Genomic DNA, 122,188 nt, shown 5'->3' on the forward strand with positions numbered 1-122,188 from the left:
TTTGGGATGAGAATTTGGGAATTTGGGGATTTGGGAATTCAGGATGGGAATTATTTGGGATGGGAGTTTGGGAATTTGGGAAGGAAATTTGGGAGTTTGGGAATTATTTTGGATGGGAATTTGGGATGGGAATTTTTGGGATGGGAGTTTGGGATGGGAATTTGGAAATTTGGGAATTCCCACCTGGACAGGGGAGGGGACAGGGCTGTCCCCAGGGGTGACACACACTCGGCGGGAGGGACAAACACGATTCCTATGTACAGAAAATCCCGCCCTGCCTTCGGGAGGGGTTTGGGAATTTGGGAATTTGGGGAAGGGTCCAGAGGGGTGGGAGGGGCTGGAAGGGACCCGGGGGCACGAGAGGTGACAGCCATGGGGACATCGCTGTGAGATGGGTGACAGCTCTGGGGACATCACCAGCCTGGTGACAGCTCAGGGGACATTCCCTGGCCCAGTGACCACTCAGGGGACGTCACCAGAGCAGTCACAGCCTTGGGGACATCACCAGGAGCTCGGTGGCACTCAGGGGACATTCCCCAGACTGGTGACAGCTCAGGGGACATCACCAGGCCGATCACAGCCTTGGGGACATCACCAGGCCAGGGGACACTCCCTGACCCAGTGGCCACTCAGGTGACATCCCCAGGAACTTGGTGGCCACTCAGGGGACATTCCCCAGACTGGTGACACTCAGGGGACACTCTCTGGCCCAGTGACCACTCAGGGGACATCACCAGAGCAGTCACAGCCTTGGGGACATCACCATGAGCTCAGTGGCACTCAGGGAACATTCTCCAGACTGGTGACAACTCAGGGGACATCACCAGGCCAATAACAGCCCAGTAACCACTCAGGTGACATCACCAGACCGGTGACAGCTCAGGGGACATCGCTGTGAGCTCGGTGACAGCCCTGGGGACATCACCAGGCCAGTGGCCACTCAGAGGACATCACCAGAGCAGTCACAGCCTTGGGGACATCACCGGGAGCTGGGTGACAGCTCAGGGGACATTGCTGTGAGCCCAGTGACAGCTCAGGGGACACTCTCTGACCCAGTGGTCACTCAGGGGACATCCCCAGACTGGTGACAGCTCAGGGGACATTGCTGTGAGCCCAGTGACAGCTCAGGTGACATCCCTAGGAGCTTGGTGGCTTCTCAGGGGACATTCCCTGGTCCAGTGGCCATTCAGGTGACATCCTTAGGAGCCCGGTGACAGCTCAGGGGACATCACCAGGAGCCCTGTGACAGTTCAGGTGACATTCCTGGTCCAGTGACCACTCAGGGCGCATGCCCAGGAGCTCGGTGACAGCTCAGGGGACACTCTCCAGCCCAGTGGCTCTCTGGTGACATCCCCAGCCCGGGGCCGCTCTGAGCCCAAAACTCCCCAAAAACGCCCAGGGGGGGCTCTGGGCAGCGATGTCCCCTCCCAGGGGCCACCCCAGGGGGGACAGGGACACTTGGGGACATTTCTGAGCCACCTTTGGAGCCCTTTGGAGCAGGGTGGGGACAGTGGGGACAGTGCAATCATGGGGGAGTGGCCTTGGGGACAGCGGGGACAGGGCGGGGAGGGGAGCAGAGCCCTTGGGGTGTCCCTGTTGGTCCCCTCGGTGTCCCCTCGGTGTCCCCTTAAGCCCCCAGGGGTGGTGGCACCCCAAAATCGGCACCCCCAAATTTCACAGTGTAGGAGGCTGAGTGTCCCCCCCCAGAGCCCCTCAAATTCTGGATTTGGGGAGATCAGCTGGATTTGGGGAGATCAGGTGGATTTGGGGGAAATCAGCTGGATTTGGGGAGATCAGCTGGATTTGGGGGGGATCAGCTGGATTTGGGGGAGATCAGCTGGATTTGGGGGGGATCAGCTGGATTTGGGGGAGATCAGCTGGATTTGGGGGGAGATCAGATGGATTTGGGGGGTTGGGGGGAAAGGGGGGGCAGGAGGAAGAGGAGGCTGCAGGGGGGAGAGGAGAGGGGAGAGAGCGCAGCGCTCACTCTGTGTCTGTCTGTCCAGCTGTCCGTCCAGCCCGGGGCCACAGCCGGGATTTGGGATCAGCTGAGCCCCCTTTAGGGATCACAGCCGGGATTTGGGATCAGCCGAACCCCCTTTAGGGATCACAGCTGAGATTTGAGATCAGCTGAGCCCCCCAAACCCCTCAGGGGCTGCTGGGGGGGATTTGGGATCAGCTGAGCCCATTCCAGGGGTCACAGCCGGAATTTGGGATCAGCTGAGCCCCCGCTAAACCTCCTAAGGGGTCTCGGTTGGGATTTGGGATCAGCTGAGCCCCCCCTAAACCCCTCCAGAGGTCTCAGTTGGGATTTGGGATCAGCTGAGCCTCCTTCAGGGTTCACAGCCGGGATTTGGGATCAGTCGAACCCCCCAAACCCCCCTTGGGGGTCCCAGCCCGGATTTGGGACCAGCCGAGCCCCCCCAGACCCCTCAGGCGCTGCCGGGCTCGGGGAGGAGCCGATACCCGAACCGTGATAACCTGGGGGGTTCCCTCTGCTCCCACCCCCCAAACCCCCCCAGCCGAGCCCAGAGCGGGTGTGGAGACCCCCTGGACACCCCCTCACACGGGGGAGGTGACCGGGGACCCCCCAGTGTCCCCTCACACCGAGGAGGTGGCCACGGACCCCAGGGGAAGGTGACCATGAACACCCTCCCCAGTGTCCCCTCAGACAGGGGAGGTGACCATGGACACCCCCTCACACGGGGGAGGTGACCAGGAACCCCCCCCAGTGTCCCCTGACACAGGGAAGGTGCCCATGGACCCCCCCTCAGACAGGGGAGGTGGCCGTGGGGACCCCCGCAGTGTCCCCTCACACAGGGGAGGTGGGGACCCCCCCTGAGCCCCCCTTCACACGGGAGAGGTGGCCGTGAACCCCCGGGGGAGGTGGTCGTGGACCCCCCCAGTGTCCCCTCACACCGGGGAGGTGACCATGAACCACCCTCCCCAGTGTCCCCTCAGACGGGGGAGGTGGAGAGCCCCCCGGTGTCCCCTCACACAGGGGAGGTGACCACGGACCCCCCCGGTGTCCCCTCAGACAGGAGAGGTGGCCGTGGGGACCCCCCCGAGCCCCCCCTCAGACAGGGGAGGTGGCCATGGGGACCCCCTGGTGTCCCCTCAGACGGGGGAGGTGGCCATGGGGACCCCCTGGTGTCCCCTCACACGGGGGAGGTGGCCGTGGACTCGCTGGCCAGGCTGTCGGCGATGTCCCCTCGCTGTGCCCGCCTCAGCGCCGCCAGCAGCGCGTCCAGCGTGGCGGACTCTCGGCAGCCCCAGTGTGCGAGCAGGGCCCGGGCCGGGCTCTCCTCGCGGGTGAACGCCTCCAGCAGCTCCTCCTTGTAGCCCAGCTCGCCCGCCAGCTGTCGCCACGTGTCCCCGGCCGAGCTGGCCAGCAGCTTCTCCACCTCGTCCCGCTTGGCCGGAGGCAGCGCCGTGTACGGGGTGCCGTCCGCCTTGGGGGCTGGGAGAGGGGAGAGGGGCTGGGGTCAGGGCTGGGGGGGTGGGCATGTCCTGCCTGGGTGTCCTGGGGTGTGCTGGGTGTCCCTGTGTGTCCCTGTGTGTCCTGGGGTGTCCCTGTGTGTCCCTGTGTGTCCCTGTGTGTCCTGGGGGATGTGTGTGTGCTGCCTTGGGGGCTGGGAGAGGGGAGAGGGGCTGGGGTCAGGGCTGGGGGGGTGGGTGTCCTGTTTGGGGGTGCTGGGGTGTGCTGGGTGTCCTGGGTGTGCTGGGGGTGTGGGCATGTCCTGCCTGGGTGTCCTGGGGTGTCCTGGGGTGTCCCTGGGTGTCCCTGTCCATCCTGGGGTGTGCACGTCCTGCCTGTGTGTCCAGGGGTGTCCCTTGGTGTCCTGGGGTGTTCCTGTGTGTGCTGGAGTGTCCCTGGGTGTCCTGGGTTGTTCCTGTCTGTTCTGGGGTGTTCCTGTCTCACCTGTGTGTCCTGGGGTGTCCCTGTGTGTCCCTGTGTGTCCTGGAGGTGTGTGTGTGACCTGCCTGGGGGTGCTGGGGTGTTCCTGTGTGTCCCTGGGTGTCCTGGGTGTCCTGGGGTGTTCTGGGTGTGCTGGGGTGTCCCTGTCCATCCTAAAGTGTTCCTGCCCGTCCTGGGGGTGGGCATGTTCTGCCTGGGTGTCCCTGGGTGTCCTGGGGGTGTGTGTGTCCTGCCTGCCCATCCTGGGGTGTCCCTGGGTGTCCCTGGGTGTCCCTATGTGCCCTGGGGTGTCCCTGGGTGTCCTGGGGGTGTCACTGGGTGTCCTGGGATGTCCCTGCCTGTCCTGGGGTGTCCCTGTCCATCCCTGTCTATCCCAGGACATCCCTGTCCACCCCCCGATGTCTCTGTCCATTCTGAGGTGTCCTTGTCCATCCCCGTCCATCCCTGCTCATCCCCAGGACATCCCTGTCCATCCCTGTCCATCCCTGTCCATCCCTGTCCATCCCTGCCCATCCCTGTCCATCCCTGTCCATCCTGAGATGTCCCTGCATACCCCAGGATGTCCCTGTCCATCCCTGTCCATCCTGAGATGTCCCTGCATACCCCAGGATGTCCCTGTCCATCCCTGTCCATCCTGAGATGTCCCTGCATACCCCAGGATGTCCCTGTCCATCCCTGTCCATCCCTGCCCATCTCTGTCCATCCCTGTCCATCCCTGTCCATCCCTGTCCATCCTGAGGTGTCCCTGCACACCCCAGAGTGTTCCAGTCCACCCCTGCCCACCCCGGGGTACCGCTGTCCATCCCCAGATGTCCCTGCCCGCCCCGGGGTGTCCCCTGTGTCCCACCTGTCCCCTGGGTGCCCGTCCCGGGGGGCTGTTGGTCGTGCAGGCTCTGGCTGTCCACGGAGATGCCGCTGTCGCTGTGCAGCTTCTCCCCCTCGGGGGACGGCGTCTGGTTCACCGGGCGGTTGTTGGCTCCCTGCTTGTTCTGCTTGCAGCTGTTCCACCTGGGGGACAGGGCACAGGGGACATTCCTGGGGCTGCCAGGGCATTGTCACAGCCCTGGGGTTTGTCACAGCCCCGGGGGTTTGTCACAATCTCTGGGGTTTGTCACAATCTCTGGGCTCTGTCTCGTTTTTTTGGTTTTGTCCCATTTTCTGATTTCTGTTCTGGTGCCAGGATGGGGACAGGGACAGGGACAGGGACAGGGACAGGGACAGGGACAGGGACCTGTGGGTGTGGGACATCCAGAGTAGGGGTTCCACTGTTCCCTGTCCCCAAATCCCCATCCCTGTCCCCAAATCCCCATCCCCGTCCCCAAACCCCGTCCCTGTCCCCAAACCCCCGTCCCCATCCCAAACCCCTTTCCCCGTCCCCAAACTCCCCATCCCCGTCCCCAAACTCCCCATCCCCGTCCCCAAATCCCTGTCCCTGTCCCCAAACCCCCCATCCCTGTCCCCAAACTCCCGTCCCTGTCCCCAAATCCCCATCCCTGTCCCCAAACCCCCATCCCCATTCCCAAACCCCCTGTCCCTGTCCCCAAACCCCCATCCCTGTCCCCTGCACCTCTTGAAGGCGATGTACGCCACCAGCCCCACCACCACGGCGGCCAGGATGGAGCAGTACACGGGGATCAGGTTGTCGCTGCCCCCGTGGGTCACCACGGGCTGCGAGCTGCCCATGACGGTGGTGGCCACGTCCCCCGCCGTGCTGGCCACACCCTCGGTGCTCAGCGGCTCCCTGGTGGCCACCTCGGGGCTCTCGGAGCCCTCCAGGAACGGGGCCGGGGTTGTCCAGCGGGGGTGCAGCGCTGCCGGGGAAGGAAAATCGGGATGAGCACGGGAATTCCTGCCAGGATCGCCCTGGGGCGCAGCTCCCTCTGCCTGCCCCCAAATCCAGGGATGCCGCTCCAGCTGCCCCCCAAATCAACCCCAGGACGGGGCTGAGGCTGCCCAGGTGTCTCCACATCCTGAACGGAGCCACTCTCGTGGTGCCAGGGCCTGGATTTGCCCCTTTCCAAGCCCTGGATTTGCCCCTGTCCCAGATTTGCCCCAGCCCCAGATTTGCCCCTTTCCCAGCCCTGGGTTTGCCCCTGTCCCAGATTTGCCCCTTTCCCAGCCCTGGGTTTGCCCCTGTCCCAGATTTGCCCCTTTCCCAGCCCTGGGCTTGCCTCTTTCCCAGATTTGCCCCTTTCCTTTTCCCAGATTTGCCCCTTTCCCAACCCTGAATTTGCCCCTTTCCCTATCCCAGATTTGCCCCTTTCCCAACCCAGGATTTGCCCCTTTCCCAGCCCTGGATTTGCCCCTTTCCCAGATTTGCTCCTTTCCTGGATTTGCCCCTTTCCCAGATTTGCCCCTGTCCCAGATTTGCCTCTTTCCCAGTCCTGGATTTGCCCCTTTCCCAGATTTTCCCCTTTCCCAGATTTGCCCCTTTCCCAGATTTATCCCTGTCCCAGATTTGTCCCTTTCCCAGCCCTGGGTTTGCCCCTGTCCCAGATTTGCCCCTTTCCTTTTCCCAGATTTGTCCCTTTCCCAGCCCTGGATTTGCCCCTATCCCAGATTTGCCCCTTTCCCAGCCCCAGATTTGCCCCTTTCCTGGCCCCACATTTGCCCCTTTCCCAGCCCTGGATCTGCCCCTTTCCCAGCTTTGCCCCTTTCCCGGCCCCAGGCGCCACCGTTCCGCCGTGACCCCGTTCCTGCCACACCCGGGCGTGTCCAGGACAGGATCAGTCTGGTCCTGCCCCAGGGAAACGCGTGGCTGCCCCATCCCAAACACTGATCCATGGATCCCATCCCAAACACTGATCCCATGGATCCCATCCCATGGATTCCATCCCAAACACTGATCCCATGGATCCCATCCCATGGATCCCATCCACTGATCCCATGGATTCCATCCCAAACACTGATCCCATGGATCCCATCCCAAACACTGATCCATGGATCCCATCCCAAACACTGATCCCATGGATCCCATCCCAAACACTGATCCATGGATCCCATCCCATGGACTTCATCCCATGGATCCCATCCCAAACACTGATCCCATGGATCCCATCCCAAACACTGATTCCATGGAACCCATCCCATGGATCCCATCCCATTGATCCTATTGATCCCATTGATACCATTGATCCCATCCCATGGATTCCATCCCATGGACTCCATGGATCCCATTGATCCCACCCCATTTCAGTGATCCCAGTGATCCCATGGATCCCATCTCGTTCTACCCAATCCCATTTATCCTAGTGATCCCATTGATCCCATTGATCCTACTGATCCTGTCCCATGGGTTCCATCCCATTGATCCCATTGATCCCATCCCATGGATCCCATGGATCCCATGGATCCCATTGATCCCACTGATCCCATTGATCCCATTGATCCCATTGATTCAATTGATCCTATTGCTCCTACTGATCCTATCCCATGGGTTCCATCCCATTGATCCCATTGATCCCATCCCACTGATCCCATGGATTCCATCCCATGGATCCCATTGATCCCACTGATCCCATTGATCCCATTGATTCAATTGATCCCATTGCTCCTACTGATCCTATCCCATGGGTTCCATCCTATGGATCCCACGGATCCCATCCCATTGATTCCATCCCGTTCTACCCAATCCCATTTATCCTAGTGATCCCATTGATCCCATTGATCCTACTGATCCTATCCCATGGGTTCCATCCCATGGATCCCATTGATCCCATTGATCCTACTAGTCCCATTGATTCCATTGATCTCACTGATCCCATTGATCCCATCCCATAGATCCCATTGATCCCATCCTGTTCTACTCAATCCCATTGATCCCATTCCACTGATCCCATTGATCCTACTGATTCCATTGATCCCATTGATCCTACTAATCCCATCCCATGGATTCCATCCCATGGATCCCATCCCATTGATCCCACTGATCTCATTGATCTCATTGATCCCATCCCATGGATTCCATCCCATGGATCCCATCCCATTAATCTCACTGATCCCATTGATCCCACTGATCCCATCCCATGGATTCCATCCCATGGATCCCATTTATCCCACTGATCTCATTGATCTCATTGATCCCATCCCATGGATTCCATCCCATGGATCCCATTAATCTCACTGATCCCACTGATCTCATTGATCCCATCCCATGGATTCCATCCCATGGATTCCATCCCATTGATCCCACTGATCTCATTGATCCCATCCCATGGATTCCATCCCATGGATCCCATTAATCTCACTGATCCCACTGATCTCATGGATCCCATCCCATTAATCCCATTGCTCCCATCCCCCCCCCATCCCGAATTCCCTCCTGCCAGGCTGGAATCGCTCTGCTGTTGTGCTGGAATTTCCTGAGGCCGGGACTGTGCTGGGATTGTGAGAGGCCGGGATTGTGCCGGGCTGGAATTCCGCCCCGCCATCCCCTGGGGCACAGCTCTGTCCCAGAGGGGGTTGGTGACACAGGGGGCTGGTGACACAAAGCGCTGGTGACAGGGTGGCTGCTGGCCTGTCCTGCCCTGCCCTCGGGGAGCCGCTCTCAGACAAAGCCCCCGCTGTGTCCTTGACTTGTGGCTCCATTTACTCGACCCCTCGGCGGGAGCTGCCCCGGCGGCGGCGGGGACAAAGCGCTTTTATTGCAGGGCAGGAGTGACGCTGCTGCCCGCCCGGAACGGCCGCTGGCTCTGCCAGGGCAGCCCTGGCTGGAGGAATTATGGAACAGCCCTGGAACAGCTCTGGGACAGCCCCGGCTGGAGAAATTCTGGTTGGAGCAGCCCTGGAGCAGCCCCGGCTGGAGAAACTCTGAGTGGAACATCCCTGGTTCTCCTGGGATCTCAGCACAGCTCTGACCATTGCTCTGCCCCCATTTCTCCCCTTTTCCTCCTTTCCCACAGGACTGGAGCATCCCAGTTCCTCCAGGATCTCAACATGGCTCTGACCATTCCTCTACCCCCATTTCTCCCTTTTCCTCCTTTCCCCCAGGATCTCAGCACAGCTCTGACCATTGCTCTGCTCCCATTTCTCCCCTTTTCCCCCTTTTGCTGAGGGGCTGGTGCAGCCCTGGTTCTCCTGGGATCTTAGTACAGCTCTGATTGTGGCTCTGCCCCCATTTCTCCACTTTCCCCCTTTCCTGAGGGACTGGAGGAGCCCTGGTTCCTCCAAGAGCTCAGGATGGCTCTGACCATCCCTCTACCCCCATTTCTCCCTTTTCCTCCTTTTCCCAAGGGACTGGAACAGCCCTGGTTCCCCCAGGATCTCAGCACAGCTCTGCCCCTGTCCCTGTCCCCGTCCCTGTCCCTGTCCCTGTCCCTGTCCCTGTCCCTGTCCCTGCCCCTGTCCCTGTCCCTGCCCCTGTCCCCTCTCCCGAGGGGCTGGGGGTGGCTTTGGGTGCTGTTGGTGGCTGCAGGGACCCCCCCCAGCTCCTTTCTCTTCCCATCCCGGTGCCACACCCTGAACCCGGACCGAGCCACGCTCGGGCAGCGCCACCGGGAACTCCCCGGCGGTGGCAGCAGAGCTGGGACAGTGACAGAGCTGTGACAGTGACACGGCAGAGCTGTGACAGTGACAGTGACAGAGCTGTGACAGTGACAGGGCTGTGACAGTGACACGGCAGAGCTGTGACAGTGACAGTGACAGAGCTGTGACAATGACACGGCAGAGCTGTGACAGTGACACAGCCACCCCGGACACAGCAGATCTGTGACAATGACACGGCAGAGCTGTGACAATGACAATGACACAGCCATGACAATGACACAGCCACCCCGGACACAGCAGAGCAGTGACAATGACACAGCAGAGCTGTGACAATGACACGGCACAGCTGTGACAGTGACAGAGCTGCGACAATGACACAGCCACCCCGGAAACAGCAGAGCTGTGACAGTGACACGGCAGAGCTGTGACAATCACACACCCATGACAGTGACACTGACAGAGCTATGACAATGACAATCACAGACCTGTGACAATGACACTGACAGAGCTATGACAATGACAATCACAGACCTGTGACAATCACAGACCTGTGATACCAACAATGACAGACTTATGACAATCACACACCCGTTACAGTGACACTGACAGAGCCATGACAATCACAGACCTGTGACATTGACAGAGCTGTGATACTGACACTGACAGAGTCATGACAATGACAGACCTGTGACAATCAGACCTGTGACAATCAGACCTGTGACAATCACACACCTGTGACAATCACACCCCCATGACATTGACAGAGCTGTGACAATGACAGACCTGTGACAATGGCAATCACACACCTGTGACAATCACACACCTGTGACCGTGACAATGACAGACCTGTGACAATGACAGTGACAGAGCTGTGACAATCACACCCCCATGACACTGACAGAGCTGTGACAATGACAATCAGAGACCTGTGACAATGACAATCAGACCTGTGACAATGACAATCACACACCTGTGACAATCACACACCTGTGACAATCACACACCTGTGACTGTGACAATGACAGACCTGTGGCAATGACACTGACAGAGCTGTGACAATGACAATCACAGACCTGTGACAATCACACCCCATGACCCTGACAGAGCTGTGACAATGACAAACACAGACCTGTGACAATGACACTGGCAGACCTGTGACAGTGACAGACCTGTGACAATCACACCCCCATGACATTGACAGAGCTGTGACACTGACAGAGCTGTGACAATGACACTGACAGAGCTGTGACACTGACAGAGCTGTGACAATGACAGTGACAGAGCTGTGACAATGACAGAGCTGTGACAATCACACCCCCATGACATTGACAGAGCTGTGACACTGACAGAGCTGTGACAATGACAATCACAGACCTGTGACAATCACACCCCATGACCCTGACAGAGCTGTGACAATGACAATCAGACCTGTGACAATGACAATCACACCCATGACCCCCCTCCCCCACTCTCACCCCGACACTCGGCGTCCGCGGTGGCCGTGCACTCCCGCAGCAGCACCTCGTTGTCCTCACAGGTGGTGCAGGGCAGGCAGGGATCCACGAAGTTGGCCTCGCTGGAGAAGGTTCCCTCGGGACACTCCTCGCACACCGTGTCCTGCGAGCCCTTGCACGAGAACATCAGCCCGAAGCCGACCTCGCAGACGCCGCAGGCGCGGCAGCTCCCGCTGGCCTCGTCCTGGAAGTATCCGTAGGCGCAGACGCAGACGGCGTCGTCGGACTCGACGCACGGAGCCAGCATGCTCTGCAGGCCCCCGCACTGCGTGCACGGCCGGCACGGCTCCGTGGCGCTCACCGCGTCCGAGAAGGTGACGCCTGCGGGGACGCAAAGGGGGCGTTGGGATCGCTGGTTATGGGGTTTGTGTCTGGGGTCAGGGGGAGATTGGGGCGGCTCTGCAGCATCCCCAGGCTTGGCTTGGCCTTAGCGCCTTCTCTGGTCCTGCAGGAGCTTCCAGAAGCTTCCAGGTTCCCCAATAACACCTGCATGATTCCTGCAGGAACTTCCAGAAGCTTCCAGGCTCCCCAATAACACCTGCATGATTCCTGCAGGAATTTCCAGCTCTGCCACCCTCCAGGCTCCCCTTCCCATTAATTCCTTCCCTGTTCCTGCAGGAATTTCCAATTCCAGAACCTTCCAGGCTCCCCTTCCCATTAACAACTTCTCTATTCCTGCAGGAATTCCCAGCTCCAAGAACATTTCAGGTTCACAATTCCCAGCTCCAGCCCACTCCAGTGTCCCCTTCCTGTTAACACCTGCACCATTCCTACAGGAATTCCCAGCTCCAGAACCTTCCCGCTCCCCAATAACACCTGCATGATTCCTGCAGGAATTCCCAGTTCCAGAACCTTCCGAGCATCCCTCCAGGCCCAGATTCCCATTAACATCTCCCCATTCCCACCTCCCCATCCCATTCCCAACCTCCCATCCCATATTCCCATCTCCTCACCCCATTCCCACCTCTTCATCCCATATTCCCACCCCCCCATCCCATATTCCAACCTCCCCATCCCATATTCCCATCTCCTCATCCCATTCCCACCTCCTCACCCCATTCCCACCTCCCCATCCCATATTCCCATCTCCCCCATCCCATTTCTTCCTCCCCATCCCATTCCCATTAACATCTCCCCATTCCCACTTCCTCACCCCATTCCCACCCCCCCATCCCATATTCCCATCTCCCCATCCCATTCCCACCCCCCCAATCCCATTTCCACCTCCCCATCCATTCCCCACCACAATTCCCACCTCCCCTCTCCCATCCCAGCTCCAATTCCCTTTTCAGTTCCCATTCCCTCCCTCCCCGCCCCTCTCTCCCCATCCCTCCTCTCCTCCACATCCTCCCCAGGGTCCCCTGTCCTGTCGCGTGTCCCCTGCCCGGGCTGTGACGGGGACAGGAGGTGACACCGCGGAACCGCTGACTCCGCCTGACCCCGCCGCTCCGGTTTCATCCTGCCGGGGAAATCAATCCCCGCTCCCGGCTCTGCCCGCTCCCGGAGGACTTTGGGGATATTTTTAGCCCCGGAAGAGGGGTCAGAGCCATCCTGGAGGGCGCAGCTGCCGCTCCCAGCGCTGTGCCCAAATCCCGGGAAATTCCAGCGCGGGGGATGGAGAAGGAGCCGGGATCTGACCCGGAGCTGGGAATTGATGATTCCCGCTCCCTGCAGCCTCCCCGGGGCTCGGAGCTGTTTGGGACGGGGATTTTGGGGTGTTCCAGAGGGGCACGGGACCCCCGGCAGGGATGGGAGCTCCAGCCCAGCTCGGATTTTCCCGGCGGATTTTCTCCCTCCCCTCCCTCTGAATTTTTCCTGGATCTGCAGGGGGATGTGGAATCCCAAAATCCTGGAATGCCTCGAACCGGGGGCACCTCCCAACACCCTGGGGGATGTGGAATCCCAAAATCCTGAAATCCCTCGGACCGGGGACACCTCCCAACACCCTGGGGGATGTGGAATCCCAAAATCCTGAAATCCCTCGGATGGGGACACCTCCCAACACCCTAGGGGATGTGGAATCCCAAAATCCTGGAATGCCTCGAACCGGGGGCACCTCCTAGCACCCCAAAACCCACCCTGTGCCACCCCCGGGGATGTCGCATCCCCCTGGGCTCGCTGTCCCCGCTGCTGCCAGCCCCCGGGGCGGCACACGCGGCTCCCATTAACCTGGGCTCATCCCTCGCATTATCCTGAATTATTGATGGCCCCATTAGAGCGGGGAAGTGGCCAGGAAAGGCTTTCGGCTGAGTGGGCACATTTGCTGTGGCAGCCGAAGGGATCTGAGCTGAGCAATTACAGCCCAGATCCAAGCGGCATAAATAAATCATGAAGCAGCAATCGGGCACTGGAGGGGCTGGAATGGGAGGAAAAAAGGGGAAATTCGAACATTCCCCCCGTTTTTGGGATGGTCTCTGAGCCTGGGATGGTCTCTGAGCCCACCCGGATTTGGATTTGTTTGCAGATTATTTTTTTTTAATTTTTTTTTTTTTCCAAAACAGTTCATCGGGAACGCGTCCAGGGCAGCGCCCCGGGTGTGGGTGGGGATCCCAGCCCAGCCCTGCCCGAATTCCTGGGGTGCAGGCTGGAGGCTGTGCCAGGAGCGGGGCTGCCTCTGCCTGCCCGGCCCCAGGGGTTCGGGGGGGATCTGAGGGGATTCGGGGGATCCACGAGGATTCAGAGCAATCCAGGGGGATTCAGAGCAATCCAGGAAAATTTAGGGGGATTCAGTTGGAATCCAGGGGGGACCCAGGAGGATTCAAGGGAATTCAGGAGGTTCTGGGGGGATTCAGAGCAATCCAGGAGGATTCAGGGGGATTCAGAGCAATCCCGGAAAATTCAGGGGGGATCCAGGAGGGATTCAGGGGGATCCAGGAAAATTCAGAGGGATTCAGAGCAATCCAGGGGGATCCAGGAGGACTCAGGGGAGATTCAGAGCAATCCAGGAAAATTCAGGGGGAGCCAGGGGTGTCCAGGAGGATTCAGAGCAATCCAGGAGGATTCAGGGGGGATCCAGGAGGGATTCAGGGGGATCCAGGAAAATTCAGGGGGATTCAGGACAATCCAGGAAAATTCGGGGGGATTCAGGGGGGATTCAGGAGGATCAAGGGAGATTCAGGGAGTCCCACAAGAATTTAGAGCAATCCAGGAAAATTCAGGGGGATTCAGGAGAATCCAGGGGGATCTGCGGGGATTCAGAGCAATCCAGGGGGATCCAGGAGGATTTGGGGGGATCCAGGAGGATTCAAGGGAATTCAGGGGGTTCTGGGGGGATTCAGAGTGATCCAGGAGGGCACAGAGTGATCCAGGAGGACCCAGAGTGATCCAGGGGGGCACAGAGGGATCCAGGGGGGCACAGAGGGATCCAGGGGGACACAGAGGGATCCAGGGGGATCCAGGGGGATCCAGGGGGATCCAGGGGGATCCAGGGCCCCAAATCCTCTCCCTGTCCCCACTGATGGCTGAGATGTTCGAGGTTTCTTTCCCTCCACACCCCAAAATCCCTCCCAGGGAAGAGCTGAGGATGGTGGGGGAGGTTTTCCCTCAGTGAGATCCAGAACTGGGTGAAATCCAACCCCAAACTGGGATCCAGCCCCAAACTGGGATCCAGCCCCAAACTGGGATCCATCCCAAACTGGGATCCATCCCAAACTGGGATCCAGCCCCAAACTGGGATCCATCCCTGGAGCCCCCTGGCCTGGGCTCACTTTTTGAGGGGAGAATCTCCCATTTCAATACGAGAATTTCCCATTTTAATAAGAGAATTTCCCACTTTAATATGAGAATATCCCATTTTAATACGAGAATCTCCCATTCTAATGAGAGAATCTCCCATTTTAATGAAACTTTCATTTTAATACGAGACTTGCCCATTTTAATGTGAGAATTTCCCATTTTAATATGAGAATCTCCCATTCTAATGTGAGAATCTCCCATTTTAACACAACAATCTCCCATTTTAACACGAGAATCTCCCATTCTAATGAGAGAATCTCCCATTCTAACACGAAAATCTCCCACTCTAACCCACCCTTTCCCCAAATCCCGCCCCGACCCCCTCCTGGCTCAGCAGAGCGGTGCCCCAGGGATGATGTGACAGCTCCGGGGCCGCTCCAGCCGCTGTCCCCGTGTCCCCTGGGGTTACTCACTGTCCAGGCAGGGCTCGCACACGGTCTGGTTGACCCCGCAGGGCTGCACCACGCCCTCGCCCACGTTGCAGGCCCGGCAGCACTCCCCGCTGGCCGTGAACAGAGCGGTGGCACAATCATCCTTGGAGCCCCCGGCGGGTCCCTGCGGGGAGGGCAGAGCCGGGATGTCACCGCTGTCACCAAGGGTCAGCTCTGGGGACAGCCCGCTCCTTCTAAATACGGATTTTTTGGGGAAAAAAGCGATTTTCCGGGCGGAATTTGCTGGTGGGGAATGGTCCTGCTGAGCTCTGCGGCTGCAGGGGGTGGGGAGAGAGATTTTGGAATTCCCAAACCCCTCCTGGCCACGAATTTGGAACCCCAAACCCCTCCTGGCCACGAATTTGGGAATCTCCAAACTCCTGGTCGGGATTTTGGAACCCCCAAACCCCTTCTGGCCGGGATTTTGAAATGCCAAACCCCTCCTGGTCTGGATTATGGAACCCCAAAACCCTTTTTGGCCGGGATTATGGAACCCCAAAACCCTTTTGGCCGGGATTTGGGAACCCCAAACCCCTCCTGGCTGGGATTTTGGAACCCCAAACCCTCCTGGTTGGGATTTTGGAATCCTCAAACCCCTCCTGGCCGGGATTTTAGAACCCCCAAACCCCTCCTGGTCGGGATTTTGGAACCCTCAAACCCCTCCTGACCGGGAATTTGGAACCCCCAAACTTCTGGCCGGGATTTTAGAATCGCCAAACCCCTCCTGGCTGGAATTTGGACCCCCCCAAACCCTTCCTGGCCACGAATTTGGAATCCCCAAACTCCTGGCCAAGATTTTGGAACCCCCAGACCCCTCCTGACCGGGATTTTGGGGTGCAGCATCCCCATCCCCTCCACCCCCTCCCTCCTCCCTCTCCCTCTCCTCTCCCCCCAGCACCGAACCCTCCCCCGACCACCCACCCACGGCCGATTTTGGGGGGTTTGAGCGGGGGGAGAGGCTCGGGGGAGCATCTGGCGGCCTCGTCAGCGCCTTGGCCGCGTCCCCGCGCTCGATGCGCGCTCGGGGCTCCGCATCCGGCGGGGCCGAGACAATGGAGCGCCGATTGCAGGCACTGAATGACAAAGTGCTCCAATTACCCAGCGCTGCCCCTCCCCGCCGCCAGCCCGGCCTGCCAGCCCCTGCTCAGACACTTGTCCCAGACCCTTTTTTCCAGACCTTTTTTTTCCCCAGACCCTTTTTTCCAGACTCTTTTTTTCCCAGACCCTTTTTTCCAGACCCTTTTTTTCCAGACCCTTATTCCAGACCCTTTTTTTTTTCCCTTTTTTTTTACCCTTTATTTTTTTCCCAGGCTCTTTTCCCAGATCCTTATTCCAGCCCCTTGTTCCAGATCCTCATTCCAGCCCCTTTTCCCAGCCCCTTTTCCCAGAGTCTTGTTCCAGACCTTTATTCCAGACCCGTTTTTTTCCCAGGCTCTTTTCCCAGATCCTCATTCCAGCCCCTTTTCCCAGAGTTTTGTTCCAGACTGTTATTCCAGCCACTTTTTCAAGAGCCGTTTCCCAGGCTCTTTTCCCAGGCCCTTGTTCCAGACCTTTATTCCAGACCCTTATTCCACCCCTTTTCCCAGACTTTTATTCCACCTCTTTTCCCAGTCCCTTTTCCAGACCCTTTTTCCAGGTCCTTTTTCCAAACCCTTTTCCCAAATCCTTTTCCCAGTCCCTTATTCCAGCCCCTTTTCCCATCCCTTTTCCCAGACCATTATTCCAGAATCTTTTCTCATCCCCTTTTCCCAGACCCTTTCTCCAGACCTTTATTCCAAACCTTTTTCCCAGATCATATTCCAAACCCTTTTCCCAGATCATATTCCAAACCCGTTTCCCATCCCTTTATTCCAAACCCTTTTTCCAGACTTTTTTCCCATTCTGGGCAGACACAAAGGGATTGGAATATCGGGAATCTTCCCAGGACCCCCAAAATGTCACCAGTTTCCAGCAATCCCAGAGTTTCCCTCAATCCCAGAGTTTCCAGTAATCCCAGAATTTCCAGCAATCCCAGAGCATCCCTGATCCCAGAATTTCCCTCGGTCCCAGAGTTTCCAGCTGTCCCAAAACTTCCTGTGATCCCAGAACATTCCTCAATCCCGGATCTTCCAGCGATCCCAGAGTTTCCCACAATCCCAGTTTCCACCTCTCCCAGAGCTTCCTGCAATCCCAGAACATCCCAGAATCCCAGAGCTTCCCCCAACCCCAGAATTTCCAGCTCTCCCAGAATTTCCATCTTTCCCAGAATTTCTATCTTCCCCAGGATTCCCATTTCTCCCAGGATTTCCAGCTCTCCCAGAGCCTCCCTCAATCCTAGAACATCCCCCAACTCCAGAATTTCCATCTCTCCCAGAATTTCCATCTCTCCCAGAATTTCCATCTCTCCCAGAATTTCCAACTCTCCCAGATCCTCCCTCAATCCCAGAACATCCCCCAACCCCAGGATTTCCATTTTTCCCAGAATTTCCACCTTCCCCAGGATTTCCATCTTTCCCAGAATTTCCATCTCTCCCAGAGCATCCCTCAGTCCCACAATTTCCCTCAATCCCAGAGTTTCCCCCAACCCCAGAATTTCCACCTTCCCCAGAATTTCCACCTTCCCCAGGATTTCCATCTCTCCCAGGATTTCCATCCCTCCCTCGATCCCAGAACATCCCCCAACCCCGGAGTTCCCATCTCTCCCGCAGTTCCCATCTCTCCCAGATCCTCTCCATCTCTCCCAGGATTTCCATCTCTCCCGCAGTTCCCATCTCTCCCGGAGTTTCCATCTCTCCCGGACCCTCTCCATCTCTCCCGGAGTTTCCATCTCTCCCGGAGTTTCCATCTCTCCCGGAGTTCCCATCTCTCTCTCCCGGAGTTTCCATCTCTCCCAGACCCTCTCCAGCTCTCCCGGACCCTCTCCATCTCTCCCAGGACTTCCATCTCTCCCGGATTTCCATCTCTCCCAGGACTTCCATCTCTCCCGGAGTTTCCATCTCTCCCGGATTTCCATCTCTCCCAGGATTTCCATCTCTCCCGGAGTTTCCATCTCTCCCGGACCCTCTCCATCTCTCCCGCAGTTCCCATCTCTCCCACAGTTCCCATCTCTCCCGGATTTCCATCTCTCCCGGAGTTTCCATCTCTCCCGGCCCCTCTCCATCTCTCCCGGAGTTCCCATCTCTCTCTCCCGGATTTCCATCTCTCCCGGAGTTTCCATCTCTCCCGGACCCTCTCCAGCTCTCCCACGCCGCTCGCAGCTGCCGGAGCTCCGCGTGGGCCGGGCCTGGCCGGGCCACCCGGCCCCGCTCTGTGGCCACCTGTCCCCTCCCCTCGGGGCCACCGCCACCCCCCCGGCCCCGCTCCAGGTGCCGCGGGCCCCCCTCGCTCCCGGCGGGGTCTGGGGGCTCGGAGCCCCCTCGGGGGGGGCACCTGGTCCCCGTTAGGGCTCGGAAATGACAAAGCCGCGGCTATTAACGCCATAAAACATCCTGACAGCTGGCCCGGCCCGCAGGGCGCAGGCGACACCTCGGGAAGGTTTTAATTGTTTTTTTCGGGGGGGTTGGAGCCCCGAGCAGGCGCTGCCGGGTGAGGACGGAGCCGCTCCGAGCGCGGTTTGGGAGCGCAAAGAGCAGGGGATGGAATTTGGGGATTTTTGGGATGGGGATGCTCCAGCTGGAGGCGAGCCCGGCAGCGAGATCCGAGCGGGGGAGTTCTGCCTGTCCTGGCTGCCAGAGCCCAAATCCCGGCTCGCAAATTTGGGCAGCTCGGGGAGCGGCTCCGGGGGTTTGGGGGTCTCGGGGATCGCGGGGTTTGGGGGTCCCGGGGTGCGGGCACATCTGTGCGGGCACATCTGGGGTTCCTCACCCCCCGAGGACGCTCCCAGCCCCGCAGGTGCAGCCCCGGAGCTCCCCGAGGTGACCCCGGCCCCGGGAAGTGGCGATTTGGGGACATCGCTGCAGCATTTTTGGGGTTGGGGTCGGTCTGGCTGGGCCAGCTCCTGTCCCCACTGTCCCCTCCGCGCTGTCACAGTTTGGCCACCCCGATCCCGTGGGGGACAGACCCTTCCCCATCCCTCAGCTCCTGCACGGAACCGCTGAGCTCCACCTTCACCATCCTGCCCGAGGGGCGTCCGGCTGCCCGAAGACCCCCCTGGGACCCCAAAAAATCCCCCCAAAAATCCCCCCGGCCTCGGGCACTCCCCTCTCTGCTGCCCCCCCACCCTCCCCGTGCCCTGAAGTTTTTTTGTCTGGGCACAAGGCGAGGGCTCTGCCGGGAGGAAAAACGGGCTCGGCTTCGCTCGGGGGGGAATTCGGAGAGAAGAAAATCTGGGGAGGGGTTCGGGGGGTGCGCGGCGATGAGGACACTGAGGGGGTTCTGTCCCCGCTCCCCTCGGAGCAGCAGAACCGGGGGGGCTGCGGGACCCCATCCCCACCCCCGGGGGTCCCTGCGCTGTCCCCCGAGCCCTCCCGCCCCTCACCCACCCCGGGACCCCCCCAACACCCCCGGGTCACCCCCGGGACCCTCCATCCCCCCCCGGGTACCTCGGGGTCTCTCCATCCCCGCACTCACCGCCCGCAGCAGCAGCAGCGACAGCAGCGGTGACAGCGACAGCAGCGACAGCAGCGACAGTCGCGACAGCAGCGACAGGAGCCCGGTCATGGTGCGGGGGGGGAGCGGGGCCGGTGACACCCCCGGGAGCGCGGCCGGGCTCTGCCCTCGCTCTGCCGCTCTCAGCGCGGCGGCGGCCAGAAAAGGCTGCAAGTCCCTCCTCTCCCTCCTCCTCCTCCTCTTCTTCTCCTCCTCCTCTTCTTCTCCTCCTCCTCTTCTTCTCCTCCTCCTCCTCCTCCTCCTCCTCCCCGCCCTCGGAGCCGCACAAAGCCCGAGCCCTCCCCTCCCTCCCACCGAGCGATTTTGGGGTGCGCTGGTTCCGTGTCCCCCCCGGGGCTGCTCCTCATCCCCCCGGCTCCTCACTCCCCATCCATCGTTTGTCCATCCTGAGCTGTCTGTCTGTCTGTCTGTCTGTCTGTCTGTCTGTCCTGGCAGCCCCCTCCCCACGCCCTGCTCTCCGTCTGTCTGTCTGTCCCCGCGATGTCACCGCAGCGCTGTGGGGGGACAAGGGACAGAGGGACAGAGGGACAGGGGACAGAGGGACACAGGGACAGAGGGACAGAGGGACACAGGGACAGAGGGACACAGGGACAGAGGGACACGGGGACACAGGGACAGAGGGACACAGGGACAGAGGGACAGGGGGACAGAGGGACAGAGGGACACAGGGACACGGGGACACAGGGACACAGGGACACGGGGACACAGGGACAGAGGGACAGAGAGACAAAGGGACACAGGGACAGAGGGACAAAGGGACAGAGGGACACAGGGACACAGGGACACAGGGACACAGGGACAGCATTCCCCAGTCCTGCCCCAGCTCTGCAGAGGGGCACACGCGACGGCTGCTGATTAAATTAAATTAAATTAAATTAGATTAAATTAAACCTTTGTCATTCTGCCCTCCGCAGCGGGAAAAAAAAAAATCCCACACGGGCGCTCTGCGGTCCCTAAAATGTCCCCGCGTGCCACCCTCCTTTGTCACAGGGTGACTCTGCCCTCCCAGCTGGAAATGCCAGGGCTCGGCTGTCGTCGCTGTGTCACCGAGGTCACCGAGCCGTGGATGGGTCACACGGAGCGGCCCGGACTCGCTGTCGCTGTCGCTGTCGCTGTCGCTGTCGCTGCCCCGGGGTGGCTCCTGCGGCCGCGGGTTTGGGTTCGTGTGAGTCCGGCCCTGGGGGCTCCGAGCTCGGCAGGGGCTTCTGGGGCTCCCAAAACTCGGCTGGTGCCACCCCTGTGACCCCAAAATCCGGCTGGTGCCATCCCCTGTGACCCCAAAATCCGGCTGGTCCCACCCTGTGACCCCAAAATCCGGCTGGTCCCATCCCTGTAACCCCAAAATCCGGTTGGTCCCACCCTTGTAACCCCAAATCCGGCTGGTCCCATCCCTGTGACCCCAAAATCCGGCTGGTCCCATCCTTGTGACCCCAAAATCCGGCTGGTCCCATCCTCTGTGACCCCAAAATCCGACTGGTCCCATCCCTGTGACCCCAAAATCCGACTGGTCCCACCCTTGTAACCCCAAAATCCGACCGGTCCCACTCCTGCAGCCCCCGGGCCCCCCGAATCCCCGCGCTCCGCTGGATTTCCCACTCGGATTCACAGAATTCCCTCTGGAACTCACAGAATTCCGTCTGGGATTCACAGAATTCCCTCTGGGACTCACAGAATTCCCTCTGGGACTCACAGAATTCCCTCTGGGACTCACGGAATTCCCTCTGGGACTCACAGAATTCCCTCTGGACTCACAGAATTCCCTCTGGGATTCACAGAATTCTCTCTGGGACTCACGGAATTCCTCTCCCGCAGCTTTTCCGCGGGATGAAAGCCGAGCCGAGCCGAGCCGAGCCGAGCCGAGCCCGCGCTCGTTCCCCGTCACGGGCACATCTGGGAGCCACATCTGGGAGCCACATGGGCGAGCGCTCCCGGCCGGGCTGGGGCCGGGAGCCCCGGGGGCTGCCCACCGGGATTTGGGGTGTCCAACCGGGATTTGGGATGCCCATTTGGGGTTTGGGATGCCCATTTCAGTCTGAGATGCCCACCCTGGGTTTGAGATGACCATCGGGGTTTGGGATGCCCGCCCGAATTTTGGGATGCCCACCCTGGGATTGGGATGCCCATTTCAGTTTGGGATGCCTGTCCGGGATTTTGGGATGCCCATTTGGGATGACCACTCGAAATTTGGGATGCCCATTTGGGGTTTGGGATGCCCACCCTGGATTTTGGGACGGGCAGCGACAATCCCGACATTTTTAGGATTTTTTTATGGGGTCACCGCCGGCACCGCAGCCCCAGCGGGACGGGCTGGGGACACCGGAGCTGCCCCCGGGGGACAAGGGACAAAAACCCCTGGGGACATTCCCGGGGTAGGGCTGGCACCGCGGGGCTGCAGCCGCGGGATCCGAGCGAGTAAATCCAGCTGTGGCAAATCCAGCTGTGACAAATCCAGATGCGGCAAATCCAGATGCGGTAAATCCAGATGCGGAAAATCCAGATGTTTTCCTCGGCTAAATCCCCTCCTCTTCCTCCTCCTCCTCCTCCTCCTCCAGTGCCAGTCTGGGAATGATCCCAGCCCTGGAAAAGCCGAGCCCAGCCTGGAAAAGCCGAGCCTGGAAAAGCCGAGCCTGGAAAAGCCGAGCCCAGCTGGGCTCCACCTGCCCCAGGCCCAGGGAATTTCCTGCTCCCATCCCACCCCCGCGCTTTTCCCAAAAAATTTTCCCGGCTCCACGAGGTGACAAAAAGCCGCTGGAGGCTCCGGTGTCACCTCCCGGAATTAAACCCGAAGGTTCTGGGGATTTTTTTGGGGTGGGGATGGAATTTTGGGAGTTTTGGAACCCCAAAGTTCACCCCAAAATTGCCCCACGTGCTGCTGGAGCCGGGGTGGGGCTGATCAAAATCAAATTTCTTTTTTTGGGGACCCAAAATGGGCTCTGGGTGCGAGGGGGGAGAGCTGCTCAGGGAGGGCTTGGCCCCGTTTTTAATCACAAAAAAAAAAAAAAATTAAAAAATAAATTTAAAAATTACAACAAACAAACAGAAACAAAGAAATTCCCCCCACAAAAAACCCCAAAATAAACCCAAAAAATCCCAACCCAAGCCTCCCTTCCCCTCCCCTTTTTTCCTTTTTCCTTTTTCCAGCTCCATCCATCACCGCTGGGGCCGGGATGAATCCTCGGGTCCTTATAAGGCCGGGCTGGAGGAACGGCAGGAAAAACAAACCCGGGAGAAAGCGGGGCCAGAAAATCCCGGGAGAAAGCGGGGCCAGAAAATCCCGGGAGAAAATCCCGGCAGAAACCGGGACCAGTCTGGGCCAAACAATCCCGGGATAAAATCCCAGGAGAAAATCCCGGGAGAAACCAGAGCCTGTCCTGGCCAAACAATCTCGGGAGAAACCGGGCCCAGTCCGGGTCAAAAAATCCAGGGAGAAAATCCCGGGAGAAAACCCCAAGAGAAAGCGGGGCCAGTCCGGGTTAAAAAATCCCGGGATAAATCCCTGGGAGAAACCGGGACCAACCTGGACCAAACGAAACCCCGTGAGAAAAACCCAGGAGAAAATCCCGGGAGAAACCGGGACCAGTCCAGACCAAAAAATCCCGGGAGAAAACCGTGAGGATGGAGGGGCTGGGCTGATGATCGATCGGTGATTGATCGGTGATTGATCGGTGATTGATCAGTGATTGTTCAGTGATTGATCAGTGATTGACCAGTGATTGTTCAGTGATTGATCAGTGATTGATCAGTGATTGACTGGTGATTGACTGGTGATTGATCGGTGATTGTTCTGTGATTGACCAGTGATTGTTCAGTGATTGATCGCTGATTGATCAATGATTGACCAGTGATTGTTCAGTGATTGATCGCTGATTGATCAATGATTGACCAGCGATTGTTCAGTGATTGATTGTTGATCTATCAGTGATTGCTCAGTGATCGATCCCGGGGTTGTCGCTGATTTTTGGACCCGAGTTCTGCTGGGAATGGATCCCGGCATGAGCTGAGCCAGATTTTTTATTTTTTTTTTCTTTTTCTTGGCTCAGGGCTGAGCTCTGGCGCGGCTTTGGGGGATTTGTTTTGATTGACCCAGAGCTGGAGCAGAGGGAGGGGAGGGAGGGATGGGCTGGGAGGGAGATAAGATAGAGATTAAAATAGAAATAAACCAGAATTAAAAGAGAATTAAAATAGAAATAAAATAGAGTTAAAATAGAAATAAAATAGAAATAAATACAAATAAAATAGAGGAGAATAGAATAGAATAGAATAGAATAGAATAGAATAGAATAGAATAGAATAGAATAGAATAGAATAGAATAGAATAGAATAGAATAGAATAGAATAGAATAGAATAGAATAGAATAGAACAGAATGTGGGATTCTTTTCCCTGCCCCTACCCATGGGCAATCCATCCCTCCATGAATCCATGGATCTATTAATCCATTAATCCATCCTTCCACAGATCCATGAAGCAATAAATCCATGAACCCATCCCTCCATGGATCCATTAATCCACAAATCCATGAATCCATGAATCCATAAATCCATGAATCCATCCCTCCATGGATCCACGAATCCACACATCCATCCTTCCATGAATCCATGGATCCATGAATCCATCCCTCCATGGATCCATTAATCCATTAATCCACAAATCCATGAATCCATTCCTTCATGAATCCATTAATCCATGAATCCACACATCCATCCCTCCATGGATCCATTAATTCATTAATCCACAAATCCATGAATCCATTCCTTCATGAATCCATGAATCCATGAATCCACACATCCATCCCTCCATGGATCCATTAATTCATTAATCCACAAATCCATGAATCCATTCCTTCATGAATCCATGAATCCATGAATCCACACATCCATCCCTCCATGGATCCATTAATTCATTAATCCACAAATCCATGAATCCATTCCTTCATGAATCCATGAATCCACACATCCATCCTTCCATGGATCCATCCCTCCATTAATCCATGAATCCATGAATTCATCCTTCCATGAATCCATAAATCCATGAATCCATCACTCCATGGATCCATTAATCCACAAATCCATGAATCCATAAATCCATGAATCCACACATCCATCCTTCCATGAATCTATAAATCAATGAATCCACACATCCATCCTTCCATGGATCCATGAACCATCCCTCCATTAATCCATGAATCCATCCCTTCGTGAATCCATGACCCATACCTCCACGAATCCATTAATCCACAAATCCATGAATCCATGAATCCATCCCTCCATGGATCCATTAATTCATTAATCCACAAATCCATGAATCCATGAATCCATTAATCCACCCTTCCATAGATCCATGAATCCATGAATTCATGAACCATCCCTCCATGAATCCATTAATCCACAAATCCATGAATCCATCCCTCTATGAATCCATGAATCCATGAATCCATCCCTCCATGGATCCATTAATTCATTAATCCACAAATCCATGAATCCATGAATCCATTAATCCACCCTTCCATAGATCCATGAATCCATGAATCCATCCCTCCATGGATCCACAAATCCATGAATCCATCCCTCCACGAATCCATGAATCCATCCCCTCACTCCTCATTTCCCCTCCTGCATTTTTTCCGGGGCTTTTTCCTCCCCTTGTCCCTCCAGGACAGACCCGGGGTCACCTCCTGAGGGGGTCCCGAGCCCCAGGACCACCCCAAAAACCCAGGAGACCCCCAGGACCACCCCCCAGACCACCCCCCAAATCCAGGAGAGCCCCAGGACCACCCCCCATCCCATCCCATTTTCTCTCTCGGGGGTCTCTCCCATCCCGGTTTTCCCCCCGGGGGTCTCTCCCAGCCCGGTTTCCATCCCGGGGGTCTCTCCCATCCCGGTTTCCCCCCCGGGGGTCTCTCCCATCCCGGTTTCCCCCTCTCCCATCCCGGTTTCACCCCCGGGGGTCTCTCCCATCCCGGTTTTATTACCGGAGGTCTCTCCCATCCCTGTTTTACCCCCGGGGGTCTCTCCCATCCCGGTTTCCCCCCCGGGGGTCTCTCCCATCCCTGTTCCCCCCCGGGGGTCTCTCCCATCCCGGTTTTACCCCCGGGGGTCTCTCCCATCCCGGTTTTTCCCCCAGCAGCCCCCGAGCCGCCCCCTGGCAGTGACGGATGTTCCGGGGGGCTCTGCCCTCGCAAACCTGGCGCTTTTAAAAGCATTTACAGCTCCCAGGCCGGCGGAGCCGGGGATTTGCTGAGCTCCCATTTTCCCTGGAACCCATTTCCAGGGCATGAATCACCGAGCGGAATGAACTCAATTAGCCCAGACAGAGGCAGCAGATAAATCAGGGTCCCATTAGGAGAGCTGCGGGGTAATTTATGGCCCCGAGCGGCTGCAGCGCTGCTCCTCTCCCTTCCCTGCATCTGCAACCTGCTCCGGAGGGAGCTGGCAGCGCTCCTGGGGCCGGGGGTGCTCGGGGGATGCTCCGGGGATGCTCGGGAGATGCTCGGGAGATGCTCGGAGGATGCTCCGGGGTGCTCCAGGGATACTCCGGGGTGTTCTGAGTTCTCTGGGGTGCTCTGGGATGCTCGGGAGATGCTCGGGGGATACTCCCGGGATGCTCCAGGGATGCTCCGGGGTGTTCTGGGGTGCTCCAGGGATGTTCTGAGTTCTCTGGGGTGCTCCGAGGATACTCCAGGGATGCTCTGAGGATGCTCCGGGGATGCTCGGAGGATGCTCGGGGGATGCTCTGAGTTCTCCGGGGTGCTCTGGGGTGCTACCAGGATGCTCCAGGGATGCTCTGGGGATGCTCCAGGATGTTCTGGGGTGTTCTGGGTGCTCCGAGGATGCGCCAGGGATGCTCCGGGGTGTTCCGGGGTGCTCTGGAGTGCTCCGAGGATGCTCCGAGGATGCTCCGGGGTGCTCTGAGTTCTCTGGGGTGCTCTGGGGTGCTCCAGGGATGCTCCGGGATGTTCTGGGATGCTCCAGGAATGCTCCCCGGTGCTCCAGGGTATTTTGGGGTGCTCTCGGGTGCTCCGGGGATGCTCCAGGGATGCTCCAGGATATTCTGGGGTGCTCTGGGGTGCTCCGGGGTGCTCCGAGGATGCCCCGGGGATGCTCTGAGTTCTCTGGGGTGCTCCGAGGATGCTCCAGGGATTCTCCGGTTGTTCTGGGGTGCTCCAGGGATGCTCAGGGATGCTCCAGGGATGCTCCAGGATGTTCTGGGGTGCTCCAAGGATGCTCCAGGGATGCTCTGAGGATGCTCCGGGGTGTTCTGAGGTGCTCTGGGGTGTTCTGGGGTGCTCCAGGGATGCTCCGGGGTGCTCCAGGGTATTTTGGCGTGCTCTGGGGATGCTCTGAGTTCTCCAGGGTGCTCTGGGGTGCTCCGGGGATGCTCGGGAGATGCTCGGGGGATACTCCCGGGATGCTCCAGGGATGCTCCGGGGTGTCCGGGGATGTTCTGGGGATGCTCCCGGGTGCTCCAGGGTATTTTAGGGTGCTGTAGGGATGTTCTGAGTTCTCTGGGGTGCTCTGGGGTGCTCCAAGGATGCTCCAGGGATGCTCTAGGATTTTCTGGGGTGCTCTGGGGTGTTCTGGGGTGCTGTAGGGATGTTCTGAGTTCTCTGGGGTGCTCCGGGGATGCTCCAGGGATGCTCAGGGGTGTTCTGGGGTGCTCTAGGATGCTCCGAGGATGCTCCAGGGATACTCTGGGGATGCTCCGGGGTGTTCTGGGGTGCTGTGGTGTGTTCTGGGGTGTTCTGGGGTGCTCCCGGGTGCTCCAGGGATGCTCTGAGTTCTCTGGGGTGCTCTGGGGTGCTCCAGGGATGCTCCGAGGATGTTCTGGGGTGCTCCGAGGATGCTCCAGGGATGCTCCAGGGATACTCCGGAGATGCTCCAGCCCGTCTCGGCCCTGCCCTGCCCCGCTGACCCAGCTCAGAGCGTTCCCCGTCCCCCCGCAGCCTCATTGACCCTCCCCGCTCATCCATTCATCCATTCATTCATCGGGGACGCTCCGGAGAATCGCGGAGCCTTCCTGGAAATCCGGGCTGGAATTTCCCCGAGCTGCGGGATGGGGGAGTTCACCCAGGGCAGGGAGGGGGAGCAGCTCGGATTTGGGGCTCTCAAAACCCCCTGGGGGGGTTCTGGCTCCGTGCCCGGCGCTGAGCTGATTTTATCAATCATTTCTCAATCATCGTTATCAACCCGGCTGCTCCGGGCTCCTTCCAGCCAGCGGGAAATGCCAGCGACAATTCAGCGACAATTCAGGGACAATTCAGGGACAATTCAGCGACAATTCCTGGTGCCCGAGGCTCTGGGGGAGGCTCGGGGGGCTCCCAACCTCCTCCACATCGCTGGGATTTTTTCAGGACTCAAGAAGAAATAAAAAACGAAAATTTTTTTGCCTTTTTTAAAATTTTTTTTTTGTTTTTTGTTATTTTGCGTCCAAGGAGCTGCTCCAAGGGCTGGGAATGCCCCCAAAAAAAATCAAAATTGTGGCAGGAGCTGCTTTTCCACCCGGGAAGGGTCGGGGGGGCTCCATCTCCTCTCCTGTTGATTTTTCCCAAGGGTTTTCCCGCAGATTTTGGAGGACACAACCTTTGCCCCTTTTGCACCCCAACCTCCAAACGCGATTTTCCCCCTGGATTCTCCGTTCCTGGATCCGCCCCGCCCTTTGGGGCTCAGTGGGGAATTTGGGGATCGATCCCTGGCAATCAACACTCCCCGGAGCCGGGAAAAGCTCCCGAGGGCGCGGGCGGTGCCAGGGACGGAGCCGTGCGGGAAGTGACGCCCGGGGAGAGCAAAAAACGGGGCTGGAGAGGAGAGAGGGGAGAGCCGGGGGGGCTCAGACGGAGATGGGGCTACCAAAGCTTCCCTGGGGCTACCAAAGCGTCCCTGGGGCTACCAAAGGTTTCCTGGGGCTGCCAAAGCTTCCCTGGGGCTACCAAAGCATCCCTGGGGCTGGCAGAGACTTCTCCGGGGCTGGCAAAGCTTCCCTGGGGCTACCAAAGGCTCCCTGGGGCTACCAAAGCTTCCCTGGGGCTACCAAAGCATCCCTGGGGCTGGCAGAGTTTCCCTGGGGCTGGTAAAGGTTCCCTGGGGCTACCAAAGCTTCCCCGGGGCTTCCAAAGCTTCCCTGGGGCTACTAAACTTCCCTGGGGCTGGTAAAGGCTCCCTGGGGCTGGTAAAGCCTCTCTGGGGCTACCAAAACCTCCCTGGGGCTACCAAAGCATCCCTGGGGCTACCAAAGCTTCCCTGGGGCTACCAAAGGTTCCCTGGGTCTATCTGTGACCCCCGATATCTGTGACCCCCCTCCCAACATCCGTGTCCGTGTCCCCCCTTTGTCCCCCCTTTGTCCCCCCTTGTCCCTCCTTGTCCTCCCCTTGCCCCCGGTCCCCCCGGGCTCTGCTGGAGGCTCGGGGCCCTCCGGGGCTCGCTGACCCCGCGGGTCCGTGCTGTGCCGAGCCGTGCCGTGCCGAGCCGTGCCGGGCCGGGCCGTGCCGCACAAAGCCGGGGATTGTTCCCGTCCGAGACAGGAAAACGGGGGGAGGCGATGGCGGGGATGGGGACAGGGACAGGGACAGCGCCGGGGACCCTCGGGGAGGGGAGGGGAGGGAGGGGAGGGGAGGGGAGGGGACAGGAGAGTGCCCTGATCTGTGATCCCACCCCAGTGATCCCAGTGACCACATCCCACTGATCCCAGTGATCTCACTGATTCCACCCCATTGATCCCATTGATCCCATCTCATTAATCCCACTGATTCCATCCCAGTGATCCCAGTGATCCCATCCCAGTGATCCCATCTCATTGATCCCACTGATCCCATGCCAGTGATCCCATGCCAGTGATCCCAGTGATCTCACTGATCCCACCCCAGTGATCCCATTGATCCCATTGAACCCACCCCATTGATCCCATCCCACTGATCCCACCCCAGTGGTCCCACGGATCCAATCCCATTGATCCTACTGATGCCACTGATCCCATCCCATTGATCCCATTGATCCCACCCCAGTGATCCCACCCCAGTGATCCCACTGATCCCATTCCAGTGATCCCAGTGATCCCACTGATCCCATCCCATTGATCCCATTGATCTCATGGATCCCATCCCACTGATTCCATTTATCCCATTGATCCCACTGATCCTACCCCATTGATCCCATTGATCCCATCTCATTTATCCCACTGATCCCATTGATCTCATCCCATTCTACCCAACCCCATTGATCCTGGTCATCCCATTGATCTCATCTCACTGATCCCATTGATCCCATTGATCCTACTGATCCCATCCCATGGATCCCACTGATCCCATTGATCCCATTGATCTTGTTCATCTCATTGATCCCATCCCATCCCATCCCTCCCTATGGGAATGAGCAGGGACAAGGACAGAGATTTTTGGCTGTGGGGATTTTTGGCTGTGGGATTTTTGGCTGTGGGATTTTTGCCTTTGCGAATTTTTGCCTTTGGGGTTTTTGCCTTTGGGGTTTTTTGCCTTTGGGGTTTTTTGCCTTTGGGGGTTTTGTCTGTGGGGTTTTTGTCAGTGAGATTTTTGGCTGTGGGGATTTTTGGCTGTGGGATTTTGCCTTTGGGGGTTTTTGCCTTTGGGAATTTTTGCCTCTGGGGTTTTGGGGGATTTTTGGCTTTGGGGGTTTTGGCTGTGGGATTTTTGGCTGTGGGGATTTTTGCCTTTTTGGCTGTGGGATTTTTGGCTGTGGGATTTTTGGCTGTGGGATTTATGGCTGTGGGATTTATGGCTGTGGGATTTTTCCTTTGGGAATTTTTGCCTCTGGGGTTTTTGGGTGCGGCTGGCTGGGCTGCAGACAGCCCGGATTTCATCCTTCGGGCTCTCTCCCACTGCAATCCGCCCTAATTCGATTTCTCGGAGTTGCAAATCGCGGCGGGGAGCGCGGCCCAAATCTCATTAGAGCCGCTCCCACCCGAGCCGCGTCCTGCAGGCTGCGATGCGGTTTGTGCTGATTGAATTGAATTGTTTATTGAGCTTTAATTCGGGCTGGGGAGGGGGTGGGGCTGGGCTGGGACCCCCAGAAAGGGTTTGGGACCCCCAAAAAGGGCTGAGACCCTCGGGCTGGGATGAGACCCCCGGGCTGGGCTGGGCTGGGACCCTCGGGAAGGGTTTGGGACCCCCGGGCTGGGCTGGGACCCTCGGGAAGGGTTTGGGATCCCCAGAAAGGGTTTGGGACCCTCGGGCTGGGCTGGGACCACCCCCAAGGGAAGGGTCTGGGACCCCCAGAAAGGGTTTGGGACCCTCGGGAAGGGCTGAGACCCTCCCCCGGGAAGGGTCTGGAGTCCCGGGAAGGGCTGGGACCCCCCCCGGAAAGGGTTTGGGACCCCTAGAAAGGGATGAGACCTCCAGAAAGGGATGAGACCCCCGGGCTGGGCTGGGCTGGGACTCCCAGAAAGGGTTTGAGACCCCCGGGAAGGGCTGGGATGCCCCCAGGAAGGGTCGGGACCACCCCCAAGGGAAGGGTTTGGGACCCCCGGGTAGAGCTAAGATCCCCCTGTGAAGGGTTGGGACCCCCGGGCTGGGCTGGGACCCCCCTGGGAAAAGGGCTGAGACCCCCGGAAAGGGTCTGGAACCCCCCTGGGAAGGGCTGGGACCCTCGGGAAGGGTTGGGACCCCCTAGGAAGGGTCTGGATCCCCGGGAAGGGCTGAGACCCCCGCGCAGGAAGGGTTTGGGACCCCCTTTGCCAGCCGGCACCCAGGGACTGTGTGGGGACAGGGACATGGACAGGACAGGGACAGGGACAGGGACAGGGATGGGACAGGGATCGGCAGAGAGGGCACGGACAGGGGGACAGCGGCTCGTGGGGCTCAGGGGACAACACGGGGGTGGGGACACCGGGCAGGGGGAGCTGCGGGCAGGGCGGGGAGTGCGGGGTGCGGGGAGGGACGGAAGGAGGGAAGCGGGGCGGGATGCGGGGCGGGATGCGGGGCGGGATTTAGGGTCAGATGCAGAGTTAGGATGCAGGGTTGGTTATAGGGCGGTACCTGGCGGGGCGGGATGCAGGCGGGATTCAGGGTTGGGATGCAGGTGGGATACAGGGTTGGGATGCAGGCGGGATTCAGGGTTGGGATGCAGGAGGGATTCAGGGTTGGTTACAGGAGCAGGTTCTCCCCCGCTGCCTTGCGGATCCCCACCCTGCGCACGGGCTGGGACCCCAGGGACGGCTCCGGCCCGGGGCTGCTGGCGGGGGGGGCGGAGCTTTTGGCAGCCACCGAGTCGTGGGTCTCCAGCAGCGACTGGGACACACGGGCGGGTCACCGCGGTGTTCTGCAGGGGGACACGCGACCCCCACGCGACCCCCACGCGACCCCACGCGACCCCCACGCGACCCCCACGCGACCCCACGGGACCCCACGCGACCCCACGCGACCCCACGCGACCCCCACGCGACCCCACGGGACCCCACGCGACCCCACGCGACCCCACGCGACCCCACGCAAATCCACGCGACCCCCACGGGACCCCACGCGACCCCACGCGACCCCACGGGACCCCCACGGGACCCCACGCGACCCCACGCGACCCCCACGCAACCCCACGGGACCCCCACGCAAACCCACGCGAGCCCAAGAGACTCCACGCGACCCCCACGGGACCCCCGGGACCCCCACGGGACCCCACGGGACCCCCACGCAACTCCACGCGACCCCCACTCAACCCCACGCCACCCCACGCAAATCCACGCAACCCCACGCAACCCCACGCGACCCCACGCGACCCCACGGGACCCCACGGGACCCCCACTCAATCCCACGCGACCCCCAGGGGACCCCACGCGACCCCACGCGACGCCACGCAAACCCACGAGACACCACGGGACCCCATGGGACCCCCACGCGACCCCAAAAGACCCCACAAGACCCCCACGCATTCCCACTCAATTCCACGCGACCCCCCGGGACCCCACGCGATCCCCACGGGACCTCCACAAGACCCCACAAGACCCCCACGCAACTTCACTGTGACCAGCACTGCGACCGCCGAGTGTCCGGCACGCGACCGCCACGCGACCGCCACGCGACCGCCACGCGACTGGCACGCGACTGGCACGCGACTGGCACGTGTCCGGCACGCGACCGGCACGCGACCGGCACGCGATCGGCACGTGTCTGGCACGCGACCGGCACGCGACCGGCACGTGTCTGGCACGCGACTGGCACGTGTCCAGCACGTGTCCGGCACGCGACCGGCACGCGACCGGCACGCGACTGGCACGTGTCTGGCACGCGACCGGCACGTGTCTGGCACGCGACCGGCACGCGACCGGCACGCGACTGACACGTGTCTGGCACGCGACCGGCACGCGACCGGCACGTGTCTGGCACGCGACCGGCACGCGACTGGCACGCGACCGGCACGTGTCTGGCACGCGACCGGCACGCGACTGGCACGCGACCGGCACGTGTCTGGCACGCGACCGGCACGCGACCGGCACGCGACCGGCACGCGACTGGCACGCGACCGGCACGTGTCTGGCACGCGACCGGCACGCGACTGGCACGCGACCGGCACGTGTCTGGCACGCGACCGGCACGCGACCGGCACGCGACCGGCACGCGACCGGCACGCGACCGGCACGTGCCGGGGGTCCCGCCGCCCCCCGTTTTGGGTCCCGCCGCCCCCCGTCCCGGTCCGTTCGGTCCCGCAGGATCCGGGCCAGCTCCGCCGCCGCTGCCCGCGCGTCCGGCCGCGCCAGGCGCCCGATGTCCCGCAGGATCTCCTGCACCAGCGCCAGGTTGTCCCCGCGCACCGCCTGCAGCTGCCGCTCCTCCAGCCGCTCGTGCGCCTGGGGACAGCGGGGACACCCCCGGGGACACCGCCGGGGACACCTCCGGGTGGAATTCCGCTTCCCCCTTTTCCCCTTTTCCTTTTTCCCCCGTTTCCCCCTATTTTTTTTCTCAGTTTTTCGGCATTCCCGGAGCCAAAGGGAGAGCGCTGCTTCCCTCTAGCGGCTGCGGGGACAGAGGGGACAGGGACAGGGATGGGAAAGGGAAGGCTGAGCGTGGAAATATCCCAAATATCCATGGAAATATCTCAGATATCCACGGAAATCTCGTGTTTTCTGAAAAGGATCACATCAATCCATGGAAATATCTCAGATATCCATGGAAATATCTCAAATATCAATGTAAATATCTCAGTTATTCACGGAAATATCTCCGATATCCACGGCAATATCTCCGATATCCATGGCAATATCTCCTGGAGGTGTCACACTCTGCTCAGCGGTGCCAGGACGAGGAGCAATGGCCAGAAACCAAACCCCGAGCGCCACCTGCACGGGACAAGGAGCTGTCCACGGGCCCGGGGTGTCCCTCTGGACCCCGACATTCCAACCCCAGCCGTGCCACCCGCTCCGGGTGGGCTGTGTGACCTTCCGAGCTCCCTCCCCAGCCTGTTCCGGGATTCTGGCAGCGGGTGTCCCCCAAATGTCCCCCGTCCCTCACGTGCCTCCCTTGCAGGACTACATCTCCCAAGAGCCTTTGCTGCCCTCCAGCCAATAGCGCGCGGCCTTGCTCAGCCAGCGCGCCCGCCGCGGGGCATGCCGGGAGTTGTAGTCCGGCCGGCAGCGGGCAGGGCAGCGCGGAACTACAGATCCCAGCAAGCCGCGGGGGGCGCGGGCCAATGGGGAGCGCCCGTCTTGGCGCGGCGCGCAGGCGCGGCGGGCGGGTGGCCGCGGATTCATGTGGAGGTCAGCGGCGCGGCGGGAGCGGGGGCGGTGGGTCCGGGGCTACCGGGGGGAGCCGAGCCGAGCCGAGCTTAGCCGAGCCGAGCCGAGTTTAGCCGAGCTGCGCCGAGCCGAGCGCTGAGGGCAGCCCATGGGGTCAAAGCCCGTGGTGCTGGGGGCGAGCGGCCTAGGAGGGAGCGGGGAGGGGGAGGCCCGGGGGGCGAGCGGGGTGCGGGGTCGGGGTGTGGGGACACGGGGAGAGATGGGGGTGGGCTCGGAGGGGGGCTCGGAGGGGTTTGTGGGGGTACGAGGAGCCCCACAGGGCTGGGGGGTTTGTGGGGACACCAGGAGCCCCCCAGGTTCGTGGGTCACAGGGAGCCCCGCAAGGTTTGGGGGGGTACCAGGAGCCCCCTGTGACCCCCAAGGTTTGGGGGTGTGTGGGGGTACAAGAAGCCCCCCAGGACTGAGGGGTTTGGGGGTCACAAGGAGCCCCCCAAGGTTTGGGGTTTGAGGGGTCACAAGGAGCCCCCTGTCCCCGCTGTGGTTTGGGGTTTGTGGGGTACCAGAAGCCCCCCAAGGTTTGGGGTTTGTGGGGACAGAAGGAGCCCCCTGTCCCCGCTGTGTTTGGGGTTTGGGGGTCACAAGGAGCCCCCAAGATTTGGGGGTGTGTGGGGGTACAAAGAGCCCCCTGTCCCCGCTGTGGTTTGGGGTTTGGGGGTCACAAGGAGCCCCCTGTCCCGCTGTGGTTTGGGGTTTGGGGGTCCCAAGGAGCCCCCTGTCCCGCTGTGTTTGGGGGCTCTGGGCAGGGCTCTCTCCCCAGCCCCCCTCAGCCCCCCGGCCGTGCCCGCTGGGGTTTGACGCTCTGGGGTTTGACACCCGGGGCATTTTCAGGGGGCTGGAGCTCTGAGATGGCTGCCAAGGTGTTCGAGAGCATCGGGAAGCTCGGCCTGGGGCTGGCGGTGGCCGGAGGAGTTGTGAACTCTGCTCTGTACAACGGTGAGAGGCGCGGGCCGAGCGCCCAGAGGGCTTCAGTCTGCGTTTCTGCATTTCTGCCTTCCTGCATTTCTGTATTTCTGCATCTCTGCATTTCTGCCTTCCTGCATTTCTGCACTTCTCTGTTATTTCTGTATCTCTGCATCTCTGTATTTCTGCATTTCTGCATTTCTCTGTTATTTCTGTATCTCTGCATTTCTGTATTTCTGCATTTCTATTTCTGCATTTCTATGTTTCTGCATTTCTCCATTTCTGTGTTTCTGCACTTCTGCATTTCATTCAGTTCATCCCCAGTTCATTCCCTGTTCATTCCCAGCTCATTCCCAGTTCAATCCCTGCTCATTCCCAGTTCAATCCCTGCTCATTCCCAGTTCATTCCCCATCCATTCCCAGTTCATTCCCAGTTCATTCCCTGCTCAGCTCATTCCCCATCCATTCCCAGCCCATTCCCCGCTCACTCCCAGCTCATTCCCAGTTCATTCCCAGTCCATTCCCAGTTCATTTCCAGTTCATTCCCAGTTCATTCCCAGCTCATTCCCCGCTCATTCCCCATCCATTCCCAGCTCATTCCCAGTCCATTCCCCGCTCATTCCCAGTCCATTCCCAGTCCATTCCCCGCTCATTCCCTGCCCCCCTGACTCCCCTTTCCCCCCACAGTGGATGCAGGGCACAGAGCCGTGATCTTTGATCGCTTCCGAGGGGTGCAGGACGTGGTGGTGGGCGAGGGGACGCATTTCCTCATCCCCTGGGTGCAGAAGCCGATCATCTTCGACTGCCGCTCGCGGCCCCGCAACGTCCCCGTCATCACCGGCAGCAAAGGTGGGTGCTGCCCCCACAGCCAGGGCTTTGGGTTTGTCCTTCTGGAATTCTGCTCCTGAACACACAGAGCAGTGGCCACAAACGGAGCAAGGGTGGCCAGGAAGGGTCTGGAGTGTCCCCAAGCCCGCCTGTGTCACCTGCAGGGTGGCCCTGCTCAGCTGGGTGATGTGCAGAGGTCCTGGAGCAGTCAGGAGCGGTTTGAGGTTTTTAAATCTTCCTTTGGTGTTAAATATTTGGGGTTGGAAGGGATCTATGGAGATCCTCCAGCCCCAAAACATTCCTTGACTCTGTGGTGATCCCAGTTTGGGAATGGTTTGAGATTTTTAATAAAGAACAGGTTAAGGAAATCTTCCCAAATATTTGGGGTTGGAAGGGATCTCTGGAGATCCTCCAGCCCCAAAACTTTCCTTGACTCTGTGGTGATCCCAGTTTGGGAATGCTTTGAGATTTTTAATAAAGAACAGGTTAAGGAAATCTTCCTTTGGTGTCAAATATTTGGGGTTGGAAGGGATCTCTGGAGATTCCTTGACTGTGATGATCCCATGTGTCCCAGTTTGGGAATGGTTTGAGATTTTTAATAAAGAACAGGTTAAGGAAATCTTCCTTTGGTCCCAGATATTTGGGGTTGGAAGGGATTTATGGAGATTCCTCAACTCTAGGAATGGTTTGAGATTTGTAATAAAGGACAGGTTAAAGAGCTCTTCCCAAATATTTGGGGTTGGAAGGGATCTCTGGAGATTCCTTGACTGTGATGATCCCACGTGTCCCAGTTTGGGAATGGTTTGAGAGAGGTTAAAGAGCTCTTCCCAAATATTTGGGGCTGGCAGGGACCCTGGATCTCCCTGGATCTGGGCAGGCTCACCTGGCCCAGGTGCGCTCGGAGCTCCCCCCCAGAGCTGGACCCCAAAGATAAAAAGGGGGAGCAAAACCAGCTCGTTTTCCCGACAAATCCACGTGGGGAGCTGCAGCAGGAGCCGCTCCCTGAGCCCCCCTGGTGCCCCCCAGACCTGCAGAACGTGAACATCACGCTGCGGATCCTGTTCCGGCCCGTGACGGCGCAGCTGCCGCGCATCTTCACCAGCATCGGCGAGGACTACGACGAGCGCGTGCTGCCCTCCATCACCACCGAGATCCTCAAGTCCGTGGTGGTGAGCGCTGCTGGGCACCCCCAGCTGTTCCAGCTGTTCCAGTTCCTGCTGGAATGGCAGAATTCCAGCCTGGTGTGGGGTGTGAGCCTCGTCCAGCCCGGCCTTGGGGGTTTGCAGGGGTGGAGGATTCCTGTGGGGAGGTTCCTGGGCCTGCAGCCTGGGGCTGGGCATGGCCTGTTCCAGAGGTGTCCTTCCATTCCTAGTGCTGGCCATTCCATCCCATTCCCAGTGCTGTCCATCCATTCCTAGTGCTGTCCATCCATTCCCAGTGCTGTCCATCCCATTCCATCCCATTCCCAGAGGTTCTCATCCCATCCCATTCCCAGTGCTGTCCATCCATTCCCAGTGCTGGCCATCCCATCCCATTCCCAGTGCTGTCCATCCCATTCCATCCCATTCCCAGAGGTTCTCATCCTATTCCTATCCCATTCCATCCTGTTGCTGTCCCATTTCCACCCCATTTCCAGAGGTTCCCACCCCATTCCCATTCCCACCCCGTTCCCAGAGGTTCCCACCCTGTTCCCATTCCATTCCCAGTTCCCAGATGTTCCTACCCCATTCCCACCCCATCCCAACCCTGTTCCCAGTTCCCCAGATGTTCCCACTCCATTCCCAGAGGTTCCCATTCCCATTCCCACCCCATCCCCACCCGTTCCCACCCCGTTCCCAGAGGTTCCCAACCCCGCCGCTGCCGTTGCAGGCGCGCTTTGACGCGGGCGAGCTGATCACGCAGCGGGAGTTGGTGTCCAGGCAGGTCAGCGAGGACCTGACCGAGCGAGCGGCCACCTTCGGCCTCATCCTGGACGACGTGTCCTTGGTGAGTGTCCCTGTCCCCATCCCTGGGGAGTGTCCCTGTCCTGTGTCCCTGTCCCTGGTGAGTGTCCCTGGCCCTGTCACTGTCCCTGGTGAGTGGTCCTGTCCCTGTCCCTGGTGAGTGTCCCCTGTCCCTGGTGAGTGTCCCTGTCCTGTGTCCCTGGTGAGTGTCCCTGTCCTGTGCCCCTGTCTCTGGTGAGTGTCCCTGTCCCTGGTGAGTGTCCTTGTCCCTGGTCCCTGTCCCTGGTGAGTGTCCCTGTCCTTATCCCTGGTGAGTGTCCCTGTCCTGTGCCCCTGTCCCTGGTGAGTGCCCCTGTCCCTGGTGAGTGTCCCTGGTGAGTGTCCTTGTCCCTGTCCCTGTTGAGTGTCCCTGTCCCTGGTGAGTGTCCCTGTCCTGTGTCCCTGTCCCTGGTGAGTGTCCCTGTTGAGTGTCCCTGTCCCTGGTGAGTGTCCCTGTCCTGTGTCCCTGTCCCTGGTGAGTGTCCCTGGTGCGTGTCCCTGTCGCTGTCCCTGTCCCTGGTGAGTGTCCTTGTCCCTGGTGAGTGTCCCTGTCCCTGTCGAGTGTCCTTGTCCCTGTCCCTGCTGAGTGTCCCTGTCCCTGCTGAGTGTCCCTGTCCCTGGTGAGTGCCCCTGTCCCCTCCCCTGCTCGGGGATCAGTGCCCACTGCAGGGCAGGATGCATCTGGGACATGGGTGGGTGTTTGGCCACGTGTGGACATGTGGACACAGGTGGACATTTGACCATGTGTGGACATTTGACCATGTGTGGACATTTGGATGTTTGGATACATGTGGACATTTGGATGTTTGGATACATGTGGACATTTGGCCATGTGTCCCCTGTCCCTGCTGTGACCAGGTGTGTTTGTGTCCCCAGACCCACCTGACCTTCGGGAAGGAGTTCACAGAGGCCGTGGAGATGAAGCAGGTGGCGCAGCAGGAGGCAGAGCGGGCTCGCTTCATCGTGGAGAAGGTACCTGGGAATCCTGCTGCTGCTGGGGCATTTGGGAATTCTGCTGCTTCTGGGGGGTTTGGGAATTGTGCTCCTGCTGCATGATCTGGGAATCCTGCTGCTGCTGGGGCATTTGGGAATTCTGCTGCTCCTGGGGCATTTGGGAATTCTGCTGCTCCTGGGGCATTTGGGAATTCTGCTGCTCCTGGGGCATTTGGGAATTCTGCTGCTCCTGGGGCATTGGGGAATTGTGCTGCTGCTGGGGGATTGGGGAATTCTGCTGCTCATGGGGGATTGGGGAATTCTGCTGCTCTCCTACTCTGTTTGTTGTGTCCATGTGTTTGTTGTGCCCATATAACTGTAATCATGTCCATGTCACTACACTTGTGTCCATGTTGTGTCCATGTGTGCTGTTCCCATGTAATTGTAATCATGTCCATGTCACTCTAACTGTGCCCATGTTTGTTGTGTCCATATAACTGTAATTATGTCCATGTCACTAGAATTGTGTCCATGTTGTGTCCATGTTTGCTGTGCCCCTTTATCTGTAATCACATCCATGTCACTGTAACTGTATCCATGTATGTGTGCTGTGCCCATATAACTGTAATCACATCCATGTCACTACAATTGTGTCCATGTTGTGTCCATGTTTGCTGTGCCCATGTAACTGTAATTATCTCCGTGTCACTATAACTGTGCCCATGTGTGTTTGTTGTGCCCATATAACTGTAACTGTGTCCATGTCACTCCATTGTGCCCCTAACCCGCCCCGTGCCCTGTCCCCACAGGCAGAGCAGCAGAAGAAAGCCGCTGTGATCTCTGCCGAGGGCGACTCCAAGGCGGCCGAGCTGATCGCCAACTCGCTGGCCACGGCCGGGGACGGGCTGATCGAGCTGCGCAAGCTGGAGGCGGCCGAGGACATCGCCTACCAGCTGTCCCGCTCCCGCAACATCACCTACCTGCCCTCGGGCCAGTCCGTGCTGCTGCAGCTGCCCCAGTGACGGCCACGCCTGGGGAAACACAGAAACACATTAAAAAAGGAAAAAAAAAACCCAAAAATAATCATCGCGGTTTCCTGGCGCGGAGGAAAACGGAGATTTGGGATTTGGGAATAAAAGTGAATGAGATGGTGGGGCTGCGGTTCCTCCCCTGAGCGGGCACAGGGAGTCTGGAGTTGGGGATTCAGGTGAATTTGGGGACTCAGAAAGTGAGATTTGGGGGTTCAGGTGAATTTGGGGGTTTGAGAAGTGAGATTTGGGGGTTCAGAAAGTGCGACTGAAGATTCAGCAAGGGAGATTTGGGAATTCAGGAAGTCTGGATTTGGGGATTCAGGTAAATTTGGGGGTTCAGGAGGTGAGATTTGGGGATTCAGGTGAATTTGGGGATTCAGGGACTGAGATTTGGGGGTTCAGGTAAATTTGGGAATTCAGGAAGTGAGATTTGGGGATTCAGGTAAATTTGGGGATTTAGGAAGTCTGGATTTGGGGATTCAGGTAAATTTGGGGATTCAGGAAGTGAGATTTGGGGATTCAGCAAATGAGATTTGGGGGTTCAGGGAGTGGATTTGGGGGTTGGCCCGTTCTGGGCGGTCGCAGCAGCAGGAGCAGAGATTTCCTGGGATGAAGTCCAGGTGAGTCCCTGGTGCTCCCTAGAGGGACTTGTGTGTCCCCACCTGCAGCCCCTGGGACACCTCAGCACCCCCAAACCTCTCCAGGTGTCACCTCACCTGGGGACATCTCAGCCTGGGGACACCCCAGCTCAGGGCCCTGTGGGGTGAGGGGGGCAGAGATCCCCTCTGGCTCCCTGGACAGGAAAGTTCTGTGCAGGAAACCCTTCTGGAACTGGGACATGTCCCCTTCACCCTGAGCTGTCCCTGTCCTGGGCTCCTGTCCCTGTCTCCTGTCCCAGCCCCTGGCTGCTCCAGGGACACAAATCCTCTGTCCCATCCCTGCTCCTTGTCCTGAGGGAGGCAGAACTGTGACACTGTGTAAGCAGCCTTCAATAAATGTCACAGCCCCAAGGCTGGCACTGTGGGTCCTGGCTTTTTCTATTTTTTATTTTTTGTGCTGCTGTCTCAGAAGTGAAGGTTGGGCTCGGTGCTTGGGACATTGGGTGTGATTTTTCTGGATTTCTGGAATGAGGTGAGTGTGGAACTGTGGGAGCAGAGCACTCCCAGAGCTCCCTTCCAGCCCCAGCTGTTCTGTGATCCTCTGACAAATCATCCAAAATCTCCAGAACCTCAGAGCCTGGGTGAGCTGCAGCCTGGCTGCTCCCAGGGACAGCGAGGGCGGCAGGAGGTGCCTTGTTCCAGGGGTTTCCCTTTCCAGGGATTTCATTTCCCCCTTTTCCAGGGGTTTCCCTTTCCAGGGATGTAATTTCATCCTTTTCCAGAGATTTCATTTCCCCCTTTTCCAGGGGTTTCCCTTTCCAGAGATTTCATTTCCTCCCTTTTCCAGGGGAAAAAACACAAACCACGGGGTGAAGGGTCAGAGCTGCTCCAGGAGTTATCCTGAGGGTTCTCCAGTCAGGAATGGGGATGAGGCAGTGCCAGAGCTGCTCCAGGAGGAATTATCCTGAACATCCCCCCATCAGGAATGGGGATGAGGCATTTCGCTCTCCAAGCAGGAAATCCCAGCCCATCCTCAGAGCTCTCCAGCAGCAGCACCTGCCCCACCATCCCCTCCCTGGTTTTCCTCCATGAGCTGCACTGCACAGCACTGAGATGCAGCAGTGTCCAGGCTTTTTCCAGGTGATCATTCCCAGCTCGGGGCTGGGTCGGCGTGTCCCGTTCTGCTCCAGGAACAGCTGGGGCGAGGAGGAGGAGGAAAAACGGGAGCATTGTTCTGATCCCCCGCCGGGGCTTCCCCAGCCCGCCCTGCCCTTTTCACTCCATCCTGAACTTTGTCTCGGCGAGCCCCGATCCCTGCTGGGCACGGGCAGCAATCCAGAGCGAGCCAAACCCTCTGGAATTCGGGATTTGGAACTCCAGGGGAGCGAGGTTATTTTGGCAGAATCTCAACCCCCGCTGTTGGGGCAACTCGCAGGTGAGGAAGCAAAGCACAGGTAAAGATTGAGGAGTGAAGGATTTAGGAAAAGAACACAAAGCTGAGAGGGGTTGGTGCCTTCCCCTTGCGGGTTCCTGCTGCTCTCACTGATTCCTCCACGGCTGCCAAACCCAAAAACCACAGCGGTGCTGTCCCCTCCTACACAGCCCCAGCAGCGATTTCGGGGCTCGGGGCCCTGGGGAAGGCGATGCCGGCCCCGATCCTCCCTCACCTGCCACAGGTACCGCTTGCTGCCGAACCTCCATCAGGGTGCAATCACCAAACCGCAGGGCAGGGCTGAGCAGTAATTAGCGTGTTAAGAGCAGGAGGAGGTTTGGGCAAGCAGGAGTTGGGGTTTGGCACCGGGAGCGGCTGCGGTGGTGGCTCTGAGGGGCTGCGCTGACCCCTCTGAGGGCAGGAGCCACCCCCGCCATCCCTGAGGGCTCAGGCCGGCCGGGCTCGCTAATTACCCACGCAGAGCTGAGGGGAGAGCCGGGGTACCCCCGACCTCACCCTCACACAACCCCACGCGTTAATTAGAGCGCGGTGCTTAATTAGCGGTGCCCCCTTCCCTCCCCCCGCGCATGCGCAGCCCCCTCACCTGCGGCCCGCGCGCCGCCTCAGGTGGAGCCGCGGCGGGAAAGGGGCGGGCGCGCGGGAACGGCGCCCCCCGGCGGCGCATGCGCACAGCGCCGCCCCCTCTGCGCGCTCCCGCGAGCGCCTCCGTTATGGCCGCGCGCGCCCCTGCAACGCGCGCTCTCTGTGCAGGTCACCCACACACACCATCCGTGCGCGCTCCCGCGCTCCGCCTATGAGGTGTTTCCCCCCCATCACAGCACGGTGCGCTCCCTCCCCGCCTAAGCGCGCTCCCGCACACGCGCACTCACCCCCCGCTTCAAACCTTCAACCGCGCGCTCCCGCCTGCTCCACCCCCCCTCAAACCGAACCCCCTCCGTGCGCGCTCCCGCCTGCTCCACCCCCCCTTAATCCGAACCCCCTCCGTGCGCGCTCCCGCCTGCTCCACCCCCCTTAATCCGACCCCCCCCCCCTCCGTGCGCGCTCCCGCCGCGCACCGGTCCGGGCACGGGGCGCGCTCCCGCCCCTCACACACACACACAGAGCACAGAGCACCGAGCCCCGCGCGCGCGCGCCCCCGCGAGGACCGGCGGCGGCTGCGGCGGCGGCCACGTAGCGCTGCGGCGGCGGCGGCGGCGGCCGAGGGGCAGCGGGAGCCGCGTCCGCCCGCCCGCCCGCCCGCGGCGGCGGCAGCGCCTGGGCCTGAGCGGCGGCCCCGGGCCGAGGCGGCGGCCAGAGGAGCGCGGGGGCCGAGCGGAGGGGCCCGGAGGGAAGGCAGAGGGAGGGAGGCAGGGCCCCGGCCGCCCTGCCCTCCGCCCTCCGCCGCCGCGCCCGCCCGCGCCCCCCTCCCCGCGCCGCCCGGCATGGACGGCGGCGGGGGCGGCCCCGAGGGCACCGGCCTGGGTGAGTGCGGGGCCGCCGAGCCCCTTCCCCCCCGCGCTTCCTTCCTTCCCTCCGGGCCTGGCGGCGCAGCCGAGCGGCGCTAGGCCCGGCCCGGCCCGGCCCGGCGGGGGGAGCGGGGCACGGGGCCCGCACGGGCCGGAGCGGAGCGGGGGCTCCGCGGGAGGAGCGGGAGGAACGGGCTGGGGGGGTCCCGTGGGGCTGGGGGCTGTGCCCGGGTCTGGGGGCTCCGTGCGGGTTGGGGGGCTCCGTGCGGGGCTGGAGGCTGTGCCCGGTATCGGGGGGTATTCCCCGGGATTGGAGCTCTGTCCGGGCTCGGGGGGCTCTGTCCGGGCTCGGGGGGCTCTGTCCGGGGTCTGGGGGCTCTGTCCGGGCTCGGGGGGCTCTGTCCGGGCTCGGGGGGCTCTGTCCCGGTGTCCGGAGGTTCTGTCCGGGAGTGAAGGCTCTGCCCGGGTCCGGATTCTTCTCCCCGGGGCTGGATTTTCTCCCCCGGTTTGGATTCTTTCCCCGGGGTTCTGGGGCTCTCCCCGAGTTTGAATTCTCTCCCCGATTTTGGATTGTCCCCCCGAGTTTGCATTCTCTTCCCGGATCCGGGGGCTCTCCCCGGGCTCTCCTCAAGTTTGGATTCTCTCCCCCAATTTGAATTCTCTCCCCCAGTTTGGATTCTATCCCCGGCTCCGGGGGCTCGGTGTCCCCTCCCCGCGGCTGTGTCACCTGCCCGGGGAAGGGAAGGAAGGGAAAAGGGAAGGGAAGGAGAATTCCCGGAGCAAACCCCACGTCCCTGCGGGCTGGGATTCGCGGTGTCCCTGCCCGGTGTCACCTCGGTGTCCCCTCAGCAAAGTCCCTGCCTGCAAATCCCAGCGGTTCCTCTCATCCCCAACCTTCCCCTCCAGCTGTTCCCCCTTCCCTGCGCTCCCCGGGCTGGGATTTTGGGGCGCGATTTTTGAATTTTGGGTGTCCCTGATTTGGCAGAGCTGCAGCAAAACCTGGAATTCAGGAGGGTTTGGTGGGATGTGAGGAAGGAGATTTTTATCCTTTGGGTTGTTCCCAGCTGGAAGTTCCGTCCTGTTTCTCTCTCTCACCACCTGTGCTTTAAAAAAAAATATATAAAATTATTTTTTAGATGTTTTTGGAAGGGTTTGGAGTTGCAAAGTGTGATTTTAGAAGGGCTTTGTGTCCCCTGATAATTCACTTTTTTTACCCCTTCCACCTTTGTGTCCCCTGATAATTCACTTTTTTTACCCCTTCCACCTTTGTGTCCCCTGATAATTCACTTTTTTTACCCCTTCCACCTTTGTGTCCCCTGATAATTCACTTTTTTTACCCCTTCCACCTTCACCTCTGTGGGATTTCATCCAGAAATTCCAGCTGTGACCAAAAAATGTGGGTTACAAACTCCCAGGGCCAGAACCTGGGAGAGCTTTTTCCAGAGCTGTGTGAAAGGAAAGTGCAAATTCATGAAGATTTTTTTTATTTATTTATTTTTTCCAGCTAAGCAGTTGCATTTCCTGGGCTGCCAGGGGGTTAAGGGCTGGTTTATAATTTTTATAATTTTAATTTTTGGCAGGAATGGGGATTTGGGGCCATCCCTGGGTGTTCTGGGGCTTGGGATTATTGGGAAATTTTGATCTGGTTTGAAATATTAATGAGATTTGGAATTTTTATTGATTTGAGATTTTGATGTGATTTGGGATTTTAATGAGATCAGAAGAGGTTTAAGGACTGGTTTCTAATTTTTATTTTTGGCAGGAAAGGGGATTTGGGGTCATCCCTGGGTGTTTTGTGGCTTGGGATTAATGGGAATTTTGGTTTATTTGGAATTTTTATTGTTTTGGGATATGGATGTGATTTGGGATTTTGATGAGATTTGGAATTTTGAGCTGATCACAAGAGGTTTATGGACTGGTTTATAATTTTTATAATTTTTATTTTCTGCAGGAATGGGGATTTGGGGCCATCCCTGGGTGTTTTGTGGTTTGGGATTATTGGGAATTTTGATCTGGTTTGGGATTTTGATGAGATTTGGGATATGGATGTGATTTGGGATTTTGATGAGATTTGGAATTTTGATGAGATCAGAAGAGGTTTAAGGGCTGGTTTATAATTTTTATTTTTAGCAGGAATGGGGATTTTAGGGCTTGGGATTATTGGGAAATTTTGATTGATTTGGGATTTTGATGAGATTTGGAATTCTGATCAGATTTGGGATTTTCGATGAGATTTGGAATTTTTTATCACATTTGGGATTTTGATCAGATTTGGGATTTTTGATCAGATTTGGGATTCTGATGAGATTTGGGATTTTTGATCAGATCAAATTTTGATCAGCTTTGGAGTGCTGGTGTGATCAGAAGAGGTTCTGGAGATCACAGTGAGTTTTTAATTCACTTTATTTTCCAATAACCACTGACATTTTCAGAGGAAATCCCCTGCAGGAAGGGTGGAAATTGAGGCTGAATCACCCAAAAAACAAAAATTTTGGGGCGCTCTCCTTTCCTCCACAACCACACCGTGTTGATTCCACCCAAAAATTGAATTTTTTTATCAATCCCAGGGAGATTTTTGCAGGCTCAGAGCAGGAATTCCCCGTGGGAAGGTTCCCAGGGCTGGGAAGGGATTTTTGCAGTAAACAGGAGGAGCAGGGCACACCTGAGCACACCTGAGCAGCTTTCAGCTGCTTACAAAACTCCTCTCACTGACCTATTTCTCTCTGCTTCTCTCAGGGACCTGGAAAAAAAAATAAAAAATTAAATTAAATTAATTAATTTTTGGTTCCATAAAAAAATAAAGAGGTAGAACTGAAAGGCAGCTGATACTCTGTGAATAATTATTGTATTAAAGTGTTTTATAACATAGAAAATATAAATATAAAATATAAATATAAATATATTATATATAATATATTATCTATTATATATTTATATATTGTATAACCTGCTCTTCCCTGAATCCCATTTTTTACTGTTTTTCACCTAAAATGTGAATTTTTTAAACCTATTTGTTCCTGAATCCCATTTTTCCATTGTTTTTCACCTAAAATGTGGAATTTTCTTTTAACCTGTTCTTCCCTAAATCCCATTTTTTCCTCTGTTTTCATCAAAAAAAGTGGAATTTTCTTTTCATTTTTCCGATGTTTTCCCCAAAAAATGTGGAATTTTCTTCTAACTTATTCATCCCTGAATTTAATTTCCCAGTGTTTTCCACCTAAAATGTGAATTTTTTAACCCAGTCTCTCCTGAATCCCATTTTTCCACTGTTTTAATCAAAAATGTGAAATTTTCTTTCCATTTTCCCACTGTTTCCCACCTAAAATGTGAATTTTTTAACCCATTCTTCCCTCTGCAAACACAAAAACTTAAAAACCTTCCCATCACTTCTGGATCACAGCAAAATTTGGGAATTTTTTTAACCCCATTTTTATTTTTTGTCACAACTTTGGCGCTCCAAGAGAATTTTCATCCAAACCTGAAATTTTTTTAACCACATCTCCATAAAAATGAATCAAATTTTGATTTTTCCCAGGAATTTGGAGCACTATTTTTCTGGTTCTCAATTCCCAGTGCCCAAATTTTAAATCCCATTGGTTTTTCCAGGTGAATTTTGGGATTTTTTGGGGATTTTTGGGGTTTTTGCTCCTCCCTCCTGGCACTGCAGGAGGTTCCTGCCCTTCCCTGGGGAGGTTTCACTGCTGCTTTTCCCAGCATTTCCCAGCAGCTTTTCCAGCACCTTCTGCTGGGCCTGCTGGCCTTGGGAATGGGATTTATTTCCCCTTTAAATGGGATTTATTTCCCCCTGAAATGGGATTTATTTCCCTATTTAAATGGATTTTTTTTCCCTATTTAAATGGGATTTTTTTTTTCCTATTTAAATGGGAATTTCCCCCTATTTAAATGGGTTTATTTCCTCCTGGAAATGGGATTTATTTCCCTATTTAAATGGGATTTTTTCTCTATTTAAATGGGGTTTATTTCCCCTAGAAATGGGATTTATTTCCCTTGGAAATGGGCATTATTTCCCAATTTAAATGGGTTTTCTTTTCCCTATTTAAATGGGATTTTTTTTCCCTATTTAAATGGAATTTTTCCCCCTTGGAAATGGGATTTTTTTTCTCCTGGAAATGGGATTTTTTTTTTCCCTGGAAAAGGGATTTATTTTCCCCCTGAAATTGGATTTTTTTCCCCTCTTGAAAATGGGATTTTTCCTCCTGGAAATGGGATTTATTTCCCTATTTAAATGGTTTTTTTCCCCCCATGGAAATGGGATTTATTTCCCCCTGGAAATGGGATTTATTTTTCCTGAAAATGGGATTTATTTCCCTTGGAAATGGGATTTTTCCCCTATTGAAATGTTTTTTTTCCCCCTGGAAATGGGATTTTCCCCCTGGAAATGCAGGTTTTAGGGAGGCTTTTTGGCAGGATATTCACACTTCATCCACACCTCTGCACATCCAAGGACACTGAGACACCTCCAGGGCCTCTTTGGGGGCAAAAATGCAAATTTTGGGCAAGAGCTCCTGATGGCAGATTTCCTTTTTGGGGCTCCCACCTTGGGCTCATGGCAATTGAAATAAAATCTGAATAAAATCTCAGCTCAGCTTTGATTTTCTTCAAGGTACATCAGCAGAGAGGAAATAAAAAATTTTAAAGGATAAAAAGGAATTTTGGATAATTTAAAAAATTTGGAGGTCCAAAGAGCTTTTAACGTGGTCATAAAAAGGTTTTTTAAAATCTGAATATGATAAAATAATTATTTAAAAAGTGATAAATGGGAAATGTGAACCAGGGGTGTTATAATCTTATTTTCAGGGTTTTTTTTTGCATTAAAGGATGCAGGAATAGATTGGAATATCTGGAATTTCCTATTTCAGCCACAACTTTTTAATTTTTTAGATATTTCAGGTGATGGGAAGGGCCTGGAATAAAGAACTAAAAGTTATTTTAAGTTGTTTTTGTGGCTGTTAAATCTCAAACTCCTTTAGATTCAGTAAAAAAACTCTCATTTATTGCAAAATCCGAGGGATTTTAGTGCTGAATTCTCAAATGGAAACCTCTGGAATGGATTTTTTGTGGAGATAATGCTTGAAAAAAATCCAGGAATGGCTGGTTGGAAAGGCTTTGTGTCTCCCAAAAATCTGGATGCAGCCAGATCGTTCCTCTTGAAAAAAAATGGGAAAAAGCCTCAGGGTTGTTCCTCGTGGTTTTTCTGTTGGAGTGGCAGGATTTTATAGACATTTTTCTGGGACTTTTAGTAGATTTTTTCTTTTTTTTTTTTCTTTTTTTTTTTTGTTTGTTTGGTTTTTTTTGTTTTGTTTTTGTGGGGTTTTTTGGCTTTTTGGGTTTTTTTTTCTGTTTGCTTTGGGGCTTTTTTTTAATTTTTTTTTAATATGTATTTTTCTGTGAATCTGATTTTCCAAGAGCCTGTGGAACACTTGGAGGGAAATTCCCAGCTCCAGACAGGATGGAGGTGAAAAAAAAAAAATTATAAAATAAAAGTGCTGCCTGCTGAGTCAGCAAAACACTCACCCCAAGGGTTTGATTTTTTTTTTTTCTTTTTTTTTTGGGAATGACCAAAAAAGAGCTGGAAAAAGCAACAGGATGAGGTGGGAACTGCATGTTCAGGCTGGAATTCCACAATTTCCAGGATTTATCCCCCTCTCCTGGGACCTTCCCTGGATTATTTTAGGAATGATCAATAAAAAGCTGGGAATAAAACAAAAAAAAAAAAAAAAAGGGTCAGATGAGGTGGGAACAGAGCTCTGGAATTCCAGAATTGACAGGATTTATTTGTTTATCTTCTCCAGGCTCCCTGGAATGGATGGAAAAACTGAAATTCTGAATTCCCTGTTTTCCACAGGAATTGGGAATGCTGAATATTCCCCAAACTGCAATGGGATTAATCCTCCCCGTTTCCCTTTCAGGATTATTTTCCTGATGATTTGAGCTTTGGGAATGGGAATAGGGTCGTTAGCAGCACTCAGCGCTTTATTTTGCATTTATTTTGCATTTGTTTTGCATTTATTTTGCATTTCCATGGGCTCAGGCACCTCCAGCACTTCCCATGGAAATGCAAAAGCACAAAGTGAGGCTGTGAGAGATAAAACTTCACTTAAAAACAGATTTTCAGGGTTGTTTGCACCTAAAGCAGCCAGGAGTAGAAAGCAGGGATTGAGAGAAATAATCTGAAATAATTCCCTTCAGATGTTTTCCCACTGTTGGGGAATGGCTGGGCCTGTTCCAGGCACCTGTGCTTCCAGCTGGGAGAGTTTATTGAGGTTTTTTTATTGCAATATCGCAGATTTATTGAGGTGTTTGTGGAATATCCTGCTGTAGGGATCGAGTCCAGCTCCAAAAATGTCATTTTAGCCCTCACTTTGTGTTTTCCTGGTGCAATTTTTGGTTGTTTTCTGCTGCTTTGCTGTCGATTCTCATGATTTGGGGATTTCAGAGTTTCAGTGGGAAAACATCCTCATCTTCTGAAATCTTCATTTTTAACTCAAATCCAATTTTCCCATCACACCCTCAGTTTTTCCTGAAATCTTCATTTTTAACTCAAATCCAATTTTCCCCTCACATCCTCATCTTTTCCTCAGTTTTTCCTCAAATCCTCCGTTTTCTCCTCAAACCCTCAGTTTTTCCTTAAATTTTCCCTCACACCCTCAAGTTTTTCCTCACACCCTCAGCTTTTCCTGAAATCCTTAATTTTCCTCACATCCTCAGTCAGTTTTTCCTCAATTTTTCCTCAGTTTTTCCTGATTTTTCCTCAATTTTTCCCTCAAACCCTCAGCTTTTCCTGAAATCTTTGATTTCCCTCACACCCTCACTCAGTTTTCCCCCCATTTTTCCCTCACACCCTCAATTTTTCCTCAATTTTTTCCTCAAATCTTCAGCTTTTCCCGAAATCCTTGATTTTCATTACATCCTCACTAAGTTTTTCCTTAAATTTTCCCTCACACCCTCAATTTTTCCTCAATTTTTTTCCTCACACCCTCAGCTTCTCCTGAAATCCTGATTTCCCTCACACCCTCACTTTTCCCCCCGTTTTTCCCTCACACCCTCAATTTTTTCCTCACACCCTCAGTTTTTCCTCAAATCTTTGATTTCCCTCACACCCTCACTCAGTTTTCTCCCAGTTTTTCCCTCACACCCTCAATTTTTCCTCAATTTTCTTCAATTTTTCCTCATTTTTTCCCTCACGCCCTCAGCTTCTCCTGGAATCCCGTTTTCCCTCACACCCTCAGTTTTTCCTCAATTTTTCCTCAGTTTTTCCTCACACCCTCATTTTTCCTCAAGCCCTGTTCCCCTCACATCCTCACCTCCTCCTGAAATCTTGTTTTTTTTCTCGCTTTTTCCTCATTTTTCCCTCAGTTTTCCCTGAGTTTTTCCTTCGGGCCTGCTCCGCCGCCCCAGGCCCGGCCGAGGCCTCCCCGACCGAGCCCAATCTCTCTATTTTTAGCACCAAAAAATGCGGTTTTTCTTCAGAAGCTCGGTGTGAAGTTGCTCCCACACACTCACCAGCTTCCTCCACCCACTCTTTTGTCTGCAAATTGTGCTTTTTTAATTTTTTTTTTTCTTCAGAGTTCGAGCTTTTCATGCCGGAGACTTTGCAAACCTTTGATTGCTCTGGGTTCCTTCTGCAGATATTCCCCAGGTTTGGGGCTTGATAAGCATCAAAAATCTCTTTGAAACTTTTGTTTGCTTTTTACATCTTAATCAGGGCTTGCATCTCTCCTTTGGCAGCGTGACTGGAATTTGTTCTGTGGAAAAAAGACCGTGATAAAATTAAATTCACCGTTAAAATGGCAAAAAGCGTTCGGGGGTTTTGGGATTAAAAACACCCAAACACTGCTTTGGGATTAGAAATTTAAAAGGGAGGAGGAAAAGTGTTTTAAGAGCATTTTTAGGGCAGTAGTTCAGAGCTGCTGTTTGTACTAAAAGGCCAAGGAGGGCTTTGGTTTTTATTTAAATAATGGATTTGAAAGTTGTGGGTCCCTTGAGGGTGGCAGTGAGAGGTTCAAAGCCAGAGTGAAGTGGTTTTGATAATTCAGAATAAACCCCACTGTGGGCTTGATTTGAGGTGGTACCTGTTGATAAAAAGAGATTTTTACACATACTATGTGTAGCAGAGGTGAAATATTGGCAGGAATTTTTTTGCCAAAAAAATGGGGAGGGGGGAAGTGGAATTTCCTTTAGTTTTGTGTTTTCCTGGTTCAGTAAAATTCCTGATTTCCTCCTGCAACTTCCTTAATATGATGAGGAAATAATCAGCTGTTTTCTGCATGGAACAGGGAATTTTCTGAACTCCTAAATAATCCATCCCCACTCAGGAAAAGCCAAATTGGGTTTCATCCTTCCCACGGCTTTCCTGGGTGCAGTCCCTGCCAGGCACCTTCAGGATGCTCTGGAATAATTTGGAAACCCTCAAAAAATAATTCAAAATAAAATAATAAAATTTTATCCCTTCCATCCCATTCTGGGGTGTCCCTGTCTTTAATGCTCCTTCCCTGCCCCCTCTGATCCCAGGTTTAGCTCCAGGTTTAGCTCAGGAATTCCTGATGGCATCAGCCCAAACCGCTGCCACCCTGAGCTCCCAAAATGGAATTTTTTCCTTTTTTTCCCGTGTTTAAAAAAGAGAAATGTGAGGGATTGATCACTCTGTGTCCATGAGGGAGCACGTGGAGGAGGAGGAAGTGGCAGCTCAGGGCAAATTCCAGCCTGGAAAACCTCGGGGAAATGTGGATGGGCAAACTGATATTGAGGGAGAGAGGGGCAAAGGGAGGATTCCTGAAATCCCTGGAAATCCAGGATCTCTGGGGTGGTGTTCAGTGCTGCCAGGTGAGGGTGGCTCTGCTGGAATTCCTCACTCCCCGTGTTGGAATGTGGCTCTGGAATATGTGAGGGTGGGTTTGGGGGCCATCAGTGCTCCCAAAAAACCCAGGAGAGATTATTGGGGGTTCCTTGGTGGGATTTCCACACCTTGGGAATCTGCTGCTGGGAATTCTGATCTTTGTGGGGCTGTCAGTGCTCCCAGAAAATCCAGGAGAAACGATTGTGTTGATGTCTGGTGGATGGAGAATACTCCTTGCTTGGATTTCCACACCTTGGGAATCTGCTGCTGGGAATTCTGATCTTTGTGGGGTCATCAGTTCTCCCAAAAATCCAGGAGAAGCAGTTGTGGCTCAGAGAGAATTCTGTGGTGGATGAAGAGAATCCCTTGCCTGGATTTCCACACCTTGGGAATCTGCTGCTGGGAATTCTCCTGGTGCCTGATCTTTGCGGGGCCGTCAGTGCTCCCAAAAATCCAGGAGAAGCAGTTGTGGCTCAGAGATGATTTTGTGGTGGATGGAGAGAATCCCTTGCTTGGATTTCTATTCCCTGGGAATTCTCCTGATCCCTGATATTTGTGGGGTCATCAGTTCTCCCAAAAATCCAGGAGAAGCCGTTGTGGTGACCTCTCATGGGTATACAGCATCCCCTGCCTGGATTTCCATTCCCTGGGAATTCTCCTGATCCCTGACATTTGTGGGGTCATCAGTGCTCCCAGAAATCCAGAAGAAATGGTTGTGGTGATCCCTGGGTGGATGAAGAGAATCCCTTGCCTGGATTTCCTGATCTTTTCCCTGATCTTTGTGGGGCCATCAGTGCTCCCAAAAATCCAGGAGAGACTGCTGGGGGTGGGGGTCTGTGTTGGGTGGGGATTCCTTGGTGGGATTGCCACACCTTGGCAATCTGCTGCTGGGAATTCTCCTGGTGCCTGGTATTTGTCAGGCCTTCAGTGCTCCCAAAAATCCAGGAGAAATGGTCGTGGCTCAGAGGTGATTCTCTGGTAGATGTAGAGCATCCCTTGCTTGGATTTCCATTCCCTGGGAATTCTCCTGATCCCTGACATTTGTGGGGCCATCAGTTCTCCCAAAAAATCCAGGAGAAACGGTTGTGGTGACCTCTGATGAGTGTAGAGCATCCCTTGCTTGGATTTCCATTCCCTGGGAATTCTCCTGATCCCTGACATTTGTGGGGCCATCAGTGCTCCTAAAAATCCAGGAGAAATTGTTGTGGTGATTTGTGGTGGGTGAAGAGAATCCCCTGCCTGGATTTCCATTCCCTGGGAATTCTCCTGATCCCTGACATTTGTGGGGCCATCAGTGCTCCCAAAAATCCAGGAGGAAATGTTTGTGGCTCAGAGGTGATTCTCTGGTGGATGTAGAGCATCCCCTGCCTGGATTTCCATTCCCTAGGAATCTGCTGCTGGCAGTTCTGATATTTGTGGGGTCATCAGTGCTCCCAGAAATCCAGGAGAAGCAGTTGTGGTGATGTCTGATGGGTGGAATCTCTTGCCTGGATTTCCATTCCCTGGGAGTTCTCCTGATCCCTGACATTTATCCCTCCCTTTTCCCACCCCACCCTCACTCATCTCCCCCCGAATGCCCCCCAACCTCTCCCCCAAACCCCAAAATCCCAGCACATCTCCCCCTGACCCCTCTCTCTCTCTCTGTCGTTATCTCTTACAGATAAAATGCTCGAGGGCTCCTCTTGCTGCCGAAGATCCCTCCCCGCCCTGCCCCTGCCGTGATCCCCACGCTCAGCCCAGCCCATCCAGGACTCCCCCGACCCTGCCGGGCTCCCATGGAAGAGGGGCCGGGCCGGAGCAGCCCCCCCGAGCCGCAGCCCCGCGGGACGGAGGGCGCCCCATGAGCCCCCCCAGATGAGCCAGGCAGCCAAGGGCGAGCCCCCCCCGCCCGGGGCCGGCATGGCACAGGAGGGGCCGCCCGCCTTCTACCCCAGCCAGGAGCTCGACCTGTCCACCAAGGTGTACAAGAGGGAGTCAGGGAGCCCCTTCTCGGTGCTGGTGGACAGCAAAGTGAGCAAAGGCCACCTCCACGAGAGGGAGGAGCAGCCGTTTTTCAGGGAGAGCAGAGCGGTAGGAGAGGTCCGGGCTGTGAAAGAAGACAGGGAAAACTCTGACGACTCTGAGGAGGAGGAAGAGGAGGAAGATGAAGTGACTTACAAAAGGGAGCAGATTATAGTGGAGGTAAACCTTAACAACCAAACCTTAAATGTGTCCAAAGGGGAGAAGGGTGTCCCCTCCCAGTCCAAAGAGACTGCTGTCCTTAAGAGCAGCAGTGAGGAAGAGGAGGGTGACAGTGGGGAAGAGGCCACGGAAGACAGTAATGATTATGAGGAGAATGAGAGGCAGAAGAAAAAGGAGAAAAGAGTGGAGAAGGGTAGTGTTGGCCAGAGGAGAAGCAGGAGAGCCGCCTCTGCCGCGGCCGCCGCCGCCTCCCCGGCGCCCCGAGCGACGCGGGGCCGCAGGAAGAGCGCGGAGCCCCCCAAGCGTAAGAAGAAAACTGCAAAGGAGCCCAAGGCACCTGTGCAGAAATCAAAGTGTGAAGAGAAGGAGACTCTGACCTGTGAGAAGTGCCCCAGGGTGTTTAACACACGCTGGTACCTGGAGAAGCACATGAACGTCACCCACAGGCGCATGCAGATCTGCGACAAATGTGGGAAGAAATTTGTGCTAGAGAGTGAGCTGTCCCTCCACCAGCAAACTGACTGTGAAAAAAACATCCAGGTAGGTCTGCTCGGCTACTTGCCAGGTCCCCACACCTCCTGGATCCTGCTGGTGGAAAAAAAAAATTAAAAAAAAAAAAAAAATCTCATTTTGTGCGGCCCCAGGTGCTGAGCAGGGCCCGGGCTCTGCCTCATCCCGCGTTTTGGGGTTTCCCAAAAGGAGGGGATGGCAGGGGAAAAGAGTGCTCAGCTGCTCTGAGCAGTTACTCCAGGAGTAAACTGTGAGTTGGGAGCACAAAGCTCCTCTAGCAGGGTCAGAATCTGGAGTAACTGGTCCCAAAAATCTGAATTTCTGTGGTAAAAACTCCTCCTCTTCCTGCTGAGCTCTCACCGAGCTGGGAATTCAGGGTTTCAGAGTTCTTGAGATGCACAAAAAAACCTCTCAGCGTGGCCAGGGGAGGTGTCCACAACTCCAGGAACTCCCTGGAATGGGAAATCACAGCAGTGGAGTCAGGTCCTGAGCTGGGCTTAAATCAGGATTTAAACCCCACTGAGAGCACGAGGAATCCCCAGAGTGTTTCCATAGGGTTCGAATTCTGCACCTGCAGAAACCCCAGCAAACCTCCCTGAAGACACAAAAAAATCTCAATTTTTTTCCCTCTGATTTCCCCCAGCCATGGCAGGAGCAACCCTGCTGGGGAATTTTGGGAGCTGTGGGAAGAGCTCCAGAATTTCTTCTCCTTTTTGGGGTTTTTTCCTGGCCCGTGTGCCAGGAAATTTGGGCACTGCTCCTTTCTCTGCACCCCAAATCTGCTTTTTTTGGCCTTATTTTCACCCATCTCCTCCTGAAATCCTCCCAGTTGGATTTTTGGGCAGCTGGAATTTGGGTTTGGTTTTTTTTTGTGTGAGTTTGAGCACAATAATTGCACATTTTTCATTGTTTGTTTGCTTTCAATGCTGGGCTGGGTTGATCCTCAGCTCCTGCTGTGGAATATTTATTGCAATTTCTCTTTTCCAAACTCTTTGCCCCAGCTCTGTTTAACTCTAGGCTGTTTATGTTTCAGCTCAAGGAAGGATTTATTAATATAAATTTAATTCTTGCAGCTTTTTGAAAGAAATATTTTAAAAGTTCAGTGCAGCAGGGAACGTTTAAATGGGAATTTAAGAGGTGCAGGGGCTTCACTCACAGCATAAAAAAAATGAAGCAGCAATTAAAAAATAAAGGAATTCAAGTAGGAATTAAAATTTAAGTGGGAATTCCTGAATATTTTGAACACATAAAATGGAGAAATATCCACACACGTGTCCAAAAGTGAGAGGAAAAGGAGAAATTATAGAAATTATGGTTGAAATCCAGAGGAAAACGATCCAGAAACATCCCAGTGCCAGCAGTCCTCAATATCCAAGAATAAATCCAGCAATTCTTGCTCTGTCCTGACCTTTGGGATGTGCTTTTATTCCAACTGCCACTAGGATTGAGGGAAAATTAAAATTTTCCTTAATTCAGGGTTAAATGTGTCAAGGGGGGAGCTTTGTCCTGGAATAAAACCAGTTTTAAATATTGGATTGAAATGCAAAGCAAGGCTGGCTCCTCCCAGTTTTTCATCCCTGGGGTGGAATAAATCTGTTTTTTTCCAGGGAATTTCTGCTTTTTCATCCGTCACCTTCACTCCATTTCTGTCTCTGTGTGGTTCCTGTCAGTGTTGGGGTTTTAATCTTTAATTTTGTTGGAAATTTGGCCCCTCCAGGGGGGATTTTTCACTGTAAATCCAAGGATTTGGAATTTCTTGAGTCTCCAGGAATTTTTTTTCCCCCTCCCAAGAGGGGAATCCCAGCTGTGGGGGCAGAGCCTGCCCTGAATTCCCAAACCTGCAGAGATTCCAGCAGGAGAAGAAACAGAATCCCAAAGGAGCAGGATTCATTAATTTATTAATTAATCAGCACCCAGCCCTTCTGACTGATGGGGAAGGGGTGGGAATTGATGGGCTGGGAGTGGAGATATCCCAAAAAATCCCAAACATCCCAAAAAAACCCAAAAAAATCCCAAAACAAGGCACAATTCCTGCCTGTGCCCTGCCAGGTGAAGAAGATTCATTTCCAGAGTTTCCAGCTGGAATTCCCACCTCAAACATGGAATTTTTTTAATGAAGTCTTTTTTAGGAAGAGCTGAAATTCCTCAGGGGGCTGAAGTCCTGGATGATCCACAGGAATTTTGGGGAAGGAATTCTCCCATTTTGGACCTCCTGTGGTGGCACAGAAGGAGGAGCTGGGGCTGGGTTTGGTCCAGGAGATGATTCTGGAAGGTTCAGAGGGATCAGAGCTCATTTCCATGGGGATCCAGAGATCTGGAGCTGATTTCCATGGGGCTCCAGAGGATCAGAAATGCTTTCTATGGGAATCCAGCAGGATCAGAGCTGATTTCCATGGGGATCCAAAGGATTCAAGCTGATTTCCAAGGGTATCCAGAGGATCAGAGCTGATTTCCATGGGGATCCAGCAGGATCTGGAGCTGGTTTCCACAGGGATCCAGAGGATCAGATCTCATTCCCATGGAGATCCAGAGATTTGGAGCTGATTTCCATGGGGATCCAAAGGATCAAAGCTGATTTTCACGGGGATCCAGAAGATCAGAGCTGATTTCCACGGAGATCCAGAGGATCAGAGCTGATTTCCAAGGAGATCCAGAGGGTTTGTAGCTCATTTCCATGGGGATTCAGAGGATCTGGAGCTGGTTTTCATGGAGATCTAGAGGATCTGGAGCTGATTTCCATGAGGATCCAGAGGATCAGAGCTGATTATGGGGATCCAGAGATCTGGAGCTGATTTCCATGGAGATCCAGAGGATCAGAGCTGATTTCCATGAGGATCCAAAGGGTTTGGAGCTCATTCCCGTGGAGATCCAGAGATTTGGAGCTGCTTTCCATGGGGATCCAGAGGATCAGAACTGCTTTCTATGGGAATCCAGCAGGATCAGAGCTGATTTCCATGGGGATCCAGAGGGATCTGAAGTTGATTTCCATGGGGATCCAGCAGGATCTGAGAGCCTGGACTGGCCACACCTGGATTTTGGGGGGTGGGAAGGGCTGGATGGGCCTTTGGGAATTTATTGGTGTCAGCCTCCTCCGGCTCTGTTGGGTTCTTCCCTCTCCAGGAGTTTGGATTTTCCCACTCCAGGAGTTTGGATTCTTGTCTCACCAAGGGTTTGGATCATTCCTTCTCCAGAGTTTGGATCCTTTCTACTCCAAGGGTTCAGATTTTTTCTGCACCATGGGTTTGGATTTTCCTACTCCAAGGGTTTGGATTTTCCAACTCCAAGGGTTTGGATTCTTTGCCCTCCAAGGGTTTGGATCCTTCCCACTCAAAATGTTTGGATTTTCCTTCTCCAAGGGTTTGGATTTTCCCTCTCCAAGGTTTTTGATTCTTTGCCCTCCAAGAGTTTGGATCCTTCCCTCTCCAAGGGTTTGGATCCTTCCTACTCTGAGGGTTTGAATTTTCCTTCCAAGGGTTTGAATTTTCCCTCCAAGGGTTTGAATTTTCCTTCTCCAAGAGTTTGAATTTTCCCTCCAAGGGTTTGGATTTTCCTTCCAAGGGTTTGAATTTTCCCTCCAAGGGTTTGGATTTTCCCTCTCCAGGTTTTTGGATCCTCCTCCCTGCACACCTCTGTGTTTGTGGAGCTCTCTGAGTGCCTCCCCTGCTGTTGGATTTTGGGGGATCAGGAGGAACCTCCCCTCAGACACAACCCCCAAAATTCCCCTTCTCAGGCTCCTCTTCCACCCTTTGGGACCTTCTTAAACCAAAGCTGAGCTTAACCCCCAGGCCAGGCCTCCCTAAACCCAATCCCCTGTGTGTTCTGCCCACCCCAGTGCGTGTCCTGCAACAAATCCTTCAAGAAGCTCTGGTCCCTCCACGAGCACATCAAGATCGTGCACGGCTACGCCGAGAAGAAATTCTCCTGCGAGATCTGCGAGAAGAAGTTCTACACCATGGCCCACGTGCGCAAACACATGGTTGGTGAGTCCTGCAGGGGGGAGCAGGGCTGGGGTGGAAGGGTCAGGGGGGGTTGGAATGGTCAGGGAAAATTAAAATAAAAATGGTCAGAGAGAATTGGAATGGTCAGGGGGAGTTGGAATTGTCAGGAGGGGTTGGAATGGTCAGGGGGGTTAGAATGGCCAGGGAAAGTTAAAATAAAAATGGTCAGGGAGAGTTGGAATAAAATGGTCAGGGGGGTTGGAATGGTCAGGGAAAATTAAAATAAAAATGGTCAGGGGGAGTTGGAATGGTCAGGGGGGTTAAAATAGAATGGTTGAGGGGTTAGAATGGTCAGGGAAGGTTAAAATAAAAATGGTCAGGGGGAGTTGGGATGGTCAGAGCGAGTTGGAATGGTCAGAGGGGAGTGGGAATGGTCAGGAGGGGTTGGAGTGGTCGGGGGGGGTTAGAATGGCCAGGGAAAGTTAAAATAAAAATGGTCAGGGGGAGTTGGAATGGTCAGGGGGAGTGGGAATAAAATGGTCAGGGGGAATTGGAATGGTCAGGGAAAATTAAAATAAAAATGGTCAGGGGGAGTTGGAATGGTCAGGGAAAATTAAAATAAAAATGGTCAGGGGGAGTTGGAATGGTCAGGGAAAATTAAAATAAAAATGGTCAGGGGGAGTTGGAATGGTCAGGGGGGTTAAAATAGAATGGTTGAGGGGTTAGAATGGTCAGGGAAAGTTAAAATAAAAATGGTCAGAGAGAATTGGAATGGTCAGGGGGAGTTGGAATTGTCAGGAGGGGTTGGAATGGTCAGGAGGGGTTGGAATGGTCAGGAGGGGTTGGAATGGTCAGGGAAAGTTAAAATAAAAATGGTCAAGGGGGGTTGGAATGGTCAGGGAAAATTAAAATAAAAGTGGTCAAGGGGGGTTGGAATGGTCAGGGAAAATTAAAATAAAAGTGGTCAAGGGGGGTTGGAATGGTCAGGGAAAATTAAAATAAAAGTGGTCAGGAGGGGTTGGAATGGTCAGGGGGAGTTAGAATGAAATGGTCAGGGGGAATTGGAATGGTCAGGGAAAGTTAAAAATTGTTAGGGGGAGTTGGAATGGTCAGGGGGAGTGGGAATAAAATGGTCAGGGGGAGTTGGAGTGGTCAGGGAAAATTGAAATAAAAGTGGTCAGGGGGAGTTGGAATGGTCAGGAGGTGTTTAAATAATCTGGGGGAGTTAAAGTGGTCAGGGGGAATTTGAATAAGCAGAGGAGTTAAAATGGTCAGGGGGAGTTGAAATAATGAAGGGAAATTAAAATAAAATGGGGGAAATTAAAATTATCAGGGGAAGTTAAAATGATGGGAGTTTAAATGGTCAGGAGAAATTAAAATAATCAGGGGAAGTTGAAGTGATCAGGGGGAGTTAAAATGATCAGAGGGAGTTAAAACAATCAGGGAAAATCAAAACAATCAGGGAAGATTAAAATGGTCAGGGGGAGTTGAAGTGGTCAGGATTGGAATTCCCAGAGATCTTTTTTCCGGGGAATTTCTGCTTTTCCACCCTTCACCATCAGCACCTTCACAGGATTTCTGTCCTCACCTGAAACCCTCAGTGCCAGCATTTAATCCTTAATTCCATTAATTCCATCCCTGTCCCAAGGCTGGGAATGGATCTTTAAGCCCTTTCCAAACCCAAAATTTTGGGATTCCACCAAACCCAACCAATCCCAAGGTGTGAATTCACTCCTGGCACAAATCCCAGCTTGGACAGTGAGACCCCTTGGGTGCAATTCTCAGGAATCTCTCTCCCAGTCCCCATTTTTACCCTCTGTAATCCCATTTTTTTTGTGTTTCAGCCCACACCAAGGACATGCCCTTCACCTGTGAGACCTGTGGCAAGTCCTTCAAGCGCAGCATGTCCCTCAAGGTTCACTCCCTGCAGCACTCGGGGGAAAAACCCTTCAGGTGTGAGGTGAGGCAGTGCTGGGGGCTGGGAAATCCAGGGGGATCATCCTGGGAGTGGGAATTCAGGGTGATTTTATCAAAATTTGGATAATTCAAATCACTGAGCAGTGCTGCTCCTCAGGGATGTCTGGAGGGATTGAGGGAATTAAATCCATGGGATAAATCCATGAGAGTTATCCTGGGAGCTGGGAATTCAGGGTGATTTTATCAAAATTTGGGAAATTCAAATCACTGAGCAGTGCTGCTCCTCAGGGATCTCTGGAGGGATTGAGGGGTTAAATCCATGGGATAAATCCATGGGAGTGATCCTGGGAGCTGGGAATTCAGGGTAATTTTATCAAAATTTGGGAAATTCCAATCACTGAGCAGTGATCCTGCTCCTCAGGGGTCTGTGGAGGGATTGAGGGGATAAATCCATGGGATAAATCCGGGGGAATGGTCCTGGGAGCTGGGAATGGGATTGGATGTTGTAGGAATTCAGGGTGATTTTATCAAAATTTGGGAAATTCCAATCACTGAGCAGTGCTTCTCCTCCTCAGGGGTCTGTGGAGGGATTTAGGGGTTAAATCCATGGGTAAATCCATGGGAATGATCCTGGCAGCTGGGAATGGGATTGGATGTTGAGGGAATTCAGGGTAATTTTATCAAAATTTGGATAATTCCAATCATTGAGCAGTGATCCTGCTCCTCAGGGATGTCTGGAGGGATTGAGGGATTAAATCCATGGTATAAATCCTTGGGAATGATCCTGGGAGCTGGGAATGGGATTGGATGTTGAGGGAATTCAGGGTAATTTTATCAAAATTTGGGAAAGGAGTGTGAGGAGCAGTTTTTAGGGAGGCAGAGTCCTCTAGTGGAGAGAGAGGGGCTGAGCTCAGGGCTGAGTCAGGGCTGAGTCAGGGCTGAGCTTTATCCTGGAGCAGCCCCAGCCCTGCCAGGCTTTTCCCACTTAATTCCAGCTTTTCCCACCCAATTCCAGTATTTCCACCCAATTCCAGCTTTTCCCACCCAATTCCAGCTTTTCCATTTAATTCCAATTTTTCCCACCCAGTTCCAGTTCTTCCCATTTAATTCCAGCTTTTCTTACCCAATTCCAGCTTTCCCCACCTAATTCCATCTTTTTTCACCCAACTCCAGCATTTCCCACCCCATTCCAGTTCTTCCCACCCAACTTCAACTTTTCCATTTAATTCCAACTTTTCTCACCTAATTCCAGCTTTTCCCACCCAGTTCCAGCTTTTCTCACCCAACTCCAACTTTTCCCACCCAATTCCAGCTTTGCCCAGCCAACTCCAACTTTTCCATTTAATTCCAACTTTTCCCATCCAATTCCAGCTTTTCCCACCCAGTTCCAGCTTTTCCCACCCAGTCCCATCTTTTTTCACCCAATTCCAGCTTTTCCCACTTAATTCAAACTTTTTTCACCCAATTCCAGCTTTTCCCACCGAATTTTCATCTTTTCCCACCCAATTCCAGCTTCTCCCATTTAATTCAAACTTTTCTCACCCAACTCCAGCTCTTCCCACCCAATCCCATCTTTTTTCACCCAATTCCAACTTTTCCCATTTAATTCCAGCTTTTCCCACTTAATTCAAACTTTTCCCATTTAATTTCATCTTTTCCCACCCAATTTCATCTTTTCCCACCCAATTCCAGCTTTTCCCACCCAATTTCATCTTTTCCCACCTAATTCCAGCTTTTCCCCTCCAATTTCATCTTTTTTCACCCAACTCCAGCATTTCTCACCCAATTCCAACTTTTCCATTTAATTCCAACTTTTCCCCCCCCCCAATTCCAGCTCTTCCCCCTCAATTTCATCTCTTTTCACCCAACTCCAACTTTTCCATTTAATTCCAACTTTTCCCACCCAACTCCAACTTTTCCCCCCTCCCAATCCCAACCTCCACCCCTCCCCAAACCCCCACATTTAAACCCAAAATAAACTCATTATTTCCACAAACTGCTGCTGCCCAGCCCCTCCAGGGCTCCTTCCCACCTCCCCCAACCCCCCAAATTCCCGTTTTTTCCCCCAGAACTGCGATGAGAGGTTCCAGTACAAGTACCAGCTGCGCTCCCACATGAGCATCCACATCGGGCACAAGCAGTTCATGTGCCAGTGGTGTGGCAAGGACTTCAACATGAAGCAGTATTTCGATGAGCACATGAAAACCCACACTGGTAAGGGCTGGGAAAGTCCTGCAGGGCAGATTCCTGTGGGATTCCCTCGGGGTTTGGGGTTTTCCATGGCCTGGGAGAGGTTTGTTCTGCCCTAAAAATCTTCACTGGGATTTTCTCTGGGGGGAATGGGAGTGGGAATTATTTTCTGAGTGTTTGCAGCAGCCCCAAATCCCAAACTGAGCCAGGATTTCAGATCCTTTTAACCCCAATCCCAAACTGAGCCAGGATTTCAGATCCTTTTAACCCCAATCCCAAACTGAGCCAGGATTTCAGATCCTTACAGCCCCAAACCCAAACTGAACCAGGATTTCAGATCCTTTTGTGCCAAACCCAAACTGAGCCAGGATTTCAGATCCTTTTGGTCCTGAATCTTGAGGGAGCCAGGATTTCAGATCCTTTTAACCCCAAACTGAGCCAGGATTTCAGATCCCTTTGGCCCTAAATCCCAAGGGAATTTTCCCAGGGGTTCTTCCAGAGATCTGGGATTTTTCCAGGAGTTCTTCCACGATGACAGGATGTCCCAGGGGCTCTCCATGGATCAGGGATATCCCAGGGGATCAGGAATTTTCCCAGGAGCTCCCCATGGTTCAGGAGATGTCCCAGCTCTCTGACAGCCCCTCATTTCCAGGAGAGAAGCCCTTCATCCCTGAAGGGACCCAGGATTTCCCTGGGTGCTCTCCCATGGCTCAGGGGATATCCCAGGGGCTCTCCCATGGCTCAGGAATGTCCCAGGGGATCAGGAATTTTTCCAGGAGTTCCCAATGGATCAGGGGATATCCCAGGAGCTCCCCATGTCTCAGGGGGTATCCCAACCTCTCTGACACCCCCTCATTTCCAGGAGAGAAGCCCTTCATCCCTGAAGGGAGCCAGGACTTCCCTGGGTGCTCTCCCACAGATTAGGAGATATCCCAGGGGCTCTCCATGGCTCAGGAATATCCCAGGGGATCAGGAATTTTTCCAGAGGTTCCCCATGGCTCAGGGGGTATCCCAGGAGCTCCCCATGTCTCAGGGATGCCCCAGCCTCTCTGACAGCCCCTCATTTCCAGGAGAGAAGCCCTTCATCTGCGAGATCTGCGGCAAGAGCTTCACCAGCCGGCCCAACATGAAGCGGCACCGGCGGACGCACACGGGCGAGAAGCCGTACCCGTGCGACGTGTGCGGCCAGCGCTTCCGCTTCTCCAACATGCTCAAGGCCCACAAGGAGAAATGTTTCCGTGTCACCAGCCCTGGCACCAGCCCCCCCGGCCCCGCCGGCCCCACGGCCCTGCTGCCCAACCCCTGCCCGGCCCCTCCGGCCGCGGGCGCCGCGCTGGGGCTGGGCCCGGCCGTGCCCCCCCGGCCCGTCCCGCACCCCTACGGCCCCCTGGGCCTGCAGCCCCACGGCCACCACCCCTCCCCTCACGGCCACCACCCCCCCCAGCACCTGCCCGTGCCCCCCGTGCCACACCTGCCCCCGCCCCCGGCCCTGTTCAAGAGCGAGCCCCTGAACCACCGCGGGCACGGCCACGGGCACGGCGCCGCCGGCGACGGCTTCCTGCGGCACCTGGACAAGGCCAGCCCGGCCCAGCCGCACTGACACGGGCTGGGAGCCAGGTTTGGGATCGTGGAGATGGGATGGGATGGGATCTGGGATGGGATTGAGCTGCTGAGCCACTGTGGGCACAGGTGTGGCAATGTTGGTTTCCTGCGGCTCCTGGGCAAGGCACAACCACACTGACATGGGCTGGGATGGGATCTGGGATCCAGATTAGGGGTCTGAGATGCAGATTTGGGGTCTGGGATCCAGATTTGGGGTCTGGGATCCAGCTTTGGGGTCTGGGATCCAGATCTGGGATCCAGTTTGGGGTCTGGGATGGAACTGAGCCGCTGAACCACCGCAGGCACGGCCACGGGCACGGGTGTGGCAACCACGGCTTCCTGCGGCACCTGGATGAGGCACAGCCACACAGACATGGTTTGGGATGGGATCTGGGATCCAGATTTGGGGTCTGACATGCAGATTTGGGATCTGGGATCCAGATCTGGGATCCAGTTTGGGACCTGGGATGGGATTGAGCTGCTGAACCACTGTGGGCACAGCCATGGGCACGGGCACAGGTGTGGCAATGTTGGTTTCCTGCGGCTCCTGGGCGAGGCACAGCCACACTGACACGGGCTGGGATTGAATCTGGGATCCAGCTTTGGGGTCTGGGATCCAGATTTGGGGTCTGGGATCCAGATCTGGGATCCAGATCTGGGGTCTGGGATCCAGATTTGGGGTCTGAGATGCAGATTTAGGATCTGGAATCCAGATTTGGAGTCTGGGGTCCAGATTTGGGACTGGGGATGGGATTGAGCCGCTGAACCACTGTGGGCACGGGCATGGATGTGGCAGCGACGGCTTCGTGCGGCACCTGGGCAAGGCCAGCCTGGAACAGTCACACTGACATCGGCTGGGATGGGATCTGGGATCCAGGGCTGGGATCTTGGGCCTGGGATGGGATTGAGCCCCTGAACCACTGCGGGCACAGCCACAGCCGTGGTGGCAGCGACGGCTTCGTGCGGCGCCTGGACCTGGCACAGCCACACTGACACGGGCTGGGATCTGGGATCCAGCTTTGGGATTTGGTATCCAGGATCTGGATTTGGGATGTGAGTTTGTGAAGCAGGATCCAGCTTTGGATTCTGGGTTTGGGGATCCAGAATCCAGCTTTGAGATCTGGGTTTGGGATCTGGAATCCATCTTTAGGGTCCAGGGTCCACCTTTGGGATCCAGGATCAGGGTTTAGGATCCAGAATCCATCTTTGGGATCCAGGATCTGGATTTGGGATCTGGAATCCATCTTTGGGATCCCACCTGGGTCTGATCTGGGTTTGGGATCTGGAATCAATCTTGAGGGTCCAGGATCCATCATAAGATTCACGATCTGGATTTGGGATCTGGAATAAATCTTTGGGATCCCTCCTGGGTCTTATCTAGGTTTAGGCTCCATCTTTAGGGTCCAGGATCCATATTTGGGATCCAGGATTAGGATTTGGGATCCAGGATCCATCTTTGTGATCCCTCCTGGGTCTGATCTGGCTTTGGGATCCAGGATCTGGGTTTGGGATCTCTCCTGGGTCTGATCTGGGTTTAGGCTCCATCTTTAGGATCCAGGATCCCCCTTTAGGATCCAGGATCTGGATTTGGGATCTGGAACCAATCTTTAGGATCCCTCCTGGGTCTGATCTGGGTTTAGGATCCATATTTGGGATCCAAGATCCCCCTTTAGGATCTAGGATTTGGGTTCTGGAATCCATCTTTGGGATCCAGGATCTGGATTTGGGATCTGGGATCCATCTCTAGGGTCCAGGATCCATATTTGGGATCCAGGATCTGGATTTGGGATCCCTTCTGGGTCTGATCTGGGTTTAGGCTCCATCTTTAGAATGCAGGATTTGGGTTTGGGATCCAGGATCCCCCTTTAGGATCCGGAATCAGGATTTGGGATCCAGGATCCATCTTTGTGATCCCTCCTGGGTCTGATCTGGGTTTAGGCTCCATCTTTAGGATCCAGGATTCCCCTTTAGGATCCAGGATCTGGATTTGGGATCTGGAACCAATCTTTAGGATCCCTCCTGGGTCTGATCTGGGTTTAGGATCCAGGATCCATATTTGGGATCCAGGATCTGGATTTGGGATCTCTCCTGGGTCTGATCTGGGTTTGGGATCCCACCTGGGTCTGATCTGGGTTCAGGATCCCCCTTTAGGATCCTGGATCAGGATTTGGGATCTGGAATCCATCTTTGGGATCCAGGATCTGGGTTTAGACTCCATCTTTAGGGTCCAGGATCAGGATTTGGGATCCAGGATCAGGATTTGGGATCCGGGATCAGGATTTGGGATCCAGGATCTGGATTTGGGATCCCTTCTGGGTTTAGGCTCCATCTTTAGGATCCAGGATCAGGATTTGGGATCCAGGATCTGGATTTGGGATCCCTTCTGGGTTTAGACTCCATCTTTAGGATCCAGGATCAGGATTTGGGATCCAGGATCAGGATTTAGGATCTGGGATCCATCTCTGTGATCCCTCCTGTGCCCCCCAGCCCCCCAGGCCCAGCCCCCTGCCCAGGTTTGTGTTTTCCCGGTGATTTTGGGCCGCAGCTCCCGAGCCTGGCGGGATTTTCTAATTTCCTATCAGCTGACGAGGTTTGCTTGGCTTTTATATCCCGGCCCCTCCTCAAAGAGGGGGAGCCCGGGGCTCTTTGTACTAATGGGAAAGGCTGTGAGTTAATTAATACAGAGCATTAATGATCACTGTGTACGTAATGATTCCTTTCAGCTCGGAGCATTCATCCAGAAAAGCAAAAAAAAACCACAAAAAAAACCAACAAAAAAAAAAGAAAGATAAAAAAAAAAATTCCCCTTCCCGTTGTTTTTGTGTAGCTCTCCTAACACACTTCTTTATTTTACTACAGAAATTATTTTAGAGGTTTTTTGTATAGATCCTATTTAGTAGAGTCTGTTTCTAAAACAAAACAAAACGAAAAAAAAACACCCAAAAAAACTGATGATGACAATAATAATAATAATTGTATTTCCATAAACGGTGTAATTTTTTCAGTGTAGCTGCACCTCTGTTGTACAATAGAGAAATTTTTATAATCAGCCCAAATGTGATTCCTCAAAGATGCTTTTCCCAAATTCCCCAACCCCACAACTCCAAGGTGCTTCGGAGAAGAGAGGAAAAAAAAACCCCGAGGTCTCTGGAAAAAACCAGTGGTGATTTCTGCATTTAATTTATTTTTAGGGCTTTTTTTTTCCCCTGTTAATTTTTTTAAACTTTATTTCCCTTTTCCTGATTTTTCTTCAGCTGTTGGGGTCAGATATTCCTGCTGGGAATGAGGATGATGAAAGAAATTACTTTTTAAAAAAAAAAAATAAAAATAAAAATTTCTCCAGAATATTTCAATCCTTCTCTTCCCTCCTGGCAGGAAAAATTCCAACCCTGAATTCCCAACCCTTTGCAATTCCCAGGGAATTTTATTGGGATGGGTTTGGGAAATTTGGGAATGGGAAAATGCAGGATCTGCCTGCAGGGGGAAGGGGAATGTTGGAGGCAGGAAGGGTTGGATTTGGGAATTCTGTGGGGAATTTAGGGATGGATCCAGTCAGGATTAGGGGAATTCCTGGAGAGGGGATCAGAGAATTTGATCAGGGAATTCCCAGAATTTCTGGGATTGAGGAATTAGGTGGGATCAGGGTCAGGGAATTCCTGGGATTGCAGTAGGATCAGGGAATTCCCAGAATTTCTGGGATTGGGGAATGCAGTGGGATCAGGGAATTCCTGGGATTGCAGTGGGATCAGGGAATTCCCAGAATTTCTGAGACCAGGGAATTCTGTGGGATCAGGGAATTTGATCAGGGAATTCCTGGAATTCCTGGGATTGCAGTGGGATCAGGGAATTCCTGGGAGAGGATCAGGAATCAGGGAATTCCTGGGACCAGGAAATGCAGTGGGATCAGGAAATTTGATCAGGGAATTCCCAAAATTTCTGGGAGAGGGGAATGCAGGGAGATCAGGGAATTCCTGGAAATGGGGGATTCAGTGGGATCAGGGAATTCCTGGAATTCCTGGGATTGCAGTGGGATCAGGGAATTGCTGGAATTCCTGGGAATGGGGAATGCAGGGGGATCAAGGAATTCCCAGAATTTCTGGGATTGGAGATTTCAGTGGGATCAGGGAATTGCTGGGATTTTTGAGATGAGGGAATGCAGGGGGATCAGGGAATTCCTGGAGAGGGGAGTGCAGTGGGATCAGGGAATTCCTGAAATTTCTGGGATTGGAGATTTCAGTGGGGTCAGGGAATTCCTGGGATTTCAGTGGGATCAGGGAATTTGATCAGGGGATTCCCAGAATTTCTGGGAATGAGGAATGCAGGGGGATCAGGGAGTTCCTGGAATTCCTGGAGAGGATAATGCAGGAGGAGCAGGGAATTTGATCAGGGAATTCCCAGAATTTCTGGGATTGGGGATTGCAGAGGGATCAGGGAATTCCTGGAATTCCTGGAATTTCAGTGGGATAAGGGAATTCCTGGAATTTCAGTGGGATCAGGGAATTCCTGGAATTTCAGTGAGATCAGAGAATTCCCGGGATTGCAGGGGGATCAGGGACAGGGAATTGCTGGAATTCCTGGGATTTCAGTGGGATCAGGGAATTTGATCAGGGGATTCCCAGAATTTCTGGGATTGGGGATTGCAGTGGGATCAGGGAATTTTTGGAATTTCAGTGGGATCAGGGAATTCCCAGGATTGCAGTGGGATCAGGGAATTTTTGGAATTTCAGTGGAATCAGGGAATCCCCAGGAGCTCCTGCCCGTTTTTGGGACAGGGAGATTTTGGGGCTGCAGCTGCTCCACAGCCCTGGGCGTTCCTGGGCAGCTCCATCCCAGCAATCCAGGATGGATTTTAGGAATTTTGGGATTTTTTTTTTGCTGTTCCTGTGGGAGTTCCCCCATTCCAAGGGCTGCAGTTCCAGGGGGATCCCTCAGAACCCCCAGGTTGGATTTTTCTCCCCCCAGGATCCAGGAATTCTCTCCCCCTCTGGAATTCCCTTTTTTTTCCCAGGAATTCCTCCTTTGGTGCCGCTTTTCCCACCCCACTCCCCCCAAACTCCACATCCCGAGATTCCCAGGGGGAATTTCTGATTTTTGGGGATTCATTTTCAGCCATAAAATGCAAAATTCTCCCCCAGGACAAAGCTGGGCTGGGAAAACCTCTGGAATTTGCTCCTCCCTGGATGATTTCCCAGCATTTTCCTAATCCTGGATTTGGGTTTTCCATAACATTGGGAACTTGGAGCCCCAAAATCTCATTTTTTGGCAGAGCTGAAAGCCCCTCCTGGTGAAAGAAATTACTTTAACAAAAAAAAAAATCTCCAGAATATTTAAATCCTTCTCTTCCCTCCTGGCAGGAAAAATTCCAACCCTGAATTCCCTGGAATTCTCTGCATTCATTGGTGCCACAATTTCCTGCTCAGGCCTGGGATAATCTGATTTTTAAATGCTAAAAAAAAAAACCAAACAAATTTTTTGCTCCATGATTTATATTCCAGGTTTTACTGAATTTTTTATTTTTCCCTTCTCAATAAATTCTCTGGGATTCCAGGCTGCTCTTCCAAGAATTCCAGAATCTGGGACGGTTTTTTTTTCCTGTTCTTCAGCTCTGTATCGGATCATTCTGAGAATTTTATGAACTTCCTTTCTGTGGAAGAAGATTAAAAATTCCAACCCCTCTTCCCGGTCTGGTGATGTGAGATGCTGGGAGGGCGGGGTGGGATTTATTCCAGGAAAAAAAAATCAAAAAATTTGGTTTAAAATGCAGGGATTTAATAATTCAATTTCCATTTTTTGGAGGGTTTCCCCTCCCTTATTAATAATGGAATTTTATCCAAGCCTCGGGGATGTGCTGCTCTAACAAATCCTGAATTTTGGAGGAATTTTGGTGCGGGCAGGACGGGAGCTGGAAGTTTCCTCATCCCTCGGGGATCCCCAAACTTTTGAGGGGACGCGCTGGGGGTGACAAAAATCCCAAAAAAATCCCCAAAAAATCCCCAAATTCGGGACAGAGCTGGAGCAGCGGGGCTGGCCCGGGAGCTGCGGGAATTCCAGGGGTTGGGAAGAGGCTCCCGAGGGGACTCAGCAGCGCCGGGCGGGGGAAAATCACCGGGAGAGACCGGGCCGGACTGGGACGGGACTGGGATGGAACTGGGATGGAACTGGGGTGAGACTGGGACTGGGACGGGACTGGGACTGGGATGGAACTGGGACAGGGATGGGTCCGGGGCGGGACTGGGATGGGACTGGGACTGGGACGGCATGGGACTGGGAGGGGACTGGGATGAGACTGGGGTTGAGATGGGACTGGACTGGGACAGGGACGGGACTGGGGTGGGACTGGGACTGGGACGGGATGGGACTGGGATGGAACTGGGACAGGACTGGGATAGGGCTGGGGTGGGACTGGGACTGGAATAGGACTGGGACGGGACAGGAATGGAACTGGGATAGGACTGGGATGGGACTGGGACAGGAATGGGACTGGGACGGGACTGGGATGGGTCAGGGATGGAACTGGGACAGGGATGGGACTGAGACGGGACTGGGATGGGTCCGGGGTGGGACTGGGGTTGAGCCTGAGTCCGGAATGATCCCGAGATGGGTCCGGAATGTGCCTGGGATGAGTCCGGGATGATCCCGAGATGGGACCGGGAAGAGTCCCGAGTGATCCCAGGATAGGTCCGGGGAGATCCCGGGATGGGTCCAGAATGGGTCTGGGAAGATCCGGGATGAATCCGAAATGAGTCCGGGATGGATTTGAGATGGGACCGGGATGGGATCGAGAAGATCCCGGGATAGTCCCGGAATGGGTCCGGAATGATCCCGGAACGATCCCGGAACGATCCCGGAACGATCCCAGGATAATCCCGGCTGTTCTTCGCCCCGCCGGAGCCCCAGGGCAGGGCCGGGAGCCCTTTGGGAATTCGCCCTTTGGGAATTCGCCCTTTGGAATCTCGGCTGGAGCGGCTCCAGCGGCGGGGAAAGGTCCTGGGGGAGCGGAGAGAACAATCACAGAGCCCGGGCTGAGGAGGGGTGGAACACTTCCCTAAAACCATTCCCTAAAACACTTCCCTAAAACCATTCCCTAAAACCATTCCCTAAAAGAATTCATTAAAAGAACTCACTAAAAGAATTCACTAAGACAATTCCCTAAAACACTTCCCTGAAAGAATTCCCTAAAAGAATTCCCGAAAACCATTCCCGAAAACCATTCCTTAAAAGAATTCCCTTAAAGAATTCACTAAAAGAACTCACTAAAAGAATTCCCTAAATGAATTCCCTAAAACAATTCCCTAAAAGAACTCACTAAAAGAATTCCCTAAAAGAACTCACTAAAAGAATTCCCTGCAAGAACTCACTAAAAGAATTCCCGAAGAGAACTCACTAAAAGAATTCCCTAAAAGAATTCCCTTAAAGAATTCCCTAAGGAATTCCCGGGTGCTCCCCAGGAGCCGCCGGCGGGGCAGGCTCAGCACCGGGACCCTCCCGAATTTCCCCAAACCGAGCAAAACTCGGAATTTTCGGGGCCGGGACAGCGACACCGACGTGGCACTGCCAGGCTGGGGAGCCAAACCCGACCTTTGGAATCCCGGCCGCGCCTTCCGTTCCTGGACACGTTTAATTAAAAACCTCGGCGGGTCTGGGCTCCCCCCGCCGGGTCCGGGCTCCCCCCGCCGGGTCCGGGCTCCTCCTGCCCTGTTCGGGCTCCCCCTGCCCGGTTCGGGCTCCAGCCCGGTTTGGGCTCCTCCTGCCCGGTTTGGGTTCCCCCCGCTCGGTTCGGGTTCCAGCCCGGTTCGGGCTCCCCCCGGCGGGTCCGGGCTCCAGCCCGGTTCGGGTTCCCCATGCCCGGTTTTGGACTCCCCCCTCCCGGTTTGGGCTCCCCCCGCCCGGTCCTGGCTCCCCCCGCCGGGTTCGGGCTCCCCATGCCCGGTTCGGGCTCCAGTCCGGTTCGGTCTCCAGCCCGGTTCGGGCTCTCCATGCCCTGTTCGGGCTCCCCCCGCCGGGTTTGGGCTCCAGCCCGGTTCGGGCTCCCCCCTCCCGGTTCGGGTTCCAGCCCGGCCCGTCCCGGTGCCGCCCGTCCCTCCCGGTGCCGCCCGGTCCCTCCCGGTGCTCCGTCCCGATATTTTTATCTCGGCGGCTCCTGCGGCCCCGCGATAGCGGCGCAGCCCGGGCGGGGCTCGGAGCCGCTCTGTCATTTTGCGGCTCCCGAACCGGCCCCGCCCGGACCGAGCCCCCCCGAGCGTCCCCGCCGTTATTTTGGGGACAATTCGGGCGTTTTGCGGAGCGCCAGCCTGGGCGGCTCCGGGGGCAGAACCTCCCCCTGGGCTCGGTTCCACCGGGCCGGGCGGGGACAAACCGCGATTTTTTTTTTGTTGTTTTTTTCCCGATTTGGGAACTTTTGGCAGCGGGGCGGGGGCGGCGGCGGGACCGGGACACGGGGAGGGGGCGTGGCTTGGGAGGCCCCGCCCCTCCGCGGCGGGGAATCTGCGCTGCCATTGGCTGAGCCGTGATGACGTAGGCGCACTGCGGCGGCTCCGCGCGGCCCCGGTGGCGTCGCCTTAAAGGGGCCGCGCTCGCGGCAGCGCCGGCGGCGGCACCGGCCCCGAACCGGCCCCGAACCAGCCCCGAACCGGCCCCGGAGCGGCCCCGAGCCCGGGCTGCCCCCGCGCCGCCCCCGCACACTCCGGCACCGGGGCGGACCGGGAGATCCCGGCAGGTTCCGACCCGGTAAGGAGGCGACAGGCGGCACCGCAGCGGTACCGGGAGACGCCGGATCTGCCACGGCTGCTGCCGGTACCAGCGGGTCCCCCCATGCTGGACTCTGCCGGGATCGGATGGTGCCGGTACCGGGGGTCTCCACCCGCTGGGATCCTGCCGGGAGCGGAGCTGATGGTGCCGGTACCGGGGGGTGCCGGTACGGTCGGACCCTGCCGGTACCGCCGCGGCTGCTGCCGGTACCGGGAAATGCCACCCGGGCACGGAGCGGCCGCGATCCAGCCCCGCCGGTACCGGGAGGAGCTCGGGGAGGGGCTGTGCCGGTACCGGAGCCGCAGCCGCTCCCGGCCCGGTGGCACCGGGCGAGCGGCCCCGGTGGGATCCGGGATTCGGGGCTGGATCCGTTCCGGGACCGAACCGGGCGAGCCCGGGGCTGCGGGGACACCGCGGATTCCCGGCAGGAAAAACAAACACCGGGAGGAGCCGGAGCAGCGCGGTCACCCGAGGTGACCGGGACGGCTCCGCCCGTTCCCGTCCCCGGGAATTCGGGGAAAAGCGGAGCCCGGGGAGGAACGGGGGCACCCCGGGGCTCCAAGCGCTCCTTGCCAGGGATTTCCCGTTAATTCCCGCATTTCCTCCCCCTCCGGGGTTCGGGTTTGGATCCAGGATCGAGTCCCGCTCCCGGTTCTCCCCTCGTGGCTTTTGGGGCACCGGGATTGTCCCCGCTCGGTTTCCCGGGAATTCTGTCCCGGAGCTGGAATTCGCTCCAGGGCAGAAGTTGGGTTTGAGATCGCTGAAAATCCGAATATTTAACCCGAACCGTCTTTGGGGTTAAAAACCTCCGAGAGCGCCGCTGTCCCGGAATTCTCCCGGTATCCCGGGATTTCCCCGCTATCCCGGGATTTCCCCGCTATCCCGGGATTTCCCCGCTATCCCGGGATTTCCCGGCTCGCTCCCGGCTCCTGTCCCGACCCCGGCTCCGGCTCCCCCAAAACCCCAAAAATTCGGGGCGCAGGAAACGATCCCCGGCAATTCCCCGGCGTTTTCCCAAACTCGGGGAGTCGAAACTTTTAATTCCTCAGCAATTTTCCCTTTTATTTTTATTTTCCGTCCCGACTTTCCGGCTGCGCTTTTTAATTTATTATTATTTTTAGGGAAATGCGGCTGCTTCAATTCCTTTTTAATTTTTTGGGGTGTCCCGGGATCCGCTCCCGCCGGGATTTCCCTTCCCGCTGGGTGGATTCATTTAAATCCGGGAAAAAAATTCCTAAATTTTTTTTTTTCCCCGTCCTGTGGGATCAGGGTGGAGCTGGGAATTCGGGCTGGTTGAGTTCTTTTGTCGGGTCGGGATTTTCTTTTCCTTATCCCAAAGATTTTGGATTTTACGGGATTCCAGGTGTCCCGCAGCCCTTCAGAGGATTCCAATCCCAAAATAACTCACAGGGATCCAATCCCGAAATAATTTACTGGGATCCAATCCCGAAATAATTTATTGGGATCCAATCCCGAAATATCTCACAGGGATCCAATCCCGAAATAACTCACTGGGATCCAATCCCAAATAACTCACTGGGATCCAATCCCAAAATAACCCACAGGGATCCAATCCCGAAATAACCCACAGGGATCCAATCCCGAAATAACTCACTGGGATCCAATCCCAAATAACCCACTGGGATCCAATCCCGAAATAACCCACTGGGATCCAATCCCGAAATAATTTATTGGGATCCAATCCCGAAATAACTCCTGCATCGCATTTTTCGGGCGGTTTTGGGGCAGTTTTGGAGCCGATTTTGGGGCGGATTTGGGAGAATTTTGGGGCCGATTTTAGGGCGGTTTTGGACCAATTTTGTGCCCGTTTTGGAGCCGATTTTGGGGCAGTTTGGGGCTGATTTTTAGGTGGTTTTGGGACCGATTTTGGGGCGGTTTTGGGGCCGTTTTTGGGGGGCTGGGATTGTCCCGCTGCTCCCTGGAAACCCCTCAGAAAATCCCGCAGGAATCGGCCCTGGGTGGGGACTGGGACTGGGTTTGAATTTCCAGGGATTTGGAGCCGCGGGATCGATCCCGGGAGAGCCGGGGCTGGATTCGGGCTCGGCTCGGGACCGGTTTTGATGTCCCGGGACAAATTTCGGGAGAGGCGGCTCCACCTCAGGGGCTCTGCCTGACCTCACCTGCCCCAAAATCCCAAATTCCGTCCCTGGAATTTTCCCATCCGCAAACCCCAAACCCTCTGCCCAGAGGGATTTTTTTGGGGTTTTTTTTTTCGCTGTCCCCAGGCCACCCTGGAGTTTTTTTAAACTCTCCCTAAAACTTCATCCCAAATTATTTTCTCCCTGCTGCCAGCGACCAAGCACTGACCAAAATTCCATTCCCACTTTCCTTTCAATCCCTTTTTTTTAAATTTTCGGCCTCTCCCAGCCTGGCTGTGGTTTTATTTTGGCTCCAGATTTTGTCTGCAAATAAACCCTTAATTTCGGACGGGCTTTTTTTAGCAGAGAAACACCCAAAGTGCGGTTCCAGGCCTCACAAAAAAAGGGATTTTTCCAACATTTCCAGCCCGGATTTCGCCGCGGGCTCCGTTTTTTTTTGCACCAGGTGCCGCCGCAGCCGCGGATTTTTATTCCAGCAGAGTCATGGATCGTGTTTGTTCCCAAAATAGTCGGGAACCGGGCTCGGCTCCAGCCAAATCCCCCACAAATCACCTTCAGCCGATCCGGAATCCTCGGCTAAGCCGAGCTCCCGGTGCCCGGCTCCGATTCCCACCGCGATATTCCCAATTTTCCAGCTTTTTTTTTTTATTATTTTGAGCTTTCCCCTCTCCGCGGGCCAGCAGGGGTCGGCAGAATTCCGGTTTTGGTGCCGCTCCAGGAGAATTTCCGCATCCAGAGGAACATCCCAGAGTAGTGATGGTGGAAGAAAATCGGGGGTATTGGAGCAGGGCCGCTCTTCCTGGGGTTTTTTCGCTCTTCCTGGGGATTTTTGCTCTTCCCGGGGTTGTTTTTTATGATTTTTGGGGGGGGGGAGGTTGGGAGTTTTTAAATTTTTTTTTCCTATTCCTATTTTTTTTGCCGCTCCCGCTCTTCCCAGATATTTTTGCTATTCCCGATTTATTTTTCCTGCCCTCGGTATTTTTATTTCTTCCCGGTTTTTTTTTTTCTCTTCCCATTTTTTTTGCCGTTCTCATTTTTCTTCCCATTTAATTTTTTTTTCCTGTTCCCCCTCCGTCCTCCCGGAGGGATCAGAACCTTTCAGCACCCTCAGCTCCCCTTCAATTCCTCCCAGAACCTCGGGAATATCCAGGAAAACCCTCGGGATTGACCAAATTCCCATTTTTTTTCTGTGTCCGCAGCCCTGAGCCCGGGGATGGTGCCAGCATGAGGAGGTGCTGCCAGGGCGTGGGGCTGCCATGCCTGTTTAAGGTCAGTGCCACTGTCCCCTGTCACCGCTGCCACCCCCAAAAAATCACAATCCCACCCCGGGGGGCGCCAGACCGGGCTGGTTTGGGGTTTGTGGGGTGTCCCCAAGGTGGCACCAGACCGGGCTGGGCTGTCCCCACTATGTCCCCTGTCCCAGATGTCCCCAAGGTGGCACAGGACCCGGCTGGGCTGTCCCCTCTGTGTCCCCAAGGTGGCACAGGACCCGGCTGGGCTGTCCGCTCTGTGTCCCCTGTCCCAGCTGTCCCAGAGGTGGCACAGAAGGACCAGGCTGTGCTGTCCCCTCTATCCCAGCTGTCCCCGCTGTCCCCCCTGTCCCAGAGGTGACACAGGACCAGGCTGGGCTGTCACCCCCTGTGCCCCCTGTCCCAGCTGTCCCCGCTCTCCCCCTGTCCCCCCTGTCCCGCTGTCCCCTCCTGTCCCCGCTGTCCCCTCCTGTCCCCGCTGTCCCCCTGTCCCCCCTGTCCCCGCTGTCCCCCTGTCCCACTGTCCCCGCTGTCCCCATGTCCCCCTGTCCCTCCTGTCCCCCTGTCCCCTCTCCCCCCACTGTCCCTGCTGTCCCCGCTGTCCCCCTGTCCCTCTGTCCCCCTGTCCCCCTGTCCCCGCTGTCCCCCCTGTCCCCCCTGTCCCCGCTGTCCCCCCTGTCCCCGCTGTCCCCCTGTCCCTCTGTCCCGCTGTCCCCGCTGTCCCCCTGTCCCCGCTGTCCCCCCTGTCCCCCTGTCCCGCTGTCCCCGCTGTCCCCGCAGCCGGAGGCACAGTGACCTCGGGCCGGGATTAGTGGCACAGGGTGATCCCTTTGTGGGCAGGATCAGGGTTAGGCCGGGCCTGCCGGGGGGGATTAACCCCTCCCGGCCCGGCTGGGCTGGTCACACCGGGCTCAGGGAGGCCCCAAAAACAACGGGGTCAGTGACCCCGAACCCCAAAACCAACGGGGGCAGTGACCCCAGACCCCAAAAACAATGGGGTCAGTGACCCCGAACCCCAATACAGCGGGGGCAGTGACCCCACACCCCAACACCAGCGGGGTCAGTGACCCCGAACCCCAATTCTGGCGGGGTCTGTCCCTGCACAGGGGATGGGAATGACTGGAGCCCCCACACCCCAAAACCATCAGGGTCAGTGACCCCACACCTCAATATCAGCTGGGGCAGAGTCGCCACACCCCAATATCAGTGGGATTGGAGTCCCCACACCCCAAAACCAGCGGGGTCAGAGCCCCTCACACCCCGACACCATCAGAGTTGGTGACCCCACACCCCAATACCAGCGGGGACAGTGACCCCAAACCCCAATACAGCGGGATCAGTGACCCTAAACCCCAAAACCAGCGGGGTCAGTGACCCCAAACTCCAATTCCGGCGGGGTCAGAGTCGCCACACCCCAAACCCATCAGAGTTGGTGACCCCACACCCCAATAGCAGCAGGATCTCTCCCAAGGTGGGGAATGTTTGGAGCCCCCACACCCCAAACCCATCAGGTCAGAGCCCCCACACCCCAATACCACTGAGGTCAAAGCCCCCACACCCCAATACCATCAGGATCAGAGTCCCCACACCCCAAAATCATCAAGGTCAGAGCCTCCCACACCCCAACACCATCAGGGTCAGTGACCCCCACACCCCAATAGCAGCAGGATCAGTGACCCCACACCCCAATTCCAGCGGGGTCAGTGACCCTAAACCCCAATACCAGGGAGGTCAGAGCCCCCACACCCCAATTCCAGCAGGATCTCTCGCAGGGTGGGGAATGTTTGGAGTCCCCACACCCCAAACCCATCAGGGTCAGAGCCCCCACACCCCAATACCAGCGGGGTCAGAGCCCCCCACAGGGTCTGGGAATGTTTGGAGCCCCCACACCCCAATACCAGCGAGGTCAGTGACCCCACACCCCAATACCAGCAGGATCAGAACCCCCACACCCCAATACCAGCGGGGTCAGTGACCCTAAACCCCAATACCAGTGAGGTCAAAGCCCCCCACACCCCAATAGCAGCAGGATCAGTGACCCCACACCCCAAACCAGCAGGACCAGTGACCCCACACCCCAATTCCAGCAGGATCAGAACCCCCACACCCCAAACCAGCAGGACCAGTGACCCCACACCCCAATTCCAGCAGGATCAGAACCCCCACACCCCAAACCAGCAGGATCAGTGACCCCACACCCCAAAATCATCATGTCAGAGCTCCCCACACCCCAATTCCAGAGGGATCAGTGACCCCACACCCCAATACCAGCAGGATCAGAACCCCCACACCCCAAACCAGCAGGATCAGAATCCCCACACCCCAATTCCAGCAGGATCTCTCCCAGGGTGGGGAATGTTTGGAGCCCCCACACCCCAAACCCTTCGGGCTCTCCCCCTCCCAGGGTTCAGGAATGACCTCAGCGCAGCCTCCCCGCTTCCTGCTCGTGTTTGACTTCGACGAAACCATCGTGGACGAGAACAGCGATGATTCCGTCCTGCGGGGCCGGGACCTGCCGGAGCCGCTGCGCCACAGCCCCGAGGGCGGCTCCTACAACGAGCACATGCGGCGAGTGCTCGCCTTCCTGGGCGAGCAGGGCGTGAGCCCCGCCGACTTCAGGGCTGTCTACGAGAACATCCCGCTGTCCCCCGGCATGGCCGAGCTCTTCCAGTTCCTCTCCAAGCACCACGAGCTCCTGGAGCTGATTCTCATCTCCGACGCCAACACGTTCGGCATCGAGGCCAAGCTGAGCGCGGCCGGGCTTCGCTCGCTCTTCCGAAAAATCTTCAGCAACCCGGCCAGCATCGACCGCCGTGGGTTCCTCACCTTGGGGCCCTACCACAGCCACAAGTGCCCGCGGTGCCCGGCCAACATGTGCAAGAGGAAAATCCTCAGCGAGTACCTGCGGGAGAGGGCGCAGGACGTGGAGTTCCAGCGCGTCCTCTACGTGGGGGACGGAGCCAACGATTTCTGTCCCTCGGGGATTCTGAGGGCGGCGGACGTGGCTTTCCCCAGGAAGGGTTACCCCATGCACAGGCTGATCCAGGAGAGCCAGGAGAAGCAGCCAGGAGCGTTCCAGGCCGCCGTGGTGCCCTGGGAATCGGCCACGGAGGTGGCGCGGTACCTGCAGGAGCTGCTCAGGAAGAAATGCTGAGGGGTTTGGGGTTCGGGATTTGGGGTTTGGGGTTTGGGGTTCGGGGTTCGGGGTTTGGGGTTTGGGGTTTGGGATTTGGGTCTGGGGGGTCGCAGCTCTCTGCTCAGCGCTCCCGGGATGTTCTCCTGCCTTTCCCCGGCGAATAAAGCACTTTGTGCAGCCCCCGGTGCTGCGGGGCCACAGCTGGATCCTGCAGCCACAGCCACAGCTGGATCCTGCAGCACAGCTGGATCCTGCAGCACAGCTGGATCCTGCAGCACAGCTGGATCCCGCAGCACAGCTGGAGCCTGCAGCCACAGCTGGATCCTGCAGCACAGCTGGATCCTGCAGCCGCAGCTGGAGCCTGCAGCCACAGCCACAGCTGGATCCTGCAGCACAGCTGGATCCTGCGGCACAGCTGGATCCTGCAGCCACAGCCACAGCTGGATCTTGCAGCACAGCTGGAGCCTGCAGCACAGCTGGAGCCTGCAGCACAGCTGGAGCCTGCAGCACACCCGGACCCTGCGCCCTCCTCTGACACCGCCGGGGATTTTCTGGTGGCGCTGTTGCTTCCTTTCCCTTTTGACTTCAAAAGAGAATTCCTAAAAATCCAGAAGGCGCCCCCGAGAGGGCTGGGCACGTCCTTGCTCCTGCCACCCTGCCCCGGGCCTGCCTGGCCCTGGGATCGTTCCCCTTTCCTGATCCCACTGGGAATTCTGGATAGGAAATCCCTGATCCCACTGGGAATTCTGGATGGGAAATCCCTGATCCCACTGGGAATTCCAGATGGGAAATCCTTGATCCCATTGGGAATTCTGGATGGGAAATCCCTGATCCCTCTGGAAATTCTGGATGGAAATCCCTGATCCCATTGGGAATTCCGGATGGGAAATCCCTGATCCCACTGGGAATTCCGGATGGGAAATCCCTGATCCCATTGGGAATTCTGGATGGGAAATCCTTGATCCCACCGGGAATTCTGGAAAGGAAATCCCTGATCCCACTGGGAATTCAGGATGGGAATCCCTGATCCCTCTGGGAATTCCGGATGGAAATCCCTGATCCCACTGGGAATTCCGGATGGGAATTCCTGATCCCTCTGGGAATTCCGGATGGAAATCCCTGATCCCATTGGGAATTCTGGATGGGAATTCCCTTCTCCCCGGCTGTGGCACTTTTGGCACCGCATCCCCTGCCCACTGCAGTATTAATTACCCCTTCATTAATTATCCCTTCATTAATTCCCCCTTCTAATTGCACTCTGCACCTCCAGCACTCGCTGCTCTCTGGGGTTGGCTCCTCCTGGATTTATCCTGGATTTTTTTCCTGGATTTTTCCTCAGCCTTACCGGCCCCCGAGGGTGGCCCCGACTCCCCCAAACCCCCAAACCCAGCAGGAAATAACCAAAGCAGCCCCGAGTTGTTCCTCCTCTGTCCCAGCCCCTTTTCCTTTGTTCTTCCTCCTCCTCTTCGACTGTGTGGAACTCAAAGCCATGGAATTAAAGATAAAAATCTGTGTATTGTAAAGGCAGAGCTCTCTGTACGGCAGAAAGAACCCGGCTGGGAAAAACTCCTCGGGCTGCTGGAATTTTGGGGGGTGGCGGTGGAGGGGCAGGGGATGAGCAGGGAGGGATTTGGGGTGGGATTTTGGGGATTTTGGGGATTTTGGGGTTGGAGCATCCCTGGGGCAGGCAAAAGCCGGAATTGCCGGCTCCAAAAAGCTGAAATTCTCAGCGCTGCAAAAGCCGAAATTGTCGGCTCCAAAAACTGGAATTGCCGGCTCCAAAAGCTGAAATTCCCGGCTCCAAAAGCTGAAATTCCCGGCTCCAAAAAGCCGAAATTCCCAGCTCCAAAAGCTGAAATTTCCAGCTCCAGAAGCCGAAATTCCCAGCTCCAAAAGCCGAAATTCCCGGCTCCAGAAGCTGGAATTTCCGGCTCTAAAACCTGAATTTCCCGGCTCCAGAAGCTGAAATTCCCAGCGCTGCAAAAGCTGAAATTCCCGTCTCCAAAAGCTGGAATTCTCGGCTCCAAAAACTGGAGTTCCCGGATCCAAAAGCTGAAATTCCCGGCTCCAAAAGCTGAAATTCCCGGCTCCAAAAGCTGAAATTTCCAGCTCCAAAAGCCGAAATTCCCAGCTCCGAAAGCCGAAATTCCCGGCTCCAAAAGCCGAATTTCCAGCCGGATTCCCGGCAATCCCGATGCTCACACGGACTCCACGTAGTTGCCGGGGAATAATCCCGAGCTCTGCTCCGCCACCCCCTCGCACCACCCGTCCGAGAAGCGGCGGGTGACGAACAGGAGCGCGCCCGGCTCCAGCGACAGCTCGTTGTCCTTCTGTCCCGTGTAGGGGTACAGGGCCACCACTGCGGGAGGGGGACAGGCGACATGGGGACAGCAGCGACAGCACCCGGGGACAGCAGCCTGGGCACGCCAGGAGCGCAGAGCGGGGGGTTTGGGGTTTTTTGGGTACCTTTCTCCAGGTAATTCTGGGGAGCCCACGGGGGATCCTCTGCGGCCGGGGGGGGTGGCGGGGTCAGGTCCCCAAATTCAGGCACATCTGGAGGTGGTGGCGGGGTCAGGTCCCCAAATTCAGGCACAGCTGGAGGTGGTGGCGGGGTCAGGTCCCCAAATTCAGGCACAGCCGGGGGTGGTGGCGGGGTCAGGTCCCCAAATTCAGGCACAGCCGGGGGTGGTGGCAGCAGCTCCAGATCATCGGGGGCTGCCAAAAGCCCCAAAGGGGTGAGGGAGGAAGGGGGTGACAACCCCAAAAACGGGTGGGGAGGGGTCACACGCAGCCCCTCCCCGTGTCCCTGAGACCCCCCCGGGGCGCTGAGCACTCACCTGGGGGCGCGGCCAGGTGCGCAGGGAGCGCGGGCGGAGGTGGGATGGCGGCGGCAGGAGGAGGTGGCCCCGGAGGGGGTGGCACTGCGGGAGGTGGCCCCGGAGGGGGTGGAGGGACAGGAATTCCCTCCCCAGGAGCTGCCGGGGCGCTGCTGGAGCTGGGATGGAGGAGCAGCAGCGTCAGGGATGGTTCTGTCCCACCCTGAGCACACACGGACATTGTCCCGTGCCAGGCAAGGTGGCACCAGGTGGGGACGAGACTCCCCGCTGGGCCAGCCCTGTCCCATTCCCTGTCCCATTCCCGTTCCCATTCCCATTCCCATTCCCTGTCCCATTCCCGTTCCCATTCCCATTCCCATTCCCATTCCCGTTCCCATTCCCTTTTCCCCATCCCCATTCCCTTTTCCCCATTCCCATTCCCATTCCCACCCCATTCCCACTCTGTCCCATTCCCACCCCCAAATCCCCGAGCTCCAGGAGCTCCCCCCGTACCTGAGGGACCCCAGGGAGGAGCTGGGAGCGCTCGGGAGCTTCCCCGGGGGAACCACGGGCGGCTGCACCGGCTCGGGAACACGGCTGCTCCTCCTGGGGGACGGGGTGGGGTCAGTGGGGTCAGTGGGGTCAGTGGGGTCAGTGGGGTCGGTGGGGTCAGTGGGGTCAGTGGGGTCGGTGGGATGGGATCAATGGGATAGGATGGGATCAATGGGATCAATGGAATCAGTGGGATGGTATCAGTGGGATCAATGGGTTGGGATGGGATCAATGCATTGTGATCAACAGTATCAATGGGATCAATGGGATCAATGGGATCAGATCAATGAGATCAATGGGATCAATGGGATCAACGGGATGTGGTCAATGGGATCAGTGGGATGAATGGAATCAGATCAATGGGATCAATGGGATCAATGGGATCAGATCAATGAGATCAATGGGCTCAATGGGTTGGGATCAGTGGGATCAGTGGGTTGTGATCAATGGGATCAATGGGATCAAAGGAATCAATGGGATCACTGGGATCAATGAGATCAGATCAATGGGATCAATGGGATCAATGGGATCAATGGGATCAGTGGGATCAATGGGATCAATGGGATCAGATCAATGGGATCAATGGGATCAATGGGATCAGATAAATGAGATCAATGGGATCAAGGGGATCAAGGGGCTGTGATCAATGGGATTGAGGGGCCGTGATCAGTGGGAGCAGGGGGTTGTGATCAGTGAGATCAATGGGATCAGATCAATGGGATCAATGGGATCAAGGGGCTGTGATCAGTGGGATCCATGGGATGTGATCAGTGGAATCAGATCAATGGGATCAGTGGGATCAATGGGATGTGATCAGTGGGATCCATGGGATCCATGGGATGTGATCAGTGAGATCCATGGGATCCATGGGATCAGTGGGCTGTGATCAGTGGGATCAATGGGCTGTGATCAATGGGATCAATGGGTTGTGATCAGTGGGATCAAGGGACTGTGATCAGTGGGATCAATGGGCTGTGATCAGTGGGATCAGTGGGCTGTGATCAGTGGGATCAGTGGGATCAGTAGATTGTGATCAGTGGGATGGGACCCCCCGAGCCCCGCCCAGGTGCCACCCCTGTCCCATCTCACCCCAGTGTCCCCGCAGGTTGGGCCGAGCTGCTTTTGGTGCTTTTCCGAGCCAGGGTCCCCGTGCGGGACAGCTGAGTGCTGGTGTCCTGTGCAGGGGACACGGGGACATGGGGACATGGGGACAGATGGACATGGGGAGAGAAGGACGTGGGGACAGATGGGCATGGGCACATGGACAGGGACACAGGGACATGGGGACACGGGGACATGGGGACAGATGGGCATGGGGTCATGGGGACTGATGGACATGGGGACATGGGGACATGGGGACAGAGACATGGGGACATTGGGACAGATAGACATTGGGACAGATGGACAGGGACACACGGACAGGGACACAGGGACATGGGGACATGGGGACAGATGGACACGGGGACAGATGGACATGGGGACACATGGATATAGGGACACATGGATATAGGGACATGAACATAGTGGGGACACACAGACTGGGACATACGGACATGGGGACAAATGGACACGGGGAGCAGAGGAGGGGACAGGAGGAGCCCTCGGGGGGTTCAGGGGACAGGAGGAGCCCCCGGGGGTTCAGGGGACAGGAGGAGCCTTTGGGGGTTCAGGGGACAGGAGGAGCCACCAGCACCGTGGGAACCGAGGCCACCGCGCCACCACTTCCCCTGTCCCCGCCGGGGCTGCGACGCCTCTGAACCTCCCTGGGGCTTTCCGGGCTGGGGGAGGCTCCGTGGGGCTCCAAACCCCTCCCGTGGGGCTTTCCGGGCTGGGGGAGGCTCTGTGGGGCTCCAAACCCCTCCCTGGGGCTTTCCGGGGTGCAGAAGGACGGAGGGAGCGGCAAAGTTTCCAAACCCCTTCCTGTGGGGGTTTTCCAGAGCAGGGGAGGTTCTGTGGGGCTGGGAGGGCTCTGAACCCCCCTGTGGTTTTTGTTTTTTTTTTTTCTGTGGGGTTAGGTGGTCTCTGAACCCTCCTGTTTTTTTTTGTTGTTTTTTTTTTTCTGTGGGGTTAGGAGTGGGCTGCAGGGCACAGACAGACAGAGCCCACTTCTCCATGGAGGGGGGGTCTGAGCCACCCCTGCACCCTCAGGGCAGCACTGGGGACACTGGGGATATTGGGGACCCTGGGGGACACTGGGGATATTTGGGATATTGGGGATATTTGGGACACTGGGGATATTGGGGACACTGGGGACATTGAGGGACACTGGGGACATTGAGGGACACTGGGGACACTGGAGATATTTGGGATATTGGGGACACTGGGGACACTGGGGATATTTGGGAATATTTGGGCTATTGGGGACACTGGGGACACTGGGACATTGGGGACACTGGGGATATTGGGGACATTTGGGACACAGAGGACATTTGGGACACTGGGGACACTGAGGATATTTGGGACACTGGGGACACTGGGGACCCTGGGGACATTTGGGGACACTGGGGACCCTGACCTGCCCCCCCAGCCCTCTGTGTGTCCCCAGCCGACCTTGACCCCGTGGCCGACGCCGTCCAGGGCGCTGAAGTTGAGCGGTTTTCTGTAGTAGGGCTCCAGCTCGGGGGGCTCGGGGGGCGCCGCCACCTTCGGGCCCATCGGGACCCCCTTGGGGACGGTCAGGGCGCCGATCTCGCGCCGTGCCACCTTCTCCTTGTGGATGTCCACCCTCTGCGGGGGTGGCACTGTCACCAAAACCCCACCCCGGGCTCTGCCCCCTCCCACAGCCCGGCAGGGAGGAGAGGACTGGGATCGTTCCAGGATCCATCCTGCTCTGCCCTGTCACAGCCCCGATGGCTTCGGTGTCACCCAAGGCACGGAACGGGGGGATGGCACCGGCGGGGTGGCCCTGAGCTCTTCTCCTGCTTCCCTGTCCCCTCCTGGCTCTGCCCAGGTGGCTCCTGAGTGCCAGGACTGGGATCGCTCCAGGACTGGGATCGCTCAGGGACTGGGATCGCTCCAGGATCCATCCCGCTCTGCCTTGTCACAGCCCCGACGGCTTCGATGTCACCCAAGGCACAGAACGGGGAGATGGCATCGTCAGGGTGGCCCTGGGCCCTTGTCCTGCTGCCCTGTCCCCTCCTGGGGTTGCCCAGGTGGCTCCTGAGTGCCAGGATTGGGATTGCTCAGGGATCCATCCCGCTCTGCCCTGTCACTGCCCCGATGCCACCCAAGGCAAGAACGGGGGAGTGGCACCGCCAGGGTGGCCCTGTCCCCTTCTCCTGCTGCTCTGTCCCCTCCTGGCTCTGCCCAGGTGGCTCCTGAGTGCCAGGATTGGGATCGCTCCAGGATTGGGATTGTTCAAGGATCGATCCCGCTCTGCCCTGTCATAGCCCCGATGTCACCCAAGGCAAGGAACGGGGGGATGGCACTGCCAGGGTGGCCCTGGACCCTTCTCCTGCTGCCATGTCCCCTTGTCCTGCTGCTCTGTCCCCTCCTGGCTCTGCCCAGGTGGCTCCTGAGTGCCAGGATTGGGATCGCTCCAGGATTGGGATCGCTCCGGGATTGGGATCGCTCCAGGATTGGGATCGCTCCGGGATTGGGATCGCTCCAGGATTGGGATCGCTCCAGGATCCATCCCGCTCTGCCCCGTCACAGCCCCGATGCCACCCAAGGCAAGAACGCGGGGATGGCACCTCCAGGGTGACCCTGCGCTGCCCAGGTGGCTCCTGAGTGCCACGAAGAGGCCACAGGACTCTGCAGCAGCGTCCCCAAACCCCAGCAGGACGAGGCCAGGGGACAGCGCGACACCAGGAAAACGCTGTGACATTCCGGGATTCGCAGCTGTGACAGGAAACCACCCCCGAGCCCGACTCCTCCCCGTGGCCAGAGGTGGCTTTGGGGTCCCCCAGCCCCCAGCAGGTCCCACCTGTGCCACGCAGGCGATGTCAGCCTCCAGCTGCCGCAGCTGCGCCGCCTGCAGCTCCAGCAGGCGCAGGAAGGCGCTGGCCACGCTGCTGACCTGGTAGGTGACACTGGCCAGGGACTGCGTGCTCAGGGCCATCGTCTCCTCCAGCGCCTTCCTCTTGTCGCTGGCCTGCGGGGGGACAAAGGGACGCGGCTGTGTCGCCAGAGATGTTCCTTCTGCTTTCCAAATGTCTCAGCCACCCCCCGGCTCCTCCCGGCGGGGCAGGACCCGGGATTCGGGGGATTCCTGCCGGGAATGATGCGGGGATGCTCCGGCGGGCTCTGGGCGCCTCTGGGGACAGCAGGAGGCCACGTGTGGGACACCTGGTGGTGGCAGGGCTGTGGCGGGTGGCTGTCGCAGCTCTCAGAATAGCTCGGCTCATTTCCCCTCCGTTCTGCCCCGGCGGCTCCGGGGCTGGCAGGGGGGGCAGAGCAGCAGTTCTGCTTCTCAGGGCGCCCCCAAAACTCCTGATCCCCGTCCCTCGGTGAGGAGGAGGAGGAACACCAGCATCCCTGAGTGTGCAGGCCCTGCCAGGTGCCACCCCCAGCCCTGTGACAGCCCAGGACACGCTGCTGGCCCCGGGCCCCTCCCGAGGCTTCGGGGATGCTCGGGCTGGCAGGGCAAAAACTCCAGCAGCCACCCCTGTGGCTGGTAGCCACCAGCACTGGTAGCCACCCCTCGGGGGGCACCCAGCAAGGCTCACATCATCTCAGCTCCAGTAGCCACCCCTCGGGGGGCACTCACAGGGGCTGGCATCACTTCAGCTCTGGTAGCCAGCCCTTGGGGGGGGCACTAAGTGGGGCTGGCATCACTCCAGCTTCAGTAGCCACCACTTGGAGGGCACCCAGCAAGGCTCACATCACTCCAGCTCTGGTAGCCAGCCCTTGGGGGGCACTCAGAGGGGCTCATATCACCCCAGCTCCAGTAGCCACCCCTCAGTGGGGCACTCAGAGGGGTTGGCATCACCCCAGCTTCAGTAGCCACCCCTTGGGGAGGCACTAAGTCGGGCTGGCATCACTCCAGCCCCAGTAGCCACCCCTCAGTGGGGCTAGCATCACTCCAGCCCCAGTAGCCATCCCTCAGGGGGCACCCAGCAGGGCTGGTGCCATCCCCCCATCCCATCCCCGTGCCCCCACCCCATCCCCGTGCCCCCCCCCTGGCCCCACCTGCAGGTAGTTGCCCTGGCAGTAATCCGCCACCCTGTGCAGGTTGTCGTGCTGCTCCCGCAGCAGCTGCCGGCCCTCGGGGATGTCCCCGAGCCGCAGCCGCTCCAGCTCCGACATCTCCGGGCTCTGGGCTCGCCTTTCCCCCGCCCCGCGCTCGGAGCTGCCGCCGGTGCTGACGCAGGGACCGCGGGCGCCGCGGTGTCCCCGTCCCTGTCCCCAGCAGGGACACCCCGCCCTGCCCGGGCCAGCGGGGCCAGCGGGGAGGAAGCCACGGGGCCGCGGCCCCACGAGGGGCGGCTGCGGGATGTGGAGGATGTGAGTCACGGGAACGGGGCGGCGGGGCCGGGCGGTGACCCCAAAAGGATCCCAAAATCATCCTGGTCCCAAAATCATCCTGGAATCATCCTGGTCCCTAAAGGATCCTGAAATCATCCCAGTCCCAAAATCATCTCAGTTCCAAAAGGATCCTGGAATCATCCTGACCCCAAAATCATCCTGGCCCCAAAATCATCCCAGTTCCAAAAGGATCCTGGAATCATCCTGGTCCCAAAAGGGATCCTGGAATCATCCTGGTCCCAAAAGGATCCTGGAATCATCCTGGTCCCAAAATCATCCCAGTTCCAAAAGGATCCTGGAATCATCCTGGTCCCTAAAGGATCCTGGAATCATCCTGACCCTAAAGGATCCCAGAATCATCCTGGTCCCAAAATCATCCCAGTTCCAAAAGGATCCTGGAATCATCCTGACACCAAAATCATCCTGGTCCCCAAAAAGGATCCAGGAATCATCCTGGTCCCAAAATCATCCTGACCTCAAAATCATCCCGGTCCCTAAAGGATCCTGGAATCATCCTGGTCCCTAAAGGATCCTGACCCCAAAATCATCCCAGTTCCAAAATCATCCTGACACCAAAATCATCCTGACTCCAAAAAGGATCCTGGAATCATCCTGGTCCCAAAAGGATCCTGAAATTATCCCCGTCCCAAAATCATCCTGATCTCAAAATCATCCCAGTCCCTAAAGGATCCTGACCTGGAAATGGAAAGGAAAGGAAAGGAAAGGAAAGGAAAGGAAAGGAAAGGAAAGGAAAGGAAAGGAAAGGAAAGGAAAGGAAAGGAAAGGAAAGGAAAGGAAAGGAAAGGAAAGGAAAGGAAAGGAAAGGAAAGGAAAGGAAAGGAAAGGAAAGGAAAGGAAAGGAAAGTTCTTGGATGGTGGGACGTGCCCGGTGAGCCCCGAGGGGCCAGCAGGGCCAGCAGGGCCAGCGGGGCCAGCAGGGCCAGCGGGGACAGCGGGGACAGCGGGGACAGCGGGGACAGCAGGGCCAGCAGGGACAGCGGGGACAGCGGGGACAGCGGGGACACAGCGTCCTTGGCTCAGGCCGTTCCACATCCCGCAGGAAATTCCCACTTCCCCGGAGCTGCAGAGCCTCTCCGCCCTGCGCTGCTGCTCCTGCTCCTCCCCCAGGTGCTCCTAGAGCTGGGCCGGGCCTTCCTGAGCCTGTCCTGAGCCCGTCCTAAGGGCAGGCCCGAGGGAAGTGATGGATTTCCTCCGGGGCTGCTCCCCTCGGCACCGGCACCGAACCGAACCGAACCGAACCGAACCGAGCTGGCCCGGCTGCTCCGGGATCCCCGCGGGCAGCTCCCAACGGGGGGAACTGCTGGGACCCCAGGGGGCACTCCTGGGGTCAGTCCTGGGGTCAGTCCTGGGTGCATTCACAGTGGTCAGTCCTGGGGTCAGTCCTGGGGTCAGTCCTGGGGTCACTCCTGGGGTCACTCCTGGGGTCAGGCCTGGGGTCAGTTCTGTGGTCAGGCCTGGGGTCACTCCTGGGGTCACTCCTGGGGGCATTCCTTGGGTCACTCCAGGGGTCAGTCCCAGGGGTCATTCCAGAGGTCATTTCCAGGAATCACTCCTGGGGTCATTCCCAGGATTCACTCCCAGGGGTCATTCCTGGAGTCACTCCCAGGGGTCACTCTCAGTGGTCACTCCCAGGATTCATTCCTGTGGTCACTCCCAGGGGTCACTCTCAGTGGTCACTCCCAGGATTCATTCCTAGGGATCATTCCCGGGGTCACTCCCAGGATTCACTCCAGGATTCATTTCCAGGATTCATTCCCAGGATTCATTGCCGGGGTCACTCCCAGGATTCATTCCTGGGGTCACTCCCAGTGGTCATTCCCAGGGGTCACTCCCAGGATTCACTCCCAGGATTAATTCCAAGGGTCACTCCCAGGATTCATTCCCAGGGGTCACTCCCAGGATTCACTCCCAGGATTCACTCCCAGGATCATTCCTGGGGTCACTCCCAGGATTCACTCCCAGGGGTCACTCTTGGGGTCACTCCCAGCGGTCACTCCCAGGGGTCACTCTTGGGGTCACTCCCAGCGGTCACTCCCAGCGGTCACTCCTCACTCCCCACACCCTCTCCCACCCCCAGCAGAGCCCCGGGGGTCTCCCCAGGTGTCCGGACCCCTCCCTCCCTCCCTTCCTTCCTGCCCGGGCCCCTCCCCAGGGCGATTAGCCGAGCTTTGGGGCTAATTCCAACAACACCTGACCGGCTTAGGCTGCTGAGTCCATTATCAGCTTAGGGAGCAAAGACATCTGCAGCCAGCAGAGCAGGGGCAGGGGCAGGAGCAGGAGCAGGAGCAGGAGCAGGAGCAGGAGCTGCTCTCCCCTCGCATGGGGCTCTGAGCATCCCCAGCACACCCAGGGGCGGCCCCCCGGCCCCCCCAGGTGAGTGCTCTGCTGCCTCCAGGGCGATTTTGGCATCAGGAGAGGATTTCCCCACGAGTTTGGGTTCCTCAGGGATCACCTGGTGTCAGGGTGTGAGTGCCATGGGGGGTTTTTTGGCCAAAAAAAAAAAAAAATTGTGTTTGCCCAACCTCTGCTGTCACAAAAACTTCCAGGGGTGTGCTGTAAAATCCTGGAGGAAATGAAAACTGGAATGTGTTTAATTCCTTAGAAAATTAATTAAATTTTCCTTAGAAAAGCTGGGGAGATGCTCCCTGGGGGACGCTGGGGGGGTTCCAACCCGACTGGCACCCAGCAATAATCCCAAAATTCAGTTCCAGGGCAGGATGGCTCAGGACATGACAGAGAAGGAGCTGCTGAAGATGGAGCTGGACCAGCTGAAGAAAGAGGTGAAGAATGAGAGGCAAATGGTGAGTTCCACCCTGAGATCCCCCTGAGATCTTCCTGAGATCCTCCTGAGATCCTCCTGAGATCCACCCTGAGATCCTCACTGCTCTGGGACACCCCAGGGATACTGTGGGACACCCCAGGGATGGTTTGGGTGCCCCAGGGGTGGTTTGGGACACCCCAGGGTTGGTTTAGGACACCCCAGGGATGGTTTGGGTGCCCCAGGATTGGTTTAAGATGCCCCAAGGATGGTTTGGGTGCCCCAGGGATGCTCTGGGACACCCCAGGGATCCTTTGGGACACCCCAGGGATGGTTTAGGATGTCCCAGGTGTGCTCTGGCACTCCCCAGGGATGGTTTAGGTGCCCCAGGGTTGGTTTGGGTGCCCCACATATGCTCTGGCCCAATCCAGGGATGGTTTAGGATGCCCTAGGGAGGCTCTGGGACACCCCACAGATGGTTTAGGACACCCCAGGGATGGTTTGGGTCTCCCAGGAATGCTCTGGCACACCCCAGTGATGGTTTGGGTGCCCGAGGGATGCTCTGGCACATCCCAGGGATGCTCTGGCACACCTCAGGGATGGTTTGGATGCTCCAGGGATGCTCTGGGACACCCCAAGGATCCTTTTGGACACCCCAGGGATGGTTTGGGTGCCCCAGGGATGTTCTGGGACACCCCAGGGATGCTCTGGCACACCCCAGAGATGGTTTGGCACACCCCAGGGTTGGTTTAGGACACCCCAGGGATGGTTTGGGCCCCCCAGGAGTGCTCTGGCACACCCTTGGGTTGGTTTAGGATGCCCCAGGGGTGGTTTGGATGCCCCAGGGACGCTCAGGCACTCCCCAGGGATGCTCTGGGACACCCCAGGGTTGGTTTGGGTGCCCCAGGGATGGTTTGGGTCCCCCAGGGATGCTCTGGGACACCCCAGGGATGCTCTGGGACACCCCAGGGATGGTTTCTGTGCCCCAGGGATGGTTGGGGACACCCCAGGGATGGTTTGGGTGCCTTAGGGATGCTCTGGCACACACCAGGAATAGTTTAGGATGCCCCATGGTTGGTTTGGGTTGCCCTAGGTGTGCTCTGGCACACCCCAGGGATGGTTTAGGTGCTCCAGGTATGCTCTGGGACACCCCAAGGATCCTTTGGGACACCCCAGGGTTGGTTTGGGTCCCCCAGGAACGCTCTGGCACTCCCCAGGGATGGTTTAGGATGCCCTAGGAGAGCTCTGGCACACCCCAGAGATGGTTTGGATGCCCCAGGGATGGTTTAGGATGCCCTAGGAGAGCTCTGGCACACCCCAGGGATGGTTTGGGACACTCCAGGGATGCTCTGGGACACCCCAAGGATCCTTTGGGACACCCCAGGAACCCTTCAAGCCGCCCCATCCCACCAGCACATCCCCTGTCCCCTCCCACCCCATCCCAATGTCCCCACCATGTCCCTGCCAGGTGTCCAAGACGGGCAAGGAGATCAAGGAGTACATCGAGTCCATGGCGGGCGAGGACCCCCTGCTCAAGGGCGTGCCCGAGGACAAGAACCCCTTCAAGGAGAAGGGGGGCTGCACCATCAGCTGACCCAGCCCAGCACCAACCCTAGAGCACTTAGAGGGCAGCAAAAGGAGCAAAAGGAGAAAAAAAAACCTCAACAAAGCAAAAAAAAAACCCCAAAAAACCAACCCCACCCCCCGCTGCGGCCGGCGCTCGCAGCCGAGCTTTGCTTTCCCACGAGCGAAAAAGGAAAAGAGAAAAAAAAAAAAGAGAAAAAAGCAAAACTTCTGCATTTTCTGCAGCCTGAGAGAGAGGGGGATGGTGGAAACACGGAGCTGAGCTTTGTTCTCCTCATCCCAAAATCCCAAATCCAGCTCGGGATCAACCTCCTCCTCCTCTGGAAAACCAACTGGAGTCTACAAACCTTCTCCTAAGGTGGTTTTTTTTAAAGGATAAATTGAATTTATCCTAATTAAATAGAAACAAAAACCCAGGGTGCAGCCAGCTCCTGAATTCAGCGGGGTTTGCTGTTTGGAGCCGTTTTGCTTTTTTTTTTTTTTTTTTAAATTCATCCCAGCTCCATTTAATTTTGGGGAAAACTCTGCCAACGATTGCTCCATCAACCCTACAAGAGAAGCAGCAGAAATTTGAATTTTGGAGTCTCCATCCCAGAGGAACAACCCTGTCCCACTTTTGTCCCGGATGATTTAAATCCCAGGAAATCTCCCTGGATCCCACCTGGCGTTTTCCTGCTGAGGCACTTTGGAAATCCTAAAAAAAAGGAGGACAACACAGAAAAAAGTGGATTTTCCTCAAGCAGGGAGTTCCCTCTCTCCTGCAGCCAGAATCCCCTCCCTGCTCTCCTAAAATATCCCAAAATATCCCGAAATATCCCAAAATCTTGGTGGTTTTGTTCTTTCTCGCAAATGCTCAATAAACCCGCCAGCACCGCCACGGCCTCTGTTTATTGCAGGAAATACTCTCAAAAAAAAAAAAAAATTAAAAAATAGAATTTACAGGCTTTATTTTTGCTCCAAAGCTGCGGTAGCAATTAAAAGCCGCTTTTAATTTGCTTTAAAAGCAAATAAAAGCAGCAGCTCAGTCCCAAATGGCGGCTTGTGACCGACGCATTATTATTTTAATGTTCCATTTTCCTTTTTTTTTAATTTTATTTTTTTCCTTTAAAACTTGGATGCACAGCGGGGCTGAATCGTGATTTTTGATGGAGTTTTTGAGGGTTCTGCTGGGGGTTTTTTTGGGAGTGCAGAATGTAATTTTTTAATGGGTTTTGATGGATATTTTGATGGAGTTGGTGGGGTTTTTTGGGGGGGTTGAAGGAGATGAATGTGAGATGCTCCATAATTAATTTGGGGTCGCCTTCTCCTCCTGGCCACCGCTCCACGGTTATTTCAGGCTATTCAGGTAAAAAAATAAATCCTATATTCCTGTCACGGCCTTGAGTCCATCAGCTCCACCTGGGCCCTGAGCTGCCCCTAATCCGGGCCGAGAACCGGGCCGCGGCCGGAGGGGATTGACCCGATAATCGACGTTAAATGGCTGGGAACGTGCGTCAGAGCCGGCTAAGCCGCCTCGGAGGGGATTCGGGACAATGCCGGCCCAACAGCGGCTTAGGGCACGGCCGGAGGGGCCCTCAGCGTCGTGAGCGCTCGAACCCGCCATGAGGGCTCGGGGCTGCCGAGGGGGAGGCGGGGCAAAGCCGGCTCCCAGCCAATAGCAACGCGGGGTTGGCGGAGTGACGGCTCTCTCAGCCAATCGGCGGCGGAGAACGGAGAGAGCCAAGCTGCTCCCAGGGAGGTGGATTGTGAAGTGGGAGGCGGTACAAGGAGAGGTGAGCAGCCAATAGAAACGCGATATTGCGGGAGTGACAGCAAGGTTAGCCAATCACCGGTGGGGACCGGAGAGCGCGAACCCTCCCCGGGGGGTTTAGCATTGCTGAAGGAGGAGGCGGTGCAAAGAACGCTTTCAGCCAATAAAGATACGAGACTGTGAGAGTGACAGACAGAACAGCCAATTAACGATAGAAAACGGAGACCGCACGTCTCCCCGGAGGGCTTCGGGCTGCACCGGCGGAAGGCGGGGAGAAGCGTGGACACCCAATAGAAACGCAGAGTAGTCAGAGTGACATCCTGCTCAGCCAATCAGCGGCGCAATACGAAGAGCGCCCTCCGGCTTCCATTCTCTGCCTTCCTCCTGCGCCTGCGTTGTGCGGCGCTGGCGCCCACACAAAATGGAGCGCGGCGGGCGCCGGTGCGGGCCCGGTGCTCCCGGTGCGGCCCCCGTGGCCTCTTCTCCTCCTCCTCCGCTCCTTTCCTCTTCCCTACTCAGGCCCCAGGCGGCGGCCGCGGGCAAAAAGAAACGCGAGGTCCCACCGAGATTTGAACTCGGATCGCTGGATTCAAAGTCCAGAGTGCTAACCATTACACCATGGGACCGCTGGGTGTAACGGGAGGTGCCGCGCGCTCACCCTATCCCTCCGCCCGCGGGAAATAGTCCCGCGCCCAGCCCGGCAATTCCGGAATTTTCTGGGAATTTCGGGAATTTTCCGGGATATTCCCGGCCCTAAAATCCTCCTCAAATCCCAGAACCGACGCCGCTCCCCCCGCCTGGGACAGCCCCGAGCTCCGCCGCTGGCGGCACTCCGATTTCCCCTTTTATTTTGGATTTTTTAAAAATTTATTTCTGCCTTTATTGCGCTTTATTCCCTTATTTCCCACCTTTCTTTCTCTATTTTTCACTTTATTTCTTTTCCACACCCTTTTCCATTTATTCATCTGTCTTTCCTCTATCCCCCCTTCTTTCTTCCCCCTTTATTTCTCTATCCCTAATTTATTTTTCCCTTTCTCACTCTATTTCCCCTTATTTCCCTATGTTATACATCTATTTTCCCTTTATTTCCTGTTATTTATTTTCCTGTTTCTTTAACTTTCTATTTCCTCAACTTTTCCCCATATTTTGATTTTTTCTCTGCTCTCTCCTGAATTTTTTTTCCCCCTCTATTTTTCCTTTATTCCTTTTTCTCCTTTAATTCTTATTTATTTTCCTATTTATCCTCCGTCCCCATTTCCCCCTTATTTTCCCCCTCTATTTCCAATTTTTAAAGTTTTTTTCCCCTATTTCCCTTTATTTCTCTTCCATTTTCCCTTCCATTCCCTTTCCCATTTATTTATCTCTTTTCCCTTTATTGCCTCCATTATTTCTCTTTTCCCCTCAATTTTTCTCTTTATTTTCCCCTCAATTTCTTTTTCCCATTTCTCCCTTTAATTTTTTTCTCCCTCCCTTTTTTTCCTCTCTTCCTTTTATTTCTTCCTCCCCATTTCCCCTTTAATTTCCTTTTTTCCCCATTTATTTTCCCATTTCCCTTCTATTTTTCCTCCATTTCCCCCCTCTTCCCTTTTAAAATTTAATTTTAAATTCCCCCCTTATTCCCTCCCCAATCCCACAAATCCACACAAACACAATTTTTTATTTTTTTGCTTCTTTCTGTTTTTTTTTTCTCTTTTATTTTTCACAATGAAACAGTGGAAATAAAGCGATTTGTGGCCAAAAATAAAAATTAAATAATAATAAAAAAAGGAATTCCTTCTCCTTGGAAAAGGAACTGAGCCCAAATCCCAGGAAAAGGGAAGGATCAGGACAGGTAAGAGGGGGAAAAAAAGGTGAAAACAAAAAAAAGAGGCAAAACCACATCCCAGAAATCACAATTTTTACCCAAAGAACCTGAATTTCCCTGGGAAAAGCAGCACCTTTGGATGCTCCCAAAATTCAGCTCCATCCCCCCTCCCTCCCTGCTGCCATCACCCCAAAAAAAACCCCAAAACCATTGGAAAAACAGAAAAAAATCTAAATTATCACCCTGGATTCCCCCAGCCCTGAGGGGAGGAGGAAGTATCCAAGGAAAACACACAAAAAAAGGAAAACCGAGTATTAAAAATAAAAAAAAAAAATAAAATAAAAATTAAAATTAAAATTAAATCAGTCACAGCCCAAATCTGGGGCTGGTGAGGTCTGGAGCTTGCGAGGACTCAAAAACCACTTTCCTCAATGGAAAGCAATCCCATAAATCCTATTTATTTTTTAAATCCTATTTTTTTTTTTTTAAATCCTATTTTTTTTTAAAGAACATTTTTTTCTTTGGAAAAAAGTGTAAATTTTAATATTTTTTCTATTTTTTTTTTAAACTTTTTTTTTCCTAAACATTTTTTTTAACTTTTTTTAAAATTTTTTTTTTTTAATTTAATTTTCCTTTTCTCCCTAAAAACTACACCCCTACCTAGAGTCACCTATGGCTAAGAGGTAGATTAAAAAAAAATTGAGGATTGGGTGAGGATTCCCGGGATCGCTCCCGGGGTCGTTCCCGGCTCCGAGGGCGCCGCACGTTCCTGACTCTTGGAATTTGGAATTCCCAATTCCCTCCCCTCTCCTGGGATTTCAATCCCTCATCCCAAGATGAGCTAAGGCTGAGTTTCCCTCTGGAATTCCAAAGAATTCTGGATCCTGAGATGACGCTGGAGGAGCTGACGGAATTTGGGATCGATCGCGGATTTTCGAGGATGAATTTCCAGATTTTTAAGGATGGATTCCCACCCTGGTTCCATCGATTTCCCAGAATTTGAATCACTCTAAGAGGCATCTCTGACACAGGTCAAGGCTGAGTTTCCTCCTGGAATTCCAAGGAATTCTGGATCCTGAGATGACGCTGGAGGAGCTGATGGAATTTGGGGCCGATCGCGGATTTTTAAGGATGGATTCCTGGATTTTTAAAGATGGATTCCCACCTTGGTTCCATGGATTCCCCAGGATTTGATTCACTCTAAGAGGCATCTCTGACACAGGTTAAGGCTGGATTTCCCTTGGGAATTCCAAGGAATTCTGGATCCTGAGGTGACGCTGCAGGAGCTGACGGAATTCGGGGCCAATCGTGGATTTTCAAGGATGAATTTCCAGATTTTTAAGGATGGATTCCCACCTTGGTTCCATGGATTTCATGGCATTTAATTCACCCCAAAAGCATCTCTGGCACAGGTTAAGGTTGAGTTTTCCCCTGGAATTCCATGAAAATCTGGATCCCAAGGTGATATTGGTGATGCTGATGGAATTCAGCGTCGATGGAATTCGATGGAATCCGATCGCGGATTTTTGAGGATGGATTTCCAGATTTTTAAAGGATGAATTCCTGCCCTGGATCTGTGAATTTCCTGGGATTTGATTCACTCTAAGAGGCATCTCTGGCACAGGTTAAGGCTGGATTTCCCTTGGGAATTCCAAGGAATTCTGGATCCTGAGATGACGCTGGAGGAGCCGACGGAATTTGGGATCGATCGTGGATTTTTAAGAATGGATTTCCAGATTTTTAAGGACAGAATGGATCCATGGATTTCCCAGGATTTAATTCACCCCAAAAGCATCTCTGGCACAGGTTAAGGCTGAGTTTCCCTCTGGAATTTCAAGGAATTCTGGATCCTGAGGTGATATCGGTGATGCCGATGGAATTCGGGGCCGATCGCGGATTTTTAAGGATGAATTACTGGTTTTTTAAAGGATGGATTCCTGGATTTTTAAGGATGAATTCCTGGTGAATTCCTGGTTTTTTAAGGATGGATTTCCATGTTTTTAAGGATGGATTTCCATGTTTTTAAGGATGGATTTCCATGTTTTTAAGGATGAATTCCTGGATTTTTAAGGATGGATTTCTGTGTTTTTAAGGATGGATTCCCGCTTGGTTCCGGTCAATCCCGTGGATTTCCCAGGATCAGCCATGGGAGGGGCATTCCCTGCTCCGGATCAGCTCTGCCTGCCTGGAAATTCCCTGCCCCAAAAATGATCCCAATGCTGGGATCCCAAAAATCCATCCCATTCCCAGGATCCCAAAAATCCATCCCATTCCCAGGATCCCAAAAATCCATCCCATTCCCAGGATCCCAAAACCAATCCCACTGCCAGGATCCAAAACGATCCCATTCCCAGGATCCCAAAAATTCATCCCATTCCCAGTTTGCAGGGAATAAAAATTGGCTCTCACTTAATGAAGGAATTCATTAATTAACTCCTCTCTCTCCTCCTCCATTTTAAAAAATTATTTTAAAATATTTTTAAGCTTTTTTTCCTTTTTTAAAATTATTTTTTTAATAATTTTTTTCCTTTTTTAAAATTATTTTTTTGCTTTTTTAAAAGAATTTTCCCCCCTTCTTTAAAGTTCTTTTTTCGTTTTTTAAAATTTTTTTTTGCTTTCCAAAATTATTTTAAAATTATTTTTTTCCTTTTTTAAAATTATTTTTTCCTTTTTAAAATTACTTTTTCCTTTTTAAAATTAATTTTTTCCTTTTTTAAAATTATTTTATTCCTTTTTAAAAATTATTTTCCCTTTTTCTTTTTTTAAATTAATTTTTTCCTTTTCTTAAAATTAATTTCTTCCTTTAATTAATTTTTTTTCCCTCGATAAAATGGAGGCAAAAAAAAAAATACAAAGCCCTCTTTTAAAATAATTTTTGGTGGTTTCTTTATTTTATTTTATTTTATTTTATATTTTATTTTAAATTTCACAGCACCATAGTGGAGAAGATGGATGGACACCAACCCCTGGAATTCTCCCTGGGATTTTGGGATCTTCAAGAATTTTCTATCAAATATAGAAAAAAAAAAAATCTCTTTATGGCTTCTGAGAGTGTGAAAATAAATCCAGGAAAAAATAAATTTTTTTTACCACACTTTGCATAGAATAGGAGTGAAAAAATTCCCAAAAATCCACAGATTTGGTTGGATCTGATCAGGAAAATCCAAAATTGAAATAATAATAATAACTGAAAAAATTGGGGAAAAAATAAAAATGAGAAGGAAAAAATATAAAAATTTAAAAAATTAAAATTAAAAAAAAAAAAGAAAAAGGAAAAAAATTCAAGTTTTTCCCTCTGGGAAAATCAAATCTAGAATTTTCCCAGAATTTTTTTTTTTTGGAGAGCTGAAATTCCCCCAAAATTCCATGAAAATATCAAAAATAAGGAAGAAGCTGCTCCCATCTTTTCCACCAGGCCCAGAATTCTTCCATAAAAAAAACAAATCCAAAAAAATTCTCTTTTTTTTTCTCTTTTTTTCATTAAAAAAATAAAATCTTCCCCGTTAGCACCTCTTATATAAAATATCAGCAAAAACCAACCCCCCCAAAAAACCCCAAAATAAAGTGAAAACAACCCCAAAAATCAGAATATTCCATAGCTGAGGTAATCACACCTGAGGTAGCTTTTTTTGAGATTTTTTGAGCTTTTTTGAACTTTTTTGAGCTTTTTTTGAGCTTTTTTTGAGCTTTTTTTTTAAGCTTTTTTTGAGCTTTTTTGAGCTTTTTTTGTGGCTTTTTGTCATTCCTTTTTTTTTTTTAAATTCCCTGGAGTGACAGAATTCCAGGAAATTCCCCTTTTCCCAAAGCTGCTTTTCCTGAGGAATATTTTGGGGATTTTTTTCACCCACAAAATTCCCTGCTGGGAAGGGCTGGGCTCCGTTCCAAAGCGACCCAAATTCCTGATTTTTTCCAGAAGTCTCCGTTCCCGATCCCAATCCATTCCCAGTCTGTCTCCGTTCCCATTCCCAGTTCCCAGTCCATTCCCAGTCCATTCCCAGTCTCCATTCCCAGTCCATTCCCAGTCCATCTCCATTCCCAGTCCATTCCCAGTCTCCATTCCCAGTCCATTCCCAGTCCATCTCCATTCCCAGTCCATTCCCAGTCTCCATTCCCAGTCCATTCCCAGTTCCCAATCTCCGTTCCCAGTCCATTCCCAGTCCATTCCCACTTTCCATTCCCAGTCCATTCCCATTCCCAATCTCCATTCCCAGTCCATTCCTAGTCTGTCTCCATTCCCAGTCCATTCCCAGTCCATTCCCACTTTCCATTCCCAGTCCATTCCCATTCCCAATCTCCATTCCCAGTCCATTCCTAGTCTGTCTCCATTCCCAGTCCATTCCCAGTCCATTCCCAGTTCCCAATCTCCATTCCCAGTCTCCGTTCCCATTCCCAGTCCATTCCCAGTCTCCATTCCCAGTCCGTCTCCGTTCCCAGTCTCCGTTCCCAATCTCTGTTTCCATTCCCAGTCTCCATTCCCAGCCCATTCCCAGTTCCCAATCTCCATTTCCAGTCTCTGTTCCCATTCCCACTCCATTCCCAGTTCCCAATCTCCATTCCCAGTCCATTCCCAGTCCGTCTCCGTTCCCAGTCTCCATTCCCAGTTCCCAATCTCCATTCCCATTCCCAATCTCCATTCCCAGTCTCTGTTCCCATTCCCAGTCCATTCCCAGTCCCTTCCCAGTCTCTGTTCCCAGTCTTCATTCCCAGTCTCCGTTCCCAATCTCCATTCCCAGTCCATTCCCTGTCTATTCCCAGTCCCTTCCCAGTCCGTCTCCGTTCCCAGTCTATTCCCAGTCCATTCCCAATCTCCATTCCCAGTTCCCAATCTCCATTCCCAGTCCATTCCCAGTCCCTTCCCAGTTCCCAATCTCCATTCCCAGTCCCTTCCCAGTTCCCAATCTCCATTCCCAGTTCATTCCCAGTCTATTCCCAGTCCATTCCCAGTCCATTCCCAGTTCCCAATCTCCATTCCCAGTCCGTCTCCATTCCCAGTCTCCGTTCCCGGCGCTCGCCGCTCCGCGGGCGCTCGGATCCCGGCCGGGCCGTGCCGTGTCCCCGCTCTCCCGGGATTTGGGTCCCTATTTCCTGCGGGATTGGCTCTGCCCGCTCGGGCCCTTCTGGTGCTGCTGCTTCACCTGCGCCAGGATGTCCCGGATCTTGCGCTGCGCCATCTGGGAATGACAGCCGGGATCGGGGTCAGAGCGGGAATACCGGGATTTGGGAATTTGGGAGTCAACCCGGGAATCGCTGGATTCAGTCTGGGAACCCGGGAATCAACACAGGAATCCCAGGATTTAGTCCAGGAATGCCAGGAGTCAGCGCAAGAATACCGGGATTTAAGACAGGAAAATGGGAGTCAGAGCGGGAATCCCGGGATTTGGGAATCCGGGAGTCAACATGGGAATCCCAGGATTTAACACAGGAATCCCAGGAGTCAACACGGGAATCACGGGATTGAGTCCAGGAATACCAGGATTCAACCCAGGAATCCCAGGAGTCAACTCAGGAATTCTGGGATCCTATCCAGGAATCCCATGGGTTTCAGGAATCCTGGGATTCAGTCCGGGAATGCCAGGATTATATGCAGGAATCCTGGGAGTCAATCCAGGAGTCCCAGGAATCAGCACGGGAATCCCAGGAGTCAGGAACCCAGGAGTCAACACGGGAATCCCAGGATTCAGTCCAGGAGGATTCAGTCCAGGACTACCAGGATCCAATCCAGGAATCCTGGGATTTGGGGATCCCAGGAGACAACCCAGGAATCCCGGGAGTCAATCCAGGAATCTCGTGGATTCCAAAAATTTCCGAGTACCTCTAGGGAACCTCTCAGAATCTCTGGAGCACCCTCAAACACTCCAGAACCCCTGGAACAACCCAGAACACCCCTGGAACACCCCTGGAACACCCAAGAACACCCGTGGAGCACCCCAGAACACCCCAGACCCCTCCAGAACACCTGGAGCACTCCTGGAACTCCCCAGAACACCTGGAAAACACCAGAACATCCCAGAACACCTGGAACACCCCTGAAGCAATTAGACCTTCTCCAGAGCCCCCAGAACACCCCCAGAACACCCCTGGAACACCCTAGAACTTCTCCAGAGCCCCCAGAGCCCCCAGAACCCCCAAGACAGCCCAGAACACCTGGAACACCCTTGGAACACCCAAGAACATCCAAGAACACCCCAGGAACACCCCTGGAACACCCAAGAACATCCCAGAACACCCCAGAAAACCCAAGAATACCCCAAGAACCCCCCATATCCCCCATCCCCGCCCCCGTACCTGGCTGGCGTAGAAGTGCCCGATGATTTTGACGATCACCTGCTCGTTCTCGTCGGGCGTCTGCTCCCGCGGCACCACCACCTCGGCAGCCGTCAGGTTCTGCAGCTCGTTCACCTGGGGACGCGGGAACGCGGCACTTAGCTGGGAATTCCAGATCTTTCCTTGGGAATTCTGGCCTTTATCTGGGAATTCTGGCCTTTTCCTGGGAATTCCAGCCCTTATCTGGGAATTCCGGCCCTTATCTGGGAATTACAGACATTTATCTGGGAATTATGAACCTTTTATTGGGAATCTCAGACCTTTTCTTGGGAATTCCAGCCTTTATTTGGCAATTCTGTACTTTATCTGGGAATTCCAGCCCTTTTCCCAGAAATTCCAGCTCTTTTCTTGGGAATCTTGGACATTTATCTGGGAATTCCAGCCCTTTTCCCAGAAATTCCAGCTCTTTTCTTGGGAATCTTGGACATTTATCTGGGAATTCCACCCTTTTCCTGGGAATTCCAGCCCTTATCTGGGAATTCCAGCCCTTTTCCTTGGATTTCTGGATCTTTATCCAGGAATTCCAGCCTTTATCCAGGAATTCCAGCCCTTTTCCTGGAATTCCAGCCTTTATCTGGGAACCACGGCCCTTATCCGGGAACTCTGGCCTTTATCTGGGAATTCTGGACCTTTATCTGGGAATTCCTGCCATTTATCCAAGAATCCCAGAACTTTTCTTGGGAATCCTGCCCCTCTTCCCAGGAATCCCACCCCTTTTCCCAGGAATCCTGCCCCTTTTCCTGGGATTTCACCACTTTTCCTGGGAATCCTGCTCCACTCACGGTCTTGCCGCCCTTGCCGATGACGCGCCCCGCGGCCGAGGCCGGCACTCGGATGTGCGTCTCCAGCTTCACCTCCTCCTTGGGCCCGAAAAAGTTCTCCTCCTTCAGCTTCCCATAAATCCTGCCCTGAGCCTGGGGATGGGATGGGGAGTTGGGAATGTCCCACCCCAAAATCCAGCCCTGGATCCCAGCATCCCATAAAATTCTGACTCTTTGGAATTCCAAATCTGCTCAGCCCCCAGGAGCAGGGAGTTGGGAATGCCCCAGATTTGGGATGGGGTTTCCCATAAAATCCCAGTTCTTTGGAATTCCAAACCCCCTCAGCCCCTGGGAGCAGGGAGTTGGGAATGTCCCACCCCAAATTCCATCCCCAAATCTGGGCTGTGATATCATCCCATAAAATCCCAGCTCTCTGGGATTCCAAATCCCCTCAAACCCTGGGAGCAGGGAATCGGGAATGTCCCATCCCAAACTCCAGCCCCAAATCTGGGATGTGACATCATCCCATAAAATCCCAGTTCTCTGGAATCCCAAACCCTTTTGTCCCCCAGGAGCAGGGAGCTGGGAAATGTCCCACCCCAAAATCCAGCCCCAGATTTGGGATGTGACATCATCCCATAAAATCCGAGTTCTTTGGAATTCCAAACCCATTTTCCCCCTGGGAGCAGGGAATGGGGAATGTCCCACCCCAAACTCCAGCCCCAGATTTGGGATGGGGTTTCCCATAAAATCCCAGCTCTCAGGAATCCCAATCCCGTTTGTCCCCCGGGAATCCCAATCCCAGAACGCCCCAGCTGTGGGTGGGGGGCTCAGGACCCCCAGCACAGCCCCAGGTCCCCCAGGAGGTGACACAGAGGGACAAAGGGACAACCTTGAACTGCGCCTCGGGCGGGCCGGTGATCACCACCATGCGCACCTTGGAGTCCGGCGTGTCCGGAGGGGCGATCTGCAACCGGAGGGACACGGATGGACACGGGGGGGACATGGGGGACATGGATGGACACGGGGGGGACACGGGGGGGACACGGATGGACACGGTGGGGACAGGGATGGACACAGGGATGGACACAGGGGGATACGAGGGGACACGGGAGGGACACAGGGGGACATGGATGGAAACAGGGATGGACACAGGGATGGACACAGGGGGGACATGGGAGGACATGGGGGGACATGGGATGGACACAGGGATGGACACAGGACAGACATGGCAGTACAACCGTGTCCGGGTTTCCCAGGGAAATGGGGACAGGGGAACCATAGGGACAATGGGGACAATGGGGACAATGGGACAGGGGACAGGGACACCTGAGGCCATCCCCACCTTGATGGACAATGGGGACAGGGGACAATGGGGACAAGAGACAGGGGGACAGGGACCCCGAGGCATCCCCACCTTGATGGACAATGGGGACAATGGGGACAATGGGACAGGGGGACAATAGGGACAGGGGACAATGGGGACAGGGGACAATGGGGACAGGGACAGGGACCCCGAGGCGTCCCCACCTTGATGGAGGCGCTGGCGAAGCGCGAGAGCTGTTTGATGTGCTGGCCCTTCTTGCCGATGATGGCCCCGACCGCCTGCGCCGGGATGAACACGTGCACGGTCTCCTGCTCCGGGGGCTGCGGGACGGGGTCACCATGTGGGGTCAGGGTCATTATTTGGGGTCAGGATCTCCATTTGGGGTCAGTGTCATTATTTGGGATCAGTGTCACCATTTGAGGTCAGTGTCACTATCTGGGGTCAGGGTCACCATTTGGGGTCACTCACCATTTGGGGTCAGGGTCATTATTTGGGGTCAGTGTCACCATTTGGGGTCAGGGTCTCCATTTGGGGTCAGTGTCATTATTTGGGGTCAGTGTCACCATGTGGGGTCACTCACTATTTGGGGCCAGTGTCACTATTTGGGGTCTGTGTCTCCATTTGGGGTCAGTGCCACCATTTGGGGTCACTCACCATTTGGGGTCAGTGTCATTATCTGGGGTCAGTGTCACCATTTGGGGTCACTATTTGGGGTCAGTGTGTCCATTTAGGGTCAGGATCTCTATTTAGGGTCAGTGTCACCATTTGGGGTCACCATGTGGGGTCAGTGTCACTGTTTGAGGTCAGTGTCATGTCCCCAAGCTGGGAGCAGGAGCTGCCAGGGGTCACCCACCCACCCCAGGGTTGTTTTCCTTTGGGAACAGCCCCAGCTGGATTTGGGGTCACCCACCCACCCCAGGGCTGTTCTCAGGAACGTCCCTGGATGGATTTGGGGTCACCCACAAACCTCAGGGTTATTTTCCTTTGGCAACGTCCCCAGCTGGATTTGGGGTCCCAGGGCTGTTCTCAGGAATGTCCCCAGCTGGATTTGGGGTCCCAGGGCTGTTCTCAGGAACGTCCCTGGATGGATTTGGGGTCCCAGGGCTGTTCTCAGGAACACCCCCAGTTGGATTTGGGGTCACCCACAAACCCCAGGGCTGTTCTCAGGAATGTCCCCAGCCGGATTTGGGGTCCCAGGGCTGTTCTCAGGAATGTCCCCAGCCGGATTTGGGGTCCCCTGCCCACCCCAGGGTTCGTTTCCCATCAGGAACACCCCGATTTGGGATGTTTGGGGTCGCTCACCAGGAAGGAGCTGTAGGGAGCAGCCCCGGAGACGCCGCTCGGGGGCGGCGGCACCGCCGGGGACGAGGCCGGGAAGAGCCCGACGGCCGCCAGGTTCAACCCCGGGATCAGGTGGGACTGGAGCTGGGGGGGAAATCGGGAATGGGGAAAGGAATTAAATTGGGAATGGGGGAATGGAGTTGGGAATGGGGGAATAAAATTGGGAATGGGGAAATTGAGTTGGGATCAGGTGGGACTGCAGCTGGGGAGGAGGAAAATCGGGAGTGGGGAAAGGAATTAAATCAGGAATGGGGGATTGGGAACGGGGAAAGAAATGAAATCGAGAATGGGGAAATGGAGTTGGGAATGGGGGATCGGGAATGGGGGAAATAAAATTGGGAATGGGGGATTGGGAATGGGGAAAGAAATGAAATTGGGAATGGGGGATTGGGAATGGGGGAAATAAAATCAGGAATGAGAGGGGATTGTAACTGGGAAAAGAAAGAAAATTGGGAATGGGAGATTGGGAATGGGAAAAGAAATAAAATTGGGAATGAGGGATTGGGAATGGGGGAATACAATTGGGAATAGGGGATTGGAATGGGGAAATAAAATTGGGAATGGGGGAATGGGAATGGGAATGGGGGGAATAAAATTGGGAATGGGGGGAATAAAATTGGGAATGAGAGAGATTGTAATTGGGAAAAGAAAGAAAATTGGGAATGGGGGATTGGGGGAATGGAGTTGGGAATGGGGTGGGACTGTCCCTGTCCCTGTCCCTGTCCCTGTCCTTGTCCCCATGTCCCCGTTCCCATTCCCTGTCCCTGTCCCCATGTCCCCATGTCCCTGTCCCCATGTCCCTGTCCCCATGTCCCCATCCCTGTCCCCATGTCCCCATCCCCATCCCATCCCAGCCCCGCTCACGCTCATGGCAGCCACGTCGTTCTCGTAGGCCTCGCGCACTTTCCTCATGATCTCCTGCTCGGCGCGGCAGCAGCACTCGGGAGAGCCCCGGACGGTGATGGTGCGCTCGGGGTTGTACAGGGTCAGCTCCTGCAGCCTGGGACAGGGACAGGGAATGGGGACAGGGACATGGGGACATGGGGACAGGGACAGGGACAGGGAGAGCTCGGGGTTGTACAGGGTCAGCTCCTGCAGCCTGGGACAGGGACATGGACAGAGACAGGGACAGGGACAGGGACAGGGACAGCTCGGGGTTGTACAGGGTGAGCTCCTGCAGCCTGCAGGGGACAGGGACAGGGACATGGGGACATGGGGACAGGGACAGCTCGGGGTTGTACAGGGTCAGCTCCTGCAGCCTGGGACAGGGACATGGGGACAGGGACATGGGGACAGGGACATGGGGACAGGGACATGGGAATGGGACAGGGAGTGGGGACAGGGACAGGGACAGGGACAGGGACAGGGACAGGGAGTGGGGACAGGGACAGGGACACACCCAGGGGACAGGGACAGGGACATGGGGACAGGGACAGGGACAGAGACAGGGACAGGGACACACCCAAGGGATGGGGACAGGGACACGGGAATGGGGACAGGGACATGGGGACATGGACAGGGACAGGGACATGGGGACAGGGAATGGGGACAGGGAATGGGGACAGGGACAGGGTCAGGGACAGGGTCAGGGTCAGGGACAGGGACATGGGAATGGGGACAGGGAATAGGGACAAGGAGAGGGGGTGGGCAGGGACATGGGGACAGGGACAGGGACAGGGACAAGGACATGGGGACAGGGACAGGGACAAGGACATGGGGACAGGGAATGGGGCAGGGACAGGGAAAAGAGGACAGCTCTGGGTTGTACAGGGTGAGCTCCTGCAGCCTGGGACAGGGACAGGGACAGGGACACACCTGGGGGACACGGACATGCCCAGGGGACAGGGGACACTCCAGGGTGGGAGGGGACCCCAAAGGGTGGGGAGGACACCCCAGGGCGCCCCGTCCTTACGAGGAAATGGTGATTTTGGTCTCCGTGTCCTGCTCCACCTTCTTGAGGTTCCGCCCCTCTTTGCCGATCAGGCGCCCCACGAAGTTGTTGTGGGCCAGGATCTTCAGGGGCACCTCGTCAGCCCTGGGGGGAATGAGGGGTGGGAATGATTTATGGGAATTATGGGATGGGAATGAGGGGGAAAACCCCCACAGGAGGGATTAGGGCAACTGGGAAAAGGGAGAAACCCCAAAGGAGGCGGTGTGGCAAAAGGGAACGGGGGAAATGCCAAAAGGAGGGAAAACCCAAAAGGGGGGAAAACCTGAAAGGAGGGTTTATGGGAAATGGGAAAAGAGAAAAACCCAAAAGGAGGGAAGAGGCTGGGATGGGAGGATCTGGGATGGAAGGATTCAGGATGGGATCCATGGGTTGGGAGGATCCAGGATGGGATCCCAGGGAATGAAAACATCCAGGATGGGATCCAGGACGGGATCCCAGGGAATGGGAACATCCAGAATGGGATCCCAGGGAATGGGAGGATCAGGATTGGGATCCCTTCAATGGTAACATCTAGGATGGGATCCAGGACGGGAGGATCCAGGACGGGATCCCAGGGAACAGGAGGATCCAGGACGGGATCCCTTCAATGGGAACATCCAGAATGGGATCCCAGGATGGGAGGATCCAGGATGGGATCCAGGATGGGATCCCTTCAATGGGAACATCCAGGACGGGATCCCAGGGAATGGGAGGATCCAGGATGGGATCCCAGGGAATGGGAGAATTCCAGGATGGGATTCCAGGGAATGGGAGGATCCAGGGAATGGGAGGATCCAGGGAATGGGATCCCAGGGTTGGAGGATCCAGGACGGGATCCCAGGATGGGAACATCCAGGATGGGAGGATCAGGGTTGGGATCTCAGGATGGGAGGATCCAAGATGGGATCCCAGGATGGGAGGATCCAGGATGGGATCCCTTCAATGAGAACATCCAGGACGGGATCCCAGGGAATGGGATCCCAGGATGGGAGGATCCAGGACGGGATCCAGGGCACCCTCACGTCTTGGTGTCCTTGGCCTCCTTGTTCATGATGTCCAGGATCATCCTGCAGGCGGCCGAGCAGCCCTCGGCCGTCGAGTGGATGCTGATGGCTTTTTCTGCCGCGCCCGCGTTCTCCTTGCGGTGCACGTCGATCCTAAACCAGGGATGGGCTTGGGACAGGGCCCAGAGACCCCAGAGCCCCAAATCCCTGCCCCAAATCCCTGTCCCAAAACCTTACCCCAAATCCCTGCCCCAAAACCCTGCCCCAAAACCCAGCTAAAGGAGGGAACCTCGATCCTAAAGCAGGGATGGGCTTGAGACAGGGCCCAGAGACCCCAGAGCCCCAAATCCCTGCCCCAAACCCCTGCCCCAAATCCTTGCCCCAAATCCCAGCCCTAAAACCCTGCCCCAAATCCCAGCTAAAGGAGGGAACCTCAATCCTAAAAACAGTTCTCTGGGTTCTTTGGGATTTAAAGGGTTCTTTGTGGGATTTAAAGGGTTCTTTGGGATTTAAAGGGTTCTTTGTGGGATTAAAGAGTTCCTTGTGGGATTTAAGGAGTTCCTTGAAGAATCTGAGGGATTCCTTTGGGAATATCAAGAGTTCCTTGGAATATCAAGAATTCCTGGGGGAACACAAAGAATTCCTGGTATTCTTTGAGGGACACAAGCCCTTCCTCGGGGCGGCCAACAGAACCTCAAGATCCAAAACCCAACGAGAACAAAGTCCCAACCTGGCTCTGCCAAGAAACCCCCAAACCCCCGAAAAAAACCAACCCCACAAACCCCAAAAAACCCCCAAAAAATCCCAAAAAATCCCCCAAAAAACCCAAAAACCCCCAAAAAACTCACTTGGACTGCGTCTGCTTGGTGATGTTGCGGATGGTGGCCCCCTCCTTGCCGATGATGGCCCCCACGAACTGGGTGGGCACCAGCAGGCGCAGGGGCACGTCCAGGGGGGGCTGTTTTGGGGTCCCAGGGGGCAGGGGGGAACCGGGACGGGCGGGGCCGCGGCCACCGGGGCCACCGGGGCCACCGGGGCCGGCTCTGCGCCCGTTCTCGGGCTGCTCGTCCGGGATGTAGGAAACCTTGAGCGCGTGGCTCTCCAGCTGGTGCCCGTTCAGCTTCAGGATGGCTCTGGAGGGGGAATTTTGGGAAATTTTGGGTTTTTTGGTTTTTTTTGGGGGATTTTTTTGGTTTTTTGGGGTTTTTTTTAAGATCTATTGGGGATTTTTGGGGTGTTTTTTTAGGGATTGTTTGTGATTTTTGGGGTTTTTTGGGGGATTTTTTTAGGGGTTTTTGGGGGGTTTTTTTGGGATTTTTGGGGGGGTTTTTGGGGCCAGGTCTGCGCCCGTTCTCGGGCTGCTTATCCGGGATGTAGGAAACCTTGAGCGTGTGGCTCTCCAGCTGGTGCCCGTTCAGCTTCAGGATGGCTCTGGAGGGGGGAATTTTGGTTTTTTTTTTTTGGATTTTTTGAGGTTTTTTGGGGGATTTTTTGGGGGATTTTTTGCGGGATTTTGGGGGGGATTTTTTTGGGAGTTTTTGGGGTTTTTTTGGGCATTGTTTGGGGGTTTTTTGAGGATTTTTTTTTTTTTTTGGGGGGATTTTTTTGGGAATTTTTGGGGGGCTTTTTTGGAGTTTGGGGGGGATTTTTTTGGGGGGGTTTGGGGGTTTTTTTGGGGGCATTTTGGGGCTGGCCCCGCTCATCTGGGATGTGGGAAACCTTGGCTTGTCAAGTGGTGCCCGTTCAGCTTCAGGAGGGTTCTGGATGGGGGAATTTTGGGGAATTTTGGGGAAATGGGGCTGGCACCAGGTGGGGAAGGGAAGGAATTCCTGATTAAATCCTGAAGGATTCTCAGAGAATTCCCAGAGAATTTCCAGGCACTCACTGCCGGGTCTGCTCCCGGCTGGCGTAGGTGACGTTCACCACGGCGGTGTCGCTGTCCGTGTTCACTGTGGGACGGGAAAAATGGGTTGGGATTGGGAAAAGGGGTTGGGAATTCAGGAAAAGGGGTTGGGATTGGGGAAAAAGAGTTTGGAATTCAGGAAAAGGGTCAGGAATTGGGAAAAGGGGTTGGGAATTTGGGAAAAGGGTCAGGAATTGGGGAAAAGAGGTCAGGGGTTGGGAAAAGGGGTTGGGCATTGGGAAAAGGAATTGGGAATTTGGGAAAAGCAGCAGGGATTGAGTTTTCATTCCCTCCTCCCACTGAAATGGGGCAGGAATTCCCAAAACCTGGATGAAATCCCCCAAATCCAGGATTTTTTCCCTACCCACCTTGCTCACAGTTCTCCACGGTGCCGTACTGGGCCAGCAGCCCATCCAAAACCTGGGAAAAAGGGAAAAATCAATCTGGGATATCCCGGGAAATCCCATCCTGCCATGGGGATCGAGAGGAATTCCATCAGGATTGTGAGGAATTCCTTTAGGATCATAAGAATTCCATCAGGATTGTTAGGAATTCCTTTAGGATTGTTAAGAATTCCATTAGGATTGTTAGGAATTCCATTAGGATCGTAAGAATTCCATCAGGATTGTAAGAATTCCATGAGGATCATTAAGAATTCCATCAGGATTGTTAAGAATTCTGGCAGGATCTTAAATAATTCCATCAGGATTGTGAGGAATTCCATCAGGATCGTAAGAATTCCATTAGGATCGTGAAAAATTCCATCAGGATGGTGAGGAATTGCATCAGGATTGAGAGGAATTCCATTGGGATCGTAAGAACTCCATGAGGATCATTAAGAATTCCATCAGGATCATTAAGAATTCCATCAGGATCATCAGGAATTCCATCAGGATCGTGAAAAATTCCATCAGGATCAAGAGGAATTCCATTAGGATCATTAAAAATTCCATTAGGATCATTAAAAATTCCATCAGGATTGTTAAGAATTCCATCAGGATCGTAAGAATTCCATCAGGTTCATTAAAAATTCCATCAGGATCGTTAACAATTCCTGAGTAATTAAGGCTGGGAAGCTCCAGGGGAGGAGAACCAAGCCAGGGAAAATTCCCAGCGGGAAGCGAGGATCCATTTCATTCCCTGCACAGTGGGAACGTCCCAAATTAACGGGAATTGTTAATTAACGGGGTAATTAATTCCAGTTAACGGGATTCCTGCTCTTACCTCCCATCGCAGCTGGGGCGGGATGTTCCGGATCTGGATTTTCCGGCTCCTGCAAGGATGGAAAGGGAGGATTTGGGGTCTGAGCAATTCCAGGAATTCCGAGGATTCCGGTGGATCCAGGGGCGCTGCGGGGCTGGATTCTGGAATTCCTCTGGGAATGGATTCTGGAATTCCTCTGGGAATGGATTCTGGAATTCCTCTGGGAGTGAAATTCTGGAATTCCTCTGGGAATGGATTCTGGAATTCCTCTGGGAATGGATTCTGGAATTCTGGGATTGAAACTCCAGAACTGAAACTCCAAAATTCCAAAATTCCTCCAGAAACGAAATTCCAGAATTCTCCCAGGAGTGAAATTCCAGAACCCCTCTAGGACTGAAATTCCAGAATCCCTTTGGGGCCAAAATTCCAGAATTACTTCAGGACTGAAATTCCAGAATTCTGGGACTGAAACTCCAGAACCCCCCAAGACTGAAATTCCAGAATCCCCTTTGGGGGCAAAATTCCAGGATTCCTCCAGAAACAAAATTCCAGATTCCCCCCGGGAGCAGAATTCCAGAATCCTCCAGGACTGAAATTCCAGAATCCCTCCAGCCTTGCTGGGATTCCCGGGGTGGATTTGGCTTTTCCCAGATTTGGGAAGTTTTGGGAATCCCAGCAGGAGCAAGGAGGGTTGAGGAGAATCCCTTTGGGATCCTCATTCCCAAATCCAAGATTTTTTTCCCAATTCCCTTTTCCCTGCTCCTGGCTCAATCCCAGAGCAGCTCCTCATCCCAAAATCCTCCCCAAAAAATCCCCAAATTCCAGGATTTCCCACTCCTGGATATAAACCACAATTAAAGTCGGAACATTCCGGATTTTGGGGGAATTCCCAAAACTCTGAGCCCATTTAGGAGCTGGAAAATCCCAAATTTTGGGATTCGAGCCCAGCCCCGGCACCTCCCTCTGGGAAAGATCCCAAACCCCGCTGGGCCGCTCCCAAAATCCTGGAATTCCTGGCTAATTGCTGCTCATTATCCGGGTGATTGACAGCTGTCACTCACACCTCAACGGGATTTACGATTCCCGATTTTCCAGCCCTCAGGGAAGCCACAACAATTCCACCCAAACGTCCAAAATCCTGCGGGATTTTCCCAAATCTGCTCCTTTTGGGGTCGAATTTTGGGGGAAATTTTGATGGGAAGAGGATCCCGAAATTCCCGTGGAATTCCTGGATAAATGTTTGATCAAATCCCTGCCGTGAATTCGGGGAATATTTGGGATGAGCAAAGACAGAAAAAGGGAAAATCCCAAATTCCAGCCTCATCTCCCAACCCCCTGTGGGAATTACTTGGATTTAATTAATTGGGATGGATTAATTAGGTTTATTCAGTTAGGATTGATTAATTAGGATTGATTAATTAGGATTATTTCGCTGCAGGGAGTTCCCTGCACAGCCAGGGCTCCGGAATTCCGCGGGAATCGAGGCGAAATTCCAGAAATTTCCTGGATTTGGGATGGAGGTCGGAGCTTCTCCTTGCCCCTCATCCCAAAAAAACCCAAAAATTCCCAAATTTGGGAAAAATTCCAGCACAAAAATCGACATTTCCCATGGCAGCAAGGAGGGAAAATTGGGAATTCCTCAGGATCCTCGGGAATTCTTTGGGAATTCTTTGGGAATTTCTTTGGGAATTTCTTTGGGAATTTCTTTCCCACCCCAAGTTTTCCTCCTGGGAATTGAGGATGGGAATTCCAGGAGATTTTGGGATGGGAATTCCAGGAAATTTGGGGTGGGAATTCCAGGAAATTTGAGGATGGGAATTCCAGGAAATTGAGAATGAGAATTCCAGGAAATTTGGGATGGGAATTCCAGGAGAATTGGGATGAAAATTCCAGGAAATTTGAGGATGGGAATTCCAGGAAATTGGGATGGAGGAAAACTTGGGGTGGGAAAGAAATTCCCAAAGAATTCCCCAAAAATTCAAAAGAAAAAAAAAATCCCAAATAATTCCAAAGAATTCCCCCCCAAAAAATTTTAAAAATCCCAAATAATTCCAAAAAAATCCCAAAGAATCTCCAAAAAATCCCAAAAAATCCCCAAAAATCCAAAAAAAATCCCCAAAAATCCCGAAGAATTCCCAAAGCTGCAGGGATGGAGCTCTGGAAAAAAAAAATCAGGAAAAGCTTCCAGGGAAAAACTGGGATGAGGAAAAAAATGAATTTATTCCTCTTGGAGCCAGAAAAATCCCCATTTTTGGTGCTGTTTTAAATAATTTTAATGTTTTAAATAATTTCAAGATTGTACATAATTTTAATATTTTTAAAATTATTTTAAATAGAATTTTAATAATTTTTAATTAATTTTTAAATTTTTTTGTTTTAGGAGCGTTTTGTTTCCCTTTAAAAATTGGGAATAAAGAGAGAAGAAAGAATTAATTGGAAATTTTTAGGAATTAACTAATTAAAACCACACAAATTCAATTTTTTATATATAATTATTTACATTTGAATTTAAAGGAAAAAAAATTGGGGTTTTTTTGTTGTTTTTTTAAAATAAAAATTAAATTAACTGGGAAGGGCTCCTGACTCGTTTTCCCACATTTTTAAAGGGATCAAAAAAGGTGGAAAAAAATTAAAATAAAATTAATGTTAAGGTTTTGGGGGGAGGGGAAAGGGGAGGAATTTAATTTTCCATCCCTAATTAACCATTTCCTGCTCCCTGCCTCTCCAAACTGGAAATTCCAGTCTGGAAAAACGAGGAAGGATTTAAAACAAACCCAAAAAACTTTTAAAAACCCCAAAAAACTTTAAAAATAATTTAATAATTCAATTTTTAAGGACATTTCTCCCTCTTTTCCCCACATTTGGAGCAGCCAAAATCCCCCAAATTCCCCCCAAAATTCCACAGCAATGGGAAATGCCCCAAAATCGCTTTTTTCACACCCCAAAAAAACACCAAACCCATCCCAAAATTCCCCAAAATTCCCCAAAATTCCCCAAAATTCCCCAAAATTCGATTCCAGGAGGGAAAAGCGGCGCTGGCCCTTTAAGAGCAGTATGGGATGGGGGGGATTTTAACCCCAAAAAATCCCCAAAAAAATCCCAAAAATCCCAAATGGGATTTCCCACCCCAATCCAAACTTTTTTGGCGACACCCAGGAGGAAAAGAAATCGAAATCCCAAAATATTTTTAATTTTTTTCCTTTTTTTTTTTTTTTTTTTAAGTGCTTCTTTGAATCCCACATCCCGAAGGAATATTCTGATTTTTGGGGGATTTTTTGAGGAACTTTGGGGCAAATTCGGGAACTTTAGGGATTAGGATTTGGGGAAGTTTCAGGCTGGGATTTTGGGAATTTGGGGTGAATTTGAGAACTTTGGGTCAGGATTTTGGGAACTTTGGGATTGGGAATTTGGGGAGTTTGGGATCAGGATTTTGGGAATTTTGGGGTCAGGATTTGGGGAATTTGGGATCAGGATTTTGGGAATTTTGGGTCAGGATTTTGGGATCAGGATTTGGGGAATTTGGGGTCAGAATTTTGGGGAGTTTTGGGACTGGATTTTGGGAATTTGGGGTTGAGATTTTGGGAAGATTTGGGTCAGGATTTGGGGAATTTGGAGTCAGGATTTTGGGAATTTGGGGTGAATTTGGGAACTTTGGGGTCAGGATTCTGGAGAGTTTGGGGTTGAGATTTTGGGAATTTGGGGTTGAGAATTTGGGCAGTTTTGGGGTCAGAAATTTGGGAAGTTTAAGGCTGGGAATTTGGAAAATTCGGGGTCAGGATTCTGGGAATTTGGGGTCAGGATTCTGGGAATTTGGGGTCAGGATTCTGGGAATTTGGGGTCAGGATTTTGGGAATTTGGGGTCAGGATTTTGGGAAGTTTGGGGTGAATTTGGGAAGTTAAGGGTCAGGATTCTGGGGAGTTTGGGGTCGGGATTTTGAGATGTTTGGGGTGAATTTCGGCAGTTTTGGGGTCAGGATTTTTGAGAATTTGGGCTCAGGATTTTGGGAATTTGGGCTCAGGATTTTGGGAGGTTTTGGGTTGGGATTTTGGGAATTTGGGGTTGGGATTTTGGGCAGTTTTGGGTCAGGATTTTGGGAATTTGGGGTTGGGATTTTGGGAATTTGGGGTTGGGATTTTGGGCAGTTTTGGGTCAGGATTTTGGGAATTTGGGGTCAGGATTTTGCCGGCCCCGCCCCCTCCCCTCTCTTTTCCCGGCGCCTCCATCACGTGGGGATGGATTCGGAATCTTTGGGATCGGGAATTCCGGGAATTCCAGGAATTTGGGGAGGGGAGGAGGGACAAAAAAAACGAGAGGGGGAAAAAAAAATAAAATAAACCAAACCAACAACAAAAAAAAAGGGAATTTCTGGGAAACAACAAACCCAGGCAGGATTTTTTAGGGATTTTCTGGGAATTCCCAGATTTTCCGGAGCCGGGAACAACAAAGGAGAAGGAGAGGGATGGGCTGGGGGCGGGAGATCCGGGGAAACCCCAAAAACTTCGCTTTTCACCCCAAAAATCCCAGGAATTCCGCCAGAATTCCATCCCTGCCCGCCCACAGAGCCTGCTGGATTCTTTTCTCCCCAGCAAAATTCACTTTTTAAATCCATTTTAAAAAATATATTAATTTTTTTAGATTTTTTCTTTATTTTTTCCTCCCAAAACAAAGGATTTTTCTCTCATTTCCCAACCCAGAAGCCAAAAAAAAAAAAAATTCTGCCCCAAGTTTGGAAATCCCAGCCCCCAAAGCATCCAGCACGTGGAGAATTATTTACTTCACTTTTTTCCCCCTCTTTTTTTTTATTAAATTAAAACCCACAGATAAAGATTTCTTTGGGAAAAAAAAATCAATTAATCCACGGATTTATGAATGAATTAATTAAACTCAACTCATTGAGAACAAATCCAACCCAAAATCTCTGATATTTAACCATTTTTAGTGGAAATTTTTGCTTTTTTAAACTCCTATTTTCTCCCAAAAAAACCACAAATTAATAATTCCGACGACAACCATTCAAAATTAATTAAAAATCAATTAAAACTCCGCTTTTACCTTTGCTTTTTGGGCACCGAGTGCTCGATCTCCAGCTGCTTCCCGTGGAGCTCCACTTTCCCTACAAACAAAACGTGCCCGGGGTTGGAAATTCGGGATAAAAAAAAAAAAAAACTCGGGATAAACGGGAAATTTTCCCCAAATTTATCCCAAATTCTCCCGAATTCCACCCAAGCCCAGCTCCCGACAAAGTGAATTTTTATTAAATCCACGTGGGAGCGGCACCTCTGGAATTGTTCCTTGGGAATTTTCGGTTTGGGATTTTATTTTTTTTGGTGGATTTGGAGGATTTCTCTCATTTTCTTTCAGCCCTCCAGGAAAACTCTTTGGAGAAAATTCCCTTTATATTTTTTTAATTTTTTTAAAATTTTTTCTCGATTAAAAAGCCCCAAATTGAGAATCCCACAGGAACGGATTCCTCCTGGAAAACGGAGCGGGATTTCCTCCCTGCTGAGTTATTCCACCATTTATTTTTAATTCATTTTTTTATTTTTAATTCAGTTTTTATCATTATTTTGGAGCAGGGAAGACGAAAACTCAACTGCGGGAAGAGCCCGGGCGGAAGGAGATGGAGAGGAGGGAAACAAAAAAAAATTTAAAAGCCTCCAAATTCCCGATTTTCTCCCAAATTCCCGATTCCCAAACTCTCCCCTGGCTGCTCCCAGCGATCCTGACCCCAAGGGTTTGGGGGATCCCGGGGATTTTGGGGATCCCGAGGTTTTTGGGGGGATCTCGGGGTTTTTGGGGATTTCCAGGATTTTGGGAATCCCGGGGTTTTTTGGGGATCTCCGGGGTTTTGGGGTGGCTTTGTGTCCCCATCCCGGGCTTTGGGGATTTTTGGGGAAGGGACAAAAACGGGATCCCATGGATTGGGGGGGTCGGGATTTAGGGGATCGAGGGGTCGGGATTTTGGGATCGGGAAGGATCGAGGGGTCAGGATTTCGAGGGTCAGGAGGGATTTAGGGGGTCGGGATTTGGGGGGTCAGGAGGGATTTGGGGGGTCGGGATTGCTCGAGGGGATTGGAAAGGATCAAGGGGTCAGGATTTGGGGATCGGGATTTGGGGGGTCAGGAGCGATGGGGATTTGGGGATTGGGATTGGGGGATCGGAAAGGATCGAGGGGTGGGGATTTAGGGCTCGGGATTTGGGGATTTCGGGGGTCGGGATTTCGGGGATCAGGAAGGATCAGAAAGCCTCAAGAAGTCGGGATTTGGGGATCAGAATTTGGGGGATCAGGATCGGAAAGCCTCGAGAAATCGGGATTTGGGGATCGGGATTCGGGAGGATCAGGACTTGGGGATCGGGATTTCGAGGGTCGGGATTGGGGGATCGGAAAGGATCGAGAAATCGGGATTTAGGGCTCGGGATTTGGGGATTTCGGGGTCGGGAAGAATCAGAAAACCTCGAGAAATCGGGATTCGGAGATCGGGATTTGGGGGGGTCAGGAGGGATCGGAAGGGATCGAGAGGTCGGGATCTGGGGGGTCGGGAGAGAGCGAGGGATGGGGATTTGGGGGATTTGGGGATTTCGGGGATCGGAATTTGGGGGGATCAGAATTTTTGTGGGGTCAGGAGGGATCGGGATTTGGGGGATCAGGATTCGGGGATCAGGGATTTGGGGGATCAGGAGGGATCAGGATTCGGGGATCGGGGATTTGGGGGATCAGGAGGGATCAGGATTTGGGGATCAGGATTCGGGGATCGGGATTTGGGGATCGGGATTTGGGGGATCAGAAGGGATCGGAATTTGGGGGATCGGGATTTTGGGGAGATCAGGAGGGATCAGGATTCTGTGATCGGGATTTGGGGATCAGGATTCGGGGATCAGGATTTGGGGGGATCAGGATTCGCTGATCAGGATTTCGGGGGGATCAGAAGTGATCGGAATTTGGGGGATCAGGATTTCGGGGGGATCCCCACGGCTCCCACCCCATCCCGAGGCGAGGATCGTGGCTCGGTGTTGGGACCCCCTCTCCCCCCGGCCCCGCCGCCCCCCGGCCGCTCTCACCCGAGAAAGTTTCGATGGCTTTCATGGCCCACGCCTCGTCGGGACAATCCACAAAGGCATAGCCGGACTTGACGAGGAACTGCCCGCTGAAGGAGATGCGGTGCTCGGCGAACACCTTCTCCAGCTCGGCCGCGGTGACGCCCTCGGGCAGGTTCCCGATGTAGAGCTTGTTCATCTCGGGGGGCTCGGGGGGCTCGGGGGGCTCGGCCGAGCTCGCTCCGGCCCGGGGGCTGCGCTGGGCGGCTCCGCTTCGCCCCCCGAGCTTTGCTTTATTTTTTTTTTTTTCTCTCTAAGTTCTTTTTTTGTTGTTGTTGTTTGTTTGTTTTCCCCCCTCTCTTTCTTTTATTTTCTTTCTTTTTTATTTTTTTTTTTTTATTATTTTTGCCTTTTGCCCAGCGGATTTTTTGTGCCGTTGGGGAGGGGGGTGGCGGCCGCTGGAGGAGGAGGAGGAGGAGGAGGAGGAGGAGGAAGGAGGGGAGGGGGCGGCCCCGGCAGGGCGGTGGCTACGGGGGCCCCCCCCGAGCTGGCCCGAGTGGCCCCGGACACCGGGGGTGGGAGGGGGTTGGGAGGAGATGCAGAAAAAAAAACTAAAATAAACCTCGAGCTGGAAAAAATAATTTTATTTTTTTTTTTTTAAAAATGTGAAAATGTTTGCGGGAGGAAGCCACGTGGTGATGCCGGGGGGGAGGGGCTGGGAGGGGGAGGGGGGGGGCGGCCGCTACTTATTTATTAATTTATTTATTCGAATTCCATTTTAATTCCTGCTCGGGATGGGGGGCGCGTCCCTCTCACCCCTCCCCCCAAATCCCCACCCCCCCCCATCGGGGGCTCCTTCCCATCTGCCGCGCCCCTCCCCCACCCTCCCCTCCCCCTCCCCTCCCCTCCCTCCCCTCCCCCAAAAGCCTCAATGGGATTTTTTTTTTTTTTTTTTTTTTGGGTGTAAAAAATTTGGGCATCAAAGGCGGCGCCGCGGCCCTGGCGCCAGCCCCGGGGCTCCGGGGGTCCCGCCGGGATCGCCCCCTCCCCTCCCCTCCCCTCCCCCCGGGGCTGCCGGGACCCCCCGCGCTGGGATTGGGGTGGGGGGGACAAAGGGACCCCGCTCTGTCCGTCTGTCTGTCCGTCCGTCTGTCCGTCTGTCCGTCTGTCCGTGCGTGCCGGGCCCGCGCGGGTTTGTAGGATGGGGATGGGGGGAGAAAAGCGGGGAGTCCACCTCAAAAATCTCCCAGGGACACCCCAAAATATCCCAGGGACGCCCCAAAATATCCCAGGGACACCCCAAAAATCTCCCAGGGACATCCCAAAATATCCCAGGGACACCCCAAACATCCCCCAGGACACCCCAAAATATCCCTCCGACATCCCAAAAATCCCCCCGGACACCCTAAATTATCCCCGGGACACTCCAAGCATTCCCGGGACACCCCAAAATATCCCCAGGACACCTCAAAATATCCCGGGACACCCCAAACATCCCCCCCAGACACCCTAAATTATCCCAGGGACACCCCAAAACTCTCCCAGGGACATCCTAAATTATCCTCGGGATGCCCCAAAATACCCCCAGGGTACCCCAAACATCCCCCGGGACACCCCAAAATATCCCAGGGATGCCCTAAACATCCCCCAGCACACCCCAAACATTCCTGGGACACCCCAAAAATCCCCCCGGACACCCTAAATTATCCCCTGGACACCCCAAACATCCCCAGGGACACCCCAAACATCCCTCCTTGTACCCCAAAATATCATCGGGACACCCCAAACATCCCCCAGCACACCCCAGACATTCCTGGGACACCCCAAACATTCCTGGGACACCCTAAATTATCCCCAGGACCCCCCACACATCTCCGGGACCCCCCCGAGCCCACGGGGGAACTCCGGGGGTACCGGGACTGGGCTGGGCTGGGGGTTCGGGGGTACCGGGGGGTACCGGGGGTACCGGGGGGTACCGGGGCTGGGCTGGGGACTCGGGGGGCTCCGGGGATTGGGGTCCGGGACTGGGGTTGGGTTCGCCGGGGGATTTGAAACTTGGGGTCCCGGGGGTGGGGTTGAGGACTCGGGGATTTGGGTTCGGGTGGATTCGATTATTGGGGTCCTGGGGTTGGGATTGGGGTCCCGGGTGTGGAATTGGGGTCCCGGGGGTTTCGAGCATTGGGGACTCGGGGATAGCGGGATTGGGGTCCCGAGACTGGGATTGGGGTCCCGAGGATTGGGGTCTCGGGGGCTGGGATTGGGGTCCGCGTGGATTCGAGGATTGGGGTCCCGGGGGGGGATTTGAGAATGGGGGTCCTGGGACTGGGGCTGGGGTCCCGGGATTGGGGTCCCGGGATTGGGGTCCCGGGGCTGAGATTGGGGTTTGGGGGTTCCGGGACTGGGATTGGGGTCCTGGGGATTGGGGTCCGGGGGGATTCGGGAATTGGGGACCCGGGACTGGGATTGGGGTCTCGGGGGGTCCCGGGGGAATTCGGGGATTGTGGTACTGGGATTGGGGTCCCGGGACTGGGATTGGGGTCCCCGTTGTCGCGGGCATTGGGATTGGGGTTC

At 54.6% G+C, this 122,188-nt stretch overlaps 8 protein-coding genes and 1 non-coding gene across 15 annotated transcripts; 4 read left to right on the forward strand and 5 right to left on the reverse strand.

The window, feature by feature from the left end:
• Positions 1-3,158: 3,158 nt before the first annotated feature.
• Positions 3,159-16,066, reverse strand: NGFR (nerve growth factor receptor). The gene is made up of 6 exons (XM_033079038.1): positions 16,005-16,066; positions 15,066-15,207; positions 10,879-11,238; positions 5,487-5,730; positions 4,767-4,927; positions 3,159-3,460 (listed from the first exon to the last, which is right to left on the reverse strand). Exons 1-6 carry the CDS (start codon positions 16,053-16,055, stop codon positions 3,159-3,161), a joined length of 1,260 nt encoding a protein of 419 aa, XP_032934929.1. The 5' UTR covers positions 16,056-16,066.
• Positions 16,067-34,287: 18,221 nt separating this feature from the next.
• PHB (prohibitin) lies at positions 34,288-41,114 on the forward strand. 3 transcript variants are annotated; one of them, XM_033079220.1, is made up of 9 exons: positions 34,288-34,378; positions 35,246-35,350; positions 36,005-36,166; positions 37,172-37,314; positions 38,015-38,131; positions 39,004-39,099; positions 39,870-40,267; positions 40,308-40,453; positions 40,552-41,114. In XM_033079220.1, the coding sequence occupies exons 1-7, from the start codon at positions 34,312-34,314 to the stop codon at positions 40,080-40,082; spliced, it is 903 nt and encodes a 300-aa protein (XP_032935111.1). In that variant the 5' UTR covers positions 34,288-34,311; the 3' UTR covers positions 40,083-40,267; positions 40,308-40,453; positions 40,552-41,114. The 3 variants fall into 3 exon arrangements, with proteins under 3 accessions (XP_032935111.1, XP_032935110.1, XP_032935112.1); XM_033079219.1 differs by having other exon boundaries at positions 39,870-40,453; XM_033079221.2 differs by lacking the exon at positions 34,288-34,378 and adding an exon at positions 34,387-34,405 and having other exon boundaries at positions 39,870-40,453.
• Positions 41,115-43,536: 2,422 nt separating this feature from the next.
• On the forward strand, positions 43,537-65,126 carry ZNF652 (zinc finger protein 652). Its single transcript, XM_033079112.2, has 6 exons — positions 43,537-43,604; positions 54,106-55,166; positions 58,969-59,116; positions 60,919-61,034; positions 63,061-63,205; positions 64,252-65,126. Exons 2-6 carry the CDS (start codon positions 54,300-54,302, stop codon positions 64,779-64,781), a joined length of 1,806 nt encoding a protein of 601 aa, XP_032935003.1. The 5' UTR covers positions 43,537-43,604; positions 54,106-54,299; the 3' UTR covers positions 64,782-65,126.
• Positions 64,953-67,207, reverse strand: LOC117006584 (keratinocyte proline-rich protein-like). 2 transcript variants are annotated; one of them, XM_033079114.2, is made up of 2 exons: positions 66,547-67,207; positions 64,953-65,929 (listed from the first exon to the last, which is right to left on the reverse strand). In XM_033079114.2, exon 2 carries the CDS (start codon positions 65,925-65,927, stop codon positions 64,953-64,955), a length of 975 nt encoding a protein of 324 aa, XP_032935005.1. In that variant the 5' UTR covers positions 65,928-65,929; positions 66,547-67,207. The 2 variants fall into 2 exon arrangements, with proteins under 2 accessions (XP_032935005.1, XP_032935004.1); XM_033079113.2 differs by lacking the exon at positions 66,547-67,207 and adding an exon at positions 66,028-66,417 and having other exon boundaries at positions 64,953-65,927.
• A 6,217-nt stretch (positions 67,208-73,424) lies between these two features.
• PHOSPHO1 (phosphoethanolamine/phosphocholine phosphatase 1) lies at positions 73,425-80,073 on the forward strand. Of its 3 annotated transcripts, none has more exons than XM_033078906.1 (3): positions 73,425-73,510; positions 76,851-76,920; positions 79,306-80,073. In XM_033078906.1, the coding sequence occupies exons 2-3, from the start codon at positions 76,876-76,878 to the stop codon at positions 80,053-80,055; spliced, it is 795 nt and encodes a 264-aa protein (XP_032934797.1). In that variant the 5' UTR covers positions 73,425-73,510; positions 76,851-76,875; the 3' UTR covers positions 80,056-80,073. The 3 variants fall into 3 exon arrangements, with proteins under 3 accessions (XP_032934797.1, XP_032934796.1, XP_032934798.1); XM_033078905.1 differs by lacking the exon at positions 73,425-73,510 and adding an exon at positions 75,751-76,427; XM_033078907.2 differs by lacking the exon at positions 73,425-73,510 and adding an exon at positions 75,751-76,401.
• A 2,094-nt stretch (positions 80,074-82,167) lies between these two features.
• ABI3 (ABI family member 3) lies at positions 82,168-88,686 on the reverse strand. The gene is made up of 8 exons (XM_033079034.1): positions 88,536-88,686; positions 87,331-87,498; positions 85,956-86,132; positions 84,495-84,580; positions 83,367-83,459; positions 82,875-83,032; positions 82,504-82,752; positions 82,168-82,396 (listed from the first exon to the last, which is right to left on the reverse strand). Exons 1-8 carry the CDS (start codon positions 88,650-88,652, stop codon positions 82,236-82,238), a joined length of 1,209 nt encoding a protein of 402 aa, XP_032934925.1. The 5' UTR covers positions 88,653-88,686; the 3' UTR covers positions 82,168-82,235.
• Positions 87,348-93,269, forward strand: GNGT2 (G protein subunit gamma transducin 2). Its single transcript, XM_033079035.1, has 3 exons — positions 87,348-87,426; positions 91,598-91,693; positions 93,119-93,269. The coding sequence occupies exons 2-3, from the start codon at positions 91,610-91,612 to the stop codon at positions 93,242-93,244; spliced, it is 210 nt and encodes a 69-aa protein (XP_032934926.1). The 5' UTR covers positions 87,348-87,426; positions 91,598-91,609; the 3' UTR covers positions 93,245-93,269.
• A 2,269-nt stretch (positions 93,270-95,538) lies between these two features.
• On the reverse strand, positions 95,539-95,610 carry TRNAQ-UUG. Its single transcript has one exon. It is a non-coding gene; the product is annotated as a tRNA-Gln (tRNA).
• A 6,256-nt stretch (positions 95,611-101,866) lies between these two features.
• On the reverse strand, positions 101,867-119,816 carry IGF2BP1 (insulin like growth factor 2 mRNA binding protein 1). 2 transcript variants are annotated; one of them, XM_033079050.1, is made up of 15 exons: positions 119,642-119,816; positions 117,635-117,695; positions 112,603-112,651; positions 111,747-111,798; positions 111,361-111,424; positions 110,324-110,608; positions 109,494-109,628; positions 108,454-108,576; positions 107,406-107,541; positions 106,503-106,625; positions 105,404-105,520; positions 104,766-104,840; positions 103,895-104,026; positions 103,074-103,187; positions 101,867-101,959 (listed from the first exon to the last, which is right to left on the reverse strand). In XM_033079050.1, exons 1-15 carry the CDS (start codon positions 119,814-119,816, stop codon positions 101,867-101,869), a joined length of 1,734 nt encoding a protein of 577 aa, XP_032934941.1. The 2 variants fall into 2 exon arrangements, with proteins under 2 accessions (XP_032934941.1, XP_032934942.1); XM_033079051.1 differs by lacking the exons at positions 109,494-109,628; positions 110,324-110,608.
• Positions 119,817-122,188: the final 2,372 nt, after the last annotated feature.

Source organism: Catharus ustulatus, chromosome 23, assembly GCF_009819885.2.
Source record: "Catharus ustulatus isolate bCatUst1 chromosome 23, bCatUst1.pri.v2, whole genome shotgun sequence".
Taxonomy (NCBI): Eukaryota; Metazoa; Chordata; class Aves; order Passeriformes; family Turdidae; genus Catharus; species Catharus ustulatus.

Coding starts and splice junctions, on each gene's coding strand:
- NGFR (XM_033079038.1), bottom strand. CDS start 16,055: ATGCTCCCCCGAGCCTCTCCCCCCGCTCAAACCCCCCAAAATCGGCCG. Junction 15,208..16,004: donor CCCCCCAAAATCGGCCGTGG/GTGGGTGGTCGG, acceptor CCCTCCCCGCAG/GGACCCGCCGGGGGCTCCAA. Junction 3,461..4,766: donor GACGGGCACCCAGGGGACAG/GTGGGACACAGG, acceptor CCCCTCTCCCAG/CCCCCAAGGCGGACGGCACC.
- PHB (XM_033079219.1), top strand. CDS start 34,312: ATGGGGAGCGCCCGTCTTGGCGCGGCGCGCAGGCGCGGCGGGCGGGTG. Junction 35,351..36,004: donor GAACTCTGCTCTGTACAACG/GTGAGAGGCGCG, acceptor TTCCCCCCACAG/TGGATGCAGGGCACAGAGCC. Junction 36,167..37,171: donor CGTCATCACCGGCAGCAAAG/GTGGGTGCTGCC, acceptor GGTGCCCCCCAG/ACCTGCAGAACGTGAACATC.
- ZNF652 (XM_033079112.2), top strand. CDS start 54,300: ATGAGCCAGGCAGCCAAGGGCGAGCCCCCCCCGCCCGGGGCCGGCATG. Junction 55,167..58,968: donor ACTGTGAAAAAAACATCCAG/GTAGGTCTGCTC, acceptor TGCCCACCCCAG/TGCGTGTCCTGCAACAAATC. Junction 63,206..64,251: donor GCACATGAAAACCCACACTG/GTAAGGGCTGGG, acceptor CCTCATTTCCAG/GAGAGAAGCCCTTCATCTGC.
- LOC117006584 (XM_033079113.2), bottom strand. CDS start 66,099: ATGATGGATCCTGGACCCTCAAGATTGATTCCAGATCCCAAACCCAGA. Junction 65,928..66,027: donor ACCCAGGTGGGATCCCAAAG/ATGGATTCCAGA, acceptor TGGACCCTAAAG/ATGGATTCCAGATCCCAAAC.
- PHOSPHO1 (XM_033078905.1), top strand. CDS start 76,408: ATGGTGGAAGAAAATCGGGG. Junction 76,428..76,850: donor ATGGTGGAAGAAAATCGGGG/GTATTGGAGCAG, acceptor CTGTGTCCGCAG/CCCTGAGCCCGGGGATGGTG. Junction 76,921..79,305: donor GGCTGCCATGCCTGTTTAAG/GTCAGTGCCACT, acceptor TCCCCCTCCCAG/GGTTCAGGAATGACCTCAGC.
- ABI3 (XM_033079034.1), bottom strand. CDS start 88,652: ATGTCGGAGCTGGAGCGGCTGCGGCTCGGGGACATCCCCGAGGGCCGG. Junction 84,581..85,955: donor GCGTCGGCCACGGGGTCAAG/GTCGGCTGGGGA, acceptor TCCCCTGCACAG/GACACCAGCACTCAGCTGTC. Junction 83,460..84,494: donor CAACCTGCGGGGACACTGGG/GTGAGATGGGAC, acceptor CCCGTCCCCCAG/GAGGAGCAGCCGTGTTCCCG.
- GNGT2 (XM_033079035.1), top strand. CDS start 91,610: ATGGCTCAGGACATGACAGAGAAGGAGCTGCTGAAGATGGAGCTGGAC. Junction 91,694..93,118: donor TGAAGAATGAGAGGCAAATG/GTGAGTTCCACC, acceptor TGTCCCTGCCAG/GTGTCCAAGACGGGCAAGGA.
- IGF2BP1 (XM_033079050.1), bottom strand. CDS start 119,816: ATGAACAAGCTCTACATCGGGAACCTGCCCGAGGGCGTCACCGCGGCC. Junction 111,799..112,602: donor CGCCCCAGCTGCGATGGGAG/GTAAGAGCAGGA, acceptor CCTTTTTCCCAG/GTTTTGGATGGGCTGCTGGC. Junction 103,188..103,894: donor TCGGCAAGGGCGGCAAGACC/GTGAGTGGAGCA, acceptor CCGCGTCCCCAG/GTGAACGAGCTGCAGAACCT.